The following is a 140,465-nucleotide window of genomic DNA, read 5'->3' as shown; positions in this document are numbered from 1 at the left end:
CCATGGGCGCTTATCGATTCTACGCGTGCACGCCTCGCGTAAAACCGATCAGTGTCGGAACAAGACTGAAGAAAACCTGACTGCCGTGAAATCTTTACACATATTTCGCTGCCTGCCACTACCGCCCGAGAATGCGATAATTTGCGTACTGCCAGGTCACGGTGTGTAGTGTTGGAGCTTGGCGAAACGCTAACCCTAGTTCCGTACCAGTCTATAGCTGCCCATGAACATAATATAATTTTCCGTTGGGGCCTGGCTATGGGACCATTCGGATCCGGGGTATGAATATACATGAACACTACCCCGAAAACACGCCCGTTTTGCAGGGACCATGCGCAGAAAGTGCGATTCTCGGCGGTAGTATACTACTGTGTACTATGTTCCATTCACTCCTCAAATCTTATGGCTACTTTTTTACGATCTGCTCCCGATTTTATCCCTATTTCACTGCGGCAACCGACGTATTCTTCTTAACCTGCCAAACAATAGACAATCCTCATGGGTCAGACTGCCCACCTGCATCGATGTTGAATGCAAATTAAATTCTTCTTATTACAATCCTCTTTTGCATTTGGGAGAGTGCGCCCGGGAGTACAAAGAAACCTTCCTTCTAAAATCTCCTCATCGGCCTTTGCCAGCATCTCTGCTGATACTGTTCAAAGTTCTGGATATACCAATCTCCAGAATGTTTGTGCACTCACAGGTTTATTAGTCTCATAACTCATAGCTACACTTTGCATACGGTCTAGCTTTATTGCAAACTCCACGTCACGTTCTATTCGTGCCGTGGTGGTGAAATTTTCTACGAAAAATCTAATGTACATTTATTGTCGCTTCGTGGACGCCAGGAGACTCCACAAAACTGAATATCAATATCTTCACCCACCGTACCTGATGGTCGCATCATGTTGCACTAATTCATTGTCAAATAAAAACCGTTCACTTCTGCCCAACTTGTGCTTATCTCCGAATTATCTCCTTTTTTCCTTGCTCTAGAGGCTTATTCATTATGAAGGGCGGCCCTCGTGCGGTATTCTTATTCCGCATCTGCACACCTTCTCAAAAACATCATTTGAAAGTAAACGAGACGCTGCACCATGCCAATGGAAAATGTGTAATGAGCCGTTGTAATGCTGCCCCAAATATGAACGATTCAAGTGCGAACTCAATACTCGTTTTATAACAACCGTGGTGCGAAGGTACATTAAATATAACTAATAAGCAACAGCGGAATCTGTACTTGAAACTTGTTAGAGGAAAGTTACAACGAAGAAAGGATCATAAAACGCGGAGAGCCTGCATCGGAAGAAGATCTTGATTGTTCGTTTTCTTGCCAAGACGCTGGAAGACGCCTATCTAGCCTTTATTCGTTCGACAGCTCGATGTTTGAAGAGATCAAATATCACTCTTAAATTTTCATCGGAATGAAAGCCGATATTCAAATTTGCCTGCCGAAGTATATTGGACCGAGCGGAAATCGATGAAAAAAATATAAATACCCACATTTATGTTCATTTGCAACCCTCAAGACCACCGTGCCGTGTCTTTCAACGTTTGACTGTCATGATGAATTACCACAAGAGCCAATCAGGTCTTTCTGTCGTCTAAAGGAATGAAAATTAATCTGAAGTTTCCGCTCTTGTTACTGCTGGTGCCTTTGGTGGCAAATTGTACTAAGGTTTTAGTTTAAGAGTTTTGCTAAAAAAAAAAACCTGATAGCTACCTGACATTTAATAACTCACCAACCGCACACTAAATTCGGGAAGCCCGCATCAACGATTTTCGATTTTTCTATATTATGATTTTTTTGTGTTTTGTCTTTGCTTTCCTTTTTTTTTTGTTACTGCTTATACTCTGTTGTCACTATGCCTGAAACTCATTGTGGCTCTTGAGTTTGTTTTTTTTTTTTTGCCTTTCCTTAACCAATAATGTTAGATTAAATTTCCGATCCCTTTTTACTTCTGCCTAACGTTGTCTGCGAGTAGAGCATCAACGGTTCTTTTCACTTTGTTGCTGGTTTCTTTTATCGCAACCAAACTTACCGTCATCCAACATCCTACAATACCTCCTACGAAGTTAATTTTATTTTTTGTTTTCCAACATAACGCTTCTCCCGACTTTCCTGGCGCTGGTCCACACACAACCGTCCCATTCATTCGTTGAAGATACTAGCGTCTTGCGTAAGCTGGATAGGCGAATTTGGATAGGAAAATCAATATTTCCGGTACAACACCACCATCATTTTTTTATTCATTACACCAAGCACTTTTTCAACCATATCATACACACCGGTGGTCAAGGCCCACCAGCGTTGTTTCAATGGCAGCAGTTGAGCTTCGCAATGAATGGGGAATGCATGCACACAGTGGGTGGGTTGCAATCTGCCACTGTATATTTATCTTCCTTAATCGGCCGTTTGATGAAAAATAAACTCCTGAATTGAATTCTTCTCAGACTATATTCGGGTAAGCAAATCAAGTTCCACATTTGCCACACGGCAGCCTTAGCGTCTGCAAAGCAAGCGTGCATCTCCTTACCACCGTATTTGGTCAGGTTTTGTGGTTCTTTTTACATTTGCTCCGTTTGCACAGTCAAGCAAATAGTGATTCTTGAAGAGGTACAATTTACATACATCGGGAAACCGTCCAGAGGCTTTTCCCGTCCCGGACAGAGAGGATTTCTAATTGGGGAAAACACTATTTGATCAGCAAACCTCCGTTGTTTACATGTTTCACAAAGATATGTTACTGCTCCATCGTATGATGAATGCCGAACTGCAGCAAGTATGACGCATTCAGATTGCAGAGCTCGTTGCATTCATTCGAAAACATAAAGCACGATTACATCTATTCCATCTCTATCTGAATGCATTTCCATTGCAGCATTATTTGAAATGAACTTCAAACCAACCATTCATTTTTCTTTGGCTTTCAAGTGCCCACAATTACCATCCCAGTTCTGTGGAAAGTGACACAGGAAAACCTGTAGCTGTGCAATTAATAATTTATTCGTACCACTGTTCTGACTAGAAAAACACAAACGGCGTATTCAAGTGCGAGAGTTCTAGTGTGCTATAACCGAGTAACGGGCCCGAACCGAGGGCCGGAAATCGAACAAGGAAATTTCTCCCATGCTGGAAAACATTCACCAACCGAGTAGCACAGGTGAGGCAGGAAAAACATCCCGCAAACTGGTTTTAACTTATAGTCTATCCATGGAACCGAAGGGTAAGCATAATCCCTCCCTCAGAAGCATTAAGGACAGGAAAAATTAGAAGAAATCCTTGAATTGTGTGTTTGGACTTGCTTAAAACGTCCCGCAGCAGCAGCAGCAGCCTGCTGCTGGTCTTGTTCCGTTGCAAAACAGCAAAGCCTGTTGCTCTTAATTCCTTCCAAGCAGCGTTACGTCTAATAGCATTGCTTTCGCTGATTGTATTATTGTTGGTCTTATTGCTGGCCTGCCAAATACATCAACAGGTTAAATTTTCGTTAGAAAATATTATTTCTATTTCCAGCACACCGCCTCAATGTGTTCCCCCGATGTTTCTACCACGAATGCTGAACGTAAACCCGTTCAGCTTTACCCTTTCCTGACCGAAAACGGCCCCGAGTTTTCCAACTCGGGGCGGCCCATCCCTAGTTTCCAAATGCCCCTTATTTTGCCGAAACTTCTTGAGCGCCAGAAAATCGTGAAATAATCCTTTCCAACTTTCTTCACGAAAATGTTGTTCCCGGTCGCCTTAGCATGCCAGTCGGGGGGCTGATGGGGTTCTGGACAGGGAAGGTAGACATCGAGGATATAAATTATTTGAATACCTAATAAAGGAAGGGTGTGCCCTTTTGTTTCATGTTTTTATTACACACAAATCTGAAGTTTCCATTTGCATGTAGCGTGTCGAGGAAAAGAGCATTCAAGAAAATAATCGTCCCTGGGAAGTAATAATAATTCCAAACAATATTTTACACTTTGTTGGCTTCAGTGTGTAACTAAAAGTAAGATTGAATCTTTAATAAGATCTTGAGCAGAGATTTTAATTTATTCTCGCATACACACATTTACATACACTGAAAAACACCCGCACATATTGTGTTCCGGTTCTAGCAGAACGAGGACGCTTGTCGCGTTCTATCTATCCGGTGATCCTTTTATTTGATTTTATTACGGTGTCGGCTCGTTTAGCTCTATCCTTTCTTATCACATGTGCAGGAAGTGTTTCAGCCTTATTTTGCGGTGCGATAGTTGCTGAAACAACAGTTGGCTCTTTTACCCCCGAGCATCGCTACAGCTTCGTACTTTGTTATGTTGGCTAATGCCGCCTTGCTCGAGAGTGTTATGTTATGTACGCTGCAAACATAATTACATTTCGATCCCGCTTTGCACGCTAGATTTGGTTGTGTGTTACCTTTTTATGCATAGAAAAAAGATTCCGAAACCCGAAATTCGACGAAACAATCGTCCAAAGAAGCAATAACGACCTACATGCGATATATGTCATAGATCCCACCACCTTAAGCACCGTGATTTGCTTTGATCTTTGCACGACACTTTTTACCGTAGCCGTTTTACCGTCTAATCCTTTTCGTTCTTTCTTTTATTTAATGGCAATTTTCACGCCGTTCGCCCCAAACTGCCCAATGTCCACAAAATCGACAACACGTACCTTACTATGTTCCTGCTTCCTTTGTTGTGGTGTCGTCACCAAAAGTCGATCCTTACGAATGTCCATCATCCATGTTGCCCTTCTTCCTTCCTCAATTGATTCCGATGCTGTGCGGGGGAAATGAAGGAAACTCGATTCAAAAGTCATACAAACTACATTTGCATAAATGGGGATTTAAAAAGTAGTCTTGTCGACTTGTAACAATAACCAATGAGTATTTAATTAAAACCTTTTGTACTTTTCCCGGCCAACAAGCTCGAACAAAGATATGAACCCTTTTTCAGTTTGGACGAATCACTCTCACCGCTTTTGAGAACTGTCCTATACTTTTACACGCAAAAGTACAGCTAATGTTGTAGCTGTTGCTACTGCTTCTAGTGCTGCTGCTGTGGACAGTTAAAAAGGAATCATATTGCTGCTTCCTCCCACCCCAATGTTGCGAACCAACTTTCACGCCCGGGCCGACGTCAATGTGGTGTTCTCCTTTTCAAAACACAGTCAGCTGAATCTGATCGAATCCTGCGGGTAAAGAATACGAAACAGGCTGCTATGAGGAGGCAACGGATCAACAAAAAACCAACTGTTTGGATTTGATAGCGCTCGAACATAGAATAACCCTCACAAAACGGCGTTAATGGGGGCGTCGACGATAGGGCGACAGGCGACGTGTTGGCAGCAATAATGGAAACAAAACAAGGTCATGCATATGCTATTTCCATTCAGCACCCTACCGATTGTATGACATCGGGATCGAGTGACTGCAACCGCTACCGTGCTGTTTTTTAAAGCGTCTTTCCCCAAATATCCTTTGGCACCTTTCTTTCTCACGTCCTCCACGCCAAATTCACCCCGCTACATACAGCGACGTTCGTTGCTGTTTTTACAAATATTCAAATTGAAGCACTAGGGGGCGCCCCTAGTGTTGAACCGTTTACGGGCAAGTAAATCAAAGGGGTCGAACCGCGTCAAGCTGAACTCCCGGTTGATGATTACGCTGACCGTGATACTGCACGATGTATGTGCAAACAGCAACACACGATGCTAAAAGGTAGCCCATCCCTGGCATTCTGAAACACCCGACACAAGGTGATGGCCACTGCCGTACCGACACACCGGTACCGCGAGTGGGGGAAGATCGGGGAAAATGCAAAGAAAGCTGATCCGTCTGCTGCCCACTACCGGCAGAAAATACACTCCTAACCTTAATCGTCATTCTCACCTTAGCAATTGTCAAACCACACACTGTCCAATCGGACTATCCTCCGGCCGGCAAAGCGGTTCTTCCCAGACAGATCAAAACTATCATGTTTCAATCGCAAGTGACGGCATTACCTGTCAAGCGTGTCATTAGTTAAGCTTTTGTGGTGAGACTTTAGTGCGCGTGTTAAACACACTTATGCATTACACCCGTTTAGTTATTATCTGCCGGTAGATAGTAATTTCAAATACTTCTAAATCAGTTGACCATACATCGTGCATACTACACGCACTTCACTGCACCACTCATTTTCCTTTCTTCCAATCGGTATGTCAAAACAGACATCACCGTAAGCATCTTTATCCTGCAACATATAAACGTGTTACACAATGTAGAATAACGTGGCGTAAAACAATCTGTTGAGACAAAACAAGAGTGAACGAATAGCGATAGAGACAGCGGAGAGCGAGACTACTGGAGATTTCTATCTTCGTGCCAAAAGTTTGCAATCCGCGCAAAACCCGAAATGTACCTGGAATGTGTAAATGAAATCCACCGTAAAATATACGGGATTTCACGGGTATGCCGGTCACTCTCGGCGCAACACATTTTACGTTCTTGCGGTTTTCCGATACGATTAACGGTTGCGGTTTGGCCAGAATAACCTTTTTGGCTATTGCCTTTGTATGTATGCCGTATGGTTGGGTCATTTATATTGCACGGTGCTGGTTGATGGTCGCACAGGGACAGCAGTTTGACTAAATTAGTGCTTATTTGCGGTCAGTTTGCTACAGCAATGCACAAGCTATTTACCATAGTCATAACGCATGTGACACAATTATGTAGCCGTCGCGATTGTGCGTCACAATAAATACAACTAGGTAAGGGTGACTGCATTGAAGCAGCGTGCAATTAAGGATTTGTGCCGACCATCCGAGCACCGTCTTCAAATGAAGACTTCTTCTTTAGCGTAACAAGTTTCTTCGAGGACCATGCACGACTAACATCGACATACTCGATGAGCTTTTTGAACCATTTGAGACTACAGTGTGGCTCGCGTTTATGAGTATATGACATGCCTTGACCAACTGGCTTCTTGTGGAAAGAGTTCCGAAGGGATTAGAATGAATATGTGAAGTAATTAGACAGAACGATTTGCAATGCTGATCCAGCAAACAGAACTCCAAAAGTCAATCCACTTGCCCGTTTATATGTACTCTTTAATTATAATTCATTGTCTGCATGCTGTTCTTGAGAATTTAAACAATCGACTGCAACCATCGAATTACGAAAGAAGTGCTGATTTAGGGCACAAGATATCCATGGCGCGATAAGCCGTAACTCACGGTGCATGAACTGAATCGTCGCGCCCGCATGCAGTCCTGCTATCACTAGGTATTTGCTTCGTCGCTTGCCAGTGCCATAAACGTTCTGATATTGGAAAGCGATTCTGATCCGGATCCTGCAAGGCACGAGAAATATCTTAAAATCGTATCGCTGGTCGACTAGTAAACCACATTAAATCGGATTGCCACTTACTCACATGCGCAGTCCCACACTGAAAATGCAACGCAAGATAAACAAACAGAACAATTTTAATGATCGCACCATAAGAATGCTCCACTTTACCGCCACACGATGCTTCTGTCGTCTTCGGACGAAAGTTATTCTGCACCTTCCTGCTTTGGGCAGCGGCACCCAGGCAAAAGAAGCTGCAGCATTGTTCTGCTCTTGTTGCAACGCTTTTGTCAGTGAGGATGTTCCGCTTTTTAGGAAAACACACGCCAAATCACGCATTCACTTTATTAAGTTGTTAAACAAGACATTGCTCTTTTTTCCTGCCCTCAACAAACCGACTGCTAGCTGAAGACAAACAAGCTAAGAACGCAAGAAAAACTGCAACACGTTGTTATATACGGGTGGCTGTTTACAAACGTGGCACGGTTCTGGTATTGTCTTGTTAGGCAGTTGTCCTAAAGTAATTAAATGCGATATATATCGTGTGTTTAGTCCCTTTTGTAAGCGTTTAATGTCCAGTGCCAGGAAGATGCTGTGTCCACCCGTATAAAAGACTTGTTTGTTAGCAACGGAATTGTAGTCGCTTGATGATCTCAGATCGATTATTTTCACAACATAGCAGCTTGCGAGCTTTACTGCTGGTGCAACATATGTGTGTCTTTAAGACAACATCGGCACGACCAAATCTTTCGCTGGTCTCTCGGCCTTACCGCACCGCCTCATCTTGGTCTTGGTTCGAGCTGAAGCTAGCATACCCAGCAGCAGTCGATAACGAAGGATAGATTGAAATTCGCGCCAGACTCGTTACTAAGCGTCGAGTTTTCGGCTTCAATTACAATTTATTCTTGAGGCCCGCGCTTTTGAGCTTCGTTCTGGCCCGATTCTTCCCCGGCCACTATCGCCTCCTGATGCCTGCAGGTAAAATTCTATAATTCAATTATTTTACCAAGCGTGAACATAATAAATATCAAGGGGTTAAGATCGAGGTACCGTTGCTGCCGCATACTTGTTGTTTATTTACTTTGGAATTATGGAAAAGCGCGCAGCCCGAGCACCAAGGCGAGGAACATGGTTACAGTTTCCCAGTCTAACCCTAGACGGAGAAGCTAGGAAAATAATAACCAAACTCAAGAGGTTCATATTACGCCCGAAGGTTTTTGATAAACGGAAATCTTGCAATGCATCCCTTTTGCGCCCTTTTACTTTCTGATATCGAATCATCGCCGTTGTTTCGTAGCAAATTTTTACCATCAACTTGTGTGTGCGTGCATTAGAAATTGTTGAAAAGATATGCTCATGGCATTGGTTGTAGCGCAAATGAAAAAGAAACAGCGGGCAACAGCAACGATTCGACGTCGCCCTCGCTTCGGAACAAGATTCAGCATTACTCAGTTCCAAATTAAGCCCATCACCCTGTACCCATGTGTCAGAAAGCAATGATAATGCTTTGGAAGTGTTGTGTTGCGACTAACAGCAAAATCAATGCTTCACCTCATTTACTTTTCAGCATAGCATCGAAGTGTTTTCGCGAACTTGTACATCCTAGGACGCAAGCGGGCAGGAACAGTAAATGAAAGCTTTTAAAAGGTTGCCTCTTGAAGTAAATAACACAAGTTTCTCGGTTCGTGCGCTAGCACATGAATGAACATTGATGCAATAATCGATTTATAATCAACATAAGCATTCTCACAATGCTACACCGAAAATCAATTTCACATTTCACAGCCCGGCTGCGCTCGTCGCTTCGCCATTCCGATGCAGGCATTCCACAAGGTCAGCACCTTTTTATGTTTACTTTTTTATGTTCACGATGTCTGCATTCGTTTCGCCGTGCGTACGTTTACAATACATTGACCATTATCAATACCCATTTATTCAAACGCTGAACTCTATGTGAATTGGCATGGCGGTCCTTTTATCGCACAGTAAAATGCATCTTAAGCCCTTCTATTATGCATGCTTCGGTGTTGAAGACCGAACACCAGGATACGGTGGATGCAATTTTTCGAACAGCATTGCCCGTGCTTCGGCATTGTACAGACGAACTGGTTCCTTGTCTTGCGCACGCTACGAGTCCTACTATTCGCCTTACTGCTTATCGGTGACTGCAATTGCCGAAACAATTCTCTTACATTCCTGCACGCAAGTACTTGTTTAGATCAATCTCCCATTTGGCGATTTCAGCAAATGTGTATCAAGTGTGTTACCTTCAATGCAATCTTTCTACACATTTATTATCGAGCATCAAAAGAAAACTCAAAATACTTTCTCCAACCCTAAAGACTCATCGTTTAAGCATGGTACGGAAGTCATTACAAAGCAACTCCATCTACAGACAGCAAAAACAAGCAGGAGGGGAAAAATTGGGTGCTAAATGTAGCGAATGTCTTCAAACATTCTTTTACTAATTCGATTCCTGGCATTATCAATCAAAATTAAAAGCAACCGGCGCACCAGCACGAAGCAAACGGTATGGGAGTAAGCTGCTGCCAAGCATGCGGAAAACTTCCAAAACACATCTTCCTCAATTTAAATCAGAAAATCAATGATTCGGATTAAATATTTAAAAGCAAACATAAATTAAATCTTTAACTTTGCTGCCTCTCCGTCGCCATCGATCGTCGACTTATCTAACCCAGTGTTTTATCGGGCCTTTATCTTCGGCCCGAGAGAGAGAGAGAGAGAGAGATAGAAGGAGAGTACGAGATTTGATGTAGGCGTAAGACGCAGCTTCCAGTGCTACCGAAACACTGGTCGCATTTTCACTGCGTGAGACCAGAGATTGATTTTAAGGTTCTTTTTATTACCCTCGCGTTTTAACCTTCTACCGAAGCTTACTGTTATGCGTATCCGTATGGGATTAGACAACAAATGAATGAAGTAAAAACATTTGTTTCCATGCCCTCCCCTGACGTTGACGACTCAGACGCACTTTCTTTCCTTCTTGCCGTCATGATTAAAGGTTCTTGACTTTCTTTAATTTGTTATTATTTCGATTTGGATGATGCCTAGCTGTTCCGCTTTGATATGCTAGGGCGGAGAGCAGCAGCATTCGCGATCAAAAGGCATCCTCATCAGTGGAAGGACGGCCAATTTGAAGTTTAACGTGGCCTAGTTCGTAGAGAGAAAACAGCACACACACACAAGCCTTTATTGCGCTGCCTAGTTGGTACAAGCAGCAGTGCAAAGATAAATGAGAAACTTTCAAACAGGGGAGCCAGATTTGTTATTATTATCAATTTACAAAACGCTCTCGATTTTAATTTGCCCATGTAGATCATTTTTTAAGCATAGGGAACCTTCGTGGATCCGCATTCAGGGGAAAGACATCGTTCAGTATTAACTTGATTAAAACCTTTTGTCTCATCGTTGACGGAATTCATCTTCTTCCATTCATTCGTTTCGGTTCGTCTGTTCGCGTTTGATCTCTATATTTTTCTTCCTTGCACGTACCTAACCTTCACGCCTAGCTAGCCAAACGTTACAGTGCTCCCTCCACGCCAGTCCTAGCCTGTTGGCAAATTAAGCAATATCAGCTACGTTTAAACTAGTGAACGAATGAGCCAAACCTGCACGACTCACCAGAAGATATCCTTCATTCCTGGTAGTGTCCTGCTTGCTGTGCACAATATTTCCCATATAGGCTACGGGTTCGGTTACTGTCCCTTCCTGTTTGTGAACGGTCAACCACTTCCAATTCCAATCACTAAATCAAATTGCATTACCGTACCACACCGGAAACGGCTGTTAAAACGCCATAACGTCACATGGTAAGTCAAACGTCAGACACTAAATTGCAGATGAAATTGAAAAGTGGAAATAAATTTGCCTCTTCCGATACGGTCCATGTGAATGTTCGGATTCACCCTGCAAAAAAAAAAAATGCTTTCAGAGTGCGCAAACCCACCGTACACATGATCTGACTGTCGATTTCGCCTTTTTGCTCGGCAAACCGAAGTAGGAAGACGAGCGCAAATGCTCAACCAAAGTAAAGATTGGTCCCACAACACCCAGGTCAATTGGCACCAAATGCATTGCGAATAATCAAATATATCACGTTTGTAATGAGATTTTAAAAGTAATCATCTCGGGTATGAATTCAATTAGAAACTCACACAACAAAACAGCTTCCTTCGGTAAATTTAGGTATCCATAGGCCCATGGGCTTGGGCATCGTTTAAGCTATTGATCCCTCCGGGCCATTTGATGAGAACCAGCAAGCATCATTCCTCCTGCAAGGTGGTGTATTCGTAAAACATTCCTCTCGTTTGAGCCTGTGTGGGCTGCCTAAAGAATCCGTTATTCTTCGTTTTACCGGCCGTTTCCTCCCTGCAAAACATTAGCCTTGCCACTCCCTACTGGTTTAATTAGACGTGTAAATACAATTCAATTAAAGAAAACGAGTCTTTGCTTTAAAGACATTCGAACGTATCTTTACACTGTTACTGCTGCTGCTTCTCGCGAACACAAACAGACAAAGAGAAAGACATAAGCGTCTGTACAGTTCATTTAATTAACACAAATCTTAATTCACCTCAGCGCGAACCTCAATAAATGCGTAGCATCTGCTTCACTCATTCTTTGCCATTACAAAAAGCAAACTAAAAAGTAGAAGAATGATAAAAAAAATCCTAATCCCAAAGAATCCCAACACAATGGGAAATAAAACAAAAGTACAATTTTTCATCACTCTCGATTGTACTTTTGCGCAACTGTTGAGCCACATTAACTTGCGACGTGTATTTGCTTTACAAGTAAAGTAATACAGTTTTCTTTGACGGGTAGTTGCTGGCAGGAAACGATAGAGCAAAAAAAAAGATTAATAACGTAAAATCCCCAACTAATACGCACTAAAATGACAAATTGTTGTGAGTGCGGAACAGAACAACATAACAAAAACACGTGGAACAGATCGCAAAATCATTGCATGTATACCTCACGAGCTCCGCCCCCGCCATGCCATCAACATCATTACCCTTATATTACTCTAGATAAATATTCAAATTTTTCCCTCAACCGTTTCCATCGGCTGGCCACTCAACGTCGCCAAAGCAATAAAAAACACATAAAACAAATTCAAATATGACTTTTCCGATCCAAAAATGATCCTTAATTTGCATATTTAAATTGCGTGCAGCGCTACCCGGCCGCACCTCTGGCGTGGAAAATTTGCAAAGTTCAAAGATTTCAACAACGCCTGCATTTCGCCTTCATTCCGCTCAAAATCTGTCGTTAGGTATCTCACCCAAGCACCCTTCGATGATCTGAAGTTGCCGTGGAAAAATGAGACAACCTGGCTATCCCCTCGGAACGTTTGCTCTGTTAACAGTCTTACAAGTGGCTGGCATATGTCACGACCAATGTTTGAGCACATCTTCCGTTTCTGTGCAGTAAGCTGTTTAACAATAATTTTTCACGGTTTCGTTCCAGATTCGGCGCTTTTTAACACGGCACCGTCACATCTTACTCCGCATGTTGCATGTTTGCAGCATGCTTGACGTTTGGCAAAAGAACTCCACGTGATCCACCTGTGAAACAAGCCCGTGAGACATTCTCGTAGAATATTACGATTATTAGTCGCATTTGGAAAACTAGGTGGAATAAAAGCAACGGAATAACGCGCTGCACGTCGTGTTCGATTGCCCGAAAATCGCCCACCAATCATTGCTTCCGTGTGTCCCGTATGTTCATTCATGCTTCATATTCATACTAGTCATACGTTATCGTTTTTCGAAAGCAATTAAAACTTCATAACGCCCGGCGGAAGGGACTTGTCGTAGACAACACTGCCGAAATGATTAACGAATTCTTTGTCGAAAATATTTTGGTATTTCATTGCCGCCATCGTGGCTGCTGCTGCTGCTGTTAGTCTCGTTTATTTTCCGTTTACCTTGCGGTGAAAGGGAGACGAACGAATCATTTTTCGGTGTCGGTACCTTACATTCGCCAACCCTTGCCGTCGCTCGGGTTCGAAGCATCCCGCACCACTCCAAAAAAGCATACCATTACCTTTCCGGTTTGCATTAATATCTATGTTCCACACACACATTTCCGATATCTCTTTCATATTCCTTGCGCGCCAGCATCCGGAATTCTGGCGGTGCAGCGCCAATTGTCCCGGCTCCTCAATTCCTCCCGCTTTCGCCCAAACCCCCCAACCCCCTCCCCATCTCCCCTGTTCCGTCTCTGCACTCGTTGTGTACCGTCGCAAAGAAACATTTAATGCCACTTTGTCTTTGGCAGCAAATGGAAAATTCTTGGTTTTTGCCAGTTTCTGATAAGTAATAACCGTAACCGCTCGTCATCTTTGTTGTTTCCTCATACGAAGAAATGTAAATGATGGTAAGAAAGGGAAACTGAACCATCTTCCGCGGAATAGAGCGAAAAATCTGTCAAAATCCCGTTCAATCATTAATGCAGTTGACAGGCAACCCTTTGCAAGTGGAACTGAAGCACATTTTCCCCCTCCATTTGGCCGTTTGCGTATTCACCGGGCTGCTAATGGATTTTTGATTGGAAAAACGCGGGAATTACCGAATTTCTGCAAATACTCGGCGCACACACACACACACACACACACACACAAGCATTCGATCTTTTCGTAAAAAGTTAAGCGTGAACAAAAAATTGTTACAGCACATACAACAATCAACCGATCTAAGAACCGATCAATCATTTGTTTCTTCAAAATTTATGCCTAGATTTGACAATTCTCCGGCTCCGAAGCGCATGTTTGGTGTTGTATGACTTTGTGTTCACATGCAATTTGAAAACGGGACATTATGGCAAAATGGGAAAATTGTGTGACAGTTTGTAGCTGGTGACATCGTTTTCAAACCCGAAAAACAAGAATTATGCTATGGAAACGTATTGCTTTCATCAAGCGCTTCGGACGATCCATCCAGGCACGACTCAGCAAGAAGTGCAGGAAGAAATTTGCTCCCCGGCATCCTCTGCTTCCTTGCGCCCCGAGAAATAACAAATTCAATTAAATACACTCGGCTCAATAAAATTAAATCCCATAAGGCCATCGACGATGGAGCAATAAAATCATAATACTCATAGGACCTTGGTGTGATGAATGAAACACTGGCACAACATCGTCAATCTAGCCCAAATCTAATATATCACGATACATCAAATGATTGATTCGTTACGAAACAAACGCAAACGTGCGTAAATTGTTCGAAACTGGTCAATAAGCCAAAGTGAAGGAATCGTTTGGAGACCGATGAGTTGTGGATAACTTTTTCGACAACAGTTTTCCTCCCCACCACGAAATACCGTGTGCAAAACGAACCAGATAAAAAATAACATAAGTTCCATATCTGATTTTGATACCGAAAATGATAAATGATTTATCATTCGTTTTAGCCTTTTTTTTCGTAGGGGTGTGCAGCCAAGGTCTGCTCAGCCTGTCCATGTCTCACGCACAAGCTTCTCACCTACTGTCTGAAGAGGCAAAATGTGGCACTTCCATGGTATTCTGTCAACTCCCACTGTCTATGTGCGACGCTGTTCACCGCCCTGGGGCATGATCTCTTTAACGTGTGTGCTCCGATGTTTCTATCAATTTGCCAATACCAACCCGTTGTACTATGTCTAGGGCCGTTAATGCTGGTGGTGAAATGTCGCATTGTTTGCAAATATTTGCCAATCCACGCTGCATGCATTTTCAATGCGTTGTGTCTGTGTGTTTGAGCCATTAGCATCTATTGAGATGCAACCATTTTTTCCATAATCATCCTTGAACGCAAACCTATCTGTCCGCAGCTCCTCTTCAAATGTAATGAAATGTACAAAAACCATAGGCAAGAAACTCTTCAACCAATACATGAAATACTCGTTCGTTAATCGAAATCTCTTCATGCCACACTGCATCCTACCGCAAATTCGTTTACACTCAATCTACTTTTCGCGCTCAATGGGCATCCCGTTTGTCATCATTCCTGGTCGGCTACATAACTTATTCATGTTGTTGATGATGACGATGATGATGATGATGCCAACACTTACGCAGCCCAGCCCAGCCTGCTAGCGAGATGATCCTCTTATAATGCCGATTGGATGGTTTGCTTGATCACTCGTACGGCAATTGCAGCAAACACTCGCCTGTTACAATACCGTATTCCCGCCCGTGCAGCCGTCATAGTAATGGACCAAAAATAATCGTGTAATTAGCGTCGAAAGACACTCCCGATTTTGCCCTTTCCTGGCGAGGCGATACGGAACCTCTTTCACGTGATATAGGAACAATCTTTGACATACGATACGCTGAAACATGTGTCATTAGAAATCGATTTTTTTTCCTGGTTTTTATTTTGTAAATTAACACTACTCTTCACTGACTGTATCTTAGAGAGTATACATCATTATCACTACCGCAAATATACATAGCAGCTACGAAGCTTGGGCGATGCGTGTTTGTCTTCGAATTTATGTAATTAATTTTTTCTTCTTATCCCTTCCAAACTCTAAGTCTTTTTTTCCTCGGCGGAAGTGTTTACGTTCTACTGTATCAATCAAAACCTGGAGGTGGTGAAATTTAGATAAATGAAATTTTTACTTCCCATTATTATTGTTGTTTTTCGGGTTTCTTTTATCATGGCCATCGCAACCCAGGCCTTAATGAACATGATGATTGTTTCTTTTAAGTTTCAAACCCAGCGTCACATGCTGCCGTGCAAACAGAGGGAAATAGGTCGACCGGTCCAGAACAATGGAATAAAACGTGGTCAAAACTTTGATCACAGCGGCAAGGCAGTGATGACGCATTCGTATGACAGGAACTAAACTTTAGCCACTAACTGTAAATATTAATAAAAGTATGCTCTACACACTACTCTTCACAATGGAACAAGGTTCGAAATGCTAAAAAATCAATGCCCAACTTCCAACCCGATTCCAATTAGGGTGAAACGATATTTTCTTCCCCGTTGTCTTTGGGACGCACATTCCGACATGAGGAACTCCTCTTCCGACACAGGAGGAATAAAAAGATTTCAAGCCGGAAGATGATTTTGGAAAATCCTTTATTTTATTTTAGTTCTCTCTCTCTCTCTCTCTCTCTCCCTCTCTCTCTGTGCAGCTGTTTGATCTTTCGTGTGAGTTGCTTTCACCTCAGTAGCGAGGATTGTGTATTGCGAAAGAAATGTTCCTGCCTCACGCTCGCCCATCTGAACCTTGGTGCTGGGCCATCTATCTTTTTCCATTTGATGAAACCGAGAATAATGATTGATTATGCTTCTAAGCAAGAACGATCGTTGCAATACAAACAAGCTCGTAACAGATATCACGAACGAACAAGCATGGAATTAAATGGTAAATACTATTTGTAAGCACATAGGTGTCGTACATTCATCAACTTCAACACTTAAAACACTTTGTTTTACTTCGTTTTGAAACGTTTTATTGCTATTCCAGTTTTAATTTTTCGTTAAAAAATTAAGCTCGTGTGGCAGATTTGGGAACTCGAAGCACTGCTTCGTAGTACCTGCTTCGAAATGTTATATCAATATTAACAAACCTAGTCACGTGCGATTGATTTAATTTTATTTGATTTTATAGAAAAGAAAACCAAACCAAGCGCGGCCGCTACTCAATGCTCAAGAAATACAAAAGCGCTTAGAACGTCGTTCGTTTTTGAATCCCCAACAAATGGGTAATATTTTTTCCTATATTATAGCATGGTAGAAGCACCTTAAACCCCTATTACATGCTCGTCGCGCAATGTTCTTTTTATTACCATATGTTCCGTCCATCGTCTTATACTAGAAAATTAATGAAGCATGCGTATTGATAACGCGCATAGAAACTGATTTCCTTCTGGTTCGCCTTTTTTTCCGTTCAATAAACCCAACAGCTCCCGATAGCCGGGACAGAAGGGTGTGTATGTTTACTTTACCACACCGTGCAATATTCTGCATCGCTTTGTGCCGCCGTCAAGAAAGGCAAGGGATGTGCCACTGGGGCAGTATAAACACAAAAGTACACAACAACAAAAAAATATAAAAAAATAGAACAAGGCTGTGTGTCTGGCAGGAAGCAAAACAGTGCTCGAAAGAAGTGCCCACATTCTAGTGTTTCTCAGTTTCGAGCATATCGATAGAATCACGAGCACTGTTTTAGGGAACAAACGTCCGTTAATATGAGTTGAGTTGATACCATTTATCAGAACCACCTTCACCAAGCAGAATGTATGGGAACAGAATAGGACTACTGCATACGATTCCATCTACCATTTACTGAGATTATTTTCACGACTTTTGACCTCCCAGTGACAACGCTTTCTGAAGATCATGGTTTTGTTTTCTTTGCCGTTTGAAAAAATGATTAATAAGCATGCATGGGTCTCCCTACTATCATCCAGTATTTTCCGGATTGCGCGTGAAGTGTTATGATAACAGTGGTACCAGATGACAGCTAACCTCGGCAAACCAACGGTTGGACGAGTGAATTAAATAACATTTAAATATGCAAAGGCACGTTTCCATTTGTTGCTGGCAAATAGTATGCAATCCGCTCCAGCACGGTTTGTGAACATTATCCAAACGCAGCCAAACGTGGTAGAAAGTGTAATTTTCTACCACTCGGAAAACTGTCGCACCGTGTTTCGGATGAGTGGCAAAAAGAGTGCTGAACCGTACAGATTGAATAATGATAGAGTGGAGAGAGAAAAAAAGATGAAGAAGATGGATTGCCGCTGATGTCAATGAATGTTGTTTATTTTCAAGTTTTTACGGTTTTCTGGCATTATGCAAAGACCGAGTGGTTTTTCTAGCTGCGCTCCCTTCGGTGCAAAGCGGATGGCTTCTCTATCTCAGCTTCATCACAGCTCGCTTCTCGCAAAGGGTTACTGTGAAGGGATGTTGCTATTCGATGACATACTTACCGTTCGTGTCCTTTTTCCCGATCCTTTTCACCTCAAACCTCGACACCTCAAACACCTCTTTGTTTCAATCAAATTTTCCAAATCCTTCAACCCCAATTTGCATTAGATGTTGGCGGATGAAAAGCGAGCAGAACATTGTATCCTATTTCCTGTGACGCTACACCTACATCCATAACATCGAGCGGCGGAAGCAACATGTACAATTGGATTGTGTACACCTATACCTATAATGTATGAACTGGTTGCCAGTTCATGGGGCTCAGAAAGCAGTGGCAACTAGTATGACCGACTTGAACGAATGGTCTAGTGATTCGCGGGATACCCGTGTTACTAGGATCTTTACAAAAAAATATTCTTTTTAGGGATTATTATTTTCTTTAAATCATCGTGTGAAACAGCTCCAGTCAGTTGTAGTTGATATAAATTTGTCATTCTAACTGTTGCACAGTGGTTTAATTGCTTTCGAATGTGTGTCACGTATAATAAATTAACATTTTTTACTAATAAATAAATTTTAAACTGTTCCAACTTTTCTCGCACCACATTCATACGCCATTAATCTAGAGGAACAATTTAAACATCCTCTGAAGACAGCACCCCGATGAAAATGGGTACAATTTTCACCTTTTCCAGCCATCCCCATACCATGTGCACCTTCCAGTGTGTTTTCTTTCCTCTAGCAGGTCACGTGTTTCAAATTCCTGCGCTACTCAGGCGCAACACAATTACACAAATTTGCCGATCTTACGACTTTTCTCCGTCGACGCTGTTGAAGGAAAAGCGCTTCGATTTGATTTATTGTCATGTTGAACGTATCTCGGTGCTTTGGCCATTTGGCATCGGTTTTATCAACCTGATGTGATGCTGTGAAAATCTCACACATTTCACGCAAGCAGCCGAAGCAATAACAGCAAATGCGACATAATTTACTGCGCTTTATGAAGGCGAATATTTTCTCACCGTGTACCATCTCATCCAGCGATGGATGTGCCTAGATGTGGCATGTAAGTTACAATGCCTCGAGTGCTTGCTTCCGTCCCGCCCGGGAGTGAGAGAATCAAATAAATAAATGAATCAGAAACACATTTATTAATAGTGACGGGCTTGTGCGTGGGTTCAGATTTGCGAGACTCACTGGCCCTTAATTATTTCATTATTCGACAAACGTAATAACACAGTTGCAACAGCAACAATCTATGTCTCAGCATCTATCCGGATTTTATCGTACCATGCGAATAAAGGGGCACTTTTTATGTTGGATTGGATCCGCAGCTCTGTGTACTCATGTTATGACGTGACCGAAGAAAATTTATCGTTTCAATTAATTTCACTAAAAGAGATCATCTGGACTCAATAAAAATTTCTCGGCTTCCCTTCCGCCCGAATCTTCCGTGCCGGCCGTGCGGCATACACATCGGGAAGAATGCCTATCACATGTCTAGCCCTAGTAAATCAACGATGATTTCGATTTTCCTGCCACCAAGCATTCCCACCAGATGGAAACAAGGCAAAAGGGACGGGACGGCCCCACGAGGGAACGGAAAAGCATTTGTTTTCATTTTGAGTTTTCAAGGAAACAATCCAATCCCCATGCTGGGTGCAGTACGTTCCCATAAACCACGGACAATTATTTCACTCTTCCTGCGCTGGATTGATACCATTTGAAAAGAAGTGAACGCTCATAATTGAACTGCGTCCTGTTAGGTGGTTCACGATGATTCGTGGAGCGAACGCCAAACGTTTGAACGAATAACAATCAAATTAACAAATGCTTTTAAGTCATTAATTTATTTAAATTTATTTATTTCTCCATAACGATGGGTAAATTGGGGATTCGGGACTGTTACATTACAGTCATGGCGACCTGGCAGAGGTTACCACGTCATACTCGAGGACTAAAGGATTTCGAGGACGATGACAACATCGAAAGGCAACAAATCCGGCTCACCAGCCCACCATCCCAACAACCATCCAATTTGAACGTTGTGATCTTGTCTAAGCAAACAATCATCGCATAAATATCCATTTCATTATGATTGCTTTTGCAATCGATGGCGCTGACGGTGATGTCTACGAGAGTGGGTGTGTATCCTACGCACAAGGAACCGCACATGAATGAAAAGATAGTGGTCAATCCTGGCACATCGGATGCATTTACGCTGCCACTAAAGCGTACACACGCTCGGCACACGCACAGTTTGGACAGCATATTCATTCCATCCCAATTGGCAAACTCCCTCCGAATGGGCTGTGTCCCCTGTTTCCCGGTGTATCCACTGACGATCCATTGTTTATTCACGGGAACATACACACAATCACACACAGCTAGACACAGTATGCCCAAATACATCGAGGAACTGTACGCACAACACTCTCGCAAGTCCCGGCTCTATTCAAGATGCTGCCGTACCGATGTTCTATTTTGATAGCCACTCGCGTGTTGTCAGACGTAACCAGATATCGCTGCATTAGTTGGATTTGTTTTGTATAAATGCATTTCGATTTCACCCACAGTGCTGTGCATTGTTTCTCCACCCGTGTTGTTATTGCAGGTTTTTCCTATTTTCCCCCACTGCTGGCGAAGTTTATTATGAAAGGAAATAAAAATATATCATAACCGTATCGACTTACCGTGCCTAGCCTGCATGTGTGCCGGAATCACGTGCAAGGATCTGGTATTTGCACAAATAATGAACATTTCAAACAATGCAGTGATAAACACGATCCTCCAGTCCCTTTCCCTGTTAGTTCTCTGCTTCTTGCCAGTGGCGCCATTGTTTGCCAGTGTCTGCCCTTTCCTTAACGGCGCAAAGGTAGAAAGAGTGTTATTGATCATAAACCAACTCAATGGAATTTAACAAATGGACGAATGTAATCAGTAATACTCTGTTAGCCTATTTTGGGAATTGTAGGTATAGTAGAATTGCTAAATGGTACGAATTTTTGAGTACGCATCATTACCCAGAAACCACTGTTCCACTTGAAATGAATTCTCTTAAATACAGTTGACAAACAGACAACTTGTGACAGCCTCATTGCTCCAGTATACGCGTATTTCACTGCTACATAAGACAGTAACTTGAGCATGCCAAGAAACAACCACCATAGCCATACATATAAGTATCCATTAGTTTCTTCTTCTGGTTGACAAGCTACTATATGAATCGAGACCATTTGTATGCGGTTTGATTATTCCACAAAATTTACTCCTTTTAAAGCGCACTCTTACAAATGTGGTGATACACCATCAGAGCTCACGCCGGATCAGGTAGACTGCCGAAGAACAATTTTACGGTTCCCTATTACTTTTCCTTCTACGCAACCCTTCGCCCAGGCTGTTGTGGTAGAGCGCTGAAGCTACAAGTTCTTCCAGGGATGGATGGTGCAATACGAGATCATTCATATTTTATTAAAACCCATGCCGACATGAAATTCATTGCTAACGAAACCTGCCGAAAACTAATTAAACATCCAACGGCACCAAAAATGAGGGAGAATTTAAATGTATCATTTAGACGATTCATAAACAGTCTCAGGCAACCCTTTGCCTCAAATTTGCCGGATGCGATAGGCACCAGTGAAATTGACGAAGTTGCGGTGTAAATGGAACATGAAACGATGTGCTACATCTGCAGACATTTTGCTTTTTTTCAATACTTTTTTTTCTCCTGTTACGTACTAACGTTACAACAAAGCTAGGTTTATACTATTTCCTTTTTAAGTATTTCGTTTTCTTGTGGCTGTACGGATGACATGAGTTTGACACTTTTTTCCTGAACTCAGGACGCTGGAACACAAACTTACATGAAGGCTTACATCGCCTTCAGTTTGTTAGTACTTTCTATTTAGCGGAAGCTTCCGACTATGATAGTAACTGCTATAGGAATTTACAATCCAATGGGCCATTCAACGCCAAGATAAGTATCACATATGCAAAAAAAACCGCATTGATTGAGGTATACATTTAAATTGGAAGGTAAGCAATCCCTGGCACAAATGCAACCCCTACGTGCCACGATATTTCATCATTAAGAATAGGCGCCAATGGCTTCAGTTTCTGCATTCGTTCTGTTTACGCCTAATCCGAGATCAAACATATACAAAACTACAAAGAAAGCGTCCACGTAAAGATCGAAATGGAGCCGCTGTCGTTCACCTTGGCCAATCTTGCAAACATCATCTTCATCTGCTCAGAAACGGGAGTCATATAAAAGGTGGCATCATCCATTCGGCACGTTTGGAACGCCTTGTGTGTGTGTGTGTGTGTGTGTATCTTTTTTTATGAAGAAGTAGAAGTTTGCTTTCATCTAGGACGAAGTAACTGTTAAACGCTCAACAAACATACGAACCATTCCCCCGATTCGCCGTGTTGCGGACAAATTGGTGTTTTTTATTCACTTATTTCACCCTTTTACTGTCATAATAATGAAAAAGTTCAATCATTATATGATATGCATAAATCATTATGTTGCGTTTCGTCTTTTGTCGGCGCAACAATAGATAATAGACAATCGAACCAAAGCGGCCCGGTGGAAGAGAAAACAAAAAACGTGATACAACATGGAAAGAAAAGATTGAACACATTTCGGCGCATTAAGCATAGAGGAACGTCGTCACGTGCACGGTTGCTATGGATACAACTCGGTACATTCGGTCGGTCGGTGAGCAAGAAAAACGGCCTAATCATTTACTGATGGGGATATGTGTTTACCTTTAGCTGCCTGTCCGCTCTCGGTGTTTTAGCCTGTTGCCTAAACTTCGGCAAGCCGAGTGTGATGGGCATTATTTTTTTATTTCTTTACGCCCGCGTCTTATGATCGGTCTTTGTGTCTCGATCAGTTTTTTTTTTTCGTTTTTTAGCTTTTGTCTCTCAACATTCATACATGCATTATTCACCTGTGTTGGCTGGCTCTTCGCACTCATATTGTTATATATTTACCCTATGAATCATACGCCAGCTACTCGAATAGGACTGTTTCAAACATCAATTCATTCGATTCATTCATTCGATTTTCCATCGACCGTCACTGCGCCGTCCCCTTCAACGGTCAATCGGGAAAGCGAATAGCGTGCGAGACAACATAGCTTTGTAAACCTAATCGAGGTGTACTCTTCACGGTATGGTATATTCGGCATTAGTGTCGTTATGCTCCCGGTGCCGCTGTCATTCACCGTCAATTCACTCTACATACCACTAGCTTTTAAGCCACGTCATGTACACACAGACATGCAAACCCCTTGGTTATAAAGAGTCTCCGCCTTTATCTCATTCGCGGTATGATAAAAGGCGCTTGCTTATAATCTATAACTAGTTCCTCGAAATTGCCGAAGATGATGATCGTTGTTCTCTTGTATTCCGATTGATTTGATTGATGTTATTGTTGAATCAATTATATTATATCATTATTAATTCCATATGTATTTATTACGCAGGCTTGCTTTGAGTGACAGTAGTATCCGAGTCATCTTCATCGCCCCGAAGAGCAAAAAGCATTAAACACACCCGAGTAAGGGCAACAAGGTGTAAACGATGGATTCATGGTTCGTAATCTACACAAAGCATGTCAGCAATGTTACTGCAGTTAAAAAATGATACAGCTATTCCCACAACTACAATAATGGATTGTAAAAAAAAATCCCTCCTCTCCCCTCCATATGGTCCTCCACAGCTCCACAGCGGGCTCTTAAGCGTTATCATTGAGTGAGTTATGCCAACCTAATTGATGTTGTGGTGCATGTGTTTTATAGCGCTAGCACTTTACCCATCATTCAACGAATAATTCTATCATTCGAAGCAAATCATTACGTGTACAACACATTCGCAAGACACGGCTTTATAAGACTCATTCACGGCTTTTGATTGATATTCATTTCCCGCTTTTGAACTACCCATGCCAAATGCCAAAAAACAAATGGAACATCACTAGTGAAGAAAACGTTGATAAATATGCTTTTACCATATTGGATATACATTTTTTATGAACGACCTAATTTAAACCACAAATTTTGGCCGTTTGCTAGGTGCGGTCCCTTCTGCTGATGCCATTTCAGACGTAATTCTATTGCTTGCCTAGGCAAGCACATTAACCGAAACTGTTGAACACCTGACACAATAATGGAACAGGCAGAGAAACGATTCTCAGCTTAACGAAGGGAGCGAGTATTAATGTAATCTCTTCCCTGGAATATTTAATTCCCACGAAAATATAAATTTAATAATTTTAGCACTTGTCACTCTGCTGCTTCAGTCTTTTCAAGGCCCTTGAGAGTGAAGTTTTGAACCCCGAAGGATAGGTAGACGAACGCTAGTAAAATCACCGACTCCGTCCTACATCGACGGATGGAATGTCTCCCTTATCGTTCATTCATTGTCGACACTTTATCTTCGTCGCACTCGCCAGAAATGAAGGCATATTTCTAATTTCATTTCCGTACCTAGAGTTTATCTTTGATGCAACGTAAAGTAAACCACCGTATAAGGAAATATAAATGAATGAAACATTTATTTCAATTATCCCAAAAACCGTGTGCAACGCGTGTGCTGAGTGCCATTTCTAACGAAACAAAAAAGCACTTCAGTATGCAACGTGTTCCCCCCCCTCTATTCTGTTCAACGGTCGCAAGAATCTCCGTTTCAATGTTGTTCCAGACAGACCTCAAACGGATGGCTTCTCCTATTAAATACTTTATTCAAACTGGGCATATCTACTGGCTAACGAAGGACAAAAACAACCAAATCGCTTATCTAGCATCAAACGAAGTTCGTAGGGCTGCGGTGCAACACAATCGTCGACAGCTAGAAACATGCAGAAAAAATCAATTATAATTAAAGGAGTAAGACGTAATCAAAATTCACTTCCGCTTTTTTACTTTCTAATGAGCGCCTTTGAAAACCTTTGATGAACTAAAAAGGAGATATTTTCAAAGTTCATTAAACTTTTTATGGAAGTAATTATATCGTGTTTAAGGCATAGCTGAAATTCAAAACAGAAGCCCTTTGCCACCTGTTCTAATCCCGGATGTTTCGCTTCACATTTTTCCAATTCCTGCTGTTAATCAAATACATTCATTAGTATCCGCTTTCATCGTTGTACTGTTTCTTTGCGAGGACTTTTCACGCCCGTTTCACGTTCCTCTGAGGACCATTGCAGAGGACTGTTGCAAACTGTGAGATCCGTAGCAGGTGCGTCAAAAATATTGTATTATTTACTAAAATGTTTCCATCTTATTGCAAATCCCAAACTTATGATACGAAATATTTTACAAAGATTCCAATTCCATGCTAATAAAAGGGGTTTGATTCTTTTTTTTTATCATAGCTCGGCCAAAGCATGAATAGTTGTTCTTTTGAGCATAACCATTACGAAGAAAAATGTAATCGCATGCTGCGTAGCCCCAGGCCATACTGTTCAACAACAACTGCAACGAAAAAACATTTCAATACGTGGCATCATCGTGTCCACGAACTACTGCACAGCCCTTGTGTTGTGTTTTTGATCTTCAATTTTTTGCTTTGCTTCCATTTTTTCGGGCATCTTAACGTCCGGCCGAACTCTCCATTCTATAGACTATAACTGAATTCCTTACAGCAATCTCCTTTTTTTTATCACTGCGAATGTCCGGAAGGGCTAGACACCCTCGCGGTAAGTTCTCAAATAATACCAGAAAATGCTCTTACGGATGGCAAAAGCCAGTCGAACGTGTAATATCGATATGAAATTGTCCCGTTTATGATTGTTTGCACTTGAACTACAGGGAAAATTCATTCCAGAAACCACCAAGGGGGAAAACTGTGCCGTTCGGGGTGGTTGAATCAGCATACTGCTGCCACAAACAATCATTGAGAAATGAGCTGACTCTTTGCTGATACGGAAAAACAATCATAGGTTTTTCGGCTCAGTCCTTACTATTTGCTCGGACACAAACGAAAGAGAGGGCTCTTCTTTTAAGTCACTTTTACTGTGTATCTTATTATATTCCTCTTGCGCTTCTGATCATTCATCAACACAACTATAATTGTAATATTTCTTTTTCATAAAAGAAATATTCTTTTGTTTATCTTAACGTTTTTCACAGGATTCTGCCGCACGAGGAAGGATTCTATTGGCACAGTTCGTAGATATAAAGCCATTTGTGCCTAAACCTGATTTGTGGGAGGTAAAGGGTACATTTGTCATCCACATGGCGGGGTTCAGATGCGGAGGAGTTGAGCTAAGCAAGGGTACACTGGTCGAATGCGAAACATTGAACACACCCAGCACAAATTGTAGTCAAGATACTTTTAAAGCTAATTGTTGAACCTGGTGCATGCTAGTTTCACGCTCAACAAGTGCACAATACCGTTGGAAACTCACGCCCTTCTATTCATTCATTCAGTCGTCACTCTCCCACGCATCATCCGAAGCATCTAGCACTGCCCTAGCAAAATAGTCGTCCCCTCGTGTCGTCGTAGAACGACAGGAAAAGCAACATATTGGACCGACGACTGCCAGCTAAGGGGGCTTTTCAGCAGCACCGAAAACCACGCAAAACCTCGAATCAAAAAGGCAAACGAAATAAATATTGAAAGCGGAACTGACGAGGGATAAATGTTGTGTGAACTTCCTCCACTTGTACGCGCATATGGATACCCGCGTGCGTTTCCTTGCACGCCAGGGTACTTCCGATTGAATTTTATTGCCTTTAAATTAATTGTGCGTACTTAGAGTGTGGATACAAACACGCATATGTACATGCAGATACGCCAGATACAAGCTCTGCTCTGCCAAAGAGCGAAGGAAAATAGAGAAATAAATGAAATTAAATCGGTCCGGTTCGATTGTGTCTGGTGAACTACTTGACATGCTTAAGCTCGCGTGAGATTGATTACAAATCACGGACACAATTCATCAATCTGGCCTTCTCCCTAACTTAGCAGTGAAGGCTTGACCAAAACAAAAACTCTACCATACGCTCCATCAAACCAAATTATTCGTGGACTTAATTCTACCCGTCACGTAGCGCCACAGTAAACTCGTTCTAGCAACGATCGTTTCATTTTTGCATAAGGTAACACTAGTGCATTACATGAATGGAACCAACTTTTGGCACTCGCCGTTCGTTTTCTCGAAACACAATCTTCAGTAGACACAAATCAGCGGACCTAAACAGCGATGAAGCACACAAAGCATGTTTTCGAATGATTTATCCAAAGAAGACGATAGCATGCAAAGCTCTGATCATTCCCCAAAAAAAACAACGTCACTACGTTCTGGTTCGGCCAGTTCGGTTTAAAACATAAATATCGCGTGTAAACATTCGGAATCGTACACAAACATTGGGTCGATCTTTGTTCCTGTTTTTTGTGCCTGTGTTTTGTTCAATCCAGTTGCATGACGATTAAGCATGATTCCTGAACGAACAAATGGCAATTGATCTTTCCTTTTTGCCGCTTGGAAATGGCGTAGAAAACTGCGTGCAACCCACCCTCGTCGGATTCCTCAATCGTGCGTACCCCTTCTGCCAGCACATGCCATCGCAACTGGCCTCCCTCGTCGTCGTTTTTATGTGCCTGCAGGACGATTGAGAGAGTCGTCTAAAAGAACACATCGATTAAAAATGCACTTATAATGCACAATATATCTGGTGTAGTAAGTCCCTTAAATGTTCATTTCCTACCATCAATTTGCCATATGACACCGAAGTGCACAGCCAATCTTTATTGCACCGTAAAAAGGCGTTAAATAAACGGCAAACATCGGCCATGCGGCAAAAACAACAACTACTACAACAGGTCTAGGATAGTTCCATCCCGTTCGTTCCACGAGTTCATCGTCGGTGCAACTGCACACAACCTGCTTCGCTATCGAGCGCAAACCCACTGCGATAGATTGAAAGCAATTATTTCCATCTGCATATTAATTGTTGTACACTTTACTGTTGTAACCTACCCATGCAGCTAGCGGGATGGGGGGGGGGGGGGGGGGGAGAGGGACGTTTTCCTTCAATTTATACCTGCATTCGAAACTGCACCACCATTGCATCGATCTCTCCTTCACTGTCCTTCTCTCTCTCTCTCTCTCTCTCTCTCTCTCTCTCTCTCTCTCTCTCTCTCTCTCTTTATCACTTTTTCTTCCTCCCTTTGCACCACGCTGCAACGATGTAAAATCCGAATCCGATGTTTCGAATGTGCAGCAGCACAGTCGAAAGGTGCAGAAACATTGTGTGGCTAATTCGTCTAGAAATTCGTACAGCAGTTTAGTTTACGCATTATCTAAGCACATGTTTCGCAGGCAATTCGGACACATCACTGCTTTATGCTTTACTACATTTGGAAAATTGAATAAGTCACAACATTATCAACCGATATTGGAGGACAGTAAGTTTCGGTGTCATACACACTTTTTCGACCTAACACATACAGTTAGTGAACCAAAGTTCAGGTAAACTGCAACGAATATTGAAGGTTTAAAAATATTGTTGCAAACTATTTATGCTACACAACGGTCTCTGCTACTCGTATGATGATTAATCGAAGCTACGCACAATGGCTGTGACATGGATCTTAGAAAGACTAGTTAATTATATTCACTAACGCATTGATACAAAAACTGTCCGCATACCAGGAAGGTATGCTGCATGTAGAGCAAGAAGTGTATGAAAGGATAATTATTGTAATTACATGACCCGATCACTGTTTCTGCATAAAATATTTTTACTCCGTTCTGCAGTGAACCACCACCTGCCTTTTCCCTTTTAGTGCATTGGTGACAATCGATTGGCTCAGATTGTCGCTCGATGCATTTCATTTGATCGTTTGAGCCCCGTACATAAATATGAGCGATCCGCTTCGTCAGGACGGTGGCTCATTATGTATTCATTTCATTACATTATAAAACTCGTCTCTGTTCGAACGCATTTTATTAATTTTCGCAGGCTAAATGCAAAACCATCTGACGAAAGACGAGAAGTTTCATTGATAAATTGTTTTATTATTATAATATTAAAGAAACACACACACACACACACACACACACACACACACACAGACAGAGAAAGAGAGAGAGAGAAAGAGAAGGGCAACATAGCTATAATTATACAGTTGGTCAGCTCCGGCTGCGCACTCGGTTTTGCAAGTTATGGTCTCAAAGTATTCGATCCGTTGCAAATCAACGCAGAGCATAAATGGTAAAACCTAATTATCAACTTACCTTTTTCTAAACTTGCAATACTTTCGTTAATTATCATTATGAATGATCGATTAAACGCCACGGCTATTTGCATTTTGCAACGTGATTTTCTCGACTGAATTATGTTGCTCTCTTAGCCTTAATCATTCAGGGAACGTTACGAATCTCTAGCTAATTCTTCAAACACCAGCGAACCACGTTTGTCGAAAGGATTGCTAGAGAATTTTGAGCATGGCATTATGGATTGGATGGACTAATTGCTACCATAAACATTTGTTTCGGATCTACGTAAGACAAAGAATTGGAAGGATATGATAATTATTTTGTAGATACTATTGGACAACTCTACTTCACTTAGCACCAAGTTTTCCAGTTTGCATCACAATCAAACAAAGGTTCTACATAGCAGCACGGGAAACAACAAACAGTTGAAAGTTCCGTTTAAGGTTATTGTTTCTTTTTTGTACATATTGAAACCGGCTGAGAAACAGATAAATAGATGCTTAAGACGAAAGATTATTAAACTGCTGACGTTAATGTATATTACTTTTGGAACATCTTTTTACAGCGAACTACGCGATGGGATGTTAAATCAATTTTGTATCATTTTGTATTTCTCCTCGCACCGACAGTTTTCATTTTATTACCTTCGACTTCGACCTTTGCATTCAGTGCTACCACACAAAATTGTTCGAGGCCTACTGCTACATTGATGTGCTTGTAGGTACGCATCACGTCTTGTAAGTTCTAACGGACGGTTACGGATTGCCAGCCTCAGGTGTTGAAGTATTATTCGTGATTTCTACAGTCTGCAATTAACATAGGGTAAGCCTTCTTGTTCATTGCAGTGAAAAGGCGATAAATTGAACAAATGTGCATGAATAAACAGCTTTCCGTGATGTTTGCCGAATGTGTCTACGTTGCCAGAGTGGGACATACAGCATACTGGCGCTACTACACGGCACATCTTTTCTTTTAACTTAGTCGAATAGTATAAGTGACAAAACATGCTATTTTTCAATGGAGCAAAAGTGAAAGGTCAACATAGTTTCCGGCCACCGACAACATCCTATGGCGAGTTTCTTATTGAAATCCTTTGAATAGGGAATGAGCGTTTTATCATCTGATGACACAAGATGATGAATAGCAAACATGCTGCACAACATACAACACTAGACGGCAAATTGGAACCAAAGGCACTTGTTACTCGGACTAGCGGTTCATTCAAAGATGGGACTGGAAGTGCAGTTCTACATTCCGTTTGATGTTTTCGTTATCAGCACAAAAACCATCAATTTCAAGGTGCACTCAATGGGCTGCGTGACAATTGTTCACACTTTGAAGCAGCAAGATATACCTTACAAGAATGGTGATTTCAATAGAATTGTGCCCCACTTAAGTACGAAATTATTCCACTATGCTTCTATACCATCAATCAGCATCATTGCCACACGTAAGCCATCTGATTCGCATCTGGTTCGGTTGTATAACGCAGCAGAAACGTAAATTCCGTTGAGCTTGCGGATAAGAAGTGCATCAAACTGTCGAAGATGGTTTTATGAACTTTCCAGAGGAAGCGCATAAAACTTTTTTAGACTAAATCTTTCGAAAGTATACATAAAAAAAACATTAGGAATAATTCATTTTTGAGAATTAATATAACATCATTAGTTTCTGGCGATTAGTTAGATACATTCTTTGTATAGACTATTCGCGCATTACGGATTTCAGTCCTTGTAGCTTTGGTATGTCTTGATTCAACTTGAACTCACACATTACGTTGCGGTTACTCTGAAATCTTTCGCTTCAACATTCTATTTTATTTTCTGTGTGTTGTTAAACAATGGGTAGGTTTTGAAGACTGCAAATCATTCGAAATGCGTAGGTGAACTAAGCCCAAAATGTCAGAAACACCATAAGCGTGTTTAAAAAAAAAGCTGTCTCAATTATGCACGTGATCACTTCAAGTAACGAAAAATTTACGTTTTATTTAAATATGTCGAGGGAAAGCTACTGTTTGACATCTTCTTAAGTGCAGACTGTGACGGTGCAGTCACAGGCAGATACAAATTTGAAACGGACTGGCCGTATTGCTAAAGGAATGTACTTTGTCATCAGCACTTTTCACTGAAATTTCCTCACTGAAAAAACATGTACTCAAATAATTCAAAAGTTATTGCACAGTTATCCTATTCGAATACGATTATCCTTGGTATGTTCCTTATCGTTCCTGGCATTTATGTTTCGTATTGCACTCCAAATCGAAAGAAAATATGAAAATTTTAGAAAAACAGGTGGATTGTATTTGGATTTCCAAAGCATTGCTTAGGTACCGTACACAGATTTGTTACATATAGTATAAACCCCAATTGTAACATGTACATCACCGTATGTCTTTTCATAGCACTATGTCTAGGCACTAAACTCGAAGTGCATCAGCAAATTACTAGTATATTATGTTTTGCTCGACATCGAGAAATGTGTACGAAAGTCGTCTTGCCTCTGTTTGTTTACCTAATATCAAGCTTCGTTCGGCAAAAGTCGTTCGTCTCGGCATGCGCCAACTATAGGCGGAGTCAACGCAACCAGCGCTCTTCGCCTGCATCGTAGCACTGCTTCGTTTCGTGCATTTTTTTTTCTTATTGCCTTTACAAAGCTTCCTTTAAAATTTTGGTATCTCAAATAAAAGTGCATACAATATCGTCTTGCAGGTTCGGTGGAATGTACGCCCGGAAATTTGCGACAAAAACGATGCTCTATACATAACCAGACCTATCAACGATTGCTATTGCACTTTGCACCAAAGTTTCTTTCTTTGTGAAGCTTGTTTTTTAACGTATGTACATAAAAAGTGCCATAAATTCCCAGTTGTATTCTATTCTAGATTATTTCCTTTCTTACTATTAATCTTCCTGCATACAACACTGAAAAATTTAAATGTCTCCTGAATATGAAATGCACTATACATTCACAATCTACTGGCGGTGAAACGTTGTAATGGATACCTATTGTTCAACTTAACTCTAGATATTTTACTGTTGCAATCCTTGAATAGTTGCACGATGGTTGCAGCTACTCGTAGAATGTGCCATACAGGCACTGGTCAATTTTTACTGGTTAATTTAATAGTCCATCCGAAATTAAATGATTAAATATATGCCTTACTATATGCTGAAACGTAAAAAGATATAAATCAAAAGTATAATTCAAAATGAAACTTTTAATTACACATATTTTAAAGTTCTATTGTCCTTATAGATAGATTTAAAACTTTGAAAACTAAAAGAAGAAGCTTCCAAATAACAAAACAATACATTATTTTCGTAGGTTATATCGAACATTAATCGCTACATATGAGATAATAAAAAGAAGCTTCTATTTCAAAGAAATTTTCTAGAAGTTTTGGGCGTTTACTATTTTTATTCATCTTTTCTATATTCCTTCGTTTGCATAATTTTGTTTATCGTTCGTCGTGGAAATTTGTGTAAAAACAGCACGAAACGTTTAGTATACATTGAAAGTATTTAATTATTCGTTTTACTATCAACGGCCGTTTTGGATTACCTTCGAATCGCAAAATAATCAGACGTCAGACGTTTCATGCAACATAAGACGAATGAAACAATAACATGGATGACGTTACGTAGCTCCGTCAAATCGTTAGAGTGACTTCCAATGTTTGGTAAATGTGTTTTTAACTGCAAGCTTACAATTGAATAACGTATTCAATTTCACTCGTAAAAACTAGTGTTATCGACAAAGGTAATCTATTTCTATCCATGATATCTATCGAATACGCGATGGATAAATGACTTATTCTGCTCACTCTATCCAAGCGTCCAACTTCGATTCGAAGCGTCCAACAGATAATCACCCTTGTTATAAGATGGACGCTTTGGACGCGGGAGAAATCCTTAGCCATCTAAACCATCTGGGGTATCGCAACATAACTGTGGTACAATTGAAAGAATTTCAAAAGGGTATGTTCAGTAAGTTTGTAACATTATTACTGCGTTTCTAATCGAATGCTACGTTTCACAGATTTGAAGAAACTCATCAGATACGATGCCAAACAGTGTGTTGAAAATCGCAGCAGTGTAGAGCCAAGCGCTGCAGAAAGGAATGTATTTGAAAGATTGCACACTGAGACAACGCTTAGCTACCAAGCTAAGCATACAAGAACCAAACACATAGAGCCAGCAGCACATATTAACAAGGAAAACTTAGTGCCAATTTCTAAACCTATTTCCTGTAAAAACGATCCTATAGTCAACAAAATGTGTAAGTATTATTAAACAATGATTCCCTTAGTGCTCCCGTCTAATTGACGCTTTTTCTCAGGGATAAGACCAAAAAGCTGTCACTCTGTAAAACGAAGTGACCCTGTTGCGCTGTACCATTCTTACCAGAACGATTGGAGCAAATTCAAACAGAAATTACCGGGAGAAAACGATCATTCCGAATTGCGTTGGAAAATAAGGCACAAACTGTTAGGGGAATAGTAGACTGAAAAAAAAAATAAAAACAAAAACGACCAACTTTGCATGATCAGCTTCTGTGTGTCTGTTTACACTTTATTTATCATACTTAAATTTACTCATTTGCGCTCGAGCGTCAGTACGATGCAAATGCTCCAAAAGTTTCATCTCAACGTCTCGCACCGCACTTTCCGTAAGAACGACGGTATTATGTTTTAACATTGAGTACACATTCAACCCGTACGTTGGTATTATGTTGATGTGATCTATACTTTCGGTACTAATAGATATATTCTTAGGAAGAACATCAGTTGTGTCCACAAATAATACAGATGGGCCCCAGAGGCGCGTTGCAACTAAATCTCTCAGATACTGGGGATCTTCCGTAGGGATGTCTAGATCTTTTACCACATGCAAATCGTCTTGAGCTAATTTAATCGACAACGTACTAACCAATCCCAACACTCTGTTGTAAAACGGTAACATGTAGAAATGTGTTGTAGGTGATCTCGGACCGTGGGCAATGCCACCACCTCTCCACAATGGAGATCGAATTGAACCATGCCGAGCTCTTCCTAACCCTTTCTGGGGCCAGGGCTTCCGTCCTCCGCCGCGCACCTCATTCCTAGTTTTCGTGTGCGCAAAGCTAACGTAACGATACTTCCTTTGCCATTCGATATTTTGATGAACGATATCAATCCGTGGCGCTGCACCAAATATTGTGTTATCCAATTCCATGATGCCCGAATGGTGTGCTTCTACCGAGTCCATATTTTCTAGCCATACTGCTCGTGACGGCCTCCAATCTACTGTTGCACAAGTCGATACTGAGGTAGAGTTGAAGCGAACGAAGCCATTTACTACGGTTGTTTTCAATAAATTGGCAAACTTGAACATTTTAATGCTTTTGTTTCGTCGTTACACAACACCCGGTAGAGCAACAAACAATTCCGGCTTGACAATGCCGTGCTGTCAAAATTAATCCATCATTTGGTTTGACATTTCACGGAGCAAACCACATGCGGGATTTTTATTATTTTTTAAACCAAAACTATTCAATCATACAATCATACAACTCGCTTTCTCCCTTGAACGCTTTCTCCGGCCCAAAGCCGTTTTGCCCATTTTTTAAGTGCAAAACCCAAACGATTTGTTTAAATACTGGTTTGACAGTCGCTTCAGTCGTTTGCGATTCGTTAACTATGAGCGTGTTGACTATTAGCGTGGCCACAATCAACTATGGGATTGCATAGAAACTGCTATTTACATTATATACACCGATGCGTTATGTTGTTGTTATATCTACGCATACATACGCTACTATAGCTTGCGCGAGGTTGTGCTGTGCGTTCTCTTAACTCCCGAACAATTTATTTTTTGTGTTAAATCACAGTTCTCTCACAACGGCCGTACGCAGTTTTAGCATTTTCGATCCAATTCCTACTGTGCCTAAGGAAAGTGCATCGCTTTTATGCCACAGCCCAAAGCCGTGCGCTCGCGTTACGCCATTTTATGATTTGTATCGCTATTGACATCTTTCACACTAGCGACAGAAAATCCGATCGATCAGTCTTGCGATTAGTGCAACACGTTTATAGTGCGAAGTAAAAAAGGCTTATTGTGAAAGATGCATCCATCAAGAGGAGGAGCAGCCATGAATATTGTTTCGACTACCGATTCTAGTGGTCAGTCTTTGTGTGAAAAAAAGGATTACGCTGACAGTGCCAATGCCGATTCTGGCTTTCTTTCGGGGCATAACCTCAACCTATCCGAGAATATTGTGGTAGAACAGAACCATTCTGAAGATAATCCAACATACAGCGGAACGTATCGATCAGCTTCGAGTGCAAAACAAATAATCGAAGCAAATTCTAACTTGGACTCTGGCATGATCCCGGACGAAGAAGAGCTAGAGTCGCGCGATCTGGGCTTAAGCGACATCTGCGAACGCTTCGATCGTTTGATGAAGCGAGACTGGATGAAAAGTTATCAGCAAGATGAAATGGGAGAAACGTAAGTTTGGCACAACTGTTAAGCAATTATAAAATGGTCTATCACGTTAAGGTGAAACATTTTTGTTTTGGTTTTCTATTTCCAGCCAGCTTCACATGGCGGTTTACGAGCGAAACGAGGACAACATTACCAAGCTGATTGCAAATCTTCCACGACAATTTCTCAACATCCAGAACGACGACGCCCAGACGGCATTGCATCTTGCTGTTTTGACTGATCAGCCACAGATTGTACGGCGCCTGTTGAACGCGGGTGTTGACCAAACCATTCGCGATGTCGATGGAAATACCGCCCTACATCTGGCCTGCGGTTTGGGCAAGGTAAAAATGGTTAAAGAGCTGCTAGCGCCGATATCATTCAACGAAAATCCACAAGGACCATCCCAAACTGAGGCGGTACAAGATATTGAGCTGTGGAATTATGATGGTAAGTATACTTCCCGCTGTGTGAAATGGTAGAAAAAAACACCGCTCCATAGCTGACCTATGGAGCGTGGTTTTTTTTTTTATTTGTTTAGATCTCCATTTATGGTCAAAGTATCAATCGGTTCAGTGTAGTCCGATTGACTGCAACGGAACGAGGTAGCTGTGCATATAGCACGAAAATAGATGGTGGTAGATCCAGCAACATGGGTATTTCTAATTATAAAAAGTAGTGTGCTAAATTTAGTACATGAAGCATGATCTAGTGATCTGCGCAAAATCGTGTTTATTTACTGAGGCAAAAAAGCGTCTGCTGGTGTTAAAATCGTGCTACAGAAGCATGTAGATGTGAATCATGAAGATAGTATGTGCCAGGCAAACGGGCAACAGCCATTCGCAAGTCTGCGACACATTGTCGAAATATCATTGTTCCCGTTTGCGAAATCTGGTTTGGAAGCTGGTTTGGGAAACCCTAACTTTCTACGTGGCGACGTGTGTTTCCCACATTAATAGGAATCCCATTGGCTATCCACTGGGAAATACGAGGCTCTCCAATTGCAACGTTATATGTCGGGTTTTCCCCAGTATTTTGTGTACAACGTCATGCGAGTCTACCACCCTACACTACTACCACGCCTTTAAAAGCGCATGGAGCTACGTTGGTGTTTGTGTGCACACAACGCAAGCAAAACACTGTTTTCTCCCATACACCCCCCTCCCCCCCAGCACCACACCGCCCTACCCTTCTTCTCGCGGGTTTTTTTCATTTTTTTTATTACGTTGGGTTGATTTTTTGCATCACGGCATGAACCCCACACCGTCCATTCATAGACGGTTAAAAATTAAAACTTCATGCCGTGGAATACCTGCATGAATGGTTGTTGGAACATGCATATCGTATCCGACTTTCGTTATCCGGTAGAACACATGGAATATCGTTTCCGGAACTGAGCTAACTTGCCGTGAAAGCGCTACGGAGCAGGTTTTTGTTTCACCCCCCGTTGGTCGGAAATTCCACAATTCGCGGATTTTTAGCTTCAGGTTGCGTGCCTTTTGTTGCTTAGTGTATTGTTATCTGCGGGACATCACTGTATCAACGGAAACAAATTGGTCCGAGGGTAATATATTTTAACTTTTTCTTCATTTTCTTTGCAGGCAAAACCTGTGTTCATTTAGCTGCAGAGGCTGGCAGCATAGAAGCAATACGATCATTAATTGACGCGGGCGCGGATATCAATGCACGGGTAAGTATGCACACAATTAGCGAATGTGTTTATCTGAGCAATTGCTGACTTAAGTTCGACCGTCTTATTTCACACACGTCACATAGGAAGGAAAATCCGGTATGTCCCCGCTGCACATCAGCATCGCGAAAGGCAACGAAAATTTAGCAAACTTTTTGCTCGATGAATGTCCACTGCTATCGCTGGAGACAACTACATACGCTGGAATGACGGCTTACCAACTCGCTCTTATTCAAGACAAGCGAATCCTGATCAGCGACTTAACGAAACGTGGAGCAGAACAAATTTCTCTACCGGAAAGCGATGTTGAAACAGACACTGAAGACGAAACGGTAAGCTAAAATAAAACGAACCTTAGAAACCAGAGCGTTAGAGTTTAACCGATGTCTCCGAGCTATTTTTTCGATATTGTAACTATGGGATCTAACTAATGAATCCAAAGTTAGTGTTAGTTTAAAAGTTTTAACCCCATCTTGTTAGTGGTTACAAATTCGCTAACGTGAATAGCTTGTTACTATATTTGTAATGCCTTCGTATAACCATAAGTAACAACCACTATATTTAGTCTCCGTTTATGTGAGCCCCTCTTAAAACTTATTACCCAATATGTTAACGAATTAGCGTAACTGTATTGTAACTGTTCTGTTGTATCAATCTGTTAATTGTGTTATCTGTAAGTGACGTAGCTCTCTCCCCCTCTCTCTCTCTCATTTTTAATCTGTATGGTTTCACATTCCACAGATCAGTAACTACTACGGGCCGAGCGCATTTTCCTCAGCTTTCTCGGGATTATCGGCTATCAATGTATCTTAAACCCACTGCATTATTTTATGTAGGCTCTTTGATCGGCATAGCTGCGCTCGTAAAATCACAGACAAAGGAATCGAACGCACGGATGTCAATTCGCACAACTGATAATGTAAAATAAAAGTTATGTAACTATTGTTCTCTGCTAATAAGTGCCTTATGTAAATTTGACAAGTGAAATAATTGTATACACATATTATATCGGGGGAATGCAATAGGTTTTCATTGTTGTAAACCACATCCCTAGATATACCTAGAGAAGCTGCGACATTCGTTCCACAACTAAACGGATTACTTGTACTAATAAGCTTTAATGTGTATTTATTCCGAATATCTATTTTTCTATTGCATAGTAATAAACCGCATCCTTTGCACAGTCACAAAGGAGTAGGTGTAATGGAATAAATAAATAATTAAATAAATAAAAAAATAAATATTTATATATATATATATATATATATATATATATATATATATATATATATATATATATATATATATATATATATATATATATATATATATTTATTAAGTATGTGACTGGAAACTGTACACAACAATGATATCACGAAACGTGGAGCTGAAATGAAAATAAAACAATTGAGTTTGAATGTACATGCCTTTGTCATCATCTTTTTTCAACTCCGCAGAAAGAAAGGTCTACCAACGTTTGCAGAATGCAATTTTACATTTTATTTGAAAACAATAATCCCATAACATTTACTACCAACAGCTTTTTATTCATAATAACATGCGCCTGTTAAAATGGTGTCTGTTAAAACAAAAAATAACGAACAAACTAACGAAATTAGCCAATTCTGGCGGGCATGGGTGCGCTGTTTCGCTAAATCCCCTAGTTCCATATAATAGTGTTGTGTTAGTTTACATTTCTTCTGTGTGTTAGTGGTATTGATGGCACCCTATAAAGGAGTATATTGCAGGCTCGAAACGCAAATTTGTGTTATGCAACTTGTAGCCATTACAGCTTAACACTACTCTATATTGCATCCCGATGTTAGCGTGTACGTAGAACGGCAGTGGCAAACATGGCTAACTATGGTACCGTTTTTCAATTGCCCTCTACTTTGCAACTCCCGGATTCGGCAGCTTTTCCCAGCTCGGTTCTATGCCCCAGATTTGTCGCCCATATTCGGCGATGGTACGATCGCTAGAAAATTTGCCACTGGTAGCGATGTTGTTGATCGACATCTCCAACCATTTCGATTGGTTCTGTGAGAAAATATGCAGTATTAGCCTTTGCACCAAAATGGAAACCCTTCACAGTCAAACCTACCTGATATACGGCCGAAACGCGATCTTGTGTTTTGATGTAGGATTCGAAATCGGCAAACAAGTAGTAGCGGTCATACTTCAACAGTACATTGGCTAAATCTTGGAACTCTTGGGGATTGCCTGGGCTGAAGAAACCGCCCTGAATCTGATCGACGCATTGTTTGATGTCGGGATTGGAATTGTAGTAATCGTACGCATTGTATCCACGGCACTTTAGATCCTCGACCTCCTCAACAGTCATTCCAAAGATGAAAATGTTCTCATTTCCCATTTCCTCAGCCATCTCCACATTGGCACCGTCCAAAGTACCAATAGTCAGCGCCCCATTAAGCTGGAATTTCATGTTGCCAGTACCAGAGGCTTCCGTTCCAGCGGTAGAAATTTGCTCCGACAGATCAGCAGCAGGCATAATCTTTTCGGCCAGCGTTACTCTATAGTTTTCCAAGAAAATCACCTTCAATTTGTCGCCGACGATCGGATCGTTGTTGACCACATTACCAACCGCACAAATGAGCTTAATGATTTGTTTTGCAATGTAGTATCCAGGCGCAGCTTTTCCACCGATCATGATGGTGCGTGGCGTAAAGTTTGCCGTCGGATCGCGTTTGATGCGATTGTAGAGCGTAATGATGTGCAAACAATTGAGCAGCTGGCGTTTGTATTCGTGGATGCGTTTGACTTGAATGTCAAACATGGAAGCTGGATTAACCTTCACGCCGTAATCCTTTTCCAAAAGCTGCGACAGCTTCAGCTTGTTTTCCTGCTTTACACGCGCTACGGCCCGCTGGAATGTAGGATCTTTCGACCACTTTTTCAGTTCCTGTAGCTGTTCTAGATGAACTGGCCACTCGTCCCCTATCTTCTCCGCGATCAAATCGGACAGGCCAGGATTGCACAGCAATAGCCAGCGCCGAGGCGTAATTCCATTTGTTTTGTTTTGGAACTTTTCCGGAGTCATCTCGTAGAAGCTTTTGAAGATGTCCTTCTTAATGATTTCGGAGTGGATTGCTGCCACACCGTTCACGGCGTGTGAACCGACAATCGAAAGGTTTGCCATGTTGATTCGCTTTTCTCCATCCTCCTCGACCAGCGATAGCGCTCTCATGCGGCCAAAATCTCCAGGGAAACGCTTCTCAACTTCTTGTAAATGCAAAAAGTTTATGTGATAGATGATTTCCAAGTGACGCGGCAAAATGGATTGTAGCATCGAAACAGGCCAGCGCTCCAGTGCCTCCGGGAGAACGGTGTGGTTAGTGTAGGCGCAGGTACGCACCACAATGTCCCATGCCTTCTCCCAGCTAAGCTTTTCATCGTCAATCAAAATACGCATTAATTCGGGAATTGCTAGCGAAGGATGCGTATCGTTCAGTTGTATAGCGACCTTGTTCGGGAAATCCTCAAACGACGTTCGAACGGCATCACGCGATCCAAATTTCGATGCCTTGTAACGACGTACAATGTCCTGCAGCGTGGCAGCGCACATAAAGTACTCCTGTTTCAAGCGCAATTCCTTTCCTTCAAAGAAATTATCGTTCGGATACAGCACGCGAGAAATATTCTCAGCCAGATTTCGATCCAGTACGGCTTGAATGTAATCGCCATCATTGACTATAGAGAAAATAATAAATAAAAAATGGATACTACTTCATACCAACTTAAGGTGGGTGAACAGTTTTACAACTGAAGCGAAACTATTTGGCCAGTCAACTTACAGAATTTTAGATTGAAATCAATCGGCGATTTCGCAGACCACAATCGCAAGGTGTTGACTACATTGTTGCCATAACCAGGCACAGGGTTATCATATGGCATCGCGAAAACGGTCTGCGTGTCGACCCATTTTTTACCCTCAGGAGTGTCGATAACGCGGCCATAGAAATGAATCGGGATCATGTATTCCGGTCGTGCCTTTTCCCACGGATTACCGTAACGAAGCCAATCGTCCGGTTCCTCTACCTGTTCCCCATTACGGATCTTCTGTGCGAAAATACCATACTCGTATCGGATGCCTAGAATTGTTAAACGAAACTACGGTTGTAAACAAATGTATAAATGCATGCAAACATTACTATACCGTATCCATAGGCAGGCATGCCTAGGGTTGCCATCGAGTCGAGGAAGCAGGCCGCCAATCTTCCCAATCCCCCATTGCCCAAGCCGGCATCCTCCTCCAGCTCCTCGAGTTCCTCGATGTCCAGACCAAGCTGATACATTGCTTCATCGCACGCCGTTTGTATTCCAAGATTTATCATGGTGTTTTGCAGTGATCGACCCATGTAATACTCCAAGGACAAATAGTACACACGCTAATGTGAAAAAATAAATAAAAACAATAACTCTACATTCCAGCCCAATAACGGTTTAACTATGCTGCTTTCCGTTTACTATTATCATCTTTTGCTATTTTTCCTACGATGATGTATTTAGTTTACTGTACTCGATTGTAAGTTATAATAATTGGGTCATTGTTATCGCATGCAACCGTTCACTATGTCACCGATTCTTATCACTATCATGCCTACAGCGATAAGGGCAGATGCAGAACAAATCATCTCTTATCATGGCTACTACAATTCTCGTTGTATTGGCATTTATTTATTTTTTTAATAATCATCGTAGTCATAGTGCAGAATACATTAGAAACAAACCGGTAGGCGCCGATTATTATAAGCGCACTGATAATAGTTTCACAATTGAAGCTTGAGTAAAACTATCGCGAATTATTGAAAGATAGTTTTGTGGTTAATGTCGTACAAAGGGCGGTGGCTATAATTTATAAATTTGTAATTTTTAGCATATTTACAATATTTCTTAGTACGACATCTGGATTCCACAATCGCTGAAAAAACGAATGTCTCGCGCATTGAACTCTTCACGATCGTACCATCGTGGTGTAATCGTGGAGAGCCATCCAAGCATTGTCCATTCCACCAACGCTTTGCTTTTTCCCTCCGAACCGGTATTTCTATTAGTAGCACTGACAATTAGAGGTCAAATATCGAGTTCATGGAATACGACGATATCGTTCGAGGTTACTCGATCGCTATCACTAAATCTGTGCCAGAAAGGAAAGGAGGGTTTACTTACTTTGGGATCCTTCTCGTAGTAGTATTGCTGCGTTCTGATCCATCTTGATACCAGATGATCCTTCACAGTATGGGCTAGGGCAAAGTAATAATCACGCACGGTGGCTACGTTTCTGTCCTTTACCAAAGTGTAGTGGAGATGCCGATTGAAATCCTTCTTGATCTCGTTCACATCTTCCAGCTGGGCTATACCGCGTACGCTGATTTGTTTCCTCTTATCGACGTCTGACTGTGGCTTCGACATTGTAAGAACTTTGCAAGATTTTAATTCGTTAGCAACTAATAATGATGGTAGTACACTCCACAAACACAATTGCTTCACGAATTGCAAGTGCGAACGCGGACCACTCTTTGAGATTAGTGTTCAGAAAATGGGATTCAGACTAGCTTCGTTACTTCTTCGGTCACCTTGCGAAGGTCAAACATGCGCTGTGTTGTTTTAGCAGCTGTTATCAAATGAACCTGTTAAATGTATCCGTTAAATGTATCATTTGTAAGGTTCACTTATCCTCCAATTCCAAGAAATATGTGTAATTAAAGTTCCTGGAAAGTTCGTAAAATTTCTTATTTTTCATGGCAGGTCTAGTAAACTAATAATGTTGATTATTGTTAAATCATGTAATAATAGCTAAGGGTAATTTATTTTGCTATCCTATATTTGAATTAGAGCTATTACAAGCGCTACCTCGAAAGCTAGTGTTAAAAGGTGGTGGGATGGTTAATAAATAAATTTTTAATGTAACCAACGGTGTGGGATGGTTCGAACGTCACATTTTCCCATAAAACTCACAACAAATTAGTTCTTTCGTACAACTGCTTGAATACGTGTACTTTACCAACACGTGTAAGAAAGGACACAACTCAGCTTAAGATAGAAAGGTCTGTAGTTTTATTTTCTAGCTATGGCGAAACATGCAGCTAAATGTTGTTGTGATTATTTTATCCATTCTTGATATTTGCAATATTTATGTTCAAATATTTCTGGAGTGTAATTTAAGCATGTGCTGTAAATTCTACATGAAGTTTAGTATTGGCCTACAGCTTTCTTAATTTCCATCAATTATCTTTCTGTCTTTCGTAAACGAGAAGGGTGGGTAAAGTTTTAAAACGTACAAAACCAACGAATATGTAAAATGCATGCAGAAGATAATGGAGGTGCATTTTAAAAACAAAATATGAAATCTTGGCTCTGCCAATAAAGCATTCGCAACGCTCAATTTCGATACAATCACACGAAACTTTAAGGTATGTTATATTTTCTTAAGAGAATAACACTATTATCCCGCTACGTGGCAAGCCACATAATCTCAATGACTCCATTCGCTCGTGCAATATTATGGATCTCCGTTTGTTCGTTCATTTAGTTATAGAAGTGTTTAAATGGCTACTATCAGGAAGTATACTGACGTTAAAAATTTGGATGTCCATTTCTTCACATAACACTTCCCACGATCGCATTACAAAGCAGATTCAAACGAAAAGTTTGCGTAAAACTTCGAAAGCAAAATGAAAAATAACAGCAAGTAGCCGAATGCTAATAATATCCTGTTCAGCAATATTTTTCCTCCAATGGCTCTTGTGCCTTCAAACGCGATTGCGAACATGTCTTTACTTGTTTTTTTCGGTTTCCGTCTTTTTACCCAGCGGTATAGCTGCTTTAACTCTAAAAACACAAAAATATAGAAGGATTCAATCATGTGATCATTTCTGATTGACCCAGACTGTTGAACACTTACTTTTCGGTAATTTCCTGAATCTTGCTACGAACTATCTCTATGTGAGTGTCAATCGATTGTTTGTTATTTTCATACACTTTTGGCAGGGTGAACAAAGCAACGAATCCTGGAAAGTGTGTAAGAAAAATTGTTAATCTTAAAGCAAAAATTGATTTAAAAAAAAAAAATAAAATTTTACACCTACCGATCATTACACAAGTAATGCCATTGAAGATTGCTCCAACGTATGTCAACCAGTACAACAGAACACCAAATTTAATCGAATCTACCAGATCTTCCACCAAAAACAGGCGACGTAATCCGGTCAATAATGCATTCATGTGAGCCACAGCAAATGTAGCAAGTTGTTGAACCTTCTCCTGCGACAGGGTTAGATCCATGTCCAAATACTCTCTAAAATAATGAGCAGCTGTTAAATACCATTGTACCAGACGCACTTTACAGACCAAATTGAATACTTACTTGAATGGGTGGCCTTCAGATGTCTTCTGGACGGCTTGCAGAACGTTCTTATAGATTCGGAAAGAAATGGTTCCGAACAAGAGCAGCAACGATAGGTACGAAAACACGCTAATCAGTGAAAACAGCGACATTGCTAGTAAAATAGCAAGACCACCACCGAACACGACTGCAGACTTCTTTATATCACGCCAGTAAATAAGAGATTCCACTAGAAAGCAGATATAAAAAGCAATTATTAAATTATATACGGTAACAGTATGATGCTCCTGGAAAATGAGTTAAACAAGTTTAGCTTAGCCTATTCGAAAACGACAATCAGCAATTGACACGTTGCCAAAGATCGCTTGCTATATCTTTCTTGATCTGCTTGCGGTACCGTGTGCTGTTATTTGCCTGTAATTACCTGGCCCGCGGGAAGGCAATTCCGAACGATTGTAATGGCCATTCCCATTGGAGTTGCGCGAATTTTGTCGTTTTACCATCTTGAAAGAACTTTATGCTACGTATAGAGTGTGTTGCTGTGAGCAGCTAGCCGTCGACTTCCAACTCAACACTTAATCCTTCCTTTGAATGATCACCAAGCTCTAAGCAGTGTTCCCAAACACCTCAAAAGCTTGGTCAGGTAGCAGGTGTCAAATACGACTGATACATTTGTCTGTAACCAAACAACTGCAGCCGCGAATATGCAGGTACCTCGGACGATACGTGGTATCGGGAAAATGGTAGAAAGAAATTGGCACAAACTGTTGTTTCTCATTTAAACAACGTTCAACGATGCTACAGAATATTGCTTGTTACCAACAGTGCACCATTATCTTAACAAACATGTAACAAGGCTCTGTTCCTTACTTCCTTCTTATGATTCCTTACGCTAGATCCAATTTTGGGGTGGATCTGCTACTGATTTATATAATGTATTGTATCTGTGAGGTCGCCAACGATGCTTACTTCCATTTTTGGTGAAATCAGACGCTTCTAAAACTAGAATATCAGCAAAAGTATTTGCGGCCATTGTTTTGTTTCACGCTCTGTATTTGTTTTTGTTGACAAACACTCATTCACCACTTACTAGAACGTCGCAAACAAGATTGCGATTGCACGACGAAAAGCTATTAAGCTTTAATTTACTTCTAGGATCGTGTTGGAACTTTAAAATTGAACGGTAGAGTTTCGTCCAATGCAAGGAGCCCGTTTATTTATAACATTTTTTTTCTTGCAATTTATTAGTCACTGTTTTATTTTTAAAATCTTGCCTTTGCGACAAAGACTTCAGAACAGCCCAGTCCGGTAAAAGCTGTACATTTTGACAGCTAAAAATTTGACATATGCGACAGCTGCCAGGCTTCTATTTAATAATATAAGAAAGGTGCGTAAAATATGTGTCTCTATATTTATTATTATTTAAATTAACAAGATGCTTTGGTGTTATCCGTAAATAAAATCAAGAGTTCGTACGTTGATACATAAGTTATACGAAGTTTATCCTTAAGTTCATATGAAGTTTTTTTTTAAATTACCTACTAGTTGACGGCCAGTTGTATTGAATTTTACTTTTTGTATAGCATTGTCATATTTGCATCGACTTCAATTCTAGTCTAGTAGTTATTGAACAATACTTTAATTTATAGCTACACTTTGATTGAAAGAAATATTTGGCTGTTAGTATTAAATAGTCGCATAGTGATAATAGATAATAGATTTATTATGGTGATGCGATGGTCTTCACACGATCACCCCAAGGATCAAATCCTGTAGCAAAGATTGACTTTACATCTACGCGTTCTCAATAAATCTCATAAACTCCGCGACCGGTTTCAAGACACCGACAAATGTTGCACGAAGCTCGCGCTAACACACTATACGGTACTAACGCCCCGCTTAAAGCCATGATTAGGCGTTTCAATCAATGTTCGTGTCAGTTTGATTTTACGATGTCTATGTCCCAATTTAAAAGTTCTCTGCGTTTATTGTAAATTCTTGTAAAGCGTCTTAGCCATAGCAAGCGTGTTTGCCTCGTTAAACCGTTCTCGGTGGACGAATTAATTAATAAACAACAATAAACTATTAGATGGCCGGCATAAGCTAGCAGGTCTTAAGCCAAGATGAAGAAGTTCCAGAATTTCCAAACAATCAAAGAAAGGATAATGGAATACACTATAAACAAAACAATACTCTATACCGCTAAGTGCAACAAGCTTGATTCGTGTTCCGAAAGGAAATATACTAGATAAAAAATAAGATTACTTATATCTGGTCAGTAAAGGAACTTTACTTCTTTGATGAATCTATATTGAAATCTTCGTCTTCTTCTTGACTTAACGACGTACTAGGTCACACCGGCCATTGAATGGCTTACTAGACTTGATATATTGGAATAAATGAAATTAATGGTGATAATTGGGGCGGCCCGGTAGCGTTGGCGTTGGCGACAGCGGCGCCGGTCTTCAAACGGCAGTACCGGGGTTCAAATCCCATCCGGACCATCCCCCGTAGTGAGGCCTGACTAATCAACTACGTGGTATCGGCAGTCTAGTAACCCATTTTCGATGGCCGGCATGACCTTAGAGGTCGTTAAGCCAAGGAGTAGAAAAAGAATGATGAGAAGCACAGCGCAACTGGACTAATGCTAAAACCTCTAATTATTCGCTCTCGTTTACTTCAAAGGAATAACCTACACTAATACATTAATTGTTACTATTTGAGGTGGTGCTTTTTCTAGGTTCATGAAATGCTTACCTTTGGGGTGTAGTCTTGTTGGATTAAACCAAGCATCTATAAAAAAGGTAAGTATAAAACAAATAGTTTAGCACATTTAATTCATTTAAGAACAGGTACTACATGGATCATGTAAATGAAAAGTGCAAAATGGAATTGACATACATGGATTAAGCACGTTGCAAACAAATAAGGATGACGCTTTACAGTTTTCTTCCTTTCCGTTCATATTAGCGAAGCACAGTATTGATGTTATTCTGTTCAAAAAATTTAATTAGTATGAGTAACTCGCTGTATGATGCAAATTGGAGCTCTGATTTTCTGTTTTATTAAACTGTTTTCAAAATTTCTTCGATCTTAGTAAAGCTTGACTGTCTATAAAATGAATCTAAACGAATATCGATTTTTACATTTTCCTTTGTGTGATGTGACATGCGAAATAAAACTCAATCGCCTTTTCACTGTTGCACAAATACTACTGACCACAGCTAGGATACGTTTTCCACGTATCCCTAGCTGAAAAAAGATAGTGCGCAATCACGTTCACAGCGCATGCCCAATTCGGAGGCATTTCGTTGTACCGGTATATTAAAGAATGGGGAGATGTTTGCAGTGTTTTCTGTAGTAAGAAAAAATCTACTTACCCAGTCCATAGTCCTTGAACATTTGCTCAATCTTTATGCACTCTTTAGTTGCTTTAATTTCGGGTTTGGCAAGTACTTTATCCAATGTCTGGGATACATTGCCTTTAGAAGCAACGTTATTATCAGGTTCTGCTTCCAATTCCACTGTGGCTACAGAAAAGGGTGCAGCAGCTGACTCGTCGAGGATTGTAGGTTTTTCCTCTTTCTGTGATCGTATGTCTGCGTACGGATTCATGTAATCACTTTCAATCTCAGCGTTTAACTCTGAATGACTAAACTCATTGGGCACGTTCTGGGAGGCTGCCGGAACTTGATCTACTACCGAAAACGTTTCATTCCGATCGTTCGACTTTTCATTTCCATAAGTGCTATTAACCATCGGGATGCACTCATCGAAAACATCACCGTCCTTTGATTTTACTTCTGGTTCGGTGCTGCTGGAGTACAGTAAATCTTCGCGATTTTCCTCCGTCCCAAATTTGTTGCCTAGTGCACTCTCTGTTGCAAGAGATGAACCAATATTTTCAAAACTCAAATCTAGTAAAGAATTTTCACGGTTTTCTTGGAAGTTTTCCATGTTTAAACTTTGCATATTTATATCTTTCTTGTACGAATCAAACTGATCATCCTACCACATAGCTAGGCTTGCAAAAGTTACCTTCTTTCTAACTTGTTCAAAATAGAGCATGCGTATCAGATACGTCAAATGATTGTCAGTGGTTCAACTGCTAGGCACAATTGAAACTAAATAATTATTTTGACGATGGATAAAAACAGTTTTCCAAATCGCGAGACTTGAATCCGACTCGTGACCAAATTTCACACATATTTATTTTATTTTTCTCTTTTGTATTTCTTCGACCATCTATTTTGGTTACCTGCAATGGATCTGCAAATGTCTCGGGTTCTCACGGATAATCTAGCCATCATAAGCAAGACAACAAGCAATAGCTCGTTTTATAAATAATATGTTTTGTTTATTATTTGATTGAACAGAAAAGGAATAGCGTTTAAATAAAGTTAATCATACATTTTATCATGTTTCACCGCTTACTAAGTTAATCAATTATGTGGAATTGGAAACGGGAGCGGCAACCCCTGTAGCATGAAAGGCATACCAATACAGTGAAGGGTTGCCATCGAAAAAATGTCAAGATCAAAAGTATGGTGGCCGACCTTATCTGACATTTTGCATTTATGGTCGCAGGTTTTTGTGAAGTAAAAACAGAAAGCGTGATAAATTGAAAACGGTTTTGCATCAGTTAACCATGAGTACACTAACTGGATTCATCAACAATAGATCAACAAATATGGTGCAAGTTTCTGGAGGTCTTCAAAATGGAAAAAGAACGCCGGTAAGTGTCGGGTGAATCATTGAGCATATCCAATGTGTAACTCTTATCACACCCGAAATCTTGTCGTCGCAGTACAATGGATTGCACAAAGCTGTGACGAGAAATGACCAGTCCAAATCTTCGTACGAGCAAGTTCCGTTGCATACTGCTTGTTTCACCTATCTTGGGTTCTATTTGTTGATGATACTAGGTAAGGATGAGATGGTTTGATCTGTTTTGATTGTACTGTACTATAACAAATATGTACAAATATTCGCCAGGATACATAAACCAACTGTTCTTTACACCAAAAGTTGCTACTGAAAAGCATAGAGACGTAAGTTTGATCGGTATCTTATGCAAACAAAAAAAAAAAAACAATAACAGCAACTGGTTTGTTCGCAGGGTTATGTGCCACTGTACGATGCGTTCGAAAAGTTTTATCTACGCTATGTGTACAGACGCGTGAAAGATTGTTGGAACAGACCTATTTGCAGTGTTCCAGGTTCAGAAGTCGTCCTGAAGGATAGAATCACGAAAGACTATGGCTGGTCGTTTGAGTATGTTACTTTTTATGGTAGAAATGTTTTCATTTCATTGTACTGCATGTCATCTTTTCCTTTATCTTTATCAGATTTACGGGAACGGAAACAAAGTGTCTGAATTTGGGTTCCTACAACTATCTTGGTTTTGCGCAAAATGAAGGTCCGTGTGCTGATGATTCCGAAGAATGTATTCGAACTCACGGTTTAGCCGCTTGCAGTCCACGTAGGGAATTGGGTAAGACTTAAGGTGTAGTGCGTAAATCTCAAGTGAACCAAATAACCTATTCCTTTTGTATGCAGGAACAAATCCTTTGCATACTGAGCTAGAGGCGCTGACTGCAAAATTTTTGGGCGTCCAGGATGCTATCGTATTTGGCATGGGATTTGCCACCAATTCTTTGAACATTCCTACATTGATTTCACCGGGCTGTCTAGTTGTTAGCGACGAGAAGAATCATGCTTCAATCATTTTAGGGTTAAGACTATCTGGAGCCACGCCAAAGGTTTTTAAGCATAATAATATGAATGATCTTGAACGTGTTTTACGGGATTCCATAATAGCTGGACAACCTGGCAGCGGTAAACCATGGAAAAAGATTCTTATTATTGTGGAAGGTGTTTTCAGTATGGAAGGTTCAATAGTGAAGCTTCCAGAGATTGTTGAATTAAAAAAGAAGTACAAAGCCTATATCTATTTGGACGAAGCTCACAGCATTGGTGCCACTGGACCATCAGGACGCGGGGTTTTGGACTATTATGGTGTTAACCCGAACGATATAGACATTTTAATGGGCACATTTACGAAAAGCTTTGGGTCTGCTGGAGGTTACATTGCAGGAAATAAGGTAAGAACGGAAACAAAAATTTCCCTATTTAAGCTATTCAAACTATCGTTACAGTGGTGTTGTATGTTTGCACAAACCATTCATTTTTTACAGAAACTTATCAATTTTCTAAGAGTACATAGCCACGCACACTGCTATGCTAGTTCCATGTCCCCGCCCGTGACTCAACAAATTTTAACGTCAATGAAAATAATTCTTGGAATGGACGGATCGTCTGAAGGCAAGAATCGTATTTCACAATTAGCAAGGAATACGCGCTACTTTAGGAAACGTCTGGCTCAAATCGGAGTTATTACTTATGGACACGAAGATTCCCCAGTAGTTCCCATGCTTGTGTACCTGTTTTCCAAGATTGGGTAAATATCGTTTTACTAAAAGGCGGTAAGAGTACGACAATCATATTAATCTTGCTTTTCTACTTACTCTTGCACAGGGCCGTAGTAAGAACATTAACCGCTAAGAATATTGCCGTCGTTGGCGTTGGTTTTCCTGCTACACCAATCATGGAAGGTCGTATTCGTTTTTGCTTGTCGGCTGCACATACAAAAGAACAATTAGATTACGCCCTTGCGGTTATTGACAATATAAGCGATACGTTGGGTCTAAAGTACTCTCGCAAAGCTAAAAGTATTAATCCCATAGAGTATTAGTGTGCGACATAAAACGACTTTCACTTAAAGCAGTTGGAAGGAAATCGCGATGAAAAAAAACTATACCGATAAGCCGGCACAAGGACTAGCGTGTGAATCAAACTTAAGGCAATATTGCTTTATGTTATCCTTTCGGCAATGTTTATTTCCCATTTATCTGAATAAACAAATTAAATCCAGCTCAATGCTCGTTGAATCTATAATCATGAATTGAAAGAAAATGAAGGCATACATACATACATCGATCAGAAGGTGGTGTGTGTGTGTGTGTGTGTGTGTGTGTGTGTGTGTGTGTGTGTGTGTGTGTGTGTGTGTGTGTGTGTGTGTGTGTGTGTGTGTGTGTGTGTGTGTGTGTGTGTGTGTGTGTGTGTGTGTGTGTGTTAGTCCCATTCATCATGCGGTCAAAGATTTTCATCCTATCAAAATTTGAATAGTATTCACTAGGAGTTCTTAATAATAAAAATGATCATAAATATAGAATCGCCAATTGTTGTCCTTTTCAACTTTGACTGTTATACATATAGTTGTTATAAAGTTGATTTAGAAAGGCTCTTTTTTGACGTTTTGTATGTTGTCAAGAATTGCGTACGCATGTATGTTTCAAATGCGCATGTATTTCATTTACAATCTTTTCTGATATGCATCGATTTTCTCATTCATGTTCAATAGCTACCATCTTGAGGATGTGAAAATTTTGCTCTTAGAAGGTTTAACGCTGCTTGGAATAGTGAATTAGGATAAAGTGAAAAGCTATCATTTTTTCTTGTTACAGTAGTGCGATGGTAGTTTAAAAGTGCAAACGATTACACACACGTGAACACGATACCAAACACAATAGTGCAAGTTTGCAGGTAAATTGTGTATAGTTCTAATTTTGAGACTTTTGCTGCACTGGATCAATAACTCCAGAAATTATGATGGAAATGTTAAAGCTTCTGAGCTCATGAGCCATAATGAACGAATATGTGTTCGCAACATTTTTTGATTCAAACAAAGATTGAATAAAGTGATTAATAAGTGCGTTAATTTCAGGAAAAAAAGTAAAAATGGCTCCCAATGCTCGTTTGTGGAAGAGAGATGCTGAGGTGGATTCTGACGCGGCAAAGCTTGCGGATGTAGCTAGTACATTAGCTACAAAAATATTCGGTCACAAGCAAAAGCACCACACGACTACTACGGAATCTGAGCTTGAGATGGGTACGTTTTTTTAACAGTTCTTACCAACTAGATATATTTTTTCTTAATATGCTTTCACATCATACGAAAGTGTTTTTCGCTTATATAATGCAGTTTTATGTCGTTGGACAATATTCAAGAACACTTTTCCAGTTTCCTTACTTTTTATGCCTACTGAAATGTATATACTGCAGGTTTGTATATACATGTAAGTGATACTAAGCATTTTAATTTTCATTTGGCAATGAAGAAGGATTGTTTCAAAATTATGGAAATTTTTATTTAAGAATAACCAAAATATGGATTAATATTACAAACCAAACATACATTTTTAAATCATGCCTTTACAAGCCTGAGTGTGTATCTTTCTGCATCCTTACTTTTTTTAAACATTTACTTTAAACATTTGTCAATGTCTATTGAGCGAAGGACAAATTGGCGGTGGTTTAATGATGTTCAATTTTTGCTTCAATTTCCGGACTGATGCTTTCAGAAGAGAACGAAGATTTCAGCACAGCATCCCCAACCAAAGGAGACGCGGAAAAGCTTGGAGATAAGGCAGCTGAGATGACCGAGGCTCTAGCTCATGAGATGGGGATTCCGACATGGGGACTCGTGTCCATCATTATCGTCGTAGTACTGATCATTTTGGGCATTTGCGGTTTCTGCATCCGGCGCTGCTTCCGAAAGAGACGATCCAAAGATGGGAAGAAGGGCATGAAAGGAGTTGATTTGAAATCGGTACAATTATTAGGTTCAGCATACAAAGAAAAGGTATTCAGTAGAATCTCATTCATTAAGTGTCAGTGTACAGGTGCATTGTAATCGTGTATTCTCACTAAAAATATTGTATCGTTGTAAACCCTCTTTAAGGCTGAACCAACTTTAGATGAATGTTAATGTTAGATAGTATTGTATTGTAGCTCATCTGCTGAATCACATAATGGTCCATACTAATGTATTTTTTGTTTTGGAATTTTGCTTACTTCCTTCTTTTCGGGTTTCGTACAAATACTGAAATTGTTTAAAGGTTCAACCCGATATGGAGGAACTTACTGAAAATGCAGAAGAAGGAGATGAGGGCGAAAGCAAACAAAGTGAGCAAAAGCTAGGAAAGCTACAGTACAAGGTACAACATCACTGAATGAACAATCACCAAGATATCCTCTGTATACGTTGGTCTCACAATGAATCAATTTCAGTTGGAATATGATTTCAATTCGAACGCTCTCACCGTCACCGTGATACAAGCGGAGGAACTTCCTGCTTTAGATATGGGAGGTACTTCTGATCCCTACGTCAAAGTGTATCTACTCCCGGATAAAAAGAAAAAATTTGAAACAAAAGTTCATCGTAAAACTTTGAATCCGGTGTTTAACGAATCGTTTACCTTCAAGGTAAGTAACAAAGAGCACGTAACATTGGATACTTAATACAACCAATATGATAACACTTAAACAACATGCCCAGTTTAGTAATGAGCGGTAAAAGTACATCAGAATATACTGCCGTACACGTAAGGCATTGCCTAGCTTCGCTATTTTAAAACACAAAACCCTAATTTGCATTGCATCCTTAGAAATCATAAAATGAATTAAATTATTGTAATCCTACACCTTTCGCTCTATTAACTTTCGCTCTATAGATAGTTGTATCTTTTTTGTTCTACATTAAAACGGGTATAACATAATCGCACGAAACAAACAGGGTAAGCAATGTGAATGAACTTTATTCTTTTTTTTTATTTGATAGAGTCTCCCTTATGCCGAAGCGATGAATAAGACGCTGGTGTTTGCCATTTTTGACTTCGATCGTTTCTCTAAGCACGACCAAATTGGAGAGGTTAAGGTACCACTTTGCCAGATTGATTTGGCCCAAACGATCGAGGAATGGAGAGAGTTACAGAGCGTTGAGGGTGAAGGAGGGCAGGTACGTACATTTTACCAAATAACTGTCTTCTATAAAGATCTTATTTTAAATAACCTGGATAACATCTATTATACGGCTCAGAGAAAAAATGACCAGTATTAACAGTGACGGTCAGCAATACGGTCAGGCCGTACTTCATGAAATAAAAGAAAAAAAAAAGTGGACGAACAGATCAGCACTCTACGCTAATTATATAATCGTTTATGATGAGGACATGAATAATGCCTGTGATGTGCGGGGAGATAAGCAGGTGTTTTTGCGGTCGATCTGGAGTACATTTGCATAATGTTTTCTTTTCTCTTTTTCTATTACACCCAGTTCAAATCCTACTCATTTGAAACTATCAATATCCTGATATAGACAACAATAGAAATCATACAATTATTGATTTGAATTAATTTAAATTACATTTCATTCTTCATATATTGCTTACATGTTAGCATATTTTTCTATTTGACGTGATATGCATACTATAAAATTATTTTTATTCTTTTATTTAATCAATCTTCAACAGCTTTATATTTTCCATTGATTGCTCAGAGAGCCGTAATCGATATTTTACACTGATTTTTTTGTGAACCGATACACTCAATTCAATTCATTTGAACAATAGAACGAAACGTTGAGTTGAAAATTACATGTGGCCAACCGCAACGGACGCTTGTAGTACTTACAGAAGTTGTTGAAATGGGTTGAATGAACACTGTTTGAGATAGTTTTAAGTTTTTTTTATCGTGGTCCGATTGATTGATTTTTGAAAACTAATTTAATTGACGTAAATTGTTTTTTTCTTTTTCCTCAAATTTTCTCTGCTGTGCTTACGCCTGTGAATGGTTGTGTCTACATCAAAAAAAAAAATATATCTAACATATTTTATATGCATGTAACTGCTTCAAAATATATAACTCGATAAAACCATTACACGTAAGTATTGTTTCCATCAAGAAATATTCAATACCACCTACCCAGTTAAAGTGCTGCTGTATATTGTTTGATCGTATTGGCTTTTGTATAGCTTTGTGTAATGTAAAACATGTGTGTTTAATGATGATACCCTGAAGTTGCCTCAAAATTATGCAAGAGGAAATGTACCCTCCTTGCTTAGCGTTGCATCAGATCGGTTAAACGATTATGTGATGTTTAGTGTTAGCACTGTCTATAATATGCTATTGCTATTATTTTGGTCCGACGACTGATCTGGGATCAAGCAGCATCGACACTCATTCAACATTAAAGAAATTTTGTTTAAGGCATTATGCCCTAAATGAATCGTTTGTAATTTAAACCTACCCAACGCCAACAAAAGCCATCATCATTTGGAAAACATCATCTACTTCGTATACATAGAACTCCAGGATTCGCTAATCAGCATTTTGTTGTTTCATCTGCGTATGCGAATAATTATACATTACTCGAAACGCATGTTTGCTCTCATAATGTAAAGCTAATATATCATCTTCGTGCTAACATTGTGCGACACATTTGTAAAAGTTCTTAACTCTTTGCCAACGTGTAGCCCTTTGCCTTGTAGTCTAGCATACCTCAGCAATGTGTGTAGTATCATGTAAAAAGGTGTAGATGGTCATGTGCGTGCATTAATTAGAATCAGTCATGCCAAAACTGTCATTCATTTCAATTTCCCTCAATTTCACTATCACGAGGGAACAGTAATTTCAAATGTATTATTTCCCTGCAAAGATTCTAATAGTACACGATTGTTGTTGATACTGAACTAACTTATCTTTTGCTATGTCTTATCTTATTTTATTTTTTATAGTAACGTTGCGGAATGCTTTTTGGTCCGTTGTTGATGCATAAGATGTATTCAGTTTTCATCACTCATATTAAACATTTTTTAACGCTTTTTATGTTGAAATTTCTCATTAAAATCAAAACTTTTTTATTCATTTTATTTGAGCTGGGTGTCTTCCTGAAAGTTTTGTTTATTTTTAAAGATATCCAAGTACCTATTTTTGCAATACCACGTTTTAATCCCTAAGTCCGTGTTTGTCTTTTAATCGTAAAATATACTTTTAAACATAGAAACATGGAATTTGATTGGAAGCATAATCTGTGTTTCTGTATTTCATTCCATGCTTGAGATAGTTGTTGATATTATGAGAGGTTTTGGCGATATTGGCGTCAATACCAATAAACCATTGTAAGAGTAGCAACGCTACAATCGCCATATTGATAGATATGCCCCATTAGCGTAGTAAACTTGTTCGATAGTTGAAGCTCTCCATAAGGCGCTGTAAAAAGCTGAATTTTATGAAGACCATCCGTAGCAAATAAAATTATAGAACTGTATTCCCCTTTAATAACTATAAATAAGCAATATTCTATCCTTAGTTTGATTTTCGTTCAAAAATACGCTGTATAATTTAATATGCGTTTGATGATCAACGTAATCTAAACATTTGTTCATACTGTACGAATGTGCAATGTGGCTTAGAATTGAAACATTGATTGATTTAACTAATAAACTCAAGCATGTTGGCTTGGTGCTTTAACAACTTCGAGTTAATTAGTAGCAATACCTTGTACTGCCAGAAACGCTCAGATACTGTTGAAAGATGTTATTATTATTATTAAAGAGCATTATTTTTGTCGTTCCAATACCAAGCGAATAAAATACTCAATTGAAAAATAAGATACACATAAAACTCCTGCCAATGCTAAAAAAAATACTACAATACAAAACCAGAGAAAAGTATGACTTAGTACTATCTAACGATGAATCATGTTTGTTTTCTTCCCGCATACTTTCTATACGAGTTTTTTTTTTGACAAATTTTTCAATAACAGATGATGTTGTAATGTAAACTTTTCCCGTATAATAGTGGTGTTGTAATGTAAACTTTTCCCCGTATAATTTTCTCATATAATAAATATATTTGCATACGGCGATTCAAAAGAGATATAGAGAGGATGAAAATATCTTAGCGATGCCAGGAAGAAGCTCTGTCGGCATATGCAGGATGGTAACCGGAAGAGAACATAAAAACCAGAACGATAAACAGAAAGGAATATCGTACAAATAATATATGTTCAACAACAAGCGCCCATTTGTTTGCAACCTAATGTATAGAAATGCATCCGCCTTATGATATAGAAGTGACAACGCATATAACCCCGATTGATCTTTTGAGTCAAGTATTGCTGAGTGATACATTTAAAATGTAAATGCTAAAACTTAGAAGCACGTAGTGAACAAGTATCCCAATTATTAATTAAATTTGCCGCTGGTTTTAATAGAATCAAAAAAGCATGATATCCTAACGATGTCTTTTTTGGTTGATTTTATATAACTGTGCCGCTAGAAACAAAAATGTCGCTTCAAATAATCAAAATTCACTAGTTTCACACGGGTCGTATGGTTTCTTTATTATTCTTACAGGAAAATAAGTTGGGAGACATTTGCTTCTCATTGCGCTATGTACCCACTGCAGGTAAATTAACTGTCGTTATCTTGGAAGCGAAAAATCTCAAAAAGATGGATGTCGGCGGTTTATCAGGTGGGCTATTCTATACAATGTCTTGCAATATGTATATGTATTTCATTATTTTTAATGCTGTAGGTTACCCACATATTTGCCAACGCGGCAAGTACCGACTCTTTTTAAGAAATTTTAATACTGTTCTCTTTTTTCTAGATCCATACGTCAAGATAGCCCTGATGCAGAACGGAAAGCGTTTGAAAAAGAAAAAGACTAGTATCAAAAAATGTACACTAAATCCCTACTACAATGAGTCGTTCTCATTTGAAGTTCCTTTCGAACAAATACAAGTATGCGAGAATGTATTCTACTATCATATAAAATTCTGTGTTGTGTTGTATTTATATATTGTATATATATACATATCAAGCCAAAAGCATAGAATCCTCTATCAATTGTTTTTGTATTCTGTGGGCAACAGTATTATAAAATTGTACAGTAATTCCCGCAAATTTTTCTACCTAATAGCATGATTCCTATGACGTAATGTCTCATATTTTCTCTGTACCTAACGCGGTGCAAGCTTCGCGATAAATGGCAACGTATGTTTTCTTTTATATTTAGCAGCAAAGACTCGTATTTGTATCTTAATTGTGATATAACTTTAATTTTCAACCGTTAATTGTTTTGAACTGAATGTTTTTATTGTCACTCTCAAACATCTTTAAAATTGGTTATATTAAGACCCTAGTACAGGAGATGTGCGCTTTAAAATTTGCCTTAACAATTGTGTGTAAAAAAGTAAAAACAGTATAATATTTATTGTTACATCTTCTAGCACTTTATGTACAATATATCTGATTGGTAACTTTTGGCAATAATAAGACAAAATTAATAGATTACTTGCTATTAAATATCTCTAGCAATGCTGTGTTGCTAGATGTCTGTCTAGTAGATGTATTTTCTATTAAATTTCGCATTGGTTCTTGTTGCGGAGTTTCATGAAGCAACAGCAGTAGCAACCAGTCCCTGTTTGTAAAATGCAAATACAAATACAAAAGAATTCATACGTGGTAGTAATATCCCTTTTTCTTTCCTACCTTCCCTAATTTACGAACTATCTCTCCAGTAATCAGTAATTCGTTATTTGTATGAAAATGTTTGTGAGTAAACCAAGTACAATAGATAATCTGTATGTAGAAAAGACAAGTATTATTGTTTTAAAACAAAACACAGTACTACGTCATGCAGTGCTGAAAACAGAAATACTTCTACCAAACACTCTACAATCAAACAAATATAAATACACACTTCATACACGCATAGCAAAAAAGGAAAGCAGAACGAACTCCGCAGACAATTTTAAAATCTCCTGCAGCCAAGACAATGCCCTAAGCACGCCGTTATGTTTCGCAGTTGCATAATATGTCTTGTAGAGGATGATTTTAAAGTTTGTTTGTGTACATATCAGAAGCGTGACATTTTTTAGACACTTCTTTTGTCTAGTTCAAGCAAATCTACATTGAATATACCTGGGAAGATTATTACAGAAATGAAACACGGCATGGCTATCTGCAAAAGCATAAAAACTGCATATTGCTAACATTTCAAGCTGCATATGCCCGAAAGTCTTACTTATTCTTGCAACTGGGTATACGGTTGCATACCTGACTAGCAGATTTGGTACTGTGTGTGAGATTAAAAAAAAGATTGTCAGAAGTTTAAATGCAACACTACGAACACCCATTTTATATTCCACTAGTCTTATATAAGGAAACACAGTTTTGATCGAGTATTATACATTTCCGTGTACCAGTATTTAAAAACAAAACCGAATTAAGTAGGACTTTACGTAGGCAAAAATATCTCCCAGTACAGTATACCCATACAGCAGAAAAAAGGAGTTTGCAAAGACTTTACCCTAATGCTGAATTTGAGTTGCTAACACCAATTTATATATGTTTGTAATAGAACGATTAAAGACATTGGTGTATTTTTTTTTTCATTCGTTTGGATTTTATTATAATTTTTTTACGTTTTCAATCAAGCAATGTACATTGTACTTTACAGACATCGTGTTTCTTTCCGAACCGTGTGCTATGCCATGCTCTCAAAACTCGAATCAATTATATACTGTACAGTGTACACTAAGCAACACACATAACGCAACTCAACTTCAATTCAAGCAAACTATTTTTTTCTCTACGATTCTCACAAAGCCTATGTAAAATAATCTACTAAGTAACTATTATTGCATGGCAGAACAGGATCAAACACTATGTGAATCGCCATGGGACTGCCTCTCAGTTCCATTACGATTAAGCTTTATCGCCATAGTCGTTGGTCATGCAAGCAACTGATAGTTGTATTTACCTTCACATATATTATATGATGTTTGTTCGGTGTATACATGGTTTATGTTTGAGTATAAAAAATAGTTGAATAATAATTATCTTTCATCAATCCAACAGAAAGTGAATCTTGTCGTCACCGTAGTGGATTATGATCGTATCGGAACATCGGAACCAATTGGAAAGGTTGTTCTAGGCTACAACGCTAGCGGCACAGAGCTTCGTCATTGGTCGGACATGCTGGCATCTCCTAGACGCCCAATTGCGCAGTGGCACACACTTAAAGATCCAGACGATGACAAAAAGGATTAAGAAGCTTCAACAAGCATTTCAAATCCAGGGCGAAATAGTTCGGATCAAACCCATCAAAAAGGTTGGCAACTATGCATACCTGGACGTGTTGTCATGTTTCAAGTTGCACTGTAAAATAACCTCGAGAAAAGTTCTTCGGAATTCCCTTAGCACAATACAGTTGCTTTCTTCTTTAATTTACATTCCACCGCATATATGGTAATATTTCAAGATACAAAATGACAATTTTAAAACATATTTTGGATATACTAACAACTTAAAGAGAGTCATAAAGAAAATTTAACTGTCTGTGTTCAATCTACATTCTCGAAGCCAATAACTTTCGGTAATTTTGGTTCTGTATTTTTCGTCATTTCACTGCTTGTTACCTCCAGATTTTCCAACTGACTCATACCTTTTATCATTTGGCGTATTTCCTAGGCACGGTACACGTGTGCATTTATAATTGAAGTGAAACTAAATACGTTAACGAAAATTAAGAGAGATGCTATGAATGCAACAACATATTTGTAGAATGCAAGAAAAGCATATTTTCATCGCATCAAAATAAGATGAAAAACGAAATAGATTAGTGTCAGTCAAGGGAAAAGTACCGTCTGTATTTCTTGTTGAATAATATAAAAAAAACTATTGACCCATTTATTGTTAAATAAATAATCTAACTAAACATATTAGGCATATATAATCATGAAAAAGTTGATAATATCTGAGCAAACATAAGACATGCAAGGCAGTATTTGTACACGAATTATATCAGTTCGGATTACGAAAAAAAAAATAGTACGGCATATAATATCGCATAAATTATACACCACTCCATGTAGCTGTGTAAGTGCAGGATAACAGGATTGTATTAAATTTTTATCATGAAATAGGAATGCTTTATTTACCGTTAACACTTGTTCTTCTTTTTGTTTAACAGTTGACAAATGTTTGAACGTATGTGTAGCTTCTAAAGAATATTTCAAAGGCATTCAAAACACCCTACGTTCGCTCCACTGATGGTATTTGACTATAGAAGTAAAATGATTATTGCGTGTTCATTGCTGTAGCTACGTACAAGATAGATATTGATATATCTTTGTTTCCACCGTTCTGATGCACCCACTAACGATTCCATTCAAGAAGAGGGAAATATTACTGGGATCCAATTTCCAAGATTAAATTTATGAATAACAGGCTCTTAGCGCTAGCAGAAGATATACAATGGCTTTTACCAACATAATACCGATAAAACATCTGGATCACTAGGACGATTTGAATGAATGCAAGATCTTTAAAAATATAACAATAATTAGACATGTATAAGATAACCTTTACCTATCAAGAAAGCATTGCGAGAGTATGTATATTAAGATATTGTAAATCAATCGCTAATAAAGTATTGAAGTGTAAATTACAGAAAGATGCTCCTCATGTATTTCATTGGTAATGCTATTATTCATCACCTATTGCGACTAATAGAGTAGTGATAAACTAACAACTTTTTTATTGCCATTACCCCAAATGGCCAGGGTGGCCAAATCCTCCCTCATTCATGGTGTATCGTTTATGAAATATAACATGGATTGATAGGGGAAAATTGTTTGATAATTATAAAAATTACACTGACTAAACAAATACTCTACTTCTGTTCTATTATTTATTGTAAAACATTATCTTGGTTTTTTGTGGCTTTTCGGAAAATATTCTTTTTTATTATCAACACAGAACATTCGGCAAATACTGTAGCACAACAAATTTATTGACATTCCTTTCAATGGCACGGCACGCACTATAGTTTACTTTATGAATTTACTATATTTTGTAATGGCACTCTTCCCACCAGCTTCTAAAAAAAAAGTTTAAGTTAGTTTAAAAGTGTAAGCATTTTATCATACTGTAACGAAAATACAGACCTATGGTACGTCTCAGCAAATAAAGAAAAAATGCTATTATTAGATTCATAATGATGGATTTTGTGGAAAACGATGCGGTAGGATGTCTAACTTTCCGGTCTAACAACTTGTCCTTTGGAAGTTTATCGTCTTTTTTCATTATCTTTAAAAACAATGTTATGAACCAAGTATTGTTTGAAAAAAATTTGTTCACTACGATGCAGCAGCCGGCTGTGACATGTAAGTTAATCATCAACAGAAATACCTGGAGTAAGGGAAAAAATAATAAATTGAAAACGGAACATTTTGTTTCGCCAGGATAGAAAAACAGTTATTGCAGTTGCGGAGCAAAAATACTTACTACTTCTTCTCCCGTCATTTTTGTAGAAATCAGTGAACTAAGAAGTACTTGTGCCATTGATTCTAGTATGGTGCGAGTGCACGAGCGATATTGCATGCTTTTGTTGCTGGCAAAGCCATACGTTGATGAATGAGAAACAATGATGATACTTCTTGGGAAATAAAATGAATTAAATTAAAGTATAAATCACACTCCAAATTTTAACATTTGCGTTCGCAAGTACCAACTTTTCGTATAGGCGGAATCGTTAAAAAAACTGTTGATTCGGTTACACTAATCCATCTTGGAATAGGATACACATTTGTTTAAATAAAAAAACAAATCACAAATAAAACGATAATATTCCTTGTTTCCAATTACATGTCCGGTTGGTAAAATCCTTCGTATACGAGATACAATAATACAAGTAGAAAAATTAGGATGAAAAAAGTAGTCATCAAGTTTCTAGTTTCGCTCATTTTGCAAGTCCTCCCGTGATCACAACTGGAAAATGTGCGTAAATTAAATAAAATTCGTGTTCAGCAGACAGACACACACTCTACTGTTCAAGAAATACGAAAACTTACGTGCGCGTCGCAAATGATAGGTGCGTTCCAGTCAAAGGAAAAATCAATACTGACAACGGTCAAATGGACAAGATAAAATTTCTAAAAATATCAACATTTCGCTGCAGAAAAAATGTGTGTGCAAGATGCTTCTGGTAACCACGCTAAAAATAATAAAATCACAATTTATTGTTTGTCTTTCCAAACACCCTTACCTAATTCGAACATATATGTCCACGCATCGATGATTCAAACGAAAAAGATCGTTTTATAAATACAAATATTTGGAAATCTGTTATGCGTTCTTCATACATGAATATGACCATATCTTCTACACTATTGGCCAACACTGATCAAATAAATATGACAAATGGTTTCACTATGTTTTTGTACATACTGTAACAACACACGCTTTAACAATATTACAAAATTGTGCAAAAAAGCACTTATAAATTAAAATTTACGTAAAAAAAGACCACTTACATGATTTGAAAATAGCATTTAGTTTAGCATCCGATGTTTCAATAACCAATAGACTATTTTTCCATCATGGATAATTCACTTGTAAATCATAACAATTTGATCTACGGAACGTGTTACATAAACGTAACGTCTCACCGGCAAGAGCGATCTTTATGATGAAAAGAAATAATCGTTGAATCGATCAAGATCTACGAGCCAAATCTACACAACTTTTTTTTTCTTTTTTATGGGTTATTTTTGATTATCGATTGCACAAATATTATGATCGAACAGTTTACAGATCGTATGCTGTAGGGAAACTCGGAATGCCTACATCAATCTCTGTAGAGTAGAGCATTCGTAAGTGCCGTCTTAGCTCTTTACCTTTTAAACGAACGCAAATATTGCAACCTTGAAGTAGCGTTTACTAATACTCTAATAGCTGTATCGATGGATTTGAAAATCATTTTTGTGCGTCACCGCGATGGTGCCGCGTCACGTAAATAACGCATGAATTTTAATCGAAATATTGCTCAATCTTCAATATATGAAACAGCAAAATAAATCTTTTTTTTTCTGTTCTCAAAATTTACAGTTCTCGCTTTGTTGTTTTTTTGGCTTATAGAGACACATAGGTTTCGCTTATGATGCTTTGTAGCTGTGGTTTTTGTAAAATCAGGCGTGTCAAACTATCTGCATTTGAAGCTAATTTTTTTACTGGCAACCCGCAAAAAAACTACAAAAAACGCGTCATCCTCACACGAAGTCACATAAGTTATTGAATTTCAAAAATATATTTTAAAAAATAAAGAAATAGTAATCCTACTATTAAAAAAAAAAGATAAGAATCTACAGGATAAGAACATTATTTTAAGTCAATCAGAACATTATTATTATCAATCATTAAAATGTTCCTGTGATCCCATGATCGGTCCACTATTAATTGCATGACGAAGGTCCAATTAATTGAACTTTAACACGTTACTCCTCGCACAGCTGACATTGCTTGACTTTCCGTTCACGTGACGTCGGTTAACGGTGTCAAATACTGATAAAGAAGCAAGAAAAAACTCTTCTGGAATATATAGAATCTAATAATAACCAAACTGGTACAAGTAATAGTACATTGAAGATAAACTAATATGTTTGTTTCTGAGAACAAAAAAAAAAACAAGTAGCCTTTTACCATTGAGCACAACAATAGCGGATTGTCATTTTTACAAATATTTTCTCAAAAGCTTAGCACCATACCAGCTATAAATTTAATGAAATTCATTTATTTGAAACACGGATACGAATGTTACATATTATTTCGCCTATTCTCTACTTACTGAGGCTAACTCTGATCACGATCATCTCTGGCATCGCCTGGTCCATATTTTGTGCGATGATTCCATTTCATCCAAAGCAATTCGTGGCATATTTAAATGCGTGCTTTAAATTACTTCCTGGAATAGAAAACATATAGATCACCATTACTACATCTGCCTAGGATAGTTTTCTTTACATTTACATACGGAGAGTTATCAGTATAATACATTAAAGTTAAATCAAATTCATTCATTTGAAACACGGATATAATTATATTACATCACATAAATCGTACAAATCTTACGAGTTCTTACGCTCATTTTCTACTCACTGAAGCTAACTCTGATCACGATCATCTCTGGCATCGCCTGGTCCATATTTTGTGCGATGATTCCATTTCATCCAAAGCAATCCGTGGCATATTTGAATGCGTGCTTTAAATTACTTCCTGGAATAGAAAACATATATATCACCATTACTACATCTGCCTAGGATAGTTTTCTTTACATTGAAACTACGGAGAGTTATCAGTATAATACATTAAAGTTAAATCAAATTCATTCATTTGAAACACGGATATAATTATATTACATCACATAAATCGTACAAATCTTACGAGTTCTTACGCTCATTTTCTACTCACTGAAGCTAACTCTGATCACGATCATCTCTGGCATCGCCTGGTCCATATTTTGTGCGATGGTTCCATTTCATCCAAAGCAATCCGTGGCATATTTGAATGCGTGCTTTAAATTACTTCCTGGAATTGAAAACATATAGATCACCATTACTGCATCTGCCTAGGATAGTTTTCTTTACATTGAAACTACGGAGAGTTATCAGTATAATACATTCAAGTTAAATCAAATTCATTCATTTGAAACACGGATATAATTATATTACATCACATAAATCGTACAAATCTTACGAGTTCTTAAGCTCATTTTCTACTCACTGAAGCTAACTCTGATCACGATCATCTCTGGCATCGCCTGGTCCATATTTTGTGCGATGGTTCCATTTCATCCAAAGCAATCCGTGGCATATTTGAATGCGTGCTTTAAATTACTTCCTGGAATTGAAAACATATAGATCACCATTACTGCATCTGCCTAGGATAGTTTTCGATACATTGAAACTACGGAGAGTTATCAGTATAATACATTCAAGTTAAATCAAATTCATTCATTTGAAACACGGATATAATTATATTACATCACATAAATAGTACGAATCCTACGAGTTCTTAAGCTCATTCTCTACTTACTGAGGCTAACTCTGATCACGATCATCTCTGGCATCGCCTGGTCCATATTTTGTGCGATGGTTCCATTTCATCCAAAGCAATCCGTGGCATATTTGAATGCGTGCTTTAAATTACTTCCTGGAATAGAAAACATATAGATCACCATTACTACATCTGCCTAGGATAGTTTTCTTTACATTGAAACTACGGAGGGCTATCAGTTTAATATATTCAAGTGAAATCAAATTCATTCATTTGAAACACGGATATAATTATATTACATCACATAAATCGTACGAATCCTACGAGTTCTTACGCTCATTTTCTACTCACTGAAGCTAACTCTGATCACAATCATCTCTGGCATCGCCTGGTCCATATTTTGTGCGATGATTCCATTTCATCCAAAGCAATCCGTGGCATATTTGAATGCGTGCTTTAAATTACTTCCTGGAATAGAAAACATATAGATCACCATTACTACATCTGCCTAGGATAGTTTTCTTTACATTGAAACTACGGAGAGTTATCAGTATAATACATTAAAGTTAAATCAAATTCATTCATTTGAAACACGGATATAATTATATTACATCACATAAATCGTACAAATCTTACGAGTTCTTACGCTCATTTTCTACTCACTGAAGCTAACTCTGATCACGATCATCTCTGGCATCGCCTGGTCCATATTTTGTGCGATGGTTCCATTTCATCCAAAGCAATCCGTGGCATATTTGAATGCGTGCTTTAAATTACTTCCTGGAATAGAAAACATATAGATCACCATTACTACATCTGCCTAGGATAGTTTTCTTTAAATTGAAACTACGGAGAGCTATCAGTTTAATATATTCAAGTGAAATCAAATTCATTCATTCGAAACACGGATATAATTATATTACATCACATAAATCGTACGAATGTTATTTATTCTTTCGCTCATCAAGATCTACGTTGTTATGAAGTATATCTTGTTCAGAATAGTATAATACATTGAAATATAGTGCCGCGGAACACCACCTCAGTTACCGACCTCCAAATTCAACTTTCTAATTTAGCTAATGAGGAAACAAACCCATTGAATGGACTTATGAACTATACCGGCATCCTGAACAAATCAGAGTTATTCGATTATACCATGCACACGTGCGTAAAATGTCAAACATGATGTTTTATGTGGAAGGAGAAAATAACATCACAGTACGATTTCATCGAATCTCCATTTTGTTTTTGACAACCTAGGTAAACATCCTGCACCAAGGTATGGTATTTTGTATGATAGGTGAGCTCATGATTCATGAGCTCATTTTTTATAATTAAAATGGCCTGCCCTGCGATGCCCTGAGTTTCATATGTAATATAGCAACAAGCCTCCGGGCACAGGGAATTTCTAACTGTTGAAATCGATGAGAAACTGTTAGAGAATATCAATCGATTTCAGCTTTTCGCCGTTGTCCTGTATTGGTAACTTGTGTATGCACCAGGTTCTCAAAAAGCGATTCAAAGCGAGACAAATATTCGTTTGATTTGAAAAACCGGAAATTTTGATTTTGATTTGTCTCGTGGCCCGCGGTCTAAATATGAGAGATTTGGTTGTCTTGTAACATATCACGTTGATTCCAACGTTGTAAAAATCACATATGTTGTTTCCATTAAAGGAAAGATATGACTTATTTTGTTCAGGTCGTGTTTTTTCTTATTCATTTCTCATACTGGGTACCGAACTTGCCGTGTGTCGAATCCTGTTTTTTTTTTAACTTTTTTGGTTATGTTTTGCAATATACAATTTATCTACTTACATTTTACAGCCAGAAGTACGATGGATTGTCAAGATCGATAGCTCAGTTTTTCTCCAATTATGGAAAATAAAAAGAATTCGGATCACAGGACGTCTTTCCATATATCGAACTCCTGGATGCCATGATCTGTTTATTTCCCGTAACTTGTGTAAAACTGAGCTATCGATCATGATCAACTAACTTTAAAGAAAAAAAAAATATAATAATTGTAGCAACAACAAAACCAGTAGGGATAACCTAGGGAGAAAATGAATTGAGTTCAGCACACACAAAATGGGAGTACGATACGTGGAAAATGACGTCAGTTAGAATTTTGGCCTGTTCAAAAATAATTGTGTAAATCTTATTTCGTACAATTCTCGAGTGATTGCTTTCTTCCATTGGTTTTATTTATTTGTTTATTCTTTATTTAATTGAGTTATTGTAATGCCAAGATGCACTATAATAAAAAAGTAAGCGTGAAAAATGTTTGATCATCCTTGTTCATCAGATTGGTTGGGGTGTCATTGCTCGGCAGATTTGTCGTACGCCATTTTCGGTTTGACAATCGAATGTAAACAAACGAAGAAGGAAGTTGTTCTTTAGCATTCTGCTACCAGAGCAGTTCCGAATTTATGATTGCAGCACTGCTGATGATGCTGTAGCTGATTGTTATGAAAAAATATCCTTGTTTACAAATCATCTGTTTACATTTTAATTTGTCACTTTCAGAAAAATGCGGTTATACAAGGGAGTTCAATTTGTTGCAAGGCATCGTGCAACGAAATCAATTTTTTTGGTTGCTTTTGGTGGCACAATTTGGGGGTATGATCAAGGTATTTATAAAATTAGAAGGTAGAGTTATCTAGAGCAAATTGACGTTTCGCCACATGACAGAAGTATACAGAAGTATACCAATGTTTTGGTCGGAGAAGCAGTTTGTCTGTGCTGGTAGAAAGAGAAAATCGTGTCGTTTGATTTGCGTGGTTCTTTGCGTCCAGTTTGAAAACAGTTAATTCTTTTCGATTTATACATTAATTATACGTTATTTTTGGTTTTTAATTGCTTTTTGCCGTGTGCTTAAAGTATATTTCATCCTTGGTGTTTTTTTGTCTCATTACACTTGCGAATAATCTAATCTCATTACTGGATAGTTTTAATTAGATTAAGTTTAGTTTAGTTTGCTAAAATTTTATTCATACAGTTAGTTATAGTGTGTATTTTGCATTCTTTACTACAATAAATGTGTTTGTTTGTAAAACATGTGTAAAAACAATAACAAACCTTACATATATATACCAAAAATGTCGATCTGTCAAATCGACAAAAATTCACCTGGTATATTATAAACACCTTGCTTGCAACTAGTGGGATACCACCGAGCGACACCACCAATGACACCAGCCTTAATGGCATAACCTGAACAATAGATTAACTGACATAAATGACAATCACTCTGCCTTTTGCATCCGTGTAGCATAAATTGAGTTTGAGTTAAATTATTACAACAAAAAGTGCGCGAACGTAAAAGTGTATTCTACATATTTCTATATGATATAAGTAGATGTATTACGGTGTGTAGTTCAAGTTACTGTACTTCAAATGTTTCATATTTTGAACCTTTCGCGTTAATTTGACCATTTGTGTAATGTAGTGTAGTTTGCTGTATGCGTACCCGTGCAGTTTTGTTTGGTTGGAAACGTATATAAAGATGCCGCGATCTATGTTCCTATAAACATATCAAGACTATTCACGGAGGCATTAACAGCAAACGCTCCTTCTGAAGAAATCGACTGACTCAGCTATAGAAATATTTGTTAATATTTCAGATTAAAAAAACGCGTGTGTACAATATTCTTGCAAAAGTGTTCCAATTGTTTAAAGCAAGTGACAAATTAATAATATTACCATTTTTGCCCTTGTAGAAAACCGTGCACAATATTTGCAAAATGAAATCTATCGCCGTGAATTGTGCTACGAACGCTTCAGTTCCCTCCATAACAAGCGGCCGTGTGCGTCAACGCCATCGGAAATGCGAGAACGACCCTGAAATTCAGGTGTATTTAGCAAAGTTTAAAGACTTGGTACCTTTGATGGGCCAACAAAACCGAAAATTGTCCAAGCTTGAGGTGATCCATAACGTGATTGACTACATTTGCGAACTGCAGAATACTCTGGCTGATGCAGACATTTCTACAACCACCGGTACGCGAGAAATTGTTTACAATAACAGAACCTTGGAGTAGGTAACGCAGTTAGGCAGCTATAAAAAGTTTGAAAAGGTAAATATACAGTAAATGAATGAAGTGCACACTACCAAAGTACTTCTTTTTGATTTGGCAACCTACTTGGTTACGCCGATAGTTGGATAGTCAGTCCTCACTAGCATGGAACGGTCCGGAAGGGATTTGATGCACAGTGTGCCCTGCTGTTGTCGCTTTTACCTCCGGACCGGATATATTTTAAAAGTTTTGTGTTTTATTTGTGCTACTTTTCCAACTTTCTTCACAGGTCAGTGAGACTTTAATATCTTGATGTTGACATGGTTCTGCAATATCACACATTGATATGATTCTTCAATGCTCGGAAATGCACGCAAACACGCGAGATAGTTATTCATCTTCAGATCTCAGTAAGTTTCCGAATACCGTTTGTATTGAAATGATAGGATTTGTGTTTCATTGAGCCCTTTCTTCATAATACGTGGGCAATTACTTATTTTGAAAAAACACTGGGAATATACGAATCGTAAAATGAAGGAGAAATCTTTTAACAAACCTCACAACTATGCTGTGATCAATAGGAATATGTGTTGTTTATATGCTTATAAATGATTTGAATTTTTTTCCAATATTGAAAATATAATGAAAGAGAAAAATACAATTTCAACAAACGATGCAATATTTTACTTTTACGAATTGTCTCTGGTCTCTAAAATATTTGCCATTCGAATTCGCATTTTTTGCTAGATTTCCACTAGATTTTCACCTATAGATATTTACTTATTACGGCCAAAGGGGTAATTTATAACTAAGTAACAATCACCAAAATATCAATACAATGTTGCAAAAGTGAAGATATTTTATAGAAAGAATATAAAAGTTTAATTTGAAATAAAACATACATTAGTTTACAAAGACAACCAGCATATTCTAAATTTAAAATGTTTTGATACTCTGTTACTAATGCTTCTACCATTTTGTGAACAAAAAGAAAGAAATGTGAGAAGGGCCGGATATAAATATATTATTTCGAATCGTCCTACAAGGAGGGATTGTCCTGTTGATTGACCTGTTTCTTAACAAAAAGTGAATGCATAAAACAAGGTATCTATAGATTTGATATTTATTATTACAATGTTTAACTGCGGTAAAGCGATTTAATTGTTGTGAAAGCATTTAATTTGTGGTTTTGCGTTTTGAGAATTGCAACTGACTAAGGGGATTGAACGGTTTAAATGAATCGACCATAAGATTCAGCCGTTGGTATTCAGTCGTAAGCGATAGCTCTCACTCCAGCCACGAGGCAAATGGCAAGTAGTTGTAAATGCTGATAAGGAAATGAGTTCTACACCTGGGCAACCAATATTGCTAGAATATGATGCAATGAGTAGCAAATAATATATTCTGTTCCTATTATTTATAGATATGAAATAAGTGCACATGCACTACTCGCATCTAACAGGAACATTATTTTTTGTAGATTTGATGACGTATGCATTCTGGAGCGAACTCCTTACATACTTTAAGTATAAGAAAACTCAAGTCTGCCGTTATCTTTGTTTTTCATTGGTATCATTTTGACCAATTGGCAAACCACAGCTATAGATAAAAGTTGCACTCGCAAAACAACAAAGTCCAATGAATTTGTCACTGGCTGGTTCAAACAGGTGTGTCAGTATAACTTTTTATACATTGCTTTTCAAACCCGTTGATTTAGAAGGACAATGGCTCAAGTGCTCGTGCACTAGAAGCGCAATGGTTTATTAACTTGGCTGTGTGGTGGATGCTTATCTATCGGTTTGAGTAACAGTTTAGTGCAAGTGGACCTGTGCCGCTCTATCTTACTCTCTGGTCAAATAATACCGGTAAGCCTACACTTAAATCTTGATTGTAGCATTGTCATTGATTCGTCGTTACGTACTTAAGAATGAAGACTGATAACGAGTTTGGTTTTACATGTATGCTTTGGCAACACCTGGATGCACTTAGTAATCTGAAAACTACCCACAATTTCCAGCAACATGTGCACAACGACGTCGCTTATCTAATATAAATGAACACGTGTATTAAACTTAAAGCGTCATCCAATCCATCATTTCAATCAGAACATTATTTAATGTCCGATCGTTTGACATTTTATTTCAATACCACCACTAGACAAGAACACGAAAGTATATCATAATACAAAATGTAAAGAAAATATTTAATATTCATTTAAAAACAGCACATTGTCCAAATCAATAGCAGATATATCAGAATTTCATGTAAGAATGAGTATGATAAGCTATATTATGCGTATAAAAAAGATCACCACACCTTAGTTGGTTTGAGTTTTGTATGGCGTCAAAGTTTTCGCCAAATGTATGTTACCTTGGCCTTGTTACCTTGTTAATGGTTGAACATTAACTAAAAATCGTGTTCCATAGGGTCGAATGGTAAAATAATAAAAAATCTCCACAAACGACAATAAACTAGCTCCAACGAAAAGTCCTGTAGTGCCTCCGACTGATACTAAATTATAGGAAAGGAAAGTATTAACACGTCGTACGTAACAGGCAATTCAACAATTGTACTTACCGACTAAATCAAGCCTTCCGCGAACAACATTCCTTTTATATCGCTCTGTTGGTAGTGCAGATAATTGAATCTCAATCGTAGAGTAGCGACGGTCAGAGTCAAATATACTCTCTCGGGAATCATGTACGATTCCTATGTCTACTTCGGTACACGAAGGTAAACAATCACAGACGACGCCTTTACGTCCTATCGACCATTTGGGAATTACAATAGTAAGATCTTCGTAATGCTCGTTGAGGCAAATTAGTCCAGACATGTTGCACTTTAAATAAGGATCTGGGTATATGAAGTATTACAAAGAAGAATTGCAATCGAATGGAGCAAAAACGTATAAGTTACCTGTATTGGGCATTAGATGGCTTGTGCAATTGCAAATTTTTATTTGCTTGTCCTTTCGGCACTGAACCGAGCATGCACTATAGCTGTAATACCGATGAACGTTGAGATTGTTTTCGTCAGGAAATCGACATTTGCGTTGCGCCACGCTGACTTGTTTTGCTTCTGGATCATTTTCGATATCCTTTATCGAAATGTGTCGTTTATAGGCAATATAGTGGTCGACGAGAAGAACGTCCGACTTTGGAGTGATCAAATTTGGTACCTCTTCTTCTCCAATCGTATACACGTACGCTTCAGTGAGAACTGTAATTGTTAGCTTACCTGGTCCCGTGTGCTTGTTAGAAATCATATTCAACTTGACTGGGTGTTTTGCACTCGTTTGCAATGAATTAACTGCGTAGCAGAGACCTAATTCCGTTTCCATCGGTTGGAAATATCGGCAGCAATCAAATGGTTTATCGTTCCAATAACAATCTTCCAACGTTTCCATACATGTACTACGAACTAGATTTGCGTACGCAGTGAAGTTGTCGAAAAAACAGTTCTCTGCCATATCTTCTCCCGCACATTCGTTTACTGTATGATATGATTCGCCTCGAAAGTATCCAATCTCATTTAAAACCTCCTCCATTGCGAAGTCATGATCTTCACCCCAAAGTCTACATAATTAAGCCGTGAATGAGTAATGCATCTACGATGTTACGATACGCCCATACTTACTTATCAGCAATTGCTTGAATCCGTTCCATGTTCCTCATTTCACATACGACAATGGAAGGAAAACGAGTATTCCAATCGCGGTAACTTGTTTCTACTACGAACGATATGGCACTGGTTTGAAAGGCTTCGAGGGAGGCATCAATGAGAAATGCAGAACCAACCCAAGAAATTATAACACATGCAATCCAGAAAATGCTTTATAGGAGAAAAACAAGAATAGATCGATATGATTAACTTTTGCTTCAAGCTGCAATGTTTGAACTCCTGCCTCCTGTAAGTAGTACCGTTCTGATACATGGTAAGAATCATCAGCAATAAATTTTACTCCGTGAAAGGTGGAATTTATCAAGTATTCCTTAACAATATTCGTAAACCGCATATCCGATTCAAATTTCACGACTGGTTTAACCACGAACAAGCTAGATACTAAATATTTCTTTCGACGTCACATGTATTTTACCGTCCAACTATTAATATGCAATACCCTAATCTAAGTCAATATGCCAATCAGCTTGATAATAATCTCCCTTAGCTAAACCATTTATTCGTATCATGCTGGACAGCACGAGCAGGTGTATCATAATTTATTCAACTCTCTTTTTCATGTTCAAACATACACGACATCCATGTGTTGTTCTGATATATGCCTGAAAGCACGTAGACAAAAACGGTATTTAACTTATCTACGCAGAAAACTATCAAATTTTTTCGAAGTAGTGAGCACTTAATCTTAGCATTTTATTAGAATAAGAGCGTTTAGTGACTAAATAGTAAAGCTTCGATGAGTTCAGCTAGTAAACATTTTGTTTACAAAATGTATTATAGTCTGAGTGTGCTAGAACCATTCCAATATGCATGCTTTTACTTGAAAATATTCAACATCGTTTTTACGTGTCGTTTGCATAATTAATGTCGAAATATCCAAGACGGAAGGCGCATAACAGACCAATAGACTTGAGGGATAGAAATTTGTTAAAATACAAATACTGAAATTAATATGGTCTGATCATATTTTACATTTTAATTTACATACATGTTAAACCCGCTCTAATATAAATTAAGGTTAATCAAACTAGCAAAATGTATCGATCAACCAAATCCGATAGCATATCCGTCATGAAATTTCGATATTCTTCGTATTGTGCCCAGGCTTCAAGACAGATGTCCATCTTGGCAGACGGTGACTGAGTTCCTACAGTGCCCGGTAATCGGTGTTCTTCGCGACACCGTGCGACTAGCTCCATCGGTAGCATTGTAACATGCCGATACAGGACACTGTCGATTAATCCAGCGAGTTGATAGTGATCGCAAGAATCCAGATAGGATGGGGAACCGTTCAAAAAAACTTCTCGCACGTCTCGATGAAACCAATCCAGTTCAACCTGCAGAGCATCGTAATAGACATCCAAAAGCTCTGCGAGATGACGTTTCCGAAAGTCTCGTGTTGTCGTTGACGTAAGGAAAGATAAAATGTCGTAGGCCGGCGGGGCATAGCGAGCAATTTGGAAGTCGATCAGTATGCAACTCGATGGACGAGCAGCACCCGGTGTGGACCAATTGCCCAAATTTAAAACCTCACAAGGATTAGGTTTTTTGATAGAAGAACTCTTCCGACCGCGGCGCTCACCATTGGCAACTGTTTGTTGTTTATTTGCAGCGTCGATGATAGTATCTTTCTGGGCTTCTGCTTGATCCTCACGATCCGATGTTGCTTTACGTCCCTCGGTCTGGTGGCCTTATCATGTGACGTGATGAAAACCAAACAAAATGTGTTTATTTGAGGAGTTGGGCTCGTTGATAGCGCAGCAGCGATAGTAGCGCATATAATAAATCAACTTGCAAAACTTACCTTCGCAATTGGTGCAACTATCTTCACTAGTAGGAATCATATCATATCGAAACATTACGTTGTTACACCACAAATCGCCATGATTTAAAACATTGCGGAAAACTGTGGAGGGCTTGGAAAAGTCATATATCTTGCGAATTACAGCGGGAACTTTTTCCAATATTTCATCTAAATTGTCTGATTTCGCGTATTTTTCAATTTTCTTGATCATCTCACAAAGCACTTGTATGGCATTTTCGAGATTGCCCTTTTGCACATAATCATCGTCGTCAACATAGGCATTCTCATTGAGATAGCCAACAAAGAGTTCCGGAATTGGGGTTTTCGAACGTTCTTCAAGGATGAGTGATGATGCATGTAGCTTGGCCACTGCCTGCAGAGCTACTCTCAGATGATCAAAATCTAGTAGATTTTTTGTTTGCTCTACTATGCTGTATCCTTCTGATTTCAAATTTTCAAACACTATCAATCGTTCGCCTTTCGTAAAGTATGCTGTAGGAACAAATTGCTTTGTGCCGATCATGACATCTTGAAGCCGTGGAATGACGTGCTTGTATAGCAAAATCTCCTTACGGAAACACCCCATTTCCTTGATGTAGTCAGCTAATTTCGGCACATTCTCAGGAATAACTTTTAGGAAAAAACTTATATATTCTTCTTCGGCATAGTTTTCCTCCTCTTCCGGTGTGTAATGTACCATTTTTTCACGCAAATTTACGTCCAACAAGTAATGATCGCCCAGATAGCCTATTGGTTCTTTGCTTATACGTCTCACTTGATAGGAAACGAGTCTAAACTTTCCATTGACGCGATTCCTTTTATCCTGTATGTAACACTTCACTAGATCAACTATATCATTCTCGACTAATCCAATTTTTTGGGGGTCCATCCGTTAAAAACTGTTTCTTTTTACACAATCCGCTTTGAAATGATGATGTACACCTTTTCTCCATGAACTTTTATAGAAGGTCTCAGTTTTGAACACTAAGATAAAGATGTAGATAACCTAACCAAATATGGTGCCGTCTCCTACTACGTCCATATCAAATTCATGCGAAACACGCATAAAAGGGTCCGATGGCGTAAGAAAATGTTTCGGTTGTATGTCTCAATATTTTCGATGCGGTAACGGCGGTTGTAGTCTTCACACGGTGGGATGCGATATCGAAATCCATCACGACCGTCTCCCTGTACGCAGTACTGAATACGCAACCAAAGGTAAACTAAGTCAATGAAGCATTAATTGAAAGCTAAGCCAAGTCAAGATCATTTGAGGTTGAAGAGCCATAGATGAAGATTGTATTTCTAAACTTTTCGAGCGTCTTATTCGTTTAAGAATATGTTCTGCTCATTGCAGATTAAGTTTACACCACCAGCATCTATGTTTTCCAATATTATTGGATTTGAATTGATTTGATGGCAAATTTCGTTCAATATTTCTTCGTTCACAGTATTGTCCCCAAAATCAGGTTGTGATACAGTGCTAGCATCTGCGACCTTTGCGAGGCCGAATTTGCTGATGGATATTTGCTCTCGCCCTGGATGATGTTTGTTCACATGAGTTTGGAGTCGAGATGGAGATGTGTACGCCACTTCACAGTACATGCACTGAAACGGCTTGCCAAAGTGTTGATAAGTATGTACTTTTAGTTGTTGCTTTTGACGGAAGCTTTTTTCACAGTGATTGCATTTATGAGGTTTTTTGTTACTGTGAATCAACTCGTGATCTTTTAAATGACTGATAGTAGCGAATCTTTTCGAACAAACTACACATGTGTATTTTCGTTTGCTACCAGGCAGCTCGTGCTCCTCAAGGTGTTTTCGCAAGAAGCTACTTTTGGCAAATGATTTATTGCAAAGCTTACATCGATATTTTTTTCCAACGTGCAGCGCCAGATGAGTATTTAGCGAGTCTCCTTTTCCAAACGTACGGTCGCATATGTGACAAACGTGCTGCCGTACTCCAGCATGCAACACCTGCTTATGATGGTTCAATGAAGATGTTCTAGTGAAAGTTTTTAAACAAATGTCGCAGCAAAATCTTGCCCTCCGTATAAGCTGTGCTGGTTCTGCTTTAATGTTTTTTGTTACGTGTAATACTTCAGTTTTGCCTTGTTTATCAAGCTTCGTATTTTTAGTATTCGTTGCTATCGTTTGACTTTTATTACGGCACCAAACCTTGCCATGGATTCTTAGCTGATGTTTATAACAAGATGTTTCAGTTGTGAATTCTATTTCACACTGTCTGCATCTATGCTTTTTGTCGTTGGAATGCATTTTTTTGTGCATTGTAATCCGTTTGTGATCCTTCAACTTTTTTTCGCAATTGCTACAAGTACTACCAGTAGTGTTTTGAAATTGGTCAATTGGAATGTTTAGGTTATGATTTTCCAAATCTTCGTCTATTTGTTCAGCTTCCACACTTTCAACACAACTTTGCTCTAGACTGTTGATAATTTTAGCAATATTCGCTTTCGTCTGCAATTCTTCGTATGCCTTTATTGCTCTCGTCCGAAATCGATAAAAATCCTTTAGCATAACTACGCATCGAGAACAAATTTCGCCGCAAATTTGTTGGATTTTTGCGCACAGCTTCTCTGGTGGAGGCGGAAGCTGTATGAGTTGCGAGTAAAGTTCGCCCAGCTGTATCATGCTGGTTGATTGATTATTGTCATAACATTCATCCACTCGAAAATCGCATCTAGTTGAAATTTTAAACGTTACGGTTGTTTCTGCTAAACAGCATAAGCAGGTTAGTTCCATTGATGATTTTGTAGATCTGTTTGTTTCAATCACATGCAATTATTAACTGGTATCACATTCTTTTACAACACTGAACATGCATTTTCTTGTTTATTTACATCATGCGTTTGTCAAAACCTTCGCAAAAGCTGTGTGGCTATATTGCCAAATCGAAATCGCAGCACATAAAAAATTTCTGGTTACATGAATATTGTGGACAAACCTTCGTAAATATGTAATGTCCCAAAATTATTTATTGAACAGCTACAATGTTTAGTGGTCTTTCATCTATTCATATTAAGAAGGTTTTCGTTGAATTATACCTTTTTTGGTACATTTGTATTCACATTATAGTAAACAAAAATATATATGCAATGTTTATATATGCAATATTACAATCAAACCCCAGGCCAACCAAAGTCTTTAATTGTATTAATTGTTATTGTCTTTATCGGGATTATACAAACAAAACGATTTATTGTTCTAAGACGTAGTTGTCCACAATTTGTGTGATCATATCACTTATACGTGTACGATACTGTTCATACTTCTCAAACCCACGTATACTAGCTCTTACAAACACGGTAGAATTCGTTTGACAATCAAAGGCATCCTCTATAGTTCCATCCTTTTCATAACAATCCGGTTCTGGTGGCCAATGGAAGTACATACAGCTTTCGATCAAGCCAGCTAAATGATAGTGAGTGCAAGATTCCCAAAACTGGGATCGTGGTAAAAGTTCTGCCACCTTCAGCTGGTTTATGGCTAACTGTGCAGCCAAACTGTTATAATACAATTCCTTCCAGCCTTCTAGAAGAGTCCCTCTGAAGCTGCTTAGCGTTGATATCATAATAAGAGCCATCACATCGTATGCAGGTGGTGCGATGCGTGAGAACTGGAAATCCACTAATTTTGCATCGATTGGTCGAACTGAAAGAAATAAACACAAAAACTGATCAGCAAGACCTGTTTGGGTTTATAGAACATTATTTTAGTATGTTGTGAAAAGATTACCTGTTTTTGATCCATTTTCATTGTTTTCATACTTGAATAAAATATTATTACACCATAAATCGCCGTGATTTAACACATTACGGAATATTGTCGATGGTTTGGCGAAGTCATAAATACGTCGTACTATTACTGGAATGCGTTTTAGTATAAATTCTAGCTGTTCCGAATTCCGATATTTATCAATCCTCTTAGCTACTTCGCACATAACTTGAATACAGTTTTCAAGATTTGTAGTTCGTACGTACGCATCGTTGTTAATGTACACATTTTCCTTCAACAAGTTCGTTGTACTTCCTGACAGCTTTGCCGTTAAATGAGCAAGGCTTGTTTTAGTTCGTTCTTCATATATTAAAGACATTGCGTGCAACTTTGCGATCGTCTGTAAGGCCATTTCGATGTGTGACTGATTTAATAAACCTGCACCTCTATCAATCATCATGCTATATCCTTGCCGTTTCAAATCTTCAAAGACAATCATTTTGCTCGATTTTGTAAGATAGGCGTTCGGTACAACGTTTCCAATGCCGTCACAGTATTGTGCTAGCTCCGGTAGCAGCTTATTGTATACGAAAATTTCTTTTTCGAAACAATTCATCTCCGTTATGTATTCAGCCAGTTTGTGGTTGCTCTCCGGTAACATCTTAATGAAGAAGGAAATTTCTTGACATCCAGTTGCAATACATGTAGCAGGTGTTGCAGAGGTACGTTCATGGTCTTCTTGATGTTCTATCTTATGCACCAAATTGTCTTCAACGATGACGTTTAGAATAAAATGATCTGCTAGGTACCCGATGGGTTCTTCGCTTACTCGTTTCAAGTTGTAAGATATTACTTGTGCAGCAGGTTGTCTACTTCTTTCCATAACTAACTGAATGTCTTCGTCACCTACGATATCTGCCAGCTGCAAATCCATATTTCGTGAACTTTAAATAATGCAGTCTGCAAAAAATCTATCCTGTATTGTGTACAAAATATTGCAGGTCTATATTCACCGACGAATGAATGTTGTACTTTTGCAGGGCCACTAGGTTAAATAAAAACGTTCTTTTTCTCCCTGTGACGTAATCCTGTCAACAATTTCGCTGAGTCATTATTAAAAATGTTCTAGTATCTCCGTAAAGAGCTGAACATTTCCGCTCGACTTTTAATGGCAAAATTGAAGAAACGGGAATTTTCTACAAATACCACTAAATAGCTTAAGCTATTGCAGCGTTCATCGAAAATGCACTTGGTATCTAGGGTAACCACATAAGCATACACTAACTCCCTTTGTTTTCACCAGTTTTGCGATACCTTTCCGTACTTCTCAGATTCACTTTCCTCTCGACACAAATGGCGTTTTTTGTTCTTTCTACAGCATATTCCTTAGTTTGATTTAATAAACGATAAACGTATCAATATAATGGCAAAGTGAGTGATATCAAAATTGCTATTTTCCATCCACGAAACGTTTTTGGCACATGACACATGAATGTGTACAAAGCAAACCAGCTGATTTTGACATTTGTTATACAAGAAATCGTTCCCAACATATCATGAAATATTTCATTTTAAAACGAAATTGAATTGAAGTCACTTGAATTCCGCATCTGCGTACGTATTTGCAGTATGCATGCCACATTAAATAGTCCCGCTTTGTTCTTTAATTATTGATTAAAGAACAATTACGCACGATTACGCCTTATTTAGATTTGTTATATATATATATATATATATATATATATATATATATATATATATATATATATATATATATATATATATATATATATATATATATATATATATATATATATATATATATATATATATATATATATATATCACAGTGATATGTACAAGAAATTATGAAACAATTGTATGCCAATGAAGTAAATCTTAAGCCAACGATCTCAGAATCAAAAACTTTTGCCAAACGACCAAAGTAATGGATATATAGTAAGATTTAAAAATTCTCTAAAACGATGTCTTACCAGTATCATTTATGGTGATCATAATGTACTGTGTCATGAGAAGTTAAACAAATGGCTTCGGCTTAGCAATAATCAATTTAAACAACGTTTATTTTATTTCTATTATTTTCTATATTAGGATAAGTGCTCTAATCACTTAAAAAAGTGAAACCTCTGCAGTATACAATCAAAATATCAAATAATGTTGTGAAGATAATAATGTTATTGTTTAAAATATGCGTATTAAAATTTGTCGTCTCACATGATAAAAGCTTGTGTTCTTAAATTATTATGAATAAATTCATCAAACAGTATGCGGACATGAACCTTCTATTATTCTCTCTATGAGTGCACCATTTTTTGCAGCATTTGTAGTAAATCGGTTATGATACCGGTGATTCTTTTACAATAATTGTTATCGTTCTGAAAAGCTTCCAAACATAACTTAATTTTTTCAGTTCCACTAAACGTTTCGTAGCACTCTGGAGAGGAAAATATGTTATCTATGTAACAACGCGGCAGTAAAGTAACATGATTCATCAAGAAATTTTCAATCATCCCTGATGTTTTGTACAGCGCACAGGACTCATGAAACATTTCTTCGGAATATAGAACATTGCCTTCTGAACACAAAGTTGTATGTTTTTCCAATTCAGCTACCAAAAGTTGGTAATAGTATTTTGTCAGTTCATCATAGTGCTGGTGCCGGAATTCACTAGTGGTCGTAAGCGTTATTAACATGTTTACGTCATACGCCGGTGGCGCATAACGCATAAATTGAAAGTCAATTAACAAACATTCCACTGGTACCCGTTGCTCATTTGTTTCATAACGAAACATTACATTATTAGTCCACAGATCTCCATGACAAGCCACATTTCTAAACTTAGTCGAGGGTTTTACAAGGTCGTAAATTTGCACTATAAACTTTGAAACACTCGGCAACGCTTTTCGTAACCGTTCCTCATCTTTTTCAATCACACCAACGAATGCAAGTAAAACATCAATCGCATTATTGAGTTCCTCTACTCGAGGATTATTTTCTCGTTGAACCCATGCGTTTTCGTTCAATAATTCCGGAAAATGTGCCAGTAAACTTCCACCCTTCTCTTGCTCAAAAAGCAGCGTTGCGGAATGAAATTTTGCTAATGAAGCAAGTGCACATTTTAAATGTTCTTCATCCAGCACTCCAAGCTCTACACTGACAAAATTCTGATAGCCTGCTGTGGCTAAATTTTCCAACACCAACACTTTGCCTTCTGTTCTTTCGGATAAAAAACAAAACGGTGCAAAACGAGAAAAGCGTCGTAGTTCGGGAAATAGCTCACTATACACTCTTGCTTCTTTATAGGATGTCCGTATCGCAGATAAGTAATTGGAAAGTTTGGGAATCGAAGTTGGCGTAGTTTTTAAAAACAGTTCCAGGCGCGAATCAGGTTGATGGGTAGATAATTCCAGAATGAAATGGTCACCGAGATATCCAGCACGACTTTTCCCGTAAGGACGTATTTCAGCTCGAAGGTTGGAAGAACAGGGAATTTCTTTGTCTAGTGCTCCGTTCTTGAAAGTCCAATAATTATGCCAAATAGCAAATAAATCCCTTTGTGATAGGAATTGTACAGATTCAATAGATGACACGTCTACCACGTCCATCTCGTAAGAGGCCCAGTTTCAAACTAGCTGTTATCTCCAAAAGCCATTCACCAACATACTCTTGTGATAGTACGTACCTACGTCACTCGATGAAAGTTTGTGTGTTTGTTTAATGCGTCATATTATACGCTTATTCATTCGTTCGGTTGTTTTTTTTTTGCTTCATTCGGTTTGTTTTTTTACTGGTCGAAACACATTTGCTATCGATTAGTAAAAAACTATCAACATATAGGTTGGTGGGACAGTCCGGCGTAGAGCCATCAAATAAAAAATAAAAATATTGATTGGTGGTTGAACATATAATTAATATAAAGTTCACAACATCTTAACAGTATCTAACATAGTAACATCAAAAAGTTGTACAAGAAATTCAAAAGTTTCTTTATTTTAACCCAATTACCAGGGACCTGGATTATGTGAATGAACATGAGTACGTGTCCACACAATATCCACACTTTATTTGCAGAAGTTATCTGGTTTAGGAAAAAAAAAACAATAAAAATTACGTTTATTATATGGTTACAATTTATAACCATAGGCGATATTCTCCAGAGAAAAAAGAGACTTTACTGAACATTCAGAAGATAGATTGCTCATATGAGAAATCAACACTACTACATTGTACATTAAATAATGTAAAACGGTATGGCGTGTGAATAGGGAAATTTTTTAAAGAAACATAATTAATGAGCTGAACTCATTAATAAATAAAATATCGTACCCAACTACAAAAATACCAAGTCCATTGGTTCATCTAGTAATTTTCTAAAACTAGCTTCTTCTTTACCTGTGATACTAGACCTTTTTTTCATTGCTATCATTCTATCAGCCTCCACATAAGCCAAATTACGTGTTGTTTTTTTCTTTTTCCTCCGCACAACATTATCTTCGTTCGGCAAATTTTCTTCGCCATCACTTACACACATCTCAATGCCTACATCTGCGCCAGAGTTCCTGTCATTATCAGCGACTGATGCAGTTTTATACGCTACATCCAATGTCTTCTGTTTCGATGGTTGGCAATAATTGTTTTTTGTCCGACGTCCTTCCGTTCCATCTATAAGCAGCGAACGAAGAAAATCCTTACACAGCAAGCTTATGGAGGCCATTGTGTGAGAAGATGACGATATAATCTGCACAAATAAAAAAAAAAATAATAATAATATTAATTTACGATGGAAAAATTTATGGACATATATTGATTGGTTGGACGTCTCTCTCGAAAAGGAAAAAAAAAATCATATTCATAAAGTACTATATCAACCTGTTGTTCCAAACCAAAACAAAATTCTTTTCAAAATTAATAAACGAATATAAATGAATGCAAGAATGCAAGCGACAGCCAGCAGATGATCCATGGAAAACACCTCGATTCGACCCCCCCCTCCCCTTCCTTTCTTCTTTTTCCTTTAGTTCCTTATGATTTGCGCACTAGGAGCTGTGTGCCGACGGATGTAACTATAAAAAGCGAAAGAGGAATGCTGATGAAGTATCATTTAGAAAACGATAGCTTAACAGTGCGCATATAATAAGCAATTTAAAATCATTTTACAACAGAGAGTTTCTTAACGTGATAAATAATCATCAAGTGCGTTCGAATGATTTTATCAAACACTGTGTTAAAACATATAATTTCAATTGGTCCAAAGTTGTGTTTCGGTGTTTCGATTACCGGGTTTCTACATACATTGCTTAGTATCACTATCTAGTATCACTCAATTTTATAGATTCTACGTCGAACTACATTTTTCGTCTCTTTTATTACGCATGTATGTGAAAAAATCGTTTTACTTGCCAAAATTTAACTTGTGTTTGTTTTCAATATTTCATCAAATAAACTATGTATAAATGTACCCGTACATATATCCTTTTTCGTAGAAGATTAAAATGTTTCAATTGATCATTTAACGGATTATTTTATTTACAATTGATTATGAATATTAAATGGATTATATATTTTTCTTTTTTACACACAGCTAAACGTTGTTTTTAAAATTTTCTTTAAAGGAATAAAGTTGCTGAAGTTTGTATGAATGGAAGCAAGTTACATTCGAAATCTTGAAAAAGATTAAACAGTTGCTTCGGATCTCAAAATAATCATTAGCATCTTGTCGAAACATGAAATTATACATATTTCTTGTTTCTGCATTGATTGCGTTTTGCTCCTTCAGAGATTGTACCGTTAAGGGATGGCCTGTTACTAATCCAGAGATTGTAGACAGTCTTATATTTGCTGATCCAGAAGAGGTATGTGTAAAAGTAAATAAATTGTTTTGTTTTATTTACCAATTATTCCGTCGTTTCGGTAAGTCTGTAAGTTGTTTGACACTACATTCTTCTCTCTTCTGTGTTTTTCAGGCTGCACAATCGATGAGAGAAATTCCTCAATGGCATTGCTTACGATATTTCAAACACGACATTCATCTCATGCGTCGTTGTAGAAACTATAGACTACACATGTTGCGTCGGCCTTCAGAAACAGTGTAATGAAAATAGAAATTTGGCGCCCAACCACATCAATTATTTCAATCTACCATGTAGCGCATTTTGCGAATGCCGAAGAAAAAAGTGCTGCAAAATCTATAACAGTAATGATGCTGTGTTTACGGATGCCACATCATGCTCCTTAAACAGTTATCGGCATTTTTTTTTAAATAACAATACATAAAGCTCAATATCAAATGATACATAAAACACAATATCGATCATGTGTTGATCATTGACTAATGGAAATGTAAATAAAAAGTAGCAGAACTTCGTGGAATATGATATAACATTCAAACTGCTGTCTGTAGCTCTCAATAGGCATGTATTAGTATTATGTTTATAAATTTGTGTGTCCCGCCTAAGCGCTATTTATTATATTCTTCAAGTGAAGCCTAATTTAGCTCATAAATAAAGTACAAACTATAACATTTTTCAATATTCAATTTTACAAAATGTACTAAACCATACCGTTTGCCGACATTTGTACAAGAGAAACAAATTCCAACATAATAATTTGTATTGTTGTTTGTGAAAACTACAACTTTAAATGCAAATAATTTGTAATAATTTGTATTGTTGTTTGTGAAACTTACAACTTTTAATGCAAATAAAAAAGCACATACATTATGAAATAAAACTCGAAATCTTTTAAATTTTTTTCGAAATATACATTAAAACAGTACTTACATCTTTTAGTGCTGATTTTGTGGTGCATACATAACTGGTATCAGATTGTGCTATGCCCGCGAATGGTTGTACATTACTACCACTTGTTTGCTTATTATACAATGCAGAAAAGGGAGCATTAGGTCCTATTGTGGGTTCATTCATGCATACCACCGGCCCTAGAGACTCCTCGTCACTGTCAGAAACTAGTTGAAGTAATTCCTGAGTAAAAATATTAAATAAACAAACAGAGAACAATCATAATACGATCTATTTTTGCAGTATGTTAAGGTCAGTATAGTTCCCTACTGACCTTAACATACATAACATGCTTTATTTACCTGTTTATCATTCAGAAAAAATAACTGTGAAGTTGCCTGCCAATCCACACTGAATGACTGCGATCGAGGATAACGACGTGGTATCCATGCTGCTCCAAATACTTTCGGCATTGCGGTTCGATGATAAAGTGGCATCGGTATATTAGGAAGAAATATATAAACTGTGCAAAAATGGTAAAGGACACAACAAATCAATCGCCGAACTGTAGATGGAACATATGTAGCTATAAACAACGCAAATATACCTTCATGCATCTTACCTTCATTTTTTTTTGTGAAAGCTGCGATCAAATTTGTGAATGGATCCAAAACTATTTGATCAATAGTAAGCAAAACGGATACTTGTATTTTTAATGAGAGCAAATTCCAAACGATTAATCTGTTTTCGGTACAAATCAAAAGGAGATGTGAAAATTGACCGTAGCAGAAAATCACTTTTTGAATTTGAGCAAAACTTGTTACGGGACACTCTGAATATTTTCTAAACCCAGGCTTGGGAACTTTTGTCTGTGAAGCGACATTGTTTGCACTTTGGTTAAATATGTCCTTATCTGCTCTGCATAAAAATACATGTTCCACATTTTTTTCTATCGTAGATGGCAGCTTGCGACGCTCAAAGTTACGCAATCGACGATATTCTCGAAACAAGGCTCGTGAACCTATATTGTTTATAATTTTCCGCAAATGTTGAATAACGTTCCCATTTCTTCGACTGGAAGAGACGAAGTTCTGCCACATTCTGTATTGATTATCATTCGTAGTCTGACAAATTATTTCCATGGTGTGATACATTATAGATCTTTGTGCCATATTTAAATACACGTTTCCTGTTGATCGTTGCGCTATTAGTTTTTTCAATTTTCTTGAAATGGTGTATGTCTTGTATCTTCTTGTATGCTGAACAGCATTCGTGATTCGTTGGTTTTGCTGGGACTTTATGTCTTTTTTTGGAAAAAGATTTTTTTTCTCTTTCCCATTCAACAATGCCATCATTTCAGATACGATCTTTGTGCGAGCATCTTCATATAAATCTTCTTTTTGTATCCTAATTGGACTATCCCTGGACATTGTTGTGTTTGATGGTAGCAATATTATGGATCTATTGACACATCCATCAAAACCACTTGGTGGGGAAAGGGTGCACTTTAACTGTAAAGTTTCAGCATTCCACGCGCATAATACATTACCGAATCCACCGGCTAACAGGGAAGCATCTTGCGAAAATGATATTGTTTTTACAGGCAGGTTGCGATGGTGTACACTGCCTACACACGTCCACACACATTTTGCAGCGCTATTACTGCTTAGAATACTTTCTAACGACCACACTTTTATGCGTCGATCTTTTCCAGCTGTAGCGCATTGTAAATCCCGCTCGCGAGTGCTACTCGAAAATATCAAATCATTTACCCCACCGTGATGGACGTTTTCAAAATTAATGCAAAGCACATACGTTTGATGCGATTCATCGTACTTCCAGAACTTCAGACGAGTTTCCATTGAATGTTCCATGTCACTCCAATTCTCGACAGTCGCCAACCAGTAAGCATTAACCGCAATATTTGTCACAACCGTATTATGGATCATTGCCGCATCTTCAATAGTGTTGATATTACGTTGTGCTATATCCAGCGTATAAAGCAAACTTTTTGTGTAGGTAGAAAAAAATTGAATGCACCCCTCCCTACCATTTAGAACAATTGTTTGCGTTCTAGGATTTACACGCAAGCCTGCTGGAAAGAGTTGATGCTCCGCTGTTTGATTTGATATTCTTGAAAAGCTCTGCACTATCGCAGTTTGTTTATGAAATGCATTTAATATTTGAATTCCATTATCGGCGGTACACAATACCAGTTTGAGATTCTCAGGTCCCACTGCTATGTGCAAGATTGTGTCGGAGAGTCGTGGAATGACGTCGGCTTTTTCCTGCTGTCCCACATTCCATTTCACTAGAACACGTTCTACTCCTCCAGAGTAGAAGTGTGTTCCATTGATTCCAAACGCCAAAGTTTTTACTGATGTTGAATGCCAATGGTACATTTCAGGAATTGGACGTTTTTGTTCAAGAAAGTTTCGATACAGCACGACTCGTCCTATGCTGTCACCAACAGCTACAATTGCTTCTACTGGGTGACAAGCTAGTATTTGCGGTACCGCACCACTGCAATGTGGGCGACTATCCACATAAATTGTCGGTTTTAATCGACACCAGTACCATCTATCGAACGCTAAGAAGGCGAAATAGTTCAATCCACGTCCTCCTGGAGCAGCTACAATTCGCGAATCTTCAAGCCGGATGTTGGTTTCTTCGGCTTTTGTGTGCAATTTCACATTTATAACTTCCAGTATTTTTTTCTTATGTGGACAATATTGCAGGAACAATCTTTTGGATGATGTACCAAATATTAAGAATGATACCGTGTCGTTGTTGTCATAGATTGTGTGAAATGATTCGACGTTAAGTTTAGTGTTTTTCAGCACTTCATATTTTTCACACAGTACTCCAGAATCTATTTTCCACGAAATGAGCAAACCGTCGATAGTGCAACCATATACATATTTGTTTGTACCATCTATTGCCATTCCAATCAAAAGGCTTCCGTTTGCTGTATTCTCATAGTTGTGAACAAGCTCTCCTGTGGTTACGTTGAATGCTTGTATGTTATTTTCATAAATTATGAATAGCAAACTGCAAAACAATTTGTAGTCAGACATTTTTGCTTGATAGTCTAATTATACTAAAAGGTGTTTCATACTTTCCATCTGGAGAGAACATCGGAGGGTGTTGCACCAGATATCCACCGGCAATGCGTCTTATTCGTAGTCCATCTTCAACACCCATGTGTACAGCAGTATGCGTATTCGATGCCACTTTTCTGTGGTCTTCATTTGCATTGGGTGGTGCATTTGCATGAAACATCCTATTACCGCGCATCATGAAGACGATTTAATAATAAAACTTCACAAATTCAAACAAAAAAGCACGCACAACCATGGAGCACACTAGTGAACACGCCGCTAGATAGAATATAAACAATGTAGCTTTTTAGGTTAGCTGTCAGTGGCACATGGATTTTGAAGTTAACAAATATTCACACCTGATAAAACTTTGGGCATTCGTAGCGACGTACCATGAACGTGAAATGAATCGATGAAATCGCTTCGGTTTTTATTTTTTGAAAGGCGAATGTAGTTTTAAAAGCTTAAACTCCTTAAAATAAATGAATGCTCACGGAGAGTCCGAGACCACAGCTGAAAAAAAGATAAGAAAAATGAAAATTGATTTTTGAAGGAAACTGGCAGCACTGCTTGTGTCAAGTTTTTCACTTGCACGAAAAGCAACCAGCAGCTGAGAAGAGTGCAAAAAGTATAGGCCCAGGTGCCATGGGAAACTCGTTAAAGCATTAAATATCAATTAATTTTTCTTTATCTTCTTCTTGGCTTAACGACCTCTAAGGTCACGCTGGCGGTAATCAACTGCAATAATCAACTGCAACATATATGAATTGATGACAATACGGCACTGGACCGTAATAATCAAATGTAAATAAATAAAATAAAAGTATATGAATTGAAAAGTTCATTGGCTTAAAGCAGAACTTTTATATAGGTGGTTTCGTTCTGTTTAATTCATAGCGGAAATCTGGAACATTCTGAACGTAGTTTTGACGTCTTTTTAAAGCGATGCGGCTAGGCCGTTCTTTAAAAAATAAGAAAAAACTTTTTTATACGTTATTCTGCCTGGACACGTTTCTACAGATTAGTAAAAAAAAAAAAACATTTGAAACTAGACTGTTTCTGTTTGAATTGTTATGTTTGATTTAATTGGATAATAATGTCTGAATTAACAACATGTTATAATAATAATACAACTACAGCGGTAATGACAACAACAGTTATCTCGCGAAGATTATTCGAACCGGTTCTAGCTGTTCCTGTTACTGTATACAAACAATCTGTCGAATTTCATTTGCGTTTGTGTGATTGAGGAAAAACAGTATTTTACCAAGTAACTCGAACATAGTAAGTGCAAAAACCAAACATATTAAATTGAACGTTCTGTGATCATAGTAATAGCTATAATAAGAGCAATATTTTTATATCTAAGTCACAACAGAACACAATGTAGTTGAAATAATTAGTCCCCTTAATATGTTTTGCCCTCAATAACCAGTCAATTCGTAGCTGCCATTTCTATTGGTTAGATAACTATACAGTTTCTCCACCGTCAAGTCAATCCTATTTCAGTTTGATCGAGGTTTGAACAGTTTTCCCACGCACAATGTTTTTAATAACTAATCTTTAATTGCTCGCTGTGTGCTTTGTGTTTTTAGCGACCCGAAAGCTATACAAACAATTAATGACCACACTTAATCGGACAAGCTCCAATGGGTGGAGTTTGTACAGTGTTACACCTAATTCAATCAAAGGCTTCATGTAATATTATGTTTCATTGCTTTGCCATTACCACATTACAGATTACATACATTATTAGAGTTATATTGATATCGTTCGTACATAGCATGATGACGTATTTAAATGAGGCTTTGAGTTAAAAAGGGTGACTTTTTATAGCGGCCTGGTAAAATGTAACGGTTGTTTCTTTAAGAAATTTATAATTTCACCATGCACCTTTACTTTATGCTTTGGCTTTAGTTGGCTGGTACTGGGATAGGCCGTGGGTAATAATAAGTAATTTGTTGCCCTATTTTTCAATTGAAGTCGCCAAGATTTTTGCCAAGTAATTATTCGAAACCAAATTCTTTTCGCGTTCTGGTGCTAGCTACCGTAAATAAACTCGTGAAGCTCTCAAATTTGAACATTACGTAGTAAACAAGTGTACATTGACCATCGAGCGGTGGACCGACCATCAGCTGACTGCGTAATTGCCGTAATTGGCTTGAAAAATTGAAACATTATTGTTTTTAATGCAAAAGTTAATACAAAGTTGGGCGATAGAGTTTTAATTCTAATTCATAATCATATTATAGATGTTTAAAACCGTTAACCATATTTTTTTATTTCATTTCGTTGTATTTTTTTGAAGCTGTTGTTTGGAAGTTTGCAACACAACTTACTAAAGAAGACTAAAACGATGCTCGTTTGGCGAACAAACTACATAAAAACTCTATCCATTTGTTTGGCTTCCATCGCAGTAATCGTCTACAATTTTACTACAACTTCAGCTGCAACATTCAAAAAGAAAATTAACCAGAAAGAATCTGAACACGGTGCAAGCAATTATGGAACACTGGATGAACAATCTCTTACCACATACGACCAGCGCCAGAATGGTAAACATAACATAAATCTAAGCATAAAGGATGTAAAAATAATTTATACCGATAGGGAAGAATTTGAAGGCAATTTCGATGATGATACCATCTATGAGTATGGCGATTACGATTACGATCCTTCTCATCTTACTGTCAGCCCTTTACCCATATTTGGCATCGGATCTTTGTCTTTAAACTTTAGCAAACCACCAACATCACCAACAGAATTGCCTATTTCCACTGTTAATCATATTACAAAACACGCAATGAGCACACCACAGGCTACAGCAATTACAAATCCACCCTCTACGTCTAATTTAATTATATCAACGACAGTAATCCACGAACCGAGTCTGGATGCTCAAAAGCAACCATTTGAAAAGCACGTATCAAACAAAATATTCTCTTTTGAATCTCCCCTTTCTTTGTTTTCCGAAAAAAATGATTTTACAACGGCCAGCATTGATATAACAACCATGCCTCGCGATATTGTAAATACCGTGAAAATGCAACCAATACCACTTCCGGAACGTCATGATCTGCTGAATATACTAGCAGGTGTAACAGTTGAACCATCTATCTAACACAAATCCTTAAGTATTGAAAAGCAAACTTTTTCGTCAAACGATATTTTGAGCTGAAACTTTATACATATCTTAACAGGTTCATTATTAGGTGATCTGAAATGAATATAATACACAATTCATTAAACTTACAAACATAAAAGTTCTTTAATGTAAACAATGCATTGCGTCTTGCAATACACATACACATGCATTCACATACAAATATAACGTATTTTCGATATAAACGTATCACTGCAGTAGGTATATTGTATTGCTATTGTAATGTTTCATTGATGATTTCGAATTATTGGAAGAATCGTTTAAATAATTTTGTATGCAAAAGTGGCATATACAGAGTGTATATGCCACTTAAAATAATTAATTAAATAATAAATAAGTACATATATATATATATATATATATATATATATATATATATATATATATATATATATATATATATATATATATATATATATATATATATATATATATATATATATATACCTGTTTATTTATTTATATATACACGATCGATGTGTATTTAACGATTTACTTTTTGCTTATTTTTATTTTCACACAAACAACCTTATATATCCTGCTAACGTAAAATTATTTAGAGCTGCTGGCAAAACTCATGCACTCATGCACTGAAGTGGCATGGGACTTCAATTTTCGTTGTAATACAACGCCTATACAAGTCCATACCTTTAAACGGTAAGGTATCACGAATACACTACAGACAAATGCTTCATCATGTAGTATCGATGATACAACATTACAAACTGAATGATAAGTTTAAAAATAACATATTTGTACGATTGCAATCAATAATTTTGATGTTTTATACATATAATTTTAAAATTGCCTTTAATTTAAAGTCAAACAAATACATATCTTTGACAAATGTTTCCATGATTGATGAACCGTTTTTTGACAGTAACACGATAGATTAAGTACTACTTCAACATTTCAAAATAAAGCGAATTATAGTTTTTATAACTACACAACTAAATTAAGATATAACAAATCACAGCCTGCACAGACAAAATAACAGCGGTATAAATGCACCGATTGCAATGAACACAGGTAACATGGTTGAAGAATCGTCCAAAGAATAGGGATTCGGTTGTTTTGGGCCACTAGTTTTTCGCGATATTGAAGAAGGTTTGATGAACTCGTCTGCTGGGACACTCAGAAAATCGTCCATGATGCTATCGTCCCCAATTTCGACGGTTGGTCCGTCATTTTCAGACAACGAATACGATTGAGAATGGTAATGATCGCCAACGTGATCAATTCCTTTAGTACCAGTAAGGTGATCGTTGTTTAAAGGGGGCAAACGAGGAAGAATTGCTCCATTGTAGTCTTTGATGAGCAAAATTGCATTAATTTTTGGGTTATCTTTGTATCCCTTCACGAACTCTAATTTTAATTTACTTCCACGGATTTCAGATTTGTTTTCTTTTAAATATAACCGTCCTTGAGAAATGGAAAAGAATATCAATTCATCGTGAGCAGTGCCTTTACCTACTAAAGCATATATGTCTAAATCCGATATGATTGTATGTCGATCAAGACGAACATCGAAAACTTTCATATTTGGTCCGTTGAAGTACACCTCGCAAAATTTAAGTATGAGAACGTATTTTCCATCCCCTGATACTGGAATATCGTAGCCAAAAGTATCGTGATGGTAGCGTTCAGTTTGATACAGAATTTCATCATGCTTATTAACTCTATTAATCGCTAGTAGCTGGCGACCGTAATCCGATTCTGTGCCTACTGCTCCCTTTAATGGGTCACCCAAATAACATATTCCATGAGAATCGGTATGTGCATCGCCACCAGCATTGATTGCATATATCACATTAAAGTTGCTTCCAAAAGAAAATTTTGCAGAGAAGAATACTGCCAATACGCTGAGCCAGAGTCTATTGAGTCGAAGGCTTATCATTGTTAAGATATACACGATGTTTTATAAAGATGGGTTACTATTAATCTGAAATATAGAAAAATACACTGTTAAATCCATCGTCAGGAGGGTTGGAATAATCGAACACTATCTGCGCACAGAGCACATTAACACTATTGTGATTTACCGCTACCTTAACTTTTTCCGCAATTATGTGTTTTCTGCCCAACATTTTATGCACCAACTAAGCCAATGATTTTCTAGTTGCCATTTATTTGCTGTTTTAAAATACTTTTGCAAACCTATATATTGCCGGCAACCTTACGTGGCATTTGTGTGATGGGAATCCTGTCAGGCAGCTCCTACCATGTGTATGCAAAATGATTACAGAGATGTTCTAACTTAGACTAATACTCCGGAGAGACGTAGGATTTATAAAATGAAGAGTATAGTTTTCTAAGCGATGTTTAAACACAATAATCTTTTTCTAAAATTCGCCAGCCAGCTTTTCCTGTTTCTGGCTATGACGTTTCAATTTGACGCATTATGTTGTTTTCCTGACCAATGTGGCATTTATGTGTTAGAGTTGAAAGGCGTTGGCATTTGCCTTCAATTCAATAATTTTTATATTTGCGATGTATCATGTAATTTTTAAAGTTCTATTTTAAATAAGATGGTAAAATATTGGTTAAGGACAACTAGACTCCACTAACGCAACTACCAAAGGACGACAAACATTTTGAAATTTTAAATATGTTAAACTTACACTTCAATTGAGTTGTAGTACAATATACTGTGCAATTATCTCACATTTATTTATTTTTTGTTTGTTATTGTTATTACTCACTGCAATATACAGATTGTTGGTTCATCAAGAACGCCATTACTGTAAAAATCATAATTAAAAATTGACCAATAATGAGAAGTAGAATGCTTTCAGAGATTTCTGATGTTTGGTTACTTACGTTACCTCCTTTACACATCCCATCCCGTCATACGCGTTACGGTTTAAACGAACCCTTTATCAGAGCTCTCTCGGACTTCAATAGCTCTTATCACCCGTTCGGCTGCAATGTCCTTTTATCCTTTCTTTTTTTTCGTAAGAACGGCCTGGCCGTGTTGACTTAGCTTTTTAGCGCCTGTCCTTTTATCCTTTCCTTTCATTCACTTTATCGATCCGTGTGCTTTGGCAACTTCTTATTGTTTTTTTGGCAGACAAAACAATTTAAATAAATAAATAAAAAATGCTAACGCTTTAATTACTATTGCTCGATGCCCATTTCCAATCGAAAAATTTAATATTTAAAATCAATTTACATTTGCAATTACATTCTTCACGAATTTTACAAAAGCTGCATGGACTGAATGGGTTCTGTTGTAGACAACAACTCATTACATTAAAATGTGCAATACGAAGACCGTTGTGTGTATCGTAGGAATTGCGATTTTAGTTGCATATGTAAAAGAGTGTAAATCTAAACATCAGATAAATGATGTACGCAGTGAAAAACAAAGAAAACAAGCGTGTGAATTAAACAAATTTCAAGAAGACGACTTTCATGTCAACCTCGTGAAGATATTATTAGAATTAGTAGACAAAATGAATTATGGTCACTGTTATGCTATATTGTTTGATGAAATCTACGAACATGTTTTAAAAGAAGGGTTCTTTCATCAGATTCATCATGCCGCTCGTTATATTGTCAAAATCGCTCAAGACGAAGATACCTTCAAGCCTAGTCCAGCTTTAAAATGCATACTCGAAAATATTCGAAGAGCTGGATGTGGAGGCTATGTAATACTTATGGGAAATGGAATTCAACTAGAACGTCTGATAAGATTTGGAGATAAGACACGCATTCTAGACACACGTGCCCACTACATAATAATGCATAATTATCGACTATTTACGCCTCAGATGCATTACGTTTGGAAACGCATTGTCGATGTTCTTTTTGTGCGAGCTATAAGAAAAATGAAAATTAAAAGGACGACACTGAACCAGGATTACTCGCCTGTGTATGAATTAAGCACTGTTCCGTTTCCTATGCCAATAAAAGGAGTGTTTTTCTCAAAAATTATAGATTTTTGGCAAGCTGGTAAATTTTGGTTGACGAACAGAACGTTTTTTAGTGATAAAACCAATGACCTTCGCCACCAAAAATTGCACGTCGTTGTGCTGGAACATACACCAGCCGTATTCAAATCAGAATCATTTGATGTAATGTCATTAAATGTAAAAACAAATTATTCCAATATTACGAACAGTTCATCTGCTGCATTCGTGCAATCTAAAACAGTCTACTACGGGCTTGAAGTCGAACTACTTAAAGCAATTTCAAAGGCCTTGCGCTTCGATGTGATTTTCTACGAGACTTCCGACGCAGCTGTTGAACAGTGGGGTACACTAAAAAATAATGAAACTCTTACAGGTCTGCTTAGAGAAATGCACGAAGGAAAGGCAGATTTCGCTCTCGCAGATTTACATCATACTGAATACAATCTTGGTTTCATGGATCTCAGCATACCCTACAACACAGAATGTTTAACGTTTCTTACTCCCGAAGCATTGAGCGACAACTCATGGAAAACCTTAATTCTGCCATTCAACGGAGAAATGTGGGCAGGTGTAATGATATCCTTGTTTTCCGTTGGGTTCGTATTTTATGCATTCTCTAAAACGCTGCACTGCATTCACCATCATGATGGAGGTTATCAACCTGAGCATGATCTACTTCAGCGACATCACGATCGTAATGAGCGGAAATTCAACCCATTTAAAAAGCATCGTATCAGAGCAACGCGTAAATTGAAATTGCTTTATCGCCATAAACGATTATTTCGCAAATCTGATACCTCATTGAACTGCACCGCTAATAATCTGAAAAAATTACAAATGATATCCTTTAAACGGAAACCGGAACCGTGGCATGATCCTTCACCATCTTACGATATATTCGATACCTTTTCGGGATGCATTATCTACACTTATAGCATGCTACTACTGGTATCACTGCCTCGTTTACCTTCGGGATGGCCCCTTCGTGTCCTAACTGGATGGTACTGGGTGTATTGCGTGCTGGTTGTAGTCGCATATCGAGCATCTTTCACGGCGATACTTGCAAACCCTATTCCCCGATTGACGATTGACACGTTGCAGGATTTGGCCGAAAGTTCTATCAACTGTGGCGCTTGGGGTCAACAAAATAAGCTTTTTTTTCAAATGGCACTAGATCCTTACTCACAAACGATAGGCGCCAAGTTAGAACATGCGACAGATCCTAATCAAGCGGTAGAAAAGGTTAGCGAAGGGATGTACGCTTACTATGAAAACATTTACCTTCTGCGACAACTTCGAGCCACTAGGAAGTCGGAGAAAGCACGACAAACGCTTCACATTATGCAGGAATGTGCAGTTCAAATGCCGATATCGATTGGATTGGAAAAAAATTCTCCATTAAAACATCAAGTCGACCGCCATGTTCGAGCTTTGATCGAAGGAGGTCTCACCAGAAAATGGCTTTCAAATGCAATTGAACGGTTTCAGTCCAACATTGAAATTCCACCTCAAGAAGCTATAATAGATTTGAAAAAAATGTACGCCGGTATAGCCGCTCTCTGTATTGGTTATGTTTTAGCTGTTTTCGCTTTTATCACGGAAAAAATATACTGGCGATATTATATTGAAACCAATCCTTCATTTGACAAATATCTTCATGGTTTTACATTTTGCAAACGACACTAAACGTTTAATTTGCATGCCATGCCAAATGTTTTAAATTTAATATACACGAATATTTTATTGGTTGATTATGTTCACATTTTGAGGTTTGTAACTTCTTATAAATTCTTTCATAATTTTAAAATTTGTTCCTTTTGCAGAAGTAAGTCACGTAAATACTGTGTTTCGTGTTTAACCGAATGTTTCCATTCCAAATTTGTATATTAGTTAAACTTATGAGGCATAAGTTTGACACTATTGACAAAATTGCTACGAAGGGATTTTTCAACATAAATTTGCCTCAATAGTGCCTAAGTTGGCAGATTTTGTCAATGCGATCTTGTTTACTATTATGTATCTTGATGTATATTGTGAATTGTATATCCGAAAATTTGCAATGAGAGCACTGGAAAGAGGAGAACAGTTTAATTTTAATCCTATGTCGGTCACATGCGGCATCATCATTGGATCAGAAACCCATTTTATGAAACGCAACTAATTCTAAATGAATAAATGTACTCAGCTGTAAAATATATTCGTGTCTTTACTGGATATATTAGATAAAGTACAATTTAATATGGATAGAGATGCGTTTGAAGGAGCAGAATGCATTTTAATATAATGACTAACTTATATAATGCTGTCAGGGGTTTTTTTTAAATTAAAAGTTTCATTTTTTAAATTAAATATTTAAGCTCCAAATTTGTGACTCTAAATATTGATGGTGTTGTAAGCATATTTTTTACATTATATTGTAAAAGCATTGAACATATGGTGGAGAGCCGTTATAATCAAATATAAATAAATATTGTAAGTTCTAATAAAAATCTCATCCAAGATCGACGCAGTTGTCGCAGTTGTATTTTATAATTAGCAAGCCCATTTTGGGCTCGTTTCGTCAATTAACTCAAAAAGAAAAAATCACCCGAAAAACATAAATATTTGTATCACTTTACCCTGTTAAAACCTTTTTGTTTTATGCGTTTTTTTTTAGGAACCTTTTTGTTTTATGCGTCTAAGTTTATTGAAACTGTTTCATGTAACAAAGAACGAAGCATTAAATCGTGTCATCTCAAAATAACGAACAAAATCAAAACATAAGTTATATTATTTCTTCTTGCCGTGTTCTTTTGGCGTATACTGTGGATAGTATTTTTATATTCATATGCACTTTCAAAAACTGAATCTGGTTCACATATTTCTATACGTTCTTAAAAATAGCTCAGTCCAAAAAAATGTGAGAGTCTAAACGGTTCCAGTAGAAATATTCATTAAAAATGATAGAATGAAGTTAGTCTACCTAGTTATGGCAATCACTATATTAAACCTATTTCATGTGTGGAATAAGATTGAAGGCACCACCATCACCGAAAAAAAAGCTATGTTTCGCAAGCATTGGTCATCAGAAAATTGATTTCTTGAAAATTGAACAAAATAGGGATACTTTTGAGTGAATTTATTATCATTTTCTAGTTGCTTGCAGATTGGCGTACTTAAAATAGAAATCGTTACTTGCGGCCGGTTCATTGTCTGCTTTTACGCATGTAAATTGAATAAACACTAGGTTGACGGAAGCTTCTGATATACCTATCTCTACTGGAGCCAGTCAGTAGCCGAGTGGATGAAAATACATATTTTTTTTAATCAGTTTATTCCAACTAAGTCTCAATTGAACAACACAAAAATTAAGGAAAAATCAAATTTTATTTTTAAAGATGCTGTCTCAATGTCTTTTCGATGTAACATTTTGTCTGCTGTACGCTTCTATTTTCAAAGAACGCAAGGATAGCTTTGTTTAGCCATGGAAACAGGATATGAACACCAGGCCACACAATTCAAATTATATGGCTGTGCGAGATTCTATTGATAACATGTTATGGGGCGTCTTAGAGGCTTTTTTCATCGTTTAATTATATTTATGTTCTTTATGTATCCGTCTAAACGACGGATTCCGTAGAGATAGGTATACCATACGAAAATATCAAAATTATAAAACTTATAGAAATTTTAATGTTGTGTACAAACTCATTTAATGAAATTTTAAATTTACAATCAAAGCAAGTTATGGTTAATGCTATGGTTTTCTTAAACTCCGTTAAAATTACGGGTCCCGTAAGTCTAGTGTTAGATGGGAGTAAAAATTATTTTTTATCCTTGCTGATGTATTTACTGATGCTGCTAGTTTAATGCATAATTACTAAAAATATTTCGTACAGCATACAACTTAATAGCAATGCTTAATGGAAAATTATTTCATGAACTACTTGCAACGGGTTTCTTTAAATATTTCTGTGTTACAATAAAGATTTGCAACCGCTTTTTCATTATATTCATGGCATAAAATAATTTTTGAATGTTTTCTATTTATATTAGGTTGTTTGCGTGATAATGATGAACTTATCAGCGGCCAGATATTTTTTTCCACTCGTGTTGCATGAACAAAAAGCACCGTTATATTTTATTACTATTATTTTTATGCGACAGACTATGCAGCATGTAGCTTTGCGAAGTACATTGTAGGGTTGATTTTTTTTTGTTACAAATAGATTCATAAATTAGTATCGATTGCGCATAAAATTATACAGACCTCAAATTTGATGGAATCACGTAGCGTACCTGAAATTACAAAGAATATGCACAATGCATTAGTGGTTTATCTAAGACATAGACGAAAATAGGTACATCAATTGCTGAAAAAATATTATAACAAGTTATTATTCATAGCTAGCTTTTAAAGATTACAGGCCGAATTCTACGAAGAATATTAGATTAAAATCTATTAATTTATGCTTTTACACACATATCATCTAATGTTACATTTATGGATTTTTCTAGATTATGGAAATAAGCAAAATCTATTTTCATTCCTTTGTAACAAACACATTGTACAAAAACATTTGTAAAGATTTAAATTATAACAAAAAACGTGACTCCGTAATCAGTTAAACAGGCCGGATATTTTTTATGCATAAAAAATTATGTAAAAACAATGTGCCACCCCGGTGGTGTAGGACGGTAGGACCGGGGTTGTACACCCTATGATACTACTGTTATAATATATTTATATATATATATATATATATATATATATATATATATATATATATATATATATATATATATATATATATATATATATATATATATATATATATATATATATATATATATATATATATATATATATATACATATACCCATTCACATACTAACCTTTTTGTCCACAGACGAGCAATTCTATCATGTTCTTCTCTGTTTTGCAAATATTGTGTGGCAATACTTCCAACCAACGGATCGGCTAAAAAAATAATATTTAAAACTGTAATAACAATATTAGTAAATCATAGCTTTTTCTTGTACCTGGATTGCAGTCTGTCAGCAGGGAACAAATGGATAGCAACACTTTTGAGATGGTCAAGGCAGGCGACCAATTGTCTTTTAGGATGTCCAAACAAATTACACCTTGACTGTTTATGTTGCAATGATATATCCTAGTCCGAAATGTTACCTAATTAATTAGAAGATATTTTTTTGAGATCAGCTTATATACTATGAACATAAGATTGTTTTTCTACCTTTGGTGGTTTGAAAGGATATTCTGGAGAGAAATGAATGTCCAAGAAAAATACACCCCCTTCATATACGGATCCTGGTGGACCAAGAATGGTTGACACCCATTCATAAAGGTTATCACCCTTCGGCCCAGCACTGCAATTCGGAGGAGGATCAAGTGTAATTTCTGCTAGTTCTTTTTGAATTCGTTTAGCAGAAGTTCCTAAAGCTTTCGATATTTTGGGATTTGATTTTGCTTCCTTTGTATCAGGTTTCGGTAAAGTCGCTTCTGCTCCAGCAGTTGTTCCACCGCCACTCCCATTACGACGCCCTCCAGCACTGTTATTTCCATCACTGTTACTGCTACTACCACCGCTTCCGTTACCGTTACCGGTGCTGCTTGATCCGGCACTTGTCGACATTTTGTTGATATTCCCTTAAATCGTCCTAAAATAAAAGAATCCAATAAAATACGCACAATTATCAATCCTTATTTACATAAACACTATTGGTTGTTTCAATATTAAGCTTCCATGCATATTATTAGCAATATATTGATGAATTTGCCTCAACTAACTGCTTGTTCATGTGTAACGTTATTGTAATCTTTAACATTGTGTATTGTTCGTAAAAATATCTCCCTTCAGGAGACTATTGGATGGAACTGCAAAACTATCAATCTGAAAAACAATAATGTAAAACAGTAGAAATAAATATACCATCTTCACATCAGATGTAAAGTAAAAACACAACATTGATTCTGTCTCATAACAGCGGCCATTTTGACTACGATGCATAAGATACATTATTTTCAAGATATTTTTTCATTTTAATAAATGCGAAGCTTACACGTTTATCATATAGAAAATACAGTGAAACAACTACACGAAATCTGTAATAACCTTCACTGAGTTACAAACCCATAAACGAATCTGGCTTTCCTATAAGCCGAATCGAACTTGGAAGTCTATATGAACCGGATAATATCAATTACTTTCGGTCTTCTCTATTACACCACGAACGCTAGCTAAACTCCATAATTACAGGTTAAATCTTATGCAGCTCTATGCCATGCCGTGCAATTATATGAAATATTGCTAGGTTTTAAAATGCCTATCGAAACATTATTTACTGGATGAATATTTCGGTCAGTTCTTTCACATACAGCTAATCTGCTTTGAGGCGTGCTATTTGGTTTTCTTCTTCACTCCACCACAATTCACACCATTCGTTTCCACCATTTTCGTAAAAAAACGATATAACCTTCTTTTACATAATTTTATGATGAACGTTGGTATTGCGGTATGTTTATGTCTTCCATTATCTTCAATGGCACATATTTGTATCAAATCACTGCAAAAATTACCTTTTCTGCCTCTTTTAACTATGATTCTACGTCGGCTTTGTTCTCCACCGCTTACTTTACGTTAAGCTAAGGCCAAATGTACGATAATGAAGCAAAACCAAGATCGATATAATAAGAGAAGCATGAACCAGTATAGCTGTCAAAACTGACAAATAGATCTTTTCGGAACTCAACTACCTAATTCCGGTTATTACCAAGGTGTCTGAATGTAAAAGGTCCCTATTGACACAATTTCCTTAATAAGGCTCGTGCCATTAATCAGTTGCATACGACTTTATCGTACGACCAAATTGGTAGGAGTGTCATTGCTCAGCAGATTAGTCGTTTGACCATCTTTGGTTTGATGGTTATTAGACTGTTTGGCTCAACATAAGAAACCGCTTGTCAGTACAGTTGTACTGTTTTACTGTTGTAATTGCTGATTTTTAATGAAAAATATCGTTGTTTATGCCAATACGGCACTGGACCGTCATTATTAATTATAAAAAATATCGTTGTTTACGAATAATCTTTTTCTATTTTAATTTGTAACTTCGTTTTTTATGTTAATACAAGCGAGTTCAATATGTTGCATGCCAAACATTTGAGGAAATCAAGGAAATTTTGATAAATAATCGGGATAAAGGTAAATTTGAGTCCCAAACAAAGATTTGACATTTCGAACATGCTAGGGGCCTGTACACACGGACAGTGTGTTTGTTCAATCGGAGGTATGTTGTTTGTTTACATTAGGCTCCTGGATTGTGATTGCGCAGGGAAGGGATAAGTTTTTTTTCCCTTTAGTTAGGTTTAATTCGTTGTGAATAATGTATTACTTTAATTAATTTACATTGTAGGTGATTATGCAGTACGTGCAGTGTACGGTTGGTGAAATATATTTTTCAAATAGCCCGGTCGCACAGTGATTCTTTCCCGGGCCGGTGCAACTCCCGGTCGGATGATTGTTACCGGAGGTATCGGAGGATGCGTAGACGCTGTTTTATACATCAGTAGGGGCACCGCTACCAGCGTTAGGAGCTGAATGATGCGCACTAACACTCGGAATATGTTTTAAACCGCTTTAACTTCCTGTCGGATGTTTTCTACCAATATCCGGATGCAGCAGCGGCTTCTTCGTCGACAGTTCGGCAGATAGCTAACCGTAGTAGACTGAGGCATCTTCCCGTTGAATTGGCAACCCGGAGAACTCCTCGCACGATATTAGCCATCGGAGGTTGCTGTTGAAAAAGCGGTAAGATTTTTTTGTTACATTGAATGGTGAATGGTTTCCTCTATTCATGCTTTTAAAACTTAATGCTAATGTGGATTTTTTGGCAAGCGATTGATTGTGACGTGTTAGTTGGTTATGCGATAGTTAGCTGAGTTGCTGCGCAGTAAAGGAACTACGGTCAAGATGTGTACTAGATAGCACCGCATACAGCCGCGATTGGTACATCTTCTTCTTGGCTCAACGATCTTCTAGGTCACGCCGGCCATCGAATGGCTTACTAGACTTACCGATATCACGTATTTGGATAGTCATTTCTCACGGTTCGGATGGGATTTTAGCCCGGTCTCGCCGTGTCCAGCCCGGGCTGCTATCTCATCAACACCGGGTCGCCCTTGTGTCCTTTGATCGGTGCATGTAAGATAGAAAAAAAATATGGATAATATACTACTGTGTCATTGGCACTACGGCGTAGAACCGACATACTAAATTAAATACTACTGTGTCCGAAAAGTAAGGTGACATTGGATGTCAAATTTCGCGCGCCGAAAAGAAGCCTCTTGTTTTGATGTTTCTTCTTCTTCTTCTTTTGATTTTTCCCGAGCATTATGGTGTCTATGTACGAGGGCTGACAATAAAGTACAGAGGGCAGAGTAAAGTCTCCAACGCTGCAACTTCGCCGGATCACGCGCTAGGCGAAATCTGGCAACACCGCTGTGTTCCTTGGTTCCCCCACTACCACTTTGCTGCTGGGTGAGGCTTCCCCGACCGCTCAGTCTTGGCTGAGCAGCCGTCAACGATGGAGGTACCCCTCGCGTCAGCGTCCAAGTGCGAATTGCGTTTTGTAATACGTTTTTTCAGTGCGAAACCTATTGAAATCCATCGTAAAATAGTTGAAGTTTACGGGGAAAAGTGTATGGACTTTTCCAGAAATGCTCAAAAACCGCCGTGCGCCAATTAGGGACTTGGAAGAGAAGCTTGGAGGAGTGTGTAGCAGCGAAACAATCCGTCATATCCTTGTGAACAACTTGCAGTATCACAAAGTTTCTGCCCGATGGGTGCCGAAACAGCTGACCGAAGACCACATGAAGCGGCGCGTGGAATGTGCGACCAAAGTTGTGGCCCGTTTTGAAGAGGAAGGCGATGATTTTTTGGAAGTGTTTCGGAGGATGAAACGTGGGCTCATCACTACACACCCGAAACAAAGGAGTCGTCCAAACAATGGCGCCATAGCGATTCTCCGAAACCCAAAAAGTTTAAGGCGACACTGTCAGTCGGCAAGGTGATGGCTACGGTGTTTTGGGATCGCCACGGGGTATTGTTGGTGGATTTCATGCCAAGGGGAACCACTATCAATGCAGCAAGGTACTGTGAGACCCTGGAAAAGCTTCGTCGTACCATAAAAAACAAACGCCCGGGATTGCTGAGCAAAGGAGTGAAATTTCACCTCGACAACGCGCGCCCGCACACAGCCAACGTTACCCTTGACCTGCTCAAGAAATTTGGCTGGGACATCATCGATCACCCTCCCTATAGTCCCGACGTGTCCCCAAGTGACTTCCACATGTTCCCCGCTCTGAAAAAACATCTCGGAGGGAAGAAGTTTGAAAGTGACGCGGAGGTTCAGAAAGAGGTCAACACCTGGCTGCGCGAGGCGGACGGAGAGTGGTATTCTGCCGGTATAGACAAGTTCATCGTGCGGATGCGCAAGGTGTTGGAAAAAAATGGCGATTATGTAGAAAAGTAGCCAAGACCTTGGCCTTTCGAACGGTGTATCGCTTTTTGTAAATAAATGTCATTTTCTATGAAAAAAAAAATTGGAGACCTTACTTTATTGTCAGCCCTCGAATACCTTGTTGTAAGCTATGTGTTCACGCATAACGGTGAGACAGAAACTTGACGAAGAGCAATTCGTTAAGTGAGTAGTGAATTCACTGAAGTGAGTAGTGAATGAGTGTCACTGGCATGAGTGACACTCAGAAAATTATAAATAGGGCAAATTTAGATAATAAATCTCTCTTGCGCTTTGATACTCGAATCAACATCACGTATTTTTTGGTAACTATTAGCAGCAAAAAAGCATCCGAAATCCGTAAGATTGACTATATTTATGTTATTGTTTTGATTTGGCCGTTGGATGTTTTTTTTTCGTTTTTTCTTTTGTAGTGGCTTTGATGTTGTTTTTATATTGAATAATTATTGTTATCATTTTTTTTAGAATTTTATTCTATTTTCTTTTATGACCTTGATTATTTTTTTATGGCATCTTTTCCAGGGATCTTTTTTTTTTCTTTTCCAGCATTTAATAAATTGATCCTCTGTTGGTAGTCTATCTATGCTCCTTTCAGTTTGGTATTTCTAACAGTGGAAGATTTTATGTCTGGCGCTATCTGGCCTGTTGCAAATTCTACAATTTACGTTATCAACTAATTTCATTTTGTGTAACCAGTAGTTACTACAGTCATGCCCAGCTGTTAATCTATTTCATATTTTTATATCTTTAAGGACTAGATTCATCTTGTGATGCTACATTTTTTTTCGAATTTGTCCTGGGATTGTTGGAATTTTTGCCCATTCTCAACACACATTTGCGTATACCATTGGTTGGCTGCCTCTTTGGTTTTTTCCTCTATTAATCCCATGGCATCTTTTAAACGGATTGCATTATTTATAACTAGAGTACTATTTGTGCCCTCCTTTGCTAGATTGTCAGCTATCTCATTTCCATCAATTTTTTCACGACTAGGAATCCACTCGATTTTTGTCTCTAGGTACTCGTAATTGTTTAAAATCCGATTATGAGCTGCTCTACGAATTTTTCTTTTGCGGCTTGTTGTAAAATTATGCAAGCCGATCTGCTGTCTGATCTGTAAAAAACCGTTGGGTGTTTTATATTATTTGTTCGGGCAAATTCTAGGGCTTTTTTGATCGCGTATATCCCTGTGGTGCATATATTTAGATACTGTGTATTTTAGCTTGAAGAAGACTCTGCGTTCTCCTTTTTTATCATGGATGATGAAGATACCTATTCCACAGCCATTGGTGTTTTTACTTCCTACTGTAAACATTCTTAGCTTCCAATTGTTTGCTTTTATAAGTTCCAAACTTAGTTGTCAGGCTGCAACGGGATTTATATCCTTTTTACTGCAGCACATACCTGGGACATCCGTATTTATATCTATGTTTTGGAAATTGTTTATGGACCAATTAAAATTTGCCCTTGCGATTAGATTAAACATGCCAGCGTTTTCTTGATATATCGTTTCTATGGCGGAGAGTTTATGCCTAGCATCTATGTTTTGCACTTTAGCTAACATTTGAGCTATCACAGGTGTGTATACGATTGTTTTAGCAAGTTGTTTGGTTGCTAAGCATTTGCATCTGATGCAATTCTGATGCAATTTTACGTCTTTAAAAATTATTGCAGTGTACTTTTTCTTTCTTGTGTTATTGTTAATCATTTTTACAAGTAAGTTAACAGCTCCTATTGTGGACTTGTGCTTTCTAAAGCCAAAACTGGTTCATGACAGCAGAAAATGTTTTTCAACATGATTTATTGCCTTATCTAACACTGCCGAGTTTGCTGTTTTTAATAGTGTTGTTAGAAGTGTAATCGGTCTGAAGTTGCGAAAGTCATTTAGATCCTTTCCTATTTTTCCAATAGCTATTATTTTAATTCTTTTAAGTTTGGTTGGAACTTTACCTGTCTTGTACATGTCGTTTATCTCTTCGATGATTTTCAACACCACCTTGTCAATTACCGTTTTTGTAGTTCGTACGATAAGCCATCTACCCCTGGTGAAGAGTATTTTTTGCTTGAAGAATTTTCCATTTGTCAATGTTTAAAAGTTCTGTGTCTTGCTGATATCTTATAGTTAGATTCTTAACTCTATTCTTAGAAGTAGGGAAGTCTACTTTAAGGAATTATTAGTCATTTTGTACATTAGAGTCTATGAAATTATAGGTTTGAGAATTTTTTTAGGATCACTGTTAATGAAGGCGTATTCTTTTTTATGGAGTAGGATCATGTCTGATCCAGTTACTTCTTGTAAAGTTGATGCTCCTTCGAGGGGATATACTGGACCAGACATACGAAAGCGACGCAGAGAGAAGACCATGGAACGCTGGCAACAACAGTGGACAGCCGGAGCAGAGCAGTAGGGATCGCCGGGGATGAGGACGAGGAGACTTATCCCGGACATTATGTCCTGGGTAAATCGTAAGCACGGAGAAATTGATTTTTTTCTATCTCAACTCTTTACAGGGCATGGGTTTCTCCGGAGCTACTTCGTCGAGAAAGGCATCCTCGACGGTTCGCCAAACTGCCCGGTGTGTGAACATGACGTGGAAGATGTTGACCACGTAATGTTCCACTGTCCACGGTTTGCTCGGATCCAACATGAGATGCAGCAGCAGAGCCACACCCGCCTGACGATGAACAATCTGGCGGCGGAAATGTGTGCCAACCGCGACACCTGGGAAGCAGTCCGGACTGCCGCTCGGACCATCTTCAGAAACCTCCAAGTGAGGTGGAATGAGGAAAGTCCACCAACGGCAAGACGGAGGCGACATCAACGACGGCGGAACACGGAACAACCAAGGTAGCAATAGCTGCCCTCGTAACCGCACACAAAGGACTATACTACAACGGAAGCAGCAGCAGCAGCGACGAGTAACCAGAGCAGCAGCAGGAGCTTAGACCCAACCGGGAGTAACGGCTACGGACGGACGGGTCTGAGCAGCAGCAGCGGAAAGGAAGGCACGAAGCAGCAGCAGCAGCTGAGACAACAAGGACGAATGACGCAGCAACCGCGCGTCAACGGGATGAGTGCATTGCACAAACGAACCTGCATGGAGTACTACGCACATCAGCGCATCGGCAGGTTTCGGATCAGGTCGAGGAGTGGTTTAGTTGGGTCGCATCGGCTGCCGGGTCCGCTTCACGGGCCCAGCGTCACGATGAATCCCACATACCCCATCTTGAGGGTTGGTCTGTAGCCGCAGACCACCTTCCGAGATGGGGACCTTTTGAAGGTTCCCTCCCCGTTAAAAAAAAAAAGTTGATGCTCCTTTAGCGGCAGTGAAATTATTTGCCCACCACAAAGAATGGGGAAATAATTTATTATTTTTAAGATTATTATTTTTCTAAAGATATTTGAAATGCTAAGTATTTTTTTTGAAGATAGTGGCATATAGAAACTTTGATGTTGTGGGTTTTACGTAGGTAGATATTACTGTAAAGTTTATGTTTTTAATATTAATACCGACAGATTGTATAAAATTGCTATACTGGTGAATGTGTATTTTTTCAAAATTTTTTTTTTGTGAGTCAAGGTACTGCTTCCTCCATATCTATCCTCTCTTGTTTCGTAAATATGATTGTAATTCTGTATCTTAAAATTCTTTGCCACTCATTTAGCCACGTTTCCTGAATGCACACCACATCTATGTATATTCTTGTCCAGTATTATTTTGATAAGTTCGTCGCGGTTGTTGAACATGCTTTGGATGTTAACTTACATTACTTTTAGCTCTGTGACTGGGAAAATGGATAGATGTTGAATGGATTCTTTTTTCTCAATATATAAGTGTTTTTGTGTTGTGGGTTGTGGATTACGATTATTTAAAGAATTCGCTTATTTCGTTATCGGTGAGTGTCTGTCTGTTTAATTGTTTTTTTTTTTTACAGGTGTTGAGTTAGAGGAACCATCGGTAATCTCTATGTAGATTGATTCCTCTGAATCATATGATCCTGCGATCTCGTTAGTCTTAATTATTGTCTTTGTTTGGCATTTTGTGGTGTTAAGGTTGTCGATTATGTTGGTCTGTGTGTTCTTTGTAGTTATTATTGTGTCGGCATGATTAATTTTTTCTGTGTCGCTCTTTTTATTTTCTGTGTTTAGCGCTATTCGTGTGTCATGCTGTATGTTGGGTGAGTTTTTGGTCTGTTGTGCTATGTATGAGAGTCCGTTGTTAGTTTTTTTTGGGACAGCGTGGCATTGCTTCCTTCGTATGCATCTGGCTTCGCCGTACGTTGTTCTGTTTTCTGTTTTAATTTTACTTATCACTGTTTACTTATTTTATTACTGTCAGGTGTGATGACCTTCTCCACATGATACGCATTTAATTTTTTTGCATGTATCAGTGTGTTCTGGCTCACTACAATTGGCGCACGTTTTGATTCCTCGGCACCATTTTTTTTGTATGTCCCAGCTTCATGCCGTTCATACATCGCATGGGCTTAGGGATATATATCTCCACCTTTACTGGGTACAGCCCAAAGTCCACCATCTTTGGCTCTTTAGTGGGGTCATTCCAAGGCCTTCCCACCCCCTCCCAGCATCGTTTAAGGGTGTTCAAAGGGTGTTCAAAGGGATACAAGGCCAGTACCTACGGCAAATGTATCCGTGGGGTCATTGCCAGGCCTTCCCAACCCCTTTCCACCCCTTCAAGCATCGTTTAGGGGTGTTCAAAGGGTGTTCAAAGGGATACAAGGCCAGTACCTTCGGCATATGTGTCCGTGGGGTCATTCCCAGACCTTCCAACACCTTCCCACCCCCTCCCAGCACCCTTTAGGGGTGTTCAAAGGGTGTTCAAAGGGATACAAGGCCAGTTACTTCGGCATATGTGTCCGTGGGGTCATTCCCAGACCTTCCAACACCTTCCCACCCCCTCCCAGCATCGTTTAGGGGTGTTCAAAGGGTGTTCAAAGGGATACAAGGCCAGTACCTTCGGCATATGTGTCCGTGGGGTCATTGCCAGGCCTTCCCACCCCTTCCCAAACCTTCCCAGCATCGTTTAAGGGTGTTCAAAGGGTGTTCAAAGGGGTACAAGGCCAGAACCTTCGGCATACGTGTACGTGGGGTCATTCCCAGGCCTTCCCAACCCCTTCCCACCTCTCCCAGCATCGTTTAGGGGTGTTCAAAGGGTGTTCAAAGGGATACAAGGCCAGTACCTTCGGCATATGTATCCGTGGGGTCATTCCCAGGCCTTCTCAACCCTTTCCCACCCCTCCCAGCATCGTGTAGGGGTGTTCAAAGGGTGTTCAAAGGGATACAAGGCCAGTACCTTCGGCATATGTGTCCGTTGGGTCATTCCAAGGCCTTCCCACACCTTCCCACCCCCTCCCAGCATCGTTTAGGGGTGTTCACAGGGTGTTCAAAGGGATACAAGGCCAGTACCTTCCGCATATGTATCCATGGGGCCATTCCCAGGCCTTCCCACCCCTTTCCACCCCCTTCCTGCATCGTTTAGGGGTGTTCAAAGGGTGTTCAAAGGGATACAAGGCCAGTACCTTCGGCATATGTGTCCGTGGGGTCATTCCAAGGCCTTCCCAACCCCTTCCCACCTCTCCCAGCATCGTTTAGGGGTGTTCAAAGGGTGTTCAAAGGGATACAAGGCCAGTACCTTCGGCATATGTGTCCGTGGGGTCATTCCCAGGCCTTCCCACCCCTTCCCACCCCTCCTAACATCGTTTAGGGGTGTTCAAAGGGTGTTCAAAGGGGTACAAGGCCAGTACCTTCGGCATATGTGTCCGTGGGGCCATTCCCAGGCCTTCCCACACCTTCCCACCCCCTCCCAGCATCGTTTAGGGGTGTTCACAGGGTGTTCAAAGGGTGTTCAAAGGGATACATGGCCAGTACCTTCGGCATATGTGTCCGTTGGGTCATTCCCAGGCCTTCTCACCCCTTTCCACTCCCTTCTCATCCCCTTCCAGCATCGTTCAGGGGTGTTCAAAGGGTGTTCAAAGGGATACAAGGCCAGTACCTTCGGCATATGTGTCCGTGGGGTCATTCCCAGACCTTCCCACCCCTTCCCATCCCCTTTCCACCCCCTTCCTGCATCGTTTAGGGGTGTTCAAAGGGTGTTCAAAGGGATACAAGGCCAGTACCTTCGGCATATGTGTCCGTGGGGTCATTCCCAGACCTTCCCACCCCTTCCCACCCCTCCTAACATCGTTTAGGGGTGTTCAAAGGGTGTTCAAAGGGGTACAAGGCCAGTACCTTCGGCATATGTGTCCGTGGGGCCATTCCCAGGCCTTCCCACACCTTCCCACCCCCTCCCAGCATCGTTTAGGGGTGTTCACAGGGTGTTCAAAGGGTGTTCAAAGGGATACATGGCCAGTACCTTCGGCATATGTGTCCGTTGGGTCATTCCCAGGCCTTCTCACCCCTTTCCACTCCCTTCTCATCCCCTTCCAGCATCGTTCAGGGGTGTTCAAAGGGTGTTCAAAGGGATACAAGGCCAGTACCTTCGGCATATGTGTCCGTGGGGTCATTCCCAGACCTTCCCACCCCTTCCCATCCCCTTCTCATCCCCTTCCAGCATCGTTCAGGGGTGTTCAAAGGGTGTTCAAAGGGATACAAGGCCAGTACCTTCGGCATATGTGTCCGTGGGGTCATTCCCAGACCTTCCCACCCCTTCCCATCCCCTTTCCACCCCCTTCCTGCATCGTTTAGGGGGGTTCAAAGGGTGTTCAAAGGGATACAAGGCCAGTACCTTCGGCATATGTGTCCGTGGGGTCATTCCCAGGCCTTCTCACCCCTTTCCCACCCCTCCCAGCATCGTTTAGGGGTGTTCACAGGGTGTTCAAAGGGATACAAGGCCAGTACCTTCGGCATATGTGTCCGTGGGGTCATTCCAAGGCCTTCCCGCCCCCTTCCTACCCCCTTCCAGCATCGTGTAGGGGTGTTCAAAGGGTGTTCAAAGGGATACACGGCCAGTACCTTCGGCATATGTGTCCGTTGGGTCATTCCCAGGCCTTCCCACACCTTCCCACCCCCTCCCAGCATCGTTTAGGGGTGTTCAAAGGGTGTTCAAAGGGATACATGGCCAGTACCTTCGGCATATGTGTCCGTTGGGTCATTCCCAGGCCTTCTCACCCCTTTCCACTCCCTTCTCATCCCCTTCCAGCATCGTTCAGGGGTGTTCAAAGGGTGTTCAAAGGGATACAAGGCCAGTACCTTCGGCATATGTGTCCGTGGGGTCATTCCCAGACCTTCCCACCCCTTCCCATCCCCTTTCCACCCCCTTCCTGCATCGTTTAGGGGGGTTCAAAGGGTGTTCAAAGGGATACAAGGCCAGTACCTTCGGCATATGTGTCCGTGGGGTCATTCCCAGGCCTTCTCACCCCTTTCCCACCCCTCCCAGCATCGTTTAGGGGTGTTCACAGGGTGTTCAAAGGGATACAAGGCCAGTACCTTCGGCATATGTGTCCGTGGGGTCATTCCAAGGCCTTCCCGCCCCCTTCCTACCCCCTTCCAGCATCGTGTAGGGGTGTTCAAAGGGTGTTCAAAGGGATACACGGCCAGTACCTTCGGCATATGTGTCCGTTGGGTCATTCCCAGGCCTTCCCACACCTTCCCACCCCCTCCCAGCATCGTTTAGGGGTGTTCAAAGGGTGTTCAAAGGGATACAAGGCCAGTACCTTCGGCATATGTGTCCGTGGGGTCATTCCCAGGCCTTCCCACCCCTTCCCACCCCTCCTAACATCGTTTAGGGGTGTTCAAAGGGTGTTCAAAGGGGTACAAGGCCAGTACCTTCGGCATATGTGTCCGTGGGGCCATTCCCAGGCCTTCCCACACCTTCCCACCCCCTCCCAGCATCGTTTAGGGGGGTTCAAAGGGTGTTCAAAGGGATACAAGGCCAGTACCTTCGGCATATGTGTCCGTGGGGTCATTCCCAGGCCTTCTCACCCCTTTCCCACCCCTCCCAGCATCGTTTAGGGGTGTTCACAGGGTGTTCAAAGGGATACAAGGCCAGTACCTTCGGCATATGTGTCCGTGGGGTCATTCCCAGCCCTTCTCACCCCTTTCCCACCCCTCCCAGCATCGTTTAGGGGTGTTCACAGGGTGTTCAAAGGGATACAAGGCCAGTACCTTCGGCATATGTGTCCGTGGGGTCATTCCCAGGCCTTCTCACCCCTTTCCCACCCCTCCCAGCATCGTTTAGGGGTGTTCACAGGGTGTTCAAAGGGATACAAGGCCAGTACCTTCGGCATATGTGTCCGTTGGGTCATTCCCAGGCCTTCCCACACCTTCCCACCCCCTCCCAGCATCGTTTAGGGGTGTTCAAAGGGTGTTCAAAGGGATACATGGCCAGTACCTTCGGCATATGTGTCCGTTGGGTCATTCCCAGGCCTTCTCACCCCTTTCCACTCCCTTCTCATCCCCTTCCAGCATCGTTCAGGGGTGTTCAAAGGGTGTTCAAAGGGATACAAGGCCAGTACCTTCGGCATATGTGTCCGTGGGGTCATTCCCAGACCTTCCCACCCCTTCCCATCCCCTTTCCACCCCCTTCCTGCATCGTTTAGGGGGGTTCAAAGGGTGTTCAAAGGGATACAAGGCCAGTACCTTCGGCATATGTGTCCGTGGGGTCATTCCCAGGCCTTCTCACCCCTTTCCCACCCCTCCCAGCATCGTTTAGGGGTGTTCACAGGGTGTTCAAAGGGATACAAGGCCAGTACCTTCGGCATATGTGTCCGTGGGGTCATTCCAAGGCCTTCCCGCCCCCTTCCTACCCCCTTCCAGCATCGTGTAGGGGTGTTCAAAGGGTGTTCAAAGGGATACACGGCCAGTACCTTCGGCATATGTGTCCGTTGGGTCATTCCCAGGCCTTCCCACACCTTCCCACCCCCTCCCAGCATCGTTTAGGGGTGTTCAAAGGGTGTTCAAAGGGATACAAGGCCAGTACCTTCGGCATATGTGTCCGTGGGGTCATTCCCAGACCTTCCCACCCCTTCCCACCCCTCCTAACATCGTTTAGGGGTGTTCAAAGGGTGTTCAAAGGGGTACAAGGCCAGTACCTTCGGCATATGTGTCCGTGGGGCCATTCCCAGGCCTTCCCACACCTTCCCACCCCCTCCCAGCATCGTTTAGGGGGGTTCAAAGGGTGTTCAAAGGGATACAAGGCCAGTACCTTCGGCATATGTGTCCGTGGGGTCATTCCCAGGCCTTCTCACCCCTTTCCCACCCCTCCCAGCATCGTTTAGGGGTGTTCACAGGGTGTTCAAAGGGATACAAGGCCAGTACCTTCGGCATATGTGTCCGTGGGGTCATTCCCAGGCCTTCTCACCCCTTTCCCACCCCTCCCAGCATCGTTTAGGGGTGTTCACAGGGTGTTCAAAGGGATACAAGGCCAGTACCTTCGGCATATGTGTCCGTGGGGTCATTCCAAGGCCTTCCCGCCCCCTTCCTACCCCCTTCCAGCATCGTGTAGGGGTGTTCAAAGGGTGTTCAAAGGGATACACGGCCAGTACCTTCGGCATATGTGTCCGTTGGGTCATTCCCAGGCCTTCCCACACCTTCCCACCCCCTCCCAGCATCGTTTAGGGGTGTTCAAAGGGTGTTCAAAGGGATACAAGGCCAGTACCTTCGGCATATGTGTCCGTGGGGTCATTCCCAGGCCTTCCCACCCCTTCCCACCCCTCCTAACATCGTTTAGGGGTGTTCAAAGGGTGTTCAAAGGGGTACAAGGCCAGTACCTTCGGCATATGTGTCCGTGGGGCCATTCCCAGGCCTTCCCACACCTTCCCACCCCCTCCCAGCATCGTTTAGGGGTGTTCACAGGGTGTTCAAAGGGTGTTCAAAGGGATACATGGCCAGTACCTTCGGCATATGTGTCCGTTGGGTCATTCCCAGGCCTTCTCACCCCTTTCCACTCCCTTCTCATCCCCTCCCAGCATCGTTTAGGGATGTTCAAAGGGTGTTCAAAGGGATACAAGGCCAGTATCTTCGGCATATGTGTCCGTGGGGTCAATCCAAGGCCTTCCCAACCCCTTCCCACCCCCTCCCAGCATCGTTTAGGGGTGTTCAAAGGGTGTTCAAAGGGATACAAGGCCAGAACCTTCCGCATATGTGTCCGTGGGGTCATTGCCAAGCCTTCCCACCTCCTTTCCACCCCTCCTAACATCGTTTAGGGGTGTTCAAAGGGTGTTCAAAGGGGTACAAGGCCAGTACCTTCGGCATATGTGTCCGTGGGGCCATTCCCAGGCCTTCCCACACCTTCCCACCCCCTCCCAGCATCGTTTAGGGGTGTTCACAGGGTGTTCAAAGGGTGTTCAAAGGGATACATGGCCAGTACCTTCGGCATATGTGTCCGTTGGGTCATTCCCAGGCCTTCTCACCCCTTTCCACTCCCTTCTCATCCCCTCCCAGCATCGTTTAGGGATGTTCAAAGGGTGTTCAAAGGGATACAAGGCCAGTATCTTCGGCATATGTGTCCGTGGGGTCAATCCAAGGCCTTCCCACCCCTTCCCACCCCCTCCCAGCATCGTTTAGGGATGTTCAAAGGGTGTTCAAAGGGATACAAGGCCAGAACCTTCCGCATATGTGTCCGTGGGGTCATTGCCAAGCCTTCCCACCCCCTTTCCACCCCTCCTAGCATCGTTTAGGGGTGTTCAAAGGGTGTTCAAAGGGGTACAAGGCCAGTACCTTCGGCATATGTGTACGTGGGGTCATTCCAAAGCCTTCCCAACCTTCCCACACCTTCCCACCCCTTTCCACCCCCTCCCAGCATCGTTTAGGGGTGTTCAAAGGGTGTTCAAAGGGATACAAGGCCAGTACCTTCGGCATATGTGTCCGTGGGGTCATTCCCAGACCTTCCCACCCCTTCCCACCCCCTCCCAGCATCGTTTAGGGGTGTTCAAAGGGATACAAGGCCAGTACCTTCCGCATATGTGTACGTGGGGTCATTCCCAGGCCTTCTCACCCCTTTCCACTCCCTTCTCATCCCCTCCCAGCATCGTTTAGGGATGTTCAAAGGGTGTTCAAAGGGATACAAGGCCAGTATCTTCGGCATATGTGTCCGTGGGGTCAATCCAAGGTTTTCCCACCCCTTCCCACCCCCTCCCAGCATCGTTTAGGGAAGTTGGGAACTGGTTTTTCCAAAATAACTCAGCGGGGAGCGGTCTGATCATGTCGGTGTTTTCAGCAAATAGTTGCGCGAGCTCAAGACGCATCCAACGATATGCCGGACATAAGAATCGGACAAAAACTCAGGAAGTTATCGCCGATTTTCCACGGGAATGCTGTCCCGCCAGCAGCATTCCCGTGGAAAATCGGCGATAACTTCCTGAGTTTTTGTCCGATTCTTATGTCCGGCATATCGTTGGATGCGTCTTGAGCTCGCGCAACTTTTTGCTGAACACCCCGACCCGATCCGACCGCCCCCCGCTGAGTTATTCCGGAAAAACTTTTCAAAATTTTGAAACATTTCAAAATTTTGAAACTTTTCACAAATTTGAATCGGCGATAACTTCCTGAGTTTTTATCCGATTCTTATGTCCGGCATATCGTTGGATGCGTCTTGAGCTCGCGCAACTTTTTGCTGAACACCCCGACCCGATCCGACCGCTCCCCGCTGAGTTATTCCGGAAAAACTGGTTTTCCGGGAATAACTCAGCGGGGAGCGGTCGGATCGGGTCGGGGTGTTCAGCAAAAAGATGCGCAAGCTCAAGACGCATCCAACGATATGCCGGGCATAAGAATCGGACAAAAACTCAGGAAGTTATCGCCGATTTTCCACGGGAATGCTGCTGGCGGGACAGCATTCCCGTGGAAAATCGGCGATAACTTCCTGAGTTTTTGTCCGATTCTTATGCCCGGCATATCGTTGGATGCGTCTTGAGCTTGCGCAACTTTTTGCTGAACACCCCGACCCGATCCGACCGCTCCTCGCTGAGTTATTCCCGAAAAACCAGTTTTCGCTGGAATGCTGCTGGCGGGACAGCATTCCCGTGGAAAATCGGCGATAACTTCCTGAGTTTTTGTCCGATTCTTATGTCCGGCATATCGTTGGATGCGTCTTGAGCTTGCGCAACTTTTTGCTGAACACCCCGACCCGATCCGACCGCCCCCCGCTGAGTTATTCCGGAAAAACTGGTTTTCCGGGAATAACTCAGCGGGGAGCGGTCGGATCGGGTCGGGGTGTTCAGCAAAAAGTTGCGCGAGCTCAAGACGCATCCAACGATATGCCGGACATAAGAATCGGACAAAAACTCAGGAAGTTATCGCCGATTTTCCACGGGAATGCTGTCCCGCCAGCAGCATTCCAGCGAAAACTGTTTTTTCGGGAATAACTCAGCGGGGAGCGGTCGGATCGGGTCGGGGTGTTGAGCAAAAAGTTGCGCAAGCTCAAGACGCATCCAACGATATGCCGGGCATAAGAATCGGACAAAAACTCAGGAAGTTATCGCCGATTTTCCACGGGAATGCTGTCCCGCCAGCAGCATTCCCGTGGAAAATCGGCGATAACTTCCTGAGTTTTTGTCCGATTCTTATGCCCGGCATATCGTTGGATGCGTCTTGAGCTTGCGCAACTTTTTGCTGAACACCCCGACCCGATCCGACCGCTCCCCGCTGAGTTATTCCCGGAAAACCAGTTTTTCCGGAATAACTCAGCGGGGGGCGGTCGGATCGGGTCGGGGTGTTCAGCAAAAAGTTGCGCGAGCTCAAGACGCATCCAACGATATGCCGGACATAAGAATCGGACAAAAACTCAGGAAGTTATCGCCGATTCAAATTTGTGAAAAGTTTCAAAATTTTGAAATGTTTCAAAATTTTGAAAAGTTTCAAAATTTTGAAACTTTTCACAAATTTGAATCGGCGATAACTTCCTGAGTTTTTATCCGATTCTTATGCCCGGCATATCGTTGGATGCGTCTTGAGCTTGCGCAACTTTTTGCTGAACACCCCGACCCGATCCGACCGCCCCCCGCTGAGTTATTCCGGGAAAACCAGTTTTTCCGGAATAACTCAGCGGGGGGCGGTCGGATCGGGTCGGGGTGTTCAGCAAAAAGTTGCGCGAGCTCAAGACGCATCCAACGATATGCCGGACATAAGAATCGGACAAAAACTCAGGAAGTTATCGCCGATTTTCCACGGGAATGCTGTCCCGCCAGCAGCATTCCAGCGAAAACTGGTTTTTCGGGAATAACTCAGCGGGGAGCGGTCGGATCGGGTCGGGGTGTTCAGCAAAAAGTTGCGCAAGCTCAAGACGCATCCAACGATATGCCGGGCATAAGAATCGGACAAAAACTCAGGAAGTTATCGCCGATTTTCCACGGGAATGCTGTCCCGCCAGCAGCATTCCCGTGGAAAATCGGCGATAACTTCCTGAGTTTTTGTCCGATTCTTATGCCCGGCATATCGTTGGATGCGTCTTGAGCTTGCGCAACATTTTGCTGAACACCCCGACCCAATCCGACCGCTCCCCGCTGAGTTATTCCCGGAAAACCAGTTTTTCCGGAATAACTCAGCGGGGGGCGGTCGGATCGGGTCGGGGTGTTCAGCAAAAAGTTGCGCGAGCTCAAGACGCATCCAACGATATGCCGGACATAAGAATCGGACAAAAACTCAGGAAGTTATCGCCGATTTTCCACGGGAATGCTGTCCCGCCAGCAGCATTCCATCGAAAACTGTTTTTTCGGGAATAACTCAGCGGGGAGCGGTCGGATCGGGTCGGGGTGTTCAGCAAAAAGTTGCGCAAGCTCAAGACGCATCCAACGATATGCCGGGCATAAGAATCGGACAAAAACTCAGGAAGTTATCGCCGATTTTCCACGGGAATGCTGTCCCGCCAGCAGCATTCCCGTGGAAAATCGGCGATAACTTCCTGAGTTTTTGTCCGATTCTTATGCCCGGCATATCGTTGGATGCGTCTTGAGCTTGCGCAACTTTTTGCTGAACACCCCGACCCGATCCGACCGCTCCCCGCTGAGTTATTCCCGGAAAACCAGTTTTTCCGGAATAACTCAGCGGGGAGCGGTCGTGTCGGGTCGGGGTGTTCAGCAAAAAGTTGCGCGAGCTCAAGACGCATCCAACGATATGCCGGACATAAGAATCGGACAAAAACTCAGGAAGTTATCGCCGATTTTCCACGGGAATGCTGTCCCGCCAGCAGCATTCCATCGAAAACTGTTTTTTCGGGAATAACTCAGCGGGGAGCGGTCGGATCGGGTCGGGGTGTTCAGCAAAAAGTTGCGCAAGCTCAAGACGCATCCAACGATATGCCGGGCATAAGAATCGGACAAAAACTCAGGAAGTTATCGCCGATTTTCCACGGGAATGCTGTCCCGCCAGCAGCATTCCCGTGGAAAATCGGCGATAACTTCCTGAGTTTTTGTCCGATTCTTATGCCCGGCATATCGTTGGATGCGTCTTGAGCTTGCGCAACTTTTTGCTGAACACCCCGACCCGATCCGACCGCTCCCCGCTGAGTTATTCCCGGAAAACCAGTTTTTCCGGAATAACTCAGCGGGGGGCGGTCGGATCGGGTCGGGGTGTTCAGCAAAAAGTTGCGCGAGCTCAAGACGCATCCAACGATATGCCGGACATAAGAATCGGACAAAAACTCAGGAAGTTATCGCCGATTCAAATTTGTGAAAAGTTTCAAAATTTTGAAATGTTTCAAAATTTTGAAAAGTTTCAAAATTTTGAAACTTTTCACAAATTTGAATCGGCGATAACTTCCTGAGTTTTTATCCGATTCTTATGTCCGGCATATCGTTGGATGCGTCTTGAGCTTGCGCAACTTTTTGCTGAACACCCCGACCCGATCCGACCGCCCCCCGCTGAGTTATTCCCGGAAAACCAGTTTTTCCGGAATAACTCAGCGGGGGGCGGTCGGATCGGGTCGGGGCGTTCAGCAAAAAGTTGCGCGAGCTCAAGACGCATCCAACGATATGCCGGACATAAGAATCGGACAAAAACTCAGGAAGTTATCGCCGATTTTCCACGGGAATGCTGTCCCGCCAGCAGCATTCCAGCGAAAACTGTTTTTTCGGGAATAACTCAGCGGGGAGTGGTCGGATCGGGTCGGGGTGTTCAGCAAAAAGTTGCGCAAGCTCAAGACGCATCCAACGATATGCCGGGCATAAGAATCGGACAAAAACTCAGGAAGTTATCGCCGATTTTCCACGGGAATGCTGTCCCGCCAGCAGCATTCCCGTGGAAAATCGGCGATAACTTCCTGAGTTTTTGTCCGATTCTTATGCCCGGCATATCGTTGGATGCGTCTTGAGCTCGCGCAACTTTTTGCTGAACACCCCGACCCGATCCGACCGCCTCCCGCTGAGTTATTCCGGAAAAACTGGTTTTCCGGGAATAACTCAGCGGGGAGCGGTCGGATCGGGTCGGGGTGTTCAGCAAAAAGTTGCGCAAGCTCAAGACGCATCCAACGATATGTCGGGCATAAGAATCGGACAAAAACTCAGGAAGTTATCGCCGATTTTCCACGGGAATGCTGCTGGCGGGACAGCATTCCCGTGGAAAATCGGCGATAACTTCCTGAGTTTTTGTCCGATTCTTATGCCCGGCATATCGTTGGATGCGTCTTGAGCTTGCGCAACTTTTTGCTGAACACCCCGACCCGATCCGACCACTCCCCGCTGAGTTATTCCCGAAAAAACAGTTTTCGCTGGAATGCTGCTGGCGGGACAGCATTCCCGTGGAAAATCGGCGATAACTTCCTGAGTTTTTGTCCGATTCTTATGCCCGGCATATCGTTGGATGCGTCTTGAGCTTGCGCAACTTTTTGCTGAACACCCCGACCCGATCCGACCGCTCCCCGCTGAGTTATTCCCGAAAAAACAGTTTTCGCTGGAATGCTGCTGGCGGGACAGCATTCCCGTGGAAAATCGGCGATAACTTCCTGAGTTTTTGTCCGATTCTTATGTCCGGCATATCGTTGGATGCGTCTTGAGCTCGCGCAACTTTTTGCTGAACACCCCGACCCGATCCGACCGCCCCCCGCTGAGTTATTCCGGAAAAACTGGTTTTCCGGGAATAACTCAGCGGGGAGCGGTCGGATTGGGTCGGGGTGTTCAGCAAAAAGTTGCGCAAGCTCAAGACGCATCCAACGATATGCCGGGCATAAGAATCGGACAAAAACTCAGGAAGTTATCGCCGATTTTCCACGGGAATGCTTCTGGCGGGACAGCATTCCCGTGGAAAATCGGCGATAACTTCCTGAGTTTTTGTCCGATTCTTATGCCCGGCATATCGTTGGATGCGTCTTGAGCTTGCGCAACTTTTTGCTGAACACCCCGACCCGATCCGACCGCTCCCTGCTGAGTTATTCCCGAAAAACCAGTTTTCGCTGGAATGCTGCTGGCGGGACAGCATTCCCGTGGAAAATCGGCGATAACTTCCTGAGTTTTTGTCCGATTCTTATGTCCGGCATATCGTTGGATGCGTCTTGAGCTCGCGCAACTTTTTGCTGAACACCCCGACCCGATCCGACCGCCCCCCGCTGAGTTATTCCGGAAAAACTGGTTTTCCGGGAATAACTCAGCGGGGGGCGGTCGGATCGGGTCGGGGTGTTCAGCAAAAAGTTGCGCAAGCTCAAGACGCATCCAACGATATGCCGGGCATAAGAATCGGATAAAAACTCAGGAAGTTATCGCCGATTCAAATTTGTGAAAAGTTTCAAAATTTTGAAACTTTTCAAAATTTTGAAACATTTCAAAATTTTGAAACTTTTCACAAATTTGAATCGGCGATAACTTCCTGAGTTTTTGTCCGATTCTTATGTCCGGCATATCGTTGGATGCGTCTTGAGCTCGCGCAACTTTTTGCTGAACACCCCGACCCGATCCGACCGCCCCCCGCTGAGTTATTCCGGAAAAACTGGTTTTCCGGGAATAACTCAGCGGGGAGCGGTCGGATCGGGTCGGGGTGTTCAGCAAAAAGTTGCGCAAGCTCAAGACGCATCCAACGATATGCCGGGCATAAGAATCGGACAAAAACTCAGGAAGTTATCGCCGATTTTCCACGGGAATGCTTCTGGCGGGACAGCATTCCCGTGGAAAATCGGCGATAACTTCCTGAGTTTTTGTCCGATTCTTATGCCCGGCATATCGTTGGATGCGTCTTGAGCTTGCGCAACTTTTTGCTGAACACCCCGACCCGATCCGACCGCTCCCTGCTGAGTTATTCCCGAAAAACCAGTTTTCGCTGGAATGCTGCTGGCGGGACAGCATTCCCGTGGAAAATCGGCGATAACTTCCTGAGTTTTTGTCCGATTCTTATGTCCGGCATATCGTTGGATGCGTCTTGAGCTCGCGCAACTTTTTGCTGAACACCCCGACCCGATCCGACCGCCCCCCGCTGAGTTATTCCGGAAAAACTGGTTTTCCGGGAATAACTCAGCGGGGGGCGGTCGGATCGGGTCGGGGTGTTCAGCAAAAAGTTGCGCAAGCTCAAGACGCATCCAACGATATGCCGGGCATAAGAATCGGATAAAAACTCAGGAAGTTATCGCCGATTCAAATTTGTGAAAAGTTTCAAAATTTTGAAACTTTTCAAAATTTTGAAACATTTCAAAATTTTGAAACTTTTCACAAATTTGAATCGGCGATAACTTCCTGAGTTTTTGTCCGATTCTTATGTCCGGCATATCGTTGGATGCGTCTTGAGCTCGCGCAACTTTTTGCTGAACACCCCGACCCGATCCGACCGCCCCCCGCTGAGTTATTCCGGAAAAACTGGTTTTCCGGGAATAACTCAGCGGGGAGCGGTCGGATCGGGTCGGGGTGTTCAGCAAAAAGTTGCGCAAGCTCAAGACGCATCCAACGATATGCCGGGCATAAGAATCGGACAAAAACTCAGGAAGTTATCGCCGATTTTCCACGGGAATGCTGCTGGCGGGACAGCATTCCCGTGGAAAATCGGCGATAACTTCCTGAGTTTTTGTCTAATTCTTATGCCCGGCATATCGTTGGATGCGTCTTGAGCTTGCGCAACTTTTTGCTGAACACCCCGACCCGATCCGACCGCCCCCCGCTGAGTTATTCCGGAAAAACTGGTTTTCCGGGAATAACTCAGCGGGGAGCGGTCGGATCGGGTCGGGGTGTTCAGCAAAAAGTTGCGCAAGCTCAAGACGCATCCAACGATATGCCGGGCATAAGAATCGGACAAAAACTCAGGAAGTTATCGCCGATTTTCCACGGGAATGCTGCTGGCGGGACAGCATTCCCGTGGAAAATCGGCGATAACTTCCTGAGTTTTTGTCCGATTCTTATGCCCGGCATATCGTTGGATGCGTCTTGAGCTTGCGCAACTTTTTGCTCAACACCCCGACCCGATCCGACCGCTCCCCGCTGAGTTATTCCCGAAAAAACAGTTTTCGCTGGAATGCTGCTGGCGGGACAGCATTCCCGTGGAAAATCGGCGATAACTTCCTGAGTTTTTGTCCGATTCTTATGTCCGGCATATCGTTGGATGCGTCTTGAGCTCGCGCAACTTTTTGCTCAACACCCCGACCCGATCCGACCGCCCCCCGCTGAGTTATTCCGGAAAAACTGGTTTTCCGGGAATAACTCAGCGGGGAGCGGTCGGATTGGGTCGGGGTGTTCAGCAAAAAGTTGCGCAAGCTCAAGACGCATCCAACGATATGCCGGGCATAAGAATCGGACAAAAACTCAGGAAGTTATCGCCGATTTTCCACGGGAATGCTGCTGGCGGGACAGCATTCCCGTGGAAAATCGGCGATAACTTCCTGAGTTTTTGTCCGATTCTTATGCCCGGCATATCGTTGGATGCGTCTTGAGCTTGCGCAACTTTTTGCTGAACACCCCGACCCGATCCGACCGCTCCCCGCTGAGTTATTCCCGAAAAACCAGTTTTCGCTGGAATGCTGCTGGCGGGACAGCATTCCCGTGGAAAATCGGCGATAACTTCCTGAGTTTTTGTCCGATTCTTATGTCCGGCATATCGTTGGATGCGTCTTGAGCTCGCGCAACTTTTTGCTGAACACCCCGACCCGATCCGACCGCCCCCCGCTGAGTTATTCCGGAAAAACTGGTTTTCCGGGAATAACTCAGCGGGGGGCGGTCGGATCGGGTCGGGGTGTTCAGCAAAAAGTTGCGCAAGCTCAAGACGCATCCAACGATATGCCGGGCATAAGAATCGGATAAAAACTCAGGAAGTTATCGCCGATTCAAATTTGTGAAAAGTTTCAAAATTTTGAAACTTTTCAAAATTTTGAAACATTTCAAAATTTTGAAACTTTTCACAAATTTGAATCGGCGATAACTTCCTGAGTTTTTGTCCGATTCTTATGTCCGGCATATCGTTGGATGCGTCTTGAGCTCGCGCAACTTTTTGCTGAACACCCCGACCCGATCCGACCGCCCCCCGCTGAGTTATTCCGGAAAAACTGGTTTTCCGGGAATAACTCAGCGGGGAGCGGTCGGATCGGGTCGGGGTGTTCAGCAAAAAGTTGCGCAAGCTCAAGACGCATCCAACGATATGCCGGGCATAAGAATCGGACAAAAACTCAGGAAGTTATCGCCGATTTTCCACGGGAATGCTGCTGGCGGGACAGCATTCCCGTGGAAAATCGGCGATAACTTCCTGAGTTTTTGTCTAATTCTTATGCCCGGCATATCGTTGGATGCGTCTTGAGCTTGCGCAACTTTTTGCTCAACACCCCGACCCGATCCGACCGCTCCCCGCTGAGTTATTCCCGAAAAAACAGTTTTCGCTGGAATGCTGCTGGCGGGACAGCATTCCCGTGGAAAATCGGCGATAACTTCCTGAGTTTTTGTCCGATTCTTATGTCCGGCATATCGTTGGATGCGTCTTGAGCTCGCGCAACTTTTTGCTGAACACCCCGACCCGATCCGACCGCTCCCCGCTGAGTTATTCCCGGAAAACCAGTTTTTCCGGAATAACTCAGCGGGGGGCGGTCGGATCGGGTCGGGGTGTTCAGCAAAAAGTTGCGCAAGCTCAAGACGCATCCAACGATATGCCGGACATAAGAATCGGACAAAAACTCAGGAAGTTATCGCCGATTTTCCACGGGAATGCTGTCCCGCCAGCAGCATTCCAGCGAAAACTGGTTTTTCGGGAATAACTCAGCGGGGAGCGGTCGGATCGGGTCGGGGTGTTCAGCAAAAAGTTGCGCAAGCTCAAGACGCATCCAACGATATGCCGGGCATAAGAATCGGACAAAAACTCAGGAAGTTATCGCCGATTTTCCACGGGAATGCTGTCCCGCCAGCAGCATTCCCGTGGAAAATCGGCGATAACTTCCTGAGTTTTTGTCCGATTCTTATGCCCGGCATATCGTTGGATGCGTCTTGAGCTTGCGCATCTTTTTGCTGAACACCCCGACCCGATCCGACCGCTCCCCGCTGAGTTATTCCCGGAAAACCAGTTTTTCCGGAATAACTCAGCGGGGAGCGGTCGGATCGGGTCGGGGTGTTCAGCAAAAAGTTGCGCGAGCTCAAGACGCATCCAACGATATGCCGGACATAAGAATCGGATAAAAACTCAGGAAGTTATCGCCGATTCAAATTTGTGAAAAGTTTCAAAATTTTGAAATGTTTCAAAATTTTGAAAAGTTTCAAAATTTTGAAACTTTTCACAAATTTGAATCGGCGATAACTTCCTGAGTTTTTATCCGATTCTTATGCCCGGCATATCGTTGGATGCGTCTTGAGCTTGCGCAACTTTTTGCTGAACACCCCGACCCGATCCGACCGCCCCCCGCTGAGTTATTCCCGGAAAACCAGTTTTTCCGGAATAACTCAGCGGGGGGCGGTCGGATCGGGTCGGGGTGTTCAGCAAAAAGTTGCGCGAGCTCAAGACGCATCCAACGATATGCCGGACATAAGAATCGGACAAAAACTCAGGAAGTTATCGCCGATTTTCCACGGGAATGCTGTCCCGCCAGCAGCATTCCAGCGAAAACTGGTTTTTCGGGAATAACTCAGCGGGGAGCGGTCGGATCGGGTCGGGGTGTTCAGCAAAAAGTTGCGCAAGCTCAAGACGCATCCAACGATATGCCGGGCATAAGAATCGGACAAAAACTCAGGAAGTTATCGCCGATTTTCCACGGGAATGCTGTCCCGCCAGCAGCATTCCCGTGGAAAATCGGCGATAACTTCCTGAGTTTTTGTCCGATTCTTATGCCCGGCATATCGTTGGATGCGTCTTGAGCTTGCGCAACTTTTTGCTGAACACCCCGAACCGATCCGACCGCTCCCCGCTGAGTTATTCCCGGAAAACCAGTTTTTCCGGAATAACTCAGCGGGGGGCGGTCGGATCGGGTCGGGGTGTTCAGCAAAAAGTTGCGCAAGCTCAAGACGCATCCAACGATATGCCGGACATAAGAATCGGACAAAAACTCAGGAAGTTATCGCCGATTTTCCACGGGAATGCTGTCCCGCCAGCAGCATTCCAGCGAAAACTGGTTTTTCGGGAATAACTCAGCGGGGAGCGGTCGGATCGGGTCGGGGTGTTCAGCAAAAAGTTGCGCAAGCTCAAGACGCATCCAACGATATGCCGGGCATAAGAATCGGACAAAAACTCAGGAAGTTATCGCCGATTTTCCACGGGAATGCTGTCCCGCCAGCAGCATTCCAGCGAAAACTGGTTTTCCGGGAATAACTCAGCGGGGGGCGGTCGGATCGGGTCGGGGTGTTCAGCAAAAAGTTGCGCAAGCTCAAGACGCATCCAACGATATGCCGGGCATAAGAATCGGACAAAAACTCAGGAAGTTATCGCCGATTTTCCACGGGAATGCTGCTGGCGGGACAGCATTCCCGTGGAAAATCGGCGATAACTTCCTGAGTTTTTGTCCGATTCTTATGCCCGGCATATCGTTGGATGCGTCTTGAGCTTGCGCAACTTTTTGCTGAACACCCCGACCCGATCCGACCGCTCCCCGCTGAGTTATTCCCGAAAAAACAGTTTTCGCTGGAATGCTGCTGGCGGGACAGCATTCCCGTGGAAAATCGGCGATAACTTCCTGAGTTTTTGTCCGATTCTTATGTCCGGCATATCGTTGGATGCGTCTTGAGCTCGCGCAACTTTTTGCTGAACACCCCGACCCGATCCGACCGCCCCCCGCTGAGTTATTCCGGAAAAACTGGTTTTCCGGGAATAACTCAGCGGGGAGCGGTCGGATTGGGTCGGGGTGTTCAGCAAAAAGTTGCGCAAGCTCAAGACGCATCCAACGATATGCCGGGCATAAGAATCGGACAAAAACTCAGGAAGTTATCGCCGATTTTCCACGGGAATGCTGCTGGCGGGACAGCATTCCCGTGGAAAATCGGCGATAACTTCCTGAGTTTTTGTCCGATTCTTATGCCCGGCATATCGTTGGATGCGTCTTGAGCTTGCGCAACTTTTTGCTGAACACCCCGACCCGATCCGACCGCTCCCCGCTGAGTTATTCCCGAAAAACCAGTTTTCGCTGGAATGCTGCTGGCGGGACAGCATTCCCGTGGAAAATCGGCGATAACTTCCTGAGTTTTTGTCCGATTCTTATGTCCGGCATATCGTTGGATGCGTCTTGAGCTCGCGCAACTTTTTGCTGAACACCCCGACCCGATCCGACCGCCCCCCGCTGAGTTATTCCGGAAAAACTGGTTTTCCGGGAATAACTCAGCGGGGGGCGGTCGGATCGGGTCGGGGTGTTCAGCAAAAAGTTGCGCAAGCTCAAGACGCATCCAACGATATGCCGGGCATAAGAATCGGATAAAAACTCAGGAAGTTATCGCCGATTCAAATTTGTGAAAAGTTTCAAAATTTTGAAACTTTTCAAAATTTTGAAACATTTCAAAATTTTGAAACTTTTCACAAATTTGAATCGGCGATAACTTCCTGAGTTTTTGTCCGATTCTTATGTCCGGCATATCGTTGGATGCGTCTTGAGCTCGCGCAACTTTTTGCTGAACACCCCGACCCGATCCGACCGCCCCCCGCTGAGTTATTCCGGAAAAACTGGTTTTCCGGGAATAACTCAGCGGGGAGCGGTCGGATCGGGTCGGGGTGTTCAGCAAAAAGTTGCGCAAGCTCAAGACGCATCCAACGATATGCCGGGCATAAGAATCGGACAAAAACTCAGGAAGTTATCGCCGATTTTCCACGGGAATGCTGCTGGCGGGACAGCATTCCCGTGGAAAATCGGCGATAACTTCCTGAGTTTTTGTCCGATTCTTATGCCCGGCATATCGTTGGATGCGTCTTGAGCTTGCGCAACTTTTTGCTCAACACCCCGACCCGATCCGACCGCTCCCCGCTGAGTTATTCCCGAAAAAACAGTTTTCGCTGGAATGCTGCTGGCGGGACAGCATTCCCGTGGAAAATCGGCGATAACTTCCTGAGTTTTTGTCCGATTCTTATGTCCGGCATATCGTTGGATGCGTCTTGAGCTCGCGCAACTTTTTGCTGAACACCCCGACCCGATCCGACCGCTCCCCGCTGAGTTATTCCCGGAAAACCAGTTTTTCCGGAATAACGGGAATGCTGCTGGCGGGACAGCATTCCCGTGGAAAATCGGCGATAACTTCCTGAGTTTTTGTCCGATTCTTATGCCCGGCATATCGTTGGATGCGTCTTGAGCTTGCGCAACTTTTTGCTGAACACCCCGACCCGATCCGACCGCTCCCCGCTGAGTTATTCCCGAAAAACCAGTTTTCGCTGGAATGCTGCTGGCGGGACAGCATTCCCGTGGAAAATCGGCGATAACTTCCTGAGTTTTTGTCCGATTCTTATGTCCGGCATATCGTTGGATGCGTCTTGAGCTCGCGCAACTTTTTGCTGAACACCCCGACCCGATCCAACCGCCCCCCGCTGAGTTATTCCGGAAAAACTGGTTTTCCGGGAATAACTCAGCGGGGAGCGGTCGGATCGGGTCGGGGTGTTCAGCAAAAAGTTGCGCAAGCTCAAGACGCATCCAACGATATGCCGGACATAAGAATCGGATAAAAACTCAGGAAGTTATCGCCGATTCAAATTTGTGAAAAGTTTCAAAATTTTGAAACTTTTCAAAATTTTGAAACATTTCAAAATTTTGAAACTTTTCACAAATTTGAATCGGCGATAACTTCCTGAGTTTTTGTCCGATTCTTATGTCCGGCATATCGTTGGATGCGTCTTGAGCTCGCGCAACTTTTTGCTGAACACCCCGACCCGATCCGACCGCCCCCCGCTGAGTTATTCCGGAAAAACTGGTTTTCCGGGAATAACTCAGCGGGGAGCGGTCGGATCGGGTCGGGGTGTTCAGCAAAAAGTTGCGCAAGCTCAAGACGCATCCAACGATATGCCGGACATAAGAATCGAATAAAAACTCAGGAAGTTATCGCCGATTCAAATTTGTGAAAAGTTTCAAAATTTTGAAACTTTTCAAAATTTTGAAACATTTCAAAATTTTGAAACTTTTCACAAATTTGAATCGGCGATAACTTCCTGAGTTTTTGTCCGATTCTTATGTCCGGCATATCGTTGGATGCGTCTTGAGCTCGCGCAACTTTTTGCTGAACACCCCGACCCGATCCGACCGCCCCCCGCTGAGTTATTCCGGAAAAACTGGTTTTCCGGGAATAACTCAGCGGAGAGCGGTCGAATCGGGTCGGGGTGTTCAGCAAAAAGTTGCGCAAGCTCAAGACGCATCCAACGATATGCCGGGCATAAGAATCGGACAAAAACTCAGGAAGTTATCGCCGATTTTCCACGGGAATGCTGCTGGCGGGACAGCATTCCCGTGGAAAATCGGCGATAACTTCCTGAGTTTTTGTCCGATTCTTATGTCCGGCATATCGTTGGATGCGTCTTGAGCTCGCGCAACTTTTTGCTGAACACCCCGACCCGATCCAACCGCCCCCCGCTGAGTTATTCCGGAAAAACTGGTTTTCCGGGAATAACTCAGCGGGGAGCGGTCGGATCGGGTCGGGGTGTTCAGCAAAAAGTTGCGCAAGCTCAAGACGCATCCAACGATATGCCGGACATAAGAATCGGATAAAAACTCAGGAAGTTATCGCCGATTCAAATTTGTGAAAAGTTTCAAAATTTTGAAACTTTTCAAAATTTTGAAACATTTCAAAATTTTGAAACTTTTCACAAATTTGAATCGGCGATAACTTCCTGAGTTTTTGTCCGATTCTTATGTCCGGCATATCGTTGGATGCGTCTTGAGCTCGCGCAACTTTTTGCTGAACACCCCGACCCGATCCGACCGCCCCCCGCTGAGTTATTCCGGAAAAACTGGTTTTCCGGGAATAACTCAGCGGGGAGCGGTCGGATCGGGTCGGGGTGTTCAGCAAAAAGTTGCGCAAGCTCAAGACGCATCCAACGATATGCCGGACATAAGAATCGAATAAAAACTCAGGAAGTTATCGCCGATTCAAATTTGTGAAAAGTTTCAAAATTTTGAAACTTTTCAAAATTTTGAAACATTTCAAAATTTTGAAACTTTTCACAAATTTGAATCGGCGATAACTTCCTGAGTTTTTGTCCGATTCTTATGTCCGGCATATCGTTGGATGCGTCTTGAGCTCGCGCAACTTTTTGCTGAACACCCCGACCCGATCCGACCGCCCCCCGCTGAGTTATTCCGGAAAAACTGGTTTTCCGGGAATAACTCAGCGGGGAGCGGTCGAATCGGGTCGGGGTGTTCAGCAAAAAGTTGCGCAAGCTCAAGACGCATCCAACGATATGCCGGGCATAAGAATCGGACAAAAACTCAGGAAGTTATCGCCGATTTTCCACGGGAATGCTGCTGGCGGGACAGCATTCCCGTGGAAAATCGGCGATAACTTCCTGAGTTTTTGTCCGATTCTTATGCCCGGCATATCGTTGGATGCGTCTTGAGCTTGCGCAACTTTTTGCTGAACACCCCGACCCGATCCGACCGCTCCCCGCTGAGTTATTCCCGGAAAACCAGTTTTCGCTGGAATGCTGCTGGCGGGACAGCATTCCCGTGGAAAATCGGCGATAACTTCCTGAGTTTTTGTGCGATTCTTATGTCCGGCATATCGTTGGATGCGTCTTGAGCTCGCGCAACTTTTTGCTGAACACCCCGACCCGATCCGACCGCCCCCCGCTGAGTTATTCCGGAATAACTGGTTTTCCGGGAATAACTCAGCGGGGAGCGGTCGGATCGGGTCGGGGTGTTCAGCAAAAAGTTGCGCAAGCTCAAGACGCATCCAACGATATGCCGGACATAAGAATCGGATAAAAACTCAGGAAGTTATCGCCGATTCAAATTTGTGAAAAGTTTCAAAATTTTGAAACTTTTCAAAATTTTGAAACATTTCAAAATTTTGAAACTTTTCACAAATTTGAATCGGCGATAACTTCCTGAGTTTTTGTCCGATTCTTATGTCCGGCATATCGTTGGATGCGTCTTGAGCTTGCGCAACTTTTTGCTGAACACCCCGACCCGATCCGACCGCTCCCCGCTGAGTTATTCCCGGAAAACCAGTTTTTCCGGAATAACTCAGCGGGGGGAGTTTTTGTCCGATTCTTATGCCCGGCATATCGTTGGATGCGTCTTGAGCTTGCGCAACTTTTTGCTGAACACCCCGACCCGATCCGACCGCTCCCCGCTGAGTTATTCCGGAAAAACTGGTTTTCCGGGAATAACTCAGTGGGGAGCGGTCGGATCGGGTCGGGGTGTTCAGCAAAAAGTTGCGCAAGCTCAAGACGCATCCAACGATATGCCGGGCATAAGAATCGGACAAAAACTCAGGAAGTTATCGCCGATTTTCCACGGGAATGCTGTCCCGCCAGCAGCATTCCAGCGAAAACTGGTTTTTCGGGAATAACTCATCGGGGAGCGGTCGGATCGGGTCAAGGTGTTCAGCAAAAAGTTGCGCAAGCTCAAGACGCATCCAACGATATGCCGGGCATAAGAATCGGACAAAAACTCAGGAAGTTATCGCCGATTTTCCACGGGAATGCTGCTGGCGGGACAGCATTCCCGTGGAAAATCGGCGATAACTTCCTGAGTTTTTGTCCGATTCTTATGCCCGGCATATCGTTGGATGCGTCTTGAGCTTGCGCAACTTTTTGCTGAACACCTTGACCCGATCCGACCGCTCCCCGATGAGTTATTCCCGAAAAACCAGTTTTCGCTGGAATGCTGCTGGCGGGACAGCATTCCCGTGGAAAATCGGCGATAACTTCCTGAGTTTTTGTCCGATTCTTATGTCCGGCATATCGTTGGATGCGTCTTGAGCTTGCGCAACTTTTTGCTGAACACCCCGACCCGATCCGACCGCTCCCCGCTGAGTTATTCCCGGAAAACCAGTTTTTCCGGAATAACTCAGCGGGGGGAGTTTTTGTCCGATTCTTATGCCCGGCATATCGTTGGATGCGTCTTGAGCTTGCGCAACTTTTTGCTGAACACCCCGACCCGATCCGACCGCTCCCCGCTGAGTTATTCCGGAAAAACTGGTTTTCCGGGAATAACTCAGTGGGGAGCGGTCGGATCGGGTCGGGGTGTTCAGCAAAAAGTTGCGCAAGCTCAAGACGCATCCAACGATATGCCGGGCATAAGAATCGGACAAAAACTCAGGAAGTTATCGCCGATTTTCCACGGGAATGCTGTCCCGCCAGCAGCATTCCCGTGGAAAATCGGCGATAACTTCCTGAGTTTTTGTCCGATTCTTATGCCCGGCATATCGTTGGATGCGTCTTGAGCTTGCGCAACTTTTTGCTGAACACCCCGACCCGATCCGACCGCTCCCCGCTGAGTTATTCCCGGAAAACCAGTTTTTCCGGAATAACTCAGCGGGGGGCGGTCGGATCGGGTCGGGGTGTTCAGCAAAAAGTTGCGCGAGCTCAAGACGCATCCAACGATATGCCGGACATAAGAATCGGATAAAAACTCAGGAAGTTATCGCCGATTCAAATTTGTGAAAAGTTTCAAAATTTTGAAATGTTTCAAAATTTTGAAAAGTTTCAAAATTTTGAAACTTTTCACAAATTTGAATCGGCGATAACTTCCTGAGTTTTTGTCCGATTCTTATGCCCGGCATATCGTTGGATGCGTCTTGAGCTTGCGCAACTTTTTGCTGAACACCCCGACCCGATCCGACCGCTCCCCGCTGAGTTATTCCCGGAAAACCAGTTTTTCCGGAATAACTCAGCGGGGGGCGGTTGGATCGGGTCGGGGTGTTCAGCAAAAAGTTGCGCGAGCTCAAGACGCATCCAACGATATGCCGGACATAAGAATCGGACAAAAACTCAGGAAGTTATCGCCGATTTTCCACGGGAATGCTGTCCCGCCAGCAGCATTCCAGCGAAAACTGGTTTTTCGGGAATAACTCAGCGGGGAGCGGTCGGATCGGGTCGGGGTGTTCAGCAAAAAGTTGCGCAAGCTCAAGACGCATCCAACGATATGCCGGGCATAAGAATCGGACAAAAACTCAGGAAGTTATCGCCGATTTTCCACGGGAATGCTGTCCCGCCAGCAGCATTCCCGTGGAAAATCGGCGATAACTTCCTGAGTTTTTGTCCGATTCTTATGCCCGGCATATCGTTGGATGCGTCTTGAGCTTGCGCAACTTTTTGCTGAACACCCCGACCCGATCCGACCGCTCCCCGCTGAGTTATTCCCGGAAAACCAGTTTTTCCGGAATAACTCAGCGGGGAGCGGTCGGGTCGGGTCGGGGTGTTCAGCAAAAAGTTGCGCGAGCTCAAGACGCATCCAACGATATGCCGGACATAAGAATCGGACAAAAACTCAGGAAGTTATCGCCGATTTTCCACGGGAATGCTGTCCCGCCAGCAGCATTCCAGCGAAAACTGTTTTTTCGGGAATAACTCAGCGGGGAGCGGTCGGATCGGGTCGGGGTGTTGAGCAAAAAGTTGCGCAAGCTCAAGACGCATCCAACGATATGCCGGGCATAAGAATCGGACAAAAACTCAGGAAGTTATCGCCGATTTTCCACGGGAATGCTGTCCCGCCAGCAGCATTCCCGTGGAAAATCGGCGATAACTTCCTGAGTTTTTGTCCGATTCTTATGCCCGGCATATCGTTGGATGCGTCTTGAGCTTGCGCAACTTTTTGCTGAACACCCCGACCCGATCCGACCGCTCCCCGCTGAGTTATTCCCGGAAAACCAGTTTTTCCGGAATAACTCAGCGGGGGGCGGTCGGATCGGGTCGGGGTGTTCAGCAAAAAGTTGCGCGAGCTCAAGACGCATCCAACGATATGCCGGACATAAGAATCGGACAAAAACTCAGGAAGTTATCGCCGATTCAAATTTGTGAAAAGTTTCAAAATTTTGAAATGTTTCAAAATTTTGAAAAGTTTCAAAATTTTGAAACTTTTCACAAATTTGAATCGGCGATAACTTCCTGAGTTTTTATCCGATTCTTATGTCCGGCATATCGTTGGATGCGTCTTGAGCTTGCGCAACTTTTTGCTGAACACCCCGACCCGATCCGACCGCCCCCCGCTGAGTTATTCCCGGAAAACCAGTTTTTCCGGAATAACTCAGCGGGGGGCGGTCGGATCGGGTCGGGGCGTTCAGCAAAAAGTTGCGCGAGCTCAAGACGCATCCAACGATATGCCGGACATAAGAATCGGACAAAAACTCAGGAAGTTATCGCCGATTTTCCACGGGAATGCTGTCCCGCCAGCAGCATTCCAGCGAAAACTGTTTTTTCGGGAATAACTCAGCGGGGAGTGGTCGGATCGGGTCGGGGTGTTCAGCAAAAAGTTGCGCAAGCTCAAGACGCATCCAACGATATGCCGGGCATAAGAATCGGACAAAAACTCAGGAAGTTATCGCCGATTTTCCACGGGAATGCTGTCCCGCCAGCAGCATTCCCGTGGAAAATCGGCGATAACTTCCTGAGTTTTTGTCCGATTCTTATGCCCGACATATCGTTGGATGCGTCTTGAGCTTGCGCAACTTTTTGCTGAACACCCCGACCCGATCCGACCGCCCCCCGCTGAGTTATTCCGGAAAAACTGGTTTTCCGGGAATAACTCAGCGGGGGGCGGTCGGATCGGGTCGGGGTGTTCAGCAAAAAGTTGCGCAAGCTCAAGACGCATCCAACGATATGCCGGACATAAGAATCGGATAAAAACTCAGGAAGTTATCGCCGATTCAAATTTGTGAAAAGTTTCAAAATTTTGAAACTTTTCAAAATTTTGAAACATTTCAAAATTTTGAAACTTTTCACAAATTTGAATCGGCGATAACTTCCTGAGTTTTTGTCCGATTCTTATGTCCGGCATATCGTTGGATGCGTCTTGAGCTTGCGCAACTTTTTGCTGAACACCCGGACCCGATCCGACCGCCCCCCGCTGAGTTATTCCCGGAAAACCAGTTTTTCCGGAATAACTCAGCGGGAGGCGGTCGGATCGGGTCGGGGTGTTCAGCAAAAAGTTGCGCGAGCTCAAGACGCATCCAACGATATGCCGGACATAAGAATCGGACAAAAACTCAGGAAGTTATCGCCGATTTTCCACGGGAATGCTGTCCCGCCAGCAGCATTCCAGCGAAAACTGGTTTTTCGGGAATAACTCAGCGGGGAGCGGTCGGATCGGGTCGGGGTGTTCAGCAAAAAGTTGCGCAAGCTCAAGACGCATCCAACGATATGCCGGGCATAAGAATCGGACAAAAACTCAGGAAGTTATCGCCGATTTTCCACGGGAATGCTGTCCCGCCAGCAGCATTCCCGTGGAAAATCGGCGATAACTTCCTGAGTTTTTGTCCGATTCTTATGCCCGGCATATCGTTGGATGCGTCTTGAGCTTGCGCAACTTTTTGCTGAACACCCCGACCCGATCCGACCGCTCCCCGCTGAGTTATTCCCGGAAAACCAGTTTTTCCGGAATAACTCAGCGGGGGGCGGTCGGATCGGGTCGGGGTGTTCAGCAAAAAGTTGCGCGAGCTCAAGACGCATCCAACGATATGCCGGACATAAGAATCGGACAAAAACTCAGGAAGTTATCGCCGATTCAAATTTGTGAAAAGTTTCAAAATTTTGAAATGTTTCAAAATTTTGAAAAGTTTCAAAATTTTGAAACTTTTCACAAATTTGAATCGGCGATAACTTCCTGAGTTTTTATCCGATTCTTATGTCCGGCATATCGTTGGATGCGTCTTGAGCTTGCGCAACTTTTTGCTGAACACCCCGACCCGATCCGACCGCCCCCCGCTGAGTTATTCCCGGAAAACCAGTTTTTCCGGAATAACTCAGCGGGGGGCGGTCGGATCGGGTCGGGGCGTTCAGCAAAAAGTTGCGCGAGCTCAAGACGCATCCAACGATATGCCGGACATAAGAATCGGACAAAAACTCAGGAAGTTATCGCCGATTTTCCACGGGAATGCTGTCCCGCCAGCAGCATTCCAGCGAAAACTGTTTTTTCGGGAATAACTCAGCGGGGAGTGGTCGAATCGGGTCGGGGTGTTCAGCAAAAAGTTGCGCAAGCTCAAGACGCATCCAACGATATGCCGGGCATAAGAATCGGACAAAAACTCAGGAAGTTATCGCCGATTTTCCACGGGAATGCTGTCCCGCCAGCAGCATTCCCGTGGAAAATCGGCGATAACTTCCTGAGTTTTTGTCCGATTCTTATGCCCGACATATCGTTGGATGCGTCTTGAGCTTGCGCAACTTTTTGCTGAACACCCCGACCCGATCCGACCGCTCCCCGCTGAGTTATTCCCGGAAAACCAGTTTTTCCGGAATAACTCAGCGGGGGGCGGTCGGATCGGGTCGGGGTGTTCAGCAAAAAGTTGCGCGAGCTCAAGACGCATCCAACGATATGCCGGACATAAGAATCGGACAAAAACTCAGGAAGTTATCGCCGATTCAAATTTGTGAAAAGTTTCAAAATTTTGAAATGTTTCAAAATTTTGAAAAGTTTCAAAATTTTGAAACTTTTCACAAATTTGAATCGGCGATAACTTCCTGAGTTTTTATCCGATTCTTATGTCCGGCATATCGTTGGATGCGTCTTGAGCTTGCGCAACTTTTTGCTGAACACCCGGACCCGATCCGACCGCCCCCCGCTGAGTTATTCCCGGAAAACCAGTTTTTCCGGAATAACTCAGCGGGAGGCGGTCGGATCGGGTCGGGGTGTTCAGCAAAAAGTTGCGCGAGCTCAAGACGCATCCAACGATATGCCGGACATAAGAATCGGACAAAAACTCAGGAAGTTATCGCCGATTTTCCACGGGAATGCTGTCCCGCCAGCAGCATTCCAGCGAAAACTGGTTTTTCGGGAATAACTCAGCGGGGAGCGGTCGGATCGGGTCGGGGTGTTCAGCAAAAAGTTGCGCAAGCTCAAGACGCATCCAACGATATGCCGGGCATAAGAATCGGACAAAAACTCAGGAAGTTATCGCCGATTTTCCACGGGAATGCTGTCCCGCCAGCAGCATTCCCGTGGAAAATCGGCGATAACTTCCTGAGTTTTTGTCCGATTCTTATGCCCGGCATATCGTTGGATGCGTCTTGAGCTTGCGCAACATTTTGCTGAACACCCCGACCCGATCCGACCGCTCCCCGCTGAGTTATTCCCGGAAAACCAGTTTTTCCGGAATAACTCAGCGGGGGGCGGTCGGATCGGGTCGGGGTGTTCAGCAAAAAGTTGCGCGAGCTCAAGACGCATCCAACGATATGCCGGACATAAGAATCGGACAAAAACTCAGGAAGTTATCGCCGATTTTCCACGGGAATGCTGTCCCGCCAGCAGCATTCCAGCGAAAACTGGTTTTTCGGGAATAACTCAGCGGGGAGCGGTCGGATCGGGTCGGGGTGTTCAGCAAAAAGTTGCGCAAGCTCAAGACGCATCCAACGATATGCCGGGCATAAGAATCGGACAAAAACTCAGGAAGTTATCGCCGATTTTCCACGGGAATGCTGTCCCGCCAGCAGCATTCCCGTGGAAAATCGGCGATAACTTCCTGAGTTTTTGTCCGATTCTTATGCCCGGCATATCGTTGGATGCGTCTTGAGCTTGCGCAACTTTTTGCTGAACACCCCGACCCGATCCGACCGCCCCCCGCTGAGTTATTCCCGGAAAACCAGTTTTTCCGGAAATAACTCAGCGGGGAGCGGTCGGATCGGGTCGGGGTGTTCAGCAAAAAGTTGCGCAAGCTCAAGACGCATCCAACGATATGCCGGGCATAAGAATCGGACAAAAACTCAGGAAGTTATCGCCGATTTTCCACGGGAATGCTGTCCCGCCAGCAGCATTCCCGTGGAAAATCGGCGATAACTTCCTGAGTTTTTGTCCGATTCTTATGCCCGGCATATCGTTGGATGCGTCTTGAGCTTGCGCAACTTTTTGCTGAACACCCCGACCCGATCCGACCGCTCCCCGCTGAGTTATTCCCGGAAAACCAGTTTTTCCGGAATAACTCAGCGGGGGGCGGTCGGATCGGGTCGGGGTGTTCAGCAAAAAGTTGCGCGAGCTCAAGACGCATCCAACGATATGCCGGACATAAGAATCGGACAAAAACTCAGGAAGTTATCGCCGATTTTCCACGGGAATGCTGTCCCGCCAGCAGCATTCCAGCGAAAACTGGTTTTTCGGGAATAACTCAGCGGGGAGCGGTCGGATCGGGTCGGGGTGTTCAGCAAAAAGTTGCGCAAGCTCAAGACGCATCCAACGATATGCCGGGCATAAGAATCGGACAAAAACTCAGGAAGTTATCGCCGATTTTCCACGGGAATGCTGCTGGCGGGACAGCATTCCCGTGGAAAATCGGCGATAACTTCCTGAGTTTTTGTCCGATTCTTATGCCCGGCATATCGTTGGATGCGTCTTGAGCTTGCGCAACTTTTTGCTGAACACCCCGACCCGATCCGACCGCTCCCCACTGAGTTATTCCCGGAAAACCAGTTTTCGCTGGAATGCTGCTGGCGGGACAGCATTCCCGTGGAAAATCGGCGATAACTTCCTGAGTTTTTATTCGATTCTTATGTCCGGCATATCGTTGGATGCGTCTTGAGCTTGCGCAACTTTTTGCTGAACACCCCGACCCGATCCGACCGCTCCCCGCTGAGTTATTCCCGGAAAACCAGTTTTTCCGGAATAA

At 41.1% G+C, this 140,465-nt stretch overlaps 18 protein-coding genes across 22 annotated transcripts; 7 read left to right on the top strand and 11 right to left on the bottom strand.

Moving 5' to 3' along the window:
- Window positions 1-33,317: 33,317 nt before the first annotated feature.
- Window positions 33,318-33,942, top strand: LOC126565912 (uncharacterized). The gene is made up of 3 exons (XM_050223121.1): window positions 33,318-33,415; window positions 33,477-33,716; window positions 33,777-33,942. Exons 1-3 carry the CDS (start codon window positions 33,322-33,324, stop codon window positions 33,935-33,937), a joined length of 495 nt encoding a protein of 164 aa, XP_050079078.1. The 5' UTR covers window positions 33,318-33,321; the 3' UTR covers window positions 33,938-33,942.
- A 57-nt stretch (window positions 33,943-33,999) lies between these two features.
- On the bottom strand, window positions 34,000-34,810 carry LOC126565244 (39S ribosomal protein L4, mitochondrial). Its single transcript, XM_050222404.1, has one exon. It carries the CDS (start codon window positions 34,808-34,810, stop codon window positions 34,010-34,012), a length of 801 nt encoding a protein of 266 aa, XP_050078361.1. The 3' UTR covers window positions 34,000-34,009.
- Window positions 34,811-35,538: 728 nt separating this feature from the next.
- On the top strand, window positions 35,539-38,422 carry LOC126564869 (NF-kappa-B inhibitor cactus). The gene is made up of 5 exons (XM_050221990.1): window positions 35,539-35,926; window positions 36,012-36,352; window positions 37,504-37,592; window positions 37,679-37,924; window positions 38,334-38,422. Exons 1-5 carry the CDS (start codon window positions 35,541-35,543, stop codon window positions 38,403-38,405), a joined length of 1,134 nt encoding a protein of 377 aa, XP_050077947.1. The 5' UTR covers window positions 35,539-35,540; the 3' UTR covers window positions 38,406-38,422.
- Window positions 38,423-39,478: 1,056 nt separating this feature from the next.
- LOC126564103 (glycogen phosphorylase) lies at window positions 39,479-43,196 on the bottom strand. Its single transcript, XM_050221036.1, has 5 exons — window positions 42,780-43,196; window positions 41,767-41,998; window positions 41,405-41,701; window positions 39,694-41,300; window positions 39,479-39,629 (listed from the first exon to the last, which is right to left on the bottom strand). Exons 1-5 carry the CDS (start codon window positions 43,020-43,022, stop codon window positions 39,480-39,482), a joined length of 2,529 nt encoding a protein of 842 aa, XP_050076993.1. The 5' UTR covers window positions 43,023-43,196; the 3' UTR covers window position 39,479.
- Window positions 43,197-44,364: 1,168 nt separating this feature from the next.
- On the bottom strand, window positions 44,365-48,983 carry LOC126564795 (reticulon-3-A). Of its 3 annotated transcripts, XM_050221903.1 has the most exons (6): window positions 48,336-48,983; window positions 47,713-47,748; window positions 44,977-45,184; window positions 44,699-44,907; window positions 44,515-44,620; window positions 44,365-44,441 (listed from the first exon to the last, which is right to left on the bottom strand). In XM_050221903.1, exons 1-6 carry the CDS (start codon window positions 48,925-48,927, stop codon window positions 44,387-44,389), a joined length of 1,206 nt encoding a protein of 401 aa, XP_050077860.1. In that variant the 5' UTR covers window positions 48,928-48,983; the 3' UTR covers window positions 44,365-44,386. The 3 variants fall into 3 exon arrangements, with proteins under 3 accessions (XP_050077860.1, XP_050077862.1, XP_050077861.1); XM_050221905.1 differs by lacking the exons at window positions 47,713-47,748; window positions 48,336-48,983 and adding an exon at window positions 45,925-46,066; XM_050221904.1 differs by lacking the exons at window positions 47,713-47,748; window positions 48,336-48,983 and adding an exon at window positions 45,380-45,499.
- A 620-nt stretch (window positions 48,984-49,603) lies between these two features.
- On the top strand, window positions 49,604-51,709 carry LOC126565969 (serine palmitoyltransferase 2). The gene is made up of 8 exons (XM_050223169.1): window positions 49,604-49,690; window positions 49,763-49,880; window positions 49,951-50,006; window positions 50,075-50,229; window positions 50,304-50,449; window positions 50,515-51,059; window positions 51,153-51,415; window positions 51,493-51,709. Exons 1-8 carry the CDS (start codon window positions 49,604-49,606, stop codon window positions 51,707-51,709), a joined length of 1,587 nt encoding a protein of 528 aa, XP_050079126.1.
- A 999-nt stretch (window positions 51,710-52,708) lies between these two features.
- LOC126564687 (synaptotagmin 1) lies at window positions 52,709-60,974 on the top strand. Of its 3 annotated transcripts, none has more exons than XM_050221777.1 (8): window positions 52,709-52,906; window positions 53,379-53,626; window positions 53,916-54,014; window positions 54,088-54,282; window positions 54,638-54,814; window positions 58,215-58,332; window positions 58,471-58,604; window positions 60,726-60,974. In XM_050221777.1, the coding sequence occupies exons 1-8, from the start codon at window positions 52,756-52,758 to the stop codon at window positions 60,915-60,917; spliced, it is 1,314 nt and encodes a 437-aa protein (XP_050077734.1). In that variant the 5' UTR covers window positions 52,709-52,755; the 3' UTR covers window positions 60,918-60,974. The 3 variants fall into 3 exon arrangements, with proteins under 3 accessions (XP_050077734.1, XP_050077733.1, XP_050077732.1); XM_050221776.1 differs by having other exon boundaries at window positions 53,379-53,659; window positions 58,224-58,332; XM_050221775.1 differs by having other exon boundaries at window positions 53,379-53,659.
- A 12,128-nt stretch (window positions 60,975-73,102) lies between these two features.
- LOC126565968 (sodium channel protein Nach) lies at window positions 73,103-74,737 on the bottom strand. Its single transcript, XM_050223168.1, has 5 exons — window positions 74,643-74,737; window positions 74,359-74,553; window positions 73,639-74,297; window positions 73,300-73,575; window positions 73,103-73,233 (listed from the first exon to the last, which is right to left on the bottom strand). Exons 1-5 carry the CDS (start codon window positions 74,735-74,737, stop codon window positions 73,103-73,105), a joined length of 1,356 nt encoding a protein of 451 aa, XP_050079125.1.
- Window positions 74,738-75,421: 684 nt separating this feature from the next.
- LOC126565859 (uncharacterized) lies at window positions 75,422-77,096 on the bottom strand. Its single transcript, XM_050223068.1, has 2 exons — window positions 76,208-77,096; window positions 75,422-76,093 (listed from the first exon to the last, which is right to left on the bottom strand). The coding sequence occupies exons 1-2, from the start codon at window positions 77,094-77,096 to the stop codon at window positions 75,426-75,428; spliced, it is 1,557 nt and encodes a 518-aa protein (XP_050079025.1). The 3' UTR covers window positions 75,422-75,425.
- Window positions 77,097-77,530: 434 nt separating this feature from the next.
- LOC126564616 (zinc finger protein 677-like) lies at window positions 77,531-78,970 on the bottom strand. Its single transcript, XM_050221695.1, has 2 exons — window positions 77,851-78,970; window positions 77,531-77,769 (listed from the first exon to the last, which is right to left on the bottom strand). Exons 1-2 carry the CDS (start codon window positions 78,968-78,970, stop codon window positions 77,531-77,533), a joined length of 1,359 nt encoding a protein of 452 aa, XP_050077652.1.
- A 415-nt stretch (window positions 78,971-79,385) lies between these two features.
- LOC126564672 (uncharacterized) lies at window positions 79,386-80,876 on the bottom strand. The gene is made up of 2 exons (XM_050221758.1): window positions 79,964-80,876; window positions 79,386-79,879 (listed from the first exon to the last, which is right to left on the bottom strand). Exons 1-2 carry the CDS (start codon window positions 80,874-80,876, stop codon window positions 79,425-79,427), a joined length of 1,368 nt encoding a protein of 455 aa, XP_050077715.1. The 3' UTR covers window positions 79,386-79,424.
- Window positions 80,877-82,257: 1,381 nt separating this feature from the next.
- Window positions 82,258-83,568, bottom strand: LOC126565967 (uncharacterized). Its single transcript, XM_050223167.1, has one exon. It carries the CDS (start codon window positions 83,566-83,568, stop codon window positions 82,258-82,260), a length of 1,311 nt encoding a protein of 436 aa, XP_050079124.1.
- Window positions 83,569-84,293: 725 nt separating this feature from the next.
- Window positions 84,294-89,982, bottom strand: LOC126565966 (uncharacterized). The gene is made up of 5 exons (XM_050223166.1): window positions 89,819-89,982; window positions 87,323-89,751; window positions 87,063-87,223; window positions 86,743-86,943; window positions 84,294-84,701 (listed from the first exon to the last, which is right to left on the bottom strand). Exons 1-5 carry the CDS (start codon window positions 89,980-89,982, stop codon window positions 84,294-84,296), a joined length of 3,363 nt encoding a protein of 1,120 aa, XP_050079123.1.
- On the top strand, window positions 85,687-86,067 carry LOC126565705 (uncharacterized). Its single transcript, XM_050222908.1, has 2 exons — window positions 85,687-85,815; window positions 85,927-86,067. Exons 1-2 carry the CDS (start codon window positions 85,687-85,689, stop codon window positions 86,053-86,055), a joined length of 258 nt encoding a protein of 85 aa, XP_050078865.1. The 3' UTR covers window positions 86,056-86,067.
- A 2,175-nt stretch (window positions 89,983-92,157) lies between the features above and the next one.
- On the top strand, window positions 92,158-92,922 carry LOC126565965 (uncharacterized). The gene has a single exon (XM_050223165.1). It carries the CDS (start codon window positions 92,158-92,160, stop codon window positions 92,920-92,922), a length of 765 nt encoding a protein of 254 aa, XP_050079122.1.
- A 989-nt stretch (window positions 92,923-93,911) lies between these two features.
- LOC126565106 (malectin-A) lies at window positions 93,912-94,861 on the bottom strand. The gene has a single exon (XM_050222246.1). It carries the CDS (start codon window positions 94,859-94,861, stop codon window positions 93,935-93,937), a length of 927 nt encoding a protein of 308 aa, XP_050078203.1. The 3' UTR covers window positions 93,912-93,934.
- A 1,558-nt stretch (window positions 94,862-96,419) lies between these two features.
- Window positions 96,420-98,564, top strand: LOC126565964 (uncharacterized). Its single transcript, XM_050223164.1, has 2 exons — window positions 96,420-97,023; window positions 97,102-98,564. Exons 1-2 carry the CDS (start codon window positions 96,420-96,422, stop codon window positions 98,562-98,564), a joined length of 2,067 nt encoding a protein of 688 aa, XP_050079121.1.
- Window positions 98,565-100,996: 2,432 nt separating this feature from the next.
- LOC126565383 (ubiquitin-conjugating enzyme E2-24 kDa) lies at window positions 100,997-102,539 on the bottom strand. The gene is made up of 4 exons (XM_050222552.1): window positions 102,116-102,539; window positions 101,901-102,048; window positions 101,754-101,838; window positions 100,997-101,156 (listed from the first exon to the last, which is right to left on the bottom strand). The coding sequence occupies exons 1-4, from the start codon at window positions 102,512-102,514 to the stop codon at window positions 101,144-101,146; spliced, it is 645 nt and encodes a 214-aa protein (XP_050078509.1). The 5' UTR covers window positions 102,515-102,539; the 3' UTR covers window positions 100,997-101,143.
- Between the last annotated feature and the right edge of the window lie 37,926 nt (window positions 102,540-140,465).

This window comes from Anopheles maculipalpis, chromosome 3RL (genome assembly GCF_943734695.1).
Source record: "Anopheles maculipalpis chromosome 3RL, idAnoMacuDA_375_x, whole genome shotgun sequence".
In the NCBI taxonomy this organism is placed as follows: Eukaryota; Metazoa; Arthropoda; class Insecta; order Diptera; family Culicidae; genus Anopheles; species Anopheles maculipalpis.
Note: the sequence above shows the minus strand (reverse complement) of the source record. Positions and strands in the feature narration are given on the sequence as shown.

What these genes read in the sequence shown, in the direction of transcription:
- LOC126565912 (XM_050223121.1), top strand. Translation starts at nt 33,322, where the DNA reads ATGGACGCTTTGGACGCGGGAGAAATCCTTAGCCATCTAAACCATCTG. An exon ending in ATTGAAAGAATTTCAAAAGG is followed by an intron (nt 33,416 to 33,476) that starts GTATGTTCAGTA and finishes TACGTTTCACAG; the next exon opens with ATTTGAAGAAACTCATCAGA. An exon ending in TCCTATAGTCAACAAAATGT is followed by an intron (nt 33,717 to 33,776) that starts GTAAGTATTATT and finishes GCTTTTTCTCAG; the next exon opens with GGATAAGACCAAAAAGCTGT.
- LOC126565244 (XM_050222404.1), bottom strand. Translation starts at nt 34,810, where the DNA reads ATGTTCAAGTTTGCCAATTTATTGAAAACAACCGTAGTAAATGGCTTC.
- LOC126564869 (XM_050221990.1), top strand. Translation starts at nt 35,541, where the DNA reads ATGCATCCATCAAGAGGAGGAGCAGCCATGAATATTGTTTCGACTACC. An exon ending in GCGCGGATATCAATGCACGG is followed by an intron (nt 37,593 to 37,678) that starts GTAAGTATGCAC and finishes CACGTCACATAG; the next exon opens with GAAGGAAAATCCGGTATGTC. An exon ending in CAGACACTGAAGACGAAACG is followed by an intron (nt 37,925 to 38,333) that starts GTAAGCTAAAAT and finishes CACATTCCACAG; the next exon opens with ATCAGTAACTACTACGGGCC.
- LOC126564103 (XM_050221036.1), bottom strand. Translation starts at nt 43,022, where the DNA reads ATGTCGAAGCCACAGTCAGACGTCGATAAGAGGAAACAAATCAGCGTA. An exon ending in CATGCCTGCCTATGGATACG is followed by an intron (nt 41,702 to 41,766) that starts GTATAGTAATGT and finishes TAACAATTCTAG; the next exon opens with GCATCCGATACGAGTATGGT. An exon ending in GCGTTTCGGCCGTATATCAG is followed by an intron (nt 39,630 to 39,693) that starts GTAGGTTTGACT and finishes ATTTTCTCACAG; the next exon opens with AACCAATCGAAATGGTTGGA.
- LOC126564795 (XM_050221903.1), bottom strand. Translation starts at nt 48,927, where the DNA reads ATGCAAAGTTTAAACATGGAAAACTTCCAAGAAAACCGTGAAAATTCT. An exon ending in AACAAGACTACACCCCAAAG is followed by an intron (nt 45,185 to 47,712) that starts GTAAGCATTTCA and finishes TCTGCTTTCTAG; the next exon opens with TGGAATCTCTTATTTACTGG. An exon ending in ATTCAGGAAATTACCGAAAA is followed by an intron (nt 44,442 to 44,514) that starts GTAAGTGTTCAA and finishes TTGTGTTTTTAG; the next exon opens with AGTTAAAGCAGCTATACCGC.
- LOC126565969 (XM_050223169.1), top strand. Translation starts at nt 49,604, where the DNA reads ATGAGTACACTAACTGGATTCATCAACAATAGATCAACAAATATGGTG. An exon ending in CTATTTGTTGATGATACTAG is followed by an intron (nt 49,881 to 49,950) that starts GTAAGGATGAGA and finishes AATATTCGCCAG; the next exon opens with GATACATAAACCAACTGTTC. An exon ending in TACCTGTTTTCCAAGATTGG is followed by an intron (nt 51,416 to 51,492) that starts GTAAATATCGTT and finishes ACTCTTGCACAG; the next exon opens with GGCCGTAGTAAGAACATTAA.
- LOC126564687 (XM_050221775.1), top strand. Translation starts at nt 52,756, where the DNA reads ATGGCTCCCAATGCTCGTTTGTGGAAGAGAGATGCTGAGGTGGATTCT. An exon ending in GTTCAGCATACAAAGAAAAG is followed by an intron (nt 53,660 to 53,915) that starts GTATTCAGTAGA and finishes AATTGTTTAAAG; the next exon opens with GTTCAACCCGATATGGAGGA. An exon ending in TTCCTTTCGAACAAATACAA is followed by an intron (nt 58,605 to 60,725) that starts GTATGCGAGAAT and finishes TCAATCCAACAG; the next exon opens with AAAGTGAATCTTGTCGTCAC.
- LOC126565968 (XM_050223168.1), bottom strand. Translation starts at nt 74,737, where the DNA reads ATGCGGTTTACGAATATTGTTAAGGAATACTTGATAAATTCCACCTTT. An exon ending in TCTTACCATGTATCAGAACG is followed by an intron (nt 74,554 to 74,642) that starts GTACTACTTACA and finishes TCTCCTATAAAG; the next exon opens with CATTTTCTGGATTGCATGTG. An exon ending in ATTCAAGCAATTGCTGATAA is followed by an intron (nt 74,298 to 74,358) that starts GTAAGTATGGGC and finishes TTAATTATGTAG; the next exon opens with ACTTTGGGGTGAAGATCATG.
- LOC126565859 (XM_050223068.1), bottom strand. Translation starts at nt 77,096, where the DNA reads ATGGACCCCCAAAAAATTGGATTAGTCGAGAATGATATAGTTGATCTA. An exon ending in TAGTTGCACCAATTGCGAAG is followed by an intron (nt 76,094 to 76,207) that starts GTAAGTTTTGCA and finishes TCACATGATAAG; the next exon opens with GCCACCAGACCGAGGGACGT.
- LOC126564616 (XM_050221695.1), bottom strand. Translation starts at nt 78,970, where the DNA reads ATGGAACTAACCTGCTTATGCTGTTTAGCAGAAACAACCGTAACGTTT. An exon ending in TCAAAAGCAACAACTAAAAG is followed by an intron (nt 77,770 to 77,850) that starts TACATACTTATC and finishes CTCGACTCCAAA; the next exon opens with CTCATGTGAACAAACATCAT.
- LOC126564672 (XM_050221758.1), bottom strand. Translation starts at nt 80,876, where the DNA reads ATGGATTTGCAGCTGGCAGATATCGTAGGTGACGAAGACATTCAGTTA. An exon ending in TGAAAATGGATCAAAAACAG is followed by an intron (nt 79,880 to 79,963) that starts GTAATCTTTTCA and finishes TATTTCTTTCAG; the next exon opens with TTCGACCAATCGATGCAAAA.
- LOC126565967 (XM_050223167.1), bottom strand. Translation starts at nt 83,568, where the DNA reads ATGGACGTGGTAGACGTGTCATCTATTGAATCTGTACAATTCCTATCA.
- LOC126565705 (XM_050222908.1), top strand. Translation starts at nt 85,687, where the DNA reads ATGAAATTATACATATTTCTTGTTTCTGCATTGATTGCGTTTTGCTCC. An exon ending in TATTTGCTGATCCAGAAGAG is followed by an intron (nt 85,816 to 85,926) that starts GTATGTGTAAAA and finishes TGTGTTTTTCAG; the next exon opens with GCTGCACAATCGATGAGAGA.
- LOC126565966 (XM_050223166.1), bottom strand. Translation starts at nt 89,982, where the DNA reads ATGTTTCATGCAAATGCACCACCCAATGCAAATGAAGACCACAGAAAA. An exon ending in ATGTTCTCTCCAGATGGAAA is followed by an intron (nt 89,752 to 89,818) that starts GTATGAAACACC and finishes ATTGTTTTGCAG; the next exon opens with TTTGCTATTCATAATTTATG. An exon ending in CAAAATCAGCACTAAAAGAT is followed by an intron (nt 84,702 to 86,742) that starts GTAAGTACTGTT and finishes TTATTTGTGCAG; the next exon opens with ATTATATCGTCATCTTCTCA.
- LOC126565965 (XM_050223165.1), top strand. Translation starts at nt 92,158, where the DNA reads ATGCTCGTTTGGCGAACAAACTACATAAAAACTCTATCCATTTGTTTG.
- LOC126565106 (XM_050222246.1), bottom strand. Translation starts at nt 94,861, where the DNA reads ATGATAAGCCTTCGACTCAATAGACTCTGGCTCAGCGTATTGGCAGTA.
- LOC126565964 (XM_050223164.1), top strand. Translation starts at nt 96,420, where the DNA reads ATGAATTATGGTCACTGTTATGCTATATTGTTTGATGAAATCTACGAA. An exon ending in ACATACACCAGCCGTATTCA is followed by an intron (nt 97,024 to 97,101) that starts AATCAGAATCAT and finishes CATCTGCTGCAT; the next exon opens with TCGTGCAATCTAAAACAGTC.
- LOC126565383 (XM_050222552.1), bottom strand. Translation starts at nt 102,514, where the DNA reads ATGTCGACAAGTGCCGGATCAAGCAGCACCGGTAACGGTAACGGAAGC. An exon ending in ATCCTTTCAAACCACCAAAG is followed by an intron (nt 102,049 to 102,115) that starts GTAGAAAAACAA and finishes CTAATTAATTAG; the next exon opens with GTAACATTTCGGACTAGGAT. An exon ending in GCTGACAGACTGCAATCCAG is followed by an intron (nt 101,839 to 101,900) that starts GTACAAGAAAAA and finishes TTATTTTTTTAG; the next exon opens with CCGATCCGTTGGTTGGAAGT.